We start from the raw sequence: 112,316 nt of genomic DNA, 5'->3' as shown, positions 1-112,316 counted from the left end.
TTGGTTAATATCCCTGTATTCTCCTACACACAGCCTATAAACAAAACCGACATCCGTACCAAAGGAAAACAACCTCTTCTGATTCTTGTCATCAAAGCTTTGTAAAATCTGAGTGCACAATTTATTGTTTCATGCTGTATAGCCGCGCCTCTTAAGTACAGAAGCTCCTGAGGTTCTCTGCGACACTTTGCAGGACGGGGGTGGGGGGTGGGGAGACAAGTCCCTAAAGATAAAAAAATTCATAATCTTACACCTTACTTTCATTTTCTCTCACCAGTATGCAGTACAGTTCTCCCGAGGCTGTGTAGTACAGAGGGAATTTACTCAGAGAGGTAGTTTAAACTGAATATTAAACGATGTGCCACTCTTTTTGGTAACATCGTTTTGTTTTCCAAAGTGTTATTTTTTTCACTGAAGATGTGTAATTAATGTTAATGATAGTTGTGGTGGTGGCAAACGCCTGTAATCCCAGAACTGAGGAGGCAGAAGCAGGTGGATCTTTGTGTTCAGGATGAGCCTGGTCTACAGAGTGAGTTCCAGGACAGCCAGAGCTATACAAAGAAACCCTGCCTCTTTCCCCAGACCCTCCCCTGCAAGAGTGTAAACAAAGATCTTGAAGTGTGGAAGAGTGAGTTTTGTCCCAACTGAATTCTTTCTGTGGCAACGATACTGCTGTTTAATTCAATAATTATTTATTTAATTTAATATTTCCAAGCTTCAGACAGGTGCCTGGTCTGTTTTGTCGGAATCTGCTTAGTACTGTATATACAGGCTGCTCCGTGAATATTTGTGCTAAATGAATGAATGCAAGAGGCAGATGGGCATGATCCCACAACCCTTTGTTTTTTGGGATGGGTTTTTTTGTTTGTTTTTTGTTTTTTTCAAGAGACAGGGTTTCTCTGTGTAGGCCTGGCTGTCCTGGAACTCACTCTGTAGACCAGGCTGGCCTCCAACTCAGAAATCCGCCTGCCTCTGCCTCCCAAGTGCTGGGATTAAAGGCCTATGCCACCACTGCCCAGTCCCACAACCCTTTGTAAGTCAGAGGGATACCTTCTGTGCAACCTAAAGTAACTTTAAGACTATTCAAGTGCTTTGTGTGAGAGTCTTTTTTAAAAAGATTTATTTTTTAAGTGTGTGTGTGTGTTAAGGAAGAAGGGTATGGGGGGGGGGTGGATATGGGGGTGGGTGATGTGCAAATAAGTGCAGTTGCTTTAGACGGCCAGAAGAGGACATCAGATACCGGAGAATTGGAGTTACAGGTACTTGGTGATCTGTTTGGTATGAATGCTGGGAACTGAACTCAGGTCCTGGGAATTGAACTCAGGTCCTCTGCAAGAGCAGTACACTGATGAGCCATCTCTCCATCCTGTGTAATTCTGTACAGCTAGGGGGAAAAAAAAACATAGAATTGTCACTCATTTTCCTGAATGCTTTCTCTCCTATCCACCTATCAGATTTTTCTAACAAACCGAAACTCTTTAAAAGAACAGTAACAACCATGTAGTGGTAATGTATGCCTTTTATCCCAGTACCAGGGAGGCAGAGGCAGGTAGATCTCTGAGTCTGAGGCCAGCCTGGGCTACAGAGTAAAGTTCCAGGACAGCCTGGCTACGTGTCTTGAAAAACAAAACAAACAAATGAAACTAGTATAGACCTAGAGGGAAATGGCTTACTGAATAAGAACATTTGCTTTGAAATCACAAGAAGCAGAACCTCAGGACTTGTGTAACAAATCTAGGCTCCAGTGCGGACATATAACTCCAGATCTAGTTTGGTGGAGACAGGACAAGAGGATCCCTGGGGTCTGCTGGTATTCATTCTAACTGAGAAAACATGAGCCCAAGGGAGAGAGAGAGAGTGAGAGAGAGAGAGAGAGAGAGAGAGAGGAGAGGAGATGAGGCCATGCCTCAAAACAACAGGCGGAGGAAACCTGATGCCTTCTTCTGGTCTCCCCATGCACAGAAGCGATTGCACATGAGAACACACACACACACACACAAAGTAAGCACAAATATTAAAGGAAAACTTCTAGAGCAAATTGTAATGTCGAGTTCTAATCAATCCCAGAACTCAGGATGCACTATCACAACAGGATCATTAGAGGCCTGGAGAGGTGGGTCGTTGGTTAAACCACCAGCTGCTCTTCCAAAGATCTGAAGCCCCAAGCGGGGCTTCTCACAACAGCTATAGGAGAACCTGATGCCCTCTTCTGGCCTTTGTGAGAACCTGCATACATATGGCATACACACATGTACACATACATAAACTTTTTTTTTTTTGATTTTTTTTGAGACAGGGTTTCTATGTGTAGCCCTGGCCCTGGCTGTCCTGGAACTCACTCTGTAGACCAGGCTGGCCTCGAACTCAGGAATCTGCCTGTCTCTGCCTTCTAAGTGCTGGGATTAAAGGCGTGCACCACCACTGCCAGGCCAATAAATAAACATTTTAAAAATCTTTGAAAAAAATTCAAGCCTGTGGTGGCTTATGACTTTCATCCTAGCATTTGAGAGGCAGACAGCTGGATCTCTAAGAATTCAAGGACAGCCTTGTCTACCTAGTGAGTTTCTAGCCAGCCAGAGCTACATAGTGAAACCCTATCCCAAAAACAAACAAATAAAATGATTACTTTTAAGATCACTAGACATCAGGAGTTAGACAGCCTCTGCATCCTAGTGAGACTTTCCCCAAAAACAGGAAACTATTCTGGCCTACACACCCCACCTTTCTTTTGTCACTGTGGGTTCCCTCCGGTCCCCAATTCTCTATCACAAAGATTGCTCTGAAGATAAAGACCAGTCTGGACTCCAAAGTGAGATTGCAGTCATGTTGCCCCATACCCAGGGAAAGTATGATTTCCTAGGCCCGTTCATAAAATCCCATCCGAATCAATGAATGTGTCAATTTTCCTAGCATGTTGTATCCTCACTTGCCTATCAGCAGGAAGCAGGAAATGCTAACTCGGCTGAACGAGGGGTTCGGTAGGTCGAGGTTGGCTGGTACTTGAGAGCATGACAGGATGTAGGGGGAAATTATAGCAGAAAAGGTAGAACTAGTTAGGGAGGGCCCGCTCACGTGTTCAGGTCGGTTTAGGCAGGAGAAAAAACTAGAGAGAAAACTAGTCTTTTTTGTTTGTTCATTTATTTATTTGAGACAGGGTTTCTATGTGTAGCCCTGGCTGTCCTGGAACTCACTCTGAAGACCAGGCTGGCCTCGAACTCAAAAATCTGCCTGCCTCTGCCTCCCAAGTGCTGGAATTACAGGTGTGCGCCACCACGCCCCGCGAGAGAGAGCTATTCTAAAGCTCTGTCTGTCCACAGGTCACGCCCCGCGAGAGAGAGCTATTCTAAAGCTCTGTCTGTCCACAGGTAGCTTGGTAACATCCTGGGTCGTTACCCCTGTCGGAGCTTTTCTGCAATACTTCCCCAACTCGGCTCTCGCTCTCTCATATTTCTCCAGTTCTCCCAAGCTTTTCTTTGCAAAAGATGGGGGTCTCATGTAGCCCAGGTTGGCCTGGGGCTTGCTGTAGCTCAGATGATCTTGATCTGTTCCTCCTGTCTCCACCTCTCAAGTGCCAGGGTAACAAGATAACTGGATACCTGGTTCCCACGCCTCCAAATCTCCATGTCGTGTGCTGCAAGCACACACACAGGTCCCCGCTCTCTGTTCTTTCAACGCTTTCTTGCTTTCTTCCTTTCATGTAGAAAGAATGTAAGGAGACAGAGCGTTTGTGCCTCCCCGACTGCTTCCGCGGGCCCTTCTCTAACATCTTCCACCCACTCTGTGTCCCACCCACAAAGTCATGTCATGACTCTGTCATCAAAGACTGGAGACTGAAGTAAAATCAGAAGTGCTCCGCTTGCTTCTTCATTCCCGTGCACGTCTGAGAGTCATGGGTGAACATCCTGTCTGAGGAAGAGGCTGGGGAACCTTGGTGCTCACACAGACCTTAATGAACTGGCCACATACCAGGGCTCTTACTTTCTAGAAGGTCACTTGATTAGCCAAGCTACAAGCAGAGGAGATTACAGAGAAAACCTAGAAACCTAGGGCCTCAGCTATCTTTTAACAACAGCTAGCCATGATATTTAAACACAGCTGTGTTTTTCTTTTTCACTGAGTGCTAGAGAGGAGGCTCAGTGGTTAAGAGCACACACTTCTCTTGCACAGGACCCGGATTCACATTTGATTCCTAGTACCCAGGGGAGGAAACAATGTCTTTGACCCTTTTTGACACATGAACCCACAGACAGACAGAGACAGGCAGGCAGGCAGGCACACACACACACACACACACACACAAACAAACACAGACAGTGAGATGCATGCTCACACACACACAAAATAAAAAGTATAAATATAAATTTTTTAAAAAAGAAACACAGGTTGGTCCCACAACTTAGCTAATATAAATAGAGCTGCAGTAGCCAGGTGGTGGTGGCGCACGCCTGTAATCCCAGCACTTGGAAGGCAGAGGCAGGCAGATTTCTGAGTTCGAGGCCAGCCTGGTCTACAGAGTGAGTTCCTGGACAGCCAGGGCTACTCAGAAAAACCCTGTCTTGAAAAAAACCAAAAAAAAAAAAAAAATAGAGTTGCAGTAAAACACCGATGTGGTAGTTAGTACTTATGTGACAGGTTAACGTGGAATCCTTTTGGTAAATATTCAGGAGTGGTATAACTATGGTAGATCTATGTTTGTTTTTTGTTTCATTTTTTTGTTGAGGAACCTTGATACTTATTTCTGTACTGGCTGGATTATTTTACATTCCCACCAGCATGATATACAACAACCCCCATCTTTCTCATCTGTTTCCTCTTCTCAAGGCCAGTGACTTACTGCTCCCCATCACCACTGCTGAGTCCTCTTACACCTAGAAACCTTGGACCCTTGCTCTGAGACCCATTGGTAATCTTCCTCTCTTTGTCAATCAGCAAATATTTGAGGACATGCTCACACACTCTCAGCCTGGTAGCTTTGCATATTTGGTTGCTCGTTTCTCTGCTCAAATTTTTGTCTTTTCGAGCAAAATGGTAAAAACAGAAAGAGCTCTGAGAGGGCTCAGGAGGATAGGTCTCAGTGGAAGACTTTGTCTTTCTCAGTGGAAGTCCTGGGGTCTCCATCAAGGCTGTGGAAAGGCCTCCCACTCTCTAATAGAGACAGAGAAGAGAGGTTCTTTTCTCCCTTATTGTTTGAACTGTGCGAGCCCCAGACTTCCCGTATATTCCTGAGATATCTAAAACAGGCTTTGAGCATAGTTACCTGCATTTTCACATTTGCAGCAGACTTCTGCAACATCTTTTTCAGCAGCTCTTTCTCCTATAATAGAAGGTGGGTCAATCAATAGTCACTAACCCCGCCTCATGAGAGAGCGCCACAAAGCAGCTCACCTAACCTATGAGCAGTAAGAACATGAAGATAAAACACAGAAAAAGGAAAGGCAGAGAGTCAAGGTCCTAGAGCAGTGGCTAATGGTTTCAGGGGGATCCAGGTTCAGTTCCCACTATCCATCTTGAGCAGCTCACTCCAGCCGCAGAGGACCTGACACTCACTCTGCTGACCTACCCAGGCACTTCCACATACATGATAAAAACATAAAATATAAAAATCTTTTTTAAAAGACAAAGTCCCATTCAAATATGGACTTTTTTGTTATTCTAAAGGGTAATAGAATATTGGTAGGTTCTGAGACTCCATTTCTCTCGTCTCCATGAGGATCTCATGAGATACTCTGAACACATTAAAAAAGGATTTGCTGTTTTTCCCGGACCCATACACACACATCCTCACCCCCCGCCCCCACATACACACACACTGCGGTGGTGCTAGGAATCTAGCCCAGGGCCCTAGGTTAAACAAGTGTTTGACAACTGAGCTATAGTCTAAGAACTCCTTCCTCTGGATTTTTTTTTGAGGGGGGGGGGACAGGTTCTTGCTAAATTACCCATGGCAGCCTTGAACTCCAGGAGGGTCTTGAACTCCCAATTCTCCTATCTCAGCCTCTCAAGTGGCTAGGATTACAGTCATGTGTTACCAGTCTGTCTGTGGGTTTGGTATGTATATGAGTCTCTACATGCTCTGTGCACAGACACATATGTATGGGAGTGTGCATGCACATATGTATGCGTGGGAGGCCAGAGCAGAGGCTGATGCCAGGTATCTCTTCCCACCACTCACCTAATGTACTGAAGCAAGGAGTGTGTGTGTGTGTGTGTGTGTGTGTGTGTGTGTGTCCATCTGTTTGTCTGTCAGGATGGATGGATGGATGGATGGATGGATGGATCTGGGAAATGCAGCAAGTCCTTTTTTTATGTGTTCAGTTGCTATAAATAGAACAAGGATCCTCATGAAGACAAGGGAGAAATGGAGTCTCAGAGCTTGTCATTCTGACTAGTGTAGCTAGCCAACTTGCTTGGGGATCCCGTCTTTAGCTCCCACGTGCCCGGATTACAGGAAGACTGCATGTCTGGCATTCACACAGATGCTGAAGATCCACAGTTTTCTGTCTTTCACATTTTCCCCCCCGTACTGGCATGGCAAAGGCGTTACCTACCGAGCCATCTCCCCAGTCCCTCACCCCAGCCTCCTGACAAATGACAACAACATGAAACTCCTCTAAGCCTTCAGGACTGGGTGTGTATGCCTGCCTGCTGCAAAGTAATGAATTATTGCCAGGTAAAGGGATTATTGCCAGGTAAATTATTGCCCCGGCTCCATACTGTAACGCCACTTTTGAGGGAAAATTATAATTTGGGTACATGCACAGGATGGTTACAAGGGCAGTCTCTGGGGTGGGCACCAAAGGTCAACATAAGTATGTTCCAGAAAAAGTCAGCTTTGCGCGACTATTTAGGTGACAGCCTATGAAGAGCAGCCTTTTAATAAACAGTAGGGTAGAATATAAAACCACGGGCCAAATGGCTCATTAGCAAAAAGAAATATAGCTCGAAGCAGTCCTAATCTTTGCCATTTTGTTTAAAAGCATACAGAGCAAACAAACAAAACTGTCGTCTGGAGATCCCATGATGCACATAGGCACTTTAGCGCACAGAAGCTGGCTCCGTTCTATTCCTACTGGCTATGCGACCTTTTAGTGTGTGAGTGGCATGTATTCACCAATCCCCGTAAATGTGCATGGCGCAGGTGGATGACGGTAAACACCTATGACCTTGGCCCTTAGGAGGCAACTGTAGGAAGATTGAGGAGAATTCAAACCTAGCCTCAGGGACTACACAGCTTCTGTTTCACAAGTAAAAATAAGGGAGGGGGGAGATGGCTCAGTGGTTAAGAACACTTGCTGCTCTTGCTGAGGATCTGGGTTCTGTACCCAGCACCCACATGGTGGTTCCTAATCAGTTCCAGGAAATCTGGCTCCCTCTTCTGACCTCTGTGGGCACTGCATGCATATGGAGTATATATATATATATATATATATATATATATATATATATATATATATATACTCCATATGCTATACTCCATACTCTCTCTCTCTCTCTCTCTCTCTCTATATATATATATATATATATATATATACACTACACAAACACACACATCTGAAATAATGTTTAAATGAAAAATTTACATATCCAGAGACAAAAATACTAAAACACATAAAATGTGGCAAATGTTTCACCATGGTTGGCAAGAATTTTATTATTTTTGCATTGATATTCATAAGGAAAACTGGTCTAAAGTTCTCTTTCTTTGTTGGGGTTTTGTGTGATTTAGGTATCAGAGTAATTGTGGCTTTATAGCCTTGAATTCCTGTTCTTTCCAAGACTTTTATCATGAAGAAGTGGGGGCAGGGATGAGACGCACCAGCACAGAGCCACAGCGGCCTGTCACCTTCCACGGAACAGTGTGGGGCTTGCCAATCTTGTTTCCCCAGTGGCCTCTCCACACAGGGTCGATGGAGCGCTTGGCCAAGATGATGGCCTCTCAGATGGCAGTGGCAACCTCCTTGGAGCGCTTAACACCAAGACCAGCATGACAATGGCTTGCGAGCCAGGCAAGCACTCTAGCACTGATCTAGATCCCCACTCCAGACATAGAATACTACAGTAGCCCGGCAGTGGTGGCGCACGCCTGTAATCCCAGCACTCTGGGAGGCAGAGGCAGGTGGATCTCTGAGTTCGGAGGCCAGCCTGGTCTACAGAGTGAGTTCCAGGAGAGCCAGGGCTACACAGAGAAACCCTGTCTCGAAAAAACCAAATCCAAAAAACCAAAAAAAGAAAAAAAAAAAAGAGTACTACAGTAAACTTTATATCACATTAAGCTCATCTCCGCAGATGTGTGATTCAATGGTTGCTTTTAATATATAAGCATATGCAACTCTGATAATAGAATATTTCCATTACTTCAAAAACTAACCTCATTAATAGTCACTCTTCATCCTTCCTTTCAGGCCCAAGTCCCCCTAATTTATCTTAATGGACTAGCCCACTCTGGACATTTAATGTAAGCATAATCATATAACCGCACAACCATGTGATTATCAAATTAATGACTTTTTCTATCTACCATGGTGTTTTCAAGGTTTATTCATGATGTAGCATTTATCAGCACTTTATTCCTATGGCTAAATATTAGTTTATAGAATTCTATAAATGGGTTTATATATATATATATATATATATATATATATATAAATTAACCATATATATGTGTGTGTTTGGACAGGGTCAGGGTTTTGTTGTGTATCCCTGGCTGTCCTGAAACTCCTCCGGTAGACAAGGTTGGCCTCAAGCTCATAGAGATCTACCTGTCTCTGTCTCCTGAGTGCTGAAATTAGAGTATACTACCACAGCTCAGCTCATTGTGTAGATACTATTATTGCTTTAATCTGTTGATGAATATTTGGATTGTTTCAAATTTTTGGTTATCTCAAATAATTCTGCAGCCTGATGTGTGGTGGTACAGGCCTATAGTCCTAGCCCCTGAGAGGAAGACACATGAGGATCAGAAATTCAAGGTCATCCTTGTCTACACAGGGAATAAAGGACTAACCTTGGCTATGTAAGATCTGGCCTAAACAAAAAACAAAAACAAAAAACAGTAACAAAAACAAAACAACAAAAAACAAACCAAATGAAAACAGGGCTGGAGAGATAAGATAGTAGGATCCAGTGCTGAGGAGGTAGGAGTAGGCAGGCTCCTTGGGTTTCTGGCTGAGTCTAGCCAATCATGGAGTTCAGGCTCAGTGAAGAACCTATCTCAAAAACCAAGGCAGAGGGATGGAGAGATGGTTCAATGGTTAAGAGCACTGCTTGCTCTTCTAGAGGTCCTGAGTTCAATTCCCAGCAACCACATATTGGCCCACAACCATCTGTAAAGGGATCTGATGCCCTCTTCTGGTGTGTGAAGACAGCTACATTGTACTCATATACCTAGAATAAATAAATAATTCTTTAAAAAAAAAATAACAAAAAAATAAACAAGGCAGAGAAGTGATTGTGTAAGACACCCTACCCATATCTTCTAGTTTCCACATGCTTGTGTATCCCTCCCCCCCCCACACACACATACCAAGTAATGAGGCTGTGCACATTCCTGTATAAATTCTTTTGTGAATATATGTTTCATTTCCTTAGAAATATACCCAGGTATACCAAAACTAGGGAAGCAGAGGAAGGTGGACCTCTGAGTTTGAGGCCAGCTTAGTTTACAGAGTGAGTTCCAGGACAGCAGGGATATACAGAGAAGTGTTATCTTGAAAAACCAAAAACCAATACATATATACATATATACATACATATACACATATATATACATACACACATTATATATACACATATATTTATATAACACACACACACACACACATATATATATATATACATGTATGTATATATATAATTACACAAACATACACACCCCTAAGAATGAATTGGCTTGATCATGTTGTATCTGTTTTTTTTTCCCCCCCTTTGGAGACAGAATCTTCCTGTGTAGCCCTGGCTGGACTGCAACTATGTAAACCAGGCTGGCCTTAAGCACAGCTAGCCTCCTGCCTCCGTCTCCCTAGTGCTGAGATCAAAGGTATGTGCCCATCAACACTCAGCTTACTTAATCTTCTTGAGAATCTACCAGGCTACTTTCCAAAGCAATCAACCATTTAACATTGCCAGCAGGAAGGTTTGAGGGGCTGATCTCTCCACTTCTCCATAGTTGTTTCCATCTTTCTCTGATTATAGTCATTCAAGTGGGTACAAAATAGTTGTTCTGAAGTTTATGAGAAAGGGAACTCCAACTGTCTTGTTCACTGTATTCTAGAATTTAGGAGAGTGGCTGGGACTTCTCAGTTATTAAATATCTTATTAGGGAATGGGTTATAGCTCACTAGTAGCATACATGTCCAGCATATATGAAACCCTAGATTCAATCTCCAGCACCTGAGTTGGGGGATAACTATATATGTATACACACATGCACACACATATACATATGTGTAGTGAATAAGATAAAACTTCTTTACTAAGATGGTTATAATGTATTTTTCAAAGTAGATGTATCAAGAATATAGTTTTTTTTCTGTATTAACCACCCCTTTTCTGATCCCATAGTCTTTATTCTAAGAAAAAAAAATAGATGTTTCCTTTTAAAAGATTTATTCTTATTTGTATGTAATATGTCTGCATGAGTGAGTGCTACCTATGTGTGGGCACCAATAGAAACTGAAAGATGTCATCAGACTCCTTGGAACTGGAGCTTTGATCAGACTCAGGTCCTCTGCAAGAGCAGCGTACTTCCTGCTGAGCCCTCTCTCCAGCCTCTACAAGTTTAATGGTGGAAAGAGGGGGAAAGAATGGGGAAAGAACGGTAAGAGAAGAGAGGGAGAGAGAAGAGGGCAAGAGAGAAGGATAAGGGCAGAAGTTTAATTTCTTCAGATCACTCGGTTCAGTTTTAGATGTGCACAAATTCCTGATCTAGATACAGATAATATTCGGGATATTATCTCAGTGTGCTTGTTTTATATTTGTTTTTATAACATTTTAGTATATATGAATGTATGAATGCCTTGTCTGTATGCATGTGTGTGTATCATGCATCTGGGATTATGGATAGTTGTGAGTCACCACCACATAGGCGCTTGGAATGAACCTATAGCCTCTGCAAGAAGAAGTACTCTAAGCCCCTGAGCCAGCTCTCCAGCCCCTACACACACACACACACACACACACACACACACACACACACACACACACGGTTTTTCCAGACAGGTTTTTTTCTGTGTGGCCCTAGCTTACTGGAACTTGCTTTGTAGACCAGGCTGGCATGGAATTCAGAGATCTCCCTGCCTCTACCTCTCGAGTGGTGGGATTAAAGTGTGCACCACAGCTATTTTATATATATATGCATTAGTTTTTCTTACAAAACTCTCAACTTCTTTGTTCGGGGCTTTTTGCTCACCCTGACCCCGACCCCGACCCCAGCACTCTCTGCTTGCAAATAAGTCATCTTCCTGGGGCCTTCCAGGCTAGTCACACTGGAAGAGACGGTCTATTAGCTCTTTTTATCTCTCTCCAATTCCATTTTTGGAAGCACCTGGCAAACTTGACAGAGTGACAAGAGGAAGTCGGGCTAGTGACTGGGTGATGCGGTGCTCAGCGAGGAGCACTTGAGAAATTATTTGCTCAATGAATAAGTTTAGTGAATATATGAGAAAGCCTGGGACTGACCTGGAAAGGTGATCTCTGTTGCAAAATGCAATTTGGTCAACAAATATTTGAATACTGTGTCCTTGCCTTGTGTTTCTATGTCAAAATACATGGTAAACAAATCGGCAATCGGCCTTGGGCAAGGAGTCTCTAAAACCACTTCTTAGCTGCATGGTTCTAGTTCACTGTTTTTTATCCACCTATTGATTTTGAGGATTATATTCTAGCCAAAGGAATAGAGTTAGACCCAAATAATTGGTTCTGATCTAACGACAGCAAAGGCTATGCGCCACTAGGGCACTGTTGTATCTCCTAACAGCTAATCCCAAATGTTAAGTCTCCTGATGTTTGGGTCCAAGCTGATTCCGCCCCCCCCTTCCCCCATTCCATGCTAAACTTCCTGATATTGGCTGGGGTCCTTGAAGATGGAGAACCTCCTAATGAATGAACAGCAGATCCACCAGAGGGTGCTGTGAGGGCAGATCTGTGGCGGGAGGGGAGCTCGCCCAGTGACCCTCAAACCCAGGTAGGCTTGTTAGTTGGTTTTCTTTCTTCTTAGTGTTTCCTTCCTACTCGCTAAAACCGTCGTTGCCCCTCCCCCCACTCGGGGTCTCTTTTTGAATATAGTGATTTGACTTTCGCTGCGACTCAAGCAGTGCTTGGTTCCAGAGGAAGTCTGACCTCTGTCGCAGACGCTGGGCGGCTGGAGCCGGCTTGTCCTCGGACCGCCCGGGGCGCAGGCGGTGGGTGGGTGGGGACCTCCGAGGCCGCTGCTAACAGAGACGCCGCAGGGGCCGCGAAGGGGTTAACCCGGCGGGGGGGGGGGAGGGGGCGCGGGCCGCGCGTGCGCTCTGCCGCCCTCCATTGTCTCCACGGCGGCGAGGAGCGCCGGCGAGCGCAGCCCGGGACCGAGCGGGGCGGTGCGGCTGGCTGGCGGGGCCGGCGGCGGCTGGAGCCGGAGCGCGACGCCACGCGACCGCGGCTTCCAGAGCTCCGCCTGGCTGCCCCACCGCCGCAAGCCCTCCCGAAGCCTGGAGGAGTGAGGGCCGCCGGTGCCGGTCGTCGAGTCCTGAGACCGGGGGACGCGCGCGGCGCCCGGAGCCTCCGCCGCTTCCTGCTGCGGGCAGGCGAGCGGCCTCCTCCGGCGCCTCCCTCCCTTCGCTGCGGCTCCTCTGGCTCCGGAGCCCGGGGGCGGCCTGTGGCGCGAGGCGCTCGCTCCGGACCGCGCTTCGTCGGACCTTAAGGGGAACATGCATTCGGCTTGGACAGTTTGAAATTCTTAGTTTGGGGTCCCCGCTCGCTTGCTTTTTCCACCCCGCGGATTTTTTTTTTCTTTTTGAAGATTTTTCCACCTCTCTCCTTTTTTCATTTTCCCACCTCGGGGCTCTTTTGTGACTCCCCCCTCCCAACCCTCCGCCTTTATGTTCGCCCAGCCCTCCACCCGCTTCTGAGTAGTGGGGGAGGGTCTCGGCCTCCACGTTCCCGCCCCACCGGGGCTCCGGCGAACATGGGGGGCAAGCAGAGCACGGCGGCCCGTTCTCGGGGCCCCTTCCCGGGGGTCTCCACGGATGACAGCGCCGTGCCGCCGCCTGGAGGGGCGCCCCACTTTGGGCACTACCGGACGGGCGGCGGGGCGATGGGGCTGCGCAGCCGCTCGGTCAGCTCGGTGGCGGGCATGGGCATGGACCCCAGTACGGCCGGAGGGGTGCCCTTTAGTCTCTACACCCCCGCCTCCCGCGGGACCGGCGACTCAGAGAGGGCGCCGGGCGGCGGAGGGTCCACGTCGGACTCCACCTATGCCCACGGCAATGGTTACCAAGAGACCGGCGGTCACCATAGAGACGGGATGCTGTACCTGGGCTCCCGAGCCTCGCTGGCGGATGCTCTACCTCTGCACATCGCACCCAGGTGGTTCAGCTCGCACAGTGGTGAGTCCGCGGGTGACGGAGGCCTTGAAGGGTGGAGTGCAAGGGAGGGCGCGCCGGGGCGCCCGAAACCTCTTAGTGTGCTAAGGTATGGGTATGAAGCTATCTCCTGTCCTTCGCCTGATTCCTTCCATGTCAGAGGATGAATAGGATCAAATAGGATAACTACTGCCTAGAGAGAAAGCTGCCTACCAGGCTTGTGGAGCCGGGTGTTTTAGGACTGCAGGCATGTGCTCACTTGTGGATGGCTGAGCGAAACCTGCCTATTGAGGTCGCATTTATTAGCATCATGATCCTCAAACGTCTTCTTGTCAGAGACTCTTAATTTCTGCCACTGCTGGATGGTGCCTACCTTTCTGGTTAGGGAGGTAGTGTCTCCTAAACAAAGGGTGAGAAACGAAATAAAACTAGAAGCAAGTGATTCTTGAATTAGGGTTCTTACCCTTGCTGGGAAAGGGAGGTGGTTAGTGTTTCTGCCCAACTGGTTTGCTGTATCAATTGTTTAAAGCAGAACAGGAGGCTGTCTTAGACAGGTGTGGTCTATACGGAAAGCCTCTCTTTGGGTTTGCAGGACCAGGATTCTGGTCTCTCATGCTGCATGCAGTAGATTTGGCTTAGGGATTCTCACATCCCTCCATCTTTCTTTCTCCTGCTCCACGCTAAGTGCTTGCTCTTCCCGTGATTCTGCATCTTTTTTTTTCTTTTCATAGAGCATAGGAGAGGTGGGGTATTATTACCCTATTACCCGGCAGTTGGCACATGACTGGGGAAGAGGAAGATTGAAAGGATCTAGATGAACTCATTCTGTGCACTTCTGGTGACAGGCCAGGAAACGGCTGGAGGGGGATTTCCCAGGCCCTGGCTGGTAGGGTAAAAAATGCCTGGCAAAGACTTCTAGAGGAAAACAGGTCTGTCTGCTTGGCTGTCCTGAGAAGCCAGGGCAGGCCTCTAGAAAATTGGTCAAAAGGGGTGTGGGGTTGCTGTTTGTTAATCACCAGTTGAAGTGAAGCAGTTAAGGATTCAGACTCCTATGTCTGAGTTGGGAAATTTTAGTTACTGTGCAGGAGAAAGCTTTCTCCTGTCCTTAGGGTACATTATGGAAGGTTTACCTATGAGATTACTGTTGTAGCTAATTTCGAAACAAGATGGGGGTTTTGTTTGTTTTGTTTTGTATCTTTCCATCTTTTGGTCAATTTCATAATCTTAAATTTTTGAAGTAACTTTGGTGGGTTATAGTGGCTGGTTTAGAGCCTCTCTGACTTTGACTAAACTGTTGGAAATCAGATACAAGGCCTGACTGCCTTTGGTACCCTTTAGGCATTTGGTCTGTGTTAGGCATGTTGGAATTAATAATCTTTCCTAAATAGTTGAGTCCACACGGCTCAGCTGTATTTGTGAGACAGTTGTGATTACGTTTGTAAGTAAACTGTCATTGGTGTGCTTTTAAAACAATTTTGGGTGTAGCAAACAACTAACTTTATAAAAGCTTGTGTGGGGAGGGAGAAAAGGAGTTATCTTTTTGGTAAGATTTCATAAGTCTGCATCTTAATAGAAACTTCTTTATCCTTGTTCTATTGTCAGGTTCCCTGATAGTCATGAACTTACCACTGAGTTCCAAAATTTCACACTCTTCAGATATGAAGCCTTAGCACTCCCCCCACCCTCACTCCCATCCAGTCATGGTCGTAGGGAGCACCACTGAGTAATGGGAATACAAGAAAAGTTCCAGATAGTCATCCTTTCAGTGTCTGTAAAGTGTGTGTGGCAGGCACTTGTTAACATTATAGGTAATACTTGTATATATTTACTTATTTTTAGTATATAGGACCATCCTGTCCTTTTGTTTTGTTTTGTTTTTAAGACTTTGAGCCTATTGAATGTTCCTGTCATCCTGCAGTTCACCTCATACTGGCTCTCTGAATTCCCAAATGGCTTTTACTGGGGTGGGTGTAGCAGTCTGACTGAGAGTCCTGTGCTGTTCACCTGAGGTGAGCATTGATTTGTATCAGTGCCCTGTCTCTTAGAACAGGCCTTGGGATTTTCTGGGGCATCCTTTCTCTAGTTGATGGCTGCGAGGAGAAAGGCTGTTTCCACTGTGGAGCCTTGGAGTTAGGTCTGAGCAGCTTTTGCTCTTGTGTAAGATCCCAAAGGTAGGGCTTTTTCAGTGCTTGATTGACCAGGTGCCTAGAAACCAAGACAGTGTTAGTACTTGTGTTTTCAAGGTGATTTGGTGACTCCTCACCACAGAAAGCTGTCCATAGTGAAATAAGTCAAGGCTGTGGGCTTATGCTGGGCTCTGAAGTAGAATACTGAGGGCTTCCAATTTTAGGTCCTCTGCTGAGTTACTTTGACCTTGGACAAGACACAGCACTTTTCTCTAGGCTCATCTTTGTTATTTTAAAAATAGATGTGGTAATCCTCCGTGGTGGCAGCTTGTAACGGTTGTTCTCCAAACCCTATGAGAGGATATTCTGCAACTGCACTTGCCTTCCGTGTCCCTGTGCCTTCCTCATGCTGTGACCCTTGCATATTGGGTTCCTTATGACAGAAATGCTAGTTCTTTCTTTCTTCACATAAGATAACCCCTTAGGGCTCATCAGAGATTTCTCCTTAGTGGGCATTCTTAACATCTGGCCCTTCCTGTGACTGTTGTCAATCATTTGTGCTAATCTTAATTTTTTTTTTTAAGCAGGTTTTATAAGCATTTATCTGCTTGTTTTTCTTGTAGTTTGACTAAGTTTTCAGTTCTGTGAGACCAGGACTAGCTCTTGAGTGCTGCTGTAACTCTTACACTGTGCTTGACACAGGTGTTTGCTGGATGAAAGAAACTGAATGGTTGATGCCCATCGGCTTGTTCTTTACTGTGACTCTACTCCTAGTGTAGGGGGGAAGTAAGGAGCCTAGACTGCTAGCTGTAGTTAGCAGAGGTGAGGCCGGAAAGCAGGCCTGGCAGAGCCAGAACACTGGCTCTTTTTATCTATTACTTTGTTTTGTTTATGTGATTATTGTTTGAGACAGTGTCTTAGTATGTGACCCTCAACTGGCCTCAAATGTATATAAGAAGGTAAGCTTTGAACTTTTAATCCTTTGCCTTCATCTTCTGCAATGTTTCAGTTACAGGTGTATGTTGCTTATGTTCAACTACACTCTAAGACACCACTCTGGCTACCCTAGAAACTTAACTAGCCACTAAATGGGGAGGCTAGGCTCATGATAAAGTGCCTGACTCTTAACCTTGAGCAGATGTGTAGGCTCAGGCTTATTATATCTTCATCTGTAGACGTCTGTCCTCAGTGTCCTACGGAGTCATTGGTGTGGGGGTCTTTTGTGACAATATACACAAAAGCCAAAGACAAAGGGACTCCAAGTGGAACACTGTGATGGCCTTGTGGGGACAAGGCTATTGTTCTTGCCGTCTCTGTCTCCTTAGAACTTGATAGACAGAGCTGTCCACGAATGAGAACATAGCCCCCAGATGGAGGCCTGTGCTGTCTGGAGTCTGCCCTGTATCCAGTTCTCCCATAACTGCTAGAGAATTCCTTTGAGAAGTACATGTATGAGCTGGCAAGATGGCTCTGGATAAGAGCACTGATTGCTCTTTTGAAGGTCCTAAGTTCAAATCCCAGCAACCACATGCTGGCTCACAACCACCGGTTATGAGATCTGATGCCCTGCTACAGTGTACTTATTTATAATAATAAATACATCTTTAGAGAGAGAGAGAGAGAGAAGCACAGGCAGCCCTTTCCTTCCACGGTTCAGCTGCTGGCCCATCCTGAGGTGATTCTGTGGCTTTTGGTTTTCTGATGCTGAAGGCCTGGCCATTCTTTTTTTGTGGTAGTCTTGTTAACCTTGGAGTCTTAGAGTCCAAATGTGGGGAGAAAACATGAAATATCTAATCCACCTGTGAGGTGATATTGCTGTTTTCTACTGTAAAATGGCTGGCTATTGGGGGTGGTGTTGGTTTGGTCTGGCTTCTTAGTCATGTATGTGTATACATATGTATATTCAAAAAATGCAAATTTGTTTGGTATTTTAACCAACCTATCGACGACTGGGGCTAAGATGGAATTACTTAGAAAAGTGTCTGAATATGCTAGCAACATGTCTCCTGGGCATGTTTGCTGTCACACAGGATTTTCAAAAGATATAACTTTTTCTAGTCTTCAATAGTGAAGAACAGTTGCCACATCTATTTGAGTGAATCAGAAAGTCTGTGTCTCACTGTAGGTATGATAGAGGTAATGGGCCTTTTTGAGCTTTCTGAAAAAGAAAAAGCATTCCTTTGTCTCTAAACAGCTCCATTCCCTGCTCAGTTCTACAAAAAAGTTCCAGTCTTAATGAAGACTTTGTTTTTAATGTAGGATTTTTAGTTTTCTGTTACCACAAGGGACTTATTTTCCATGCTTCCTTCAGGCAAAGATAATTTCCTAAGGGTCGTAGTTAATTATTCCCCATGAGATCTGAAAGGCATTGCAAGCAACAGTGGTTAAATTGTTAACATGGTTGTTTTATGATGTGTATATTTTTATATTAAACAAAGACTCATCTCCAACTATGTCATGAGGAATGCTGTGAGTCAGGCCACCCTTAATCAAGGAGAGCACTCGCTCCGGTCTTGAAGGAACACGCCACTTTTTACAACTGTGATGACACTCCACCCAAGCTCAGTGGGCACTGAACTCAAAACACCCAAGTATAGCCAGCAAGCAGCATGGCTCAGCAGAGAAGGGCACGGGCCCCATGCTTGATGAGTTGAGTTCAGTCCCCAGGACCCTCATGGTGGAAGGAGAGAACCAACTCCCCCAAGTTCTCTCCTCTGCGCGCGCACACACACACACATATGCACGCACGCACACACGCACGCACACATCACACTAAAAATAAAAGTGTGTGAGACTTTCGAATTTGGCAGAAAAATTTGGCCCTAGGGAGCCAGTGTTGTCCTAGGAGGGAGCTTGTCCCGCTCCTGTCAAACCCTAAGCTAGGCTAATGACAGCAGGCCTGAGGTCGGGGTACCTGAAGCAAGCTCCAAACCTGAGCCCTAACTTTGGTCTCTAGAATAAGAGATAAGTGTAGAGTTGTAGTCATTGTTTCCCAAAGCTTTGCTAGGCCCCGGTCTAAATCATATGGTTGGTTCTTAGCATCTTAACATTATAGGCTTAAGTACTAGAAGGGGCTTCTCAGAGACCTAGCTTCTGTCCTTCTCAATCTTCCATGATGGCACTCGGGAAGCAGAGGCAGGCAGATCTCTGAATTAATAGGCCAGCCTGGTCCTCAGAATGAGTTCCAGGACAGCCAGAGCTACACAGAGAAACCCTGTCTTGAAAAATCAAAGGGGGAAATGGAAGAACCAGGTTTATCTTTGTATCCTGTGCTGATTGGATAAGAGTGAAGACCAGTGGTCAGGTGGAAGTTTATAAGGACCCAGGTGTCATCCTAAATCAGCTACTGGGATGGTTTCTGAATTGATGAGGCAGTTCACCTTGCTACTTCGCCATCTTTGTTAGACTCAGGAGGCAAGCTGAAGGGCGAAGTCTCAGTATCTTGCTTTTTTTGTTTTGTTTTGTTTTTTTGTTTTTCGAGACAGGGTTACTCTGTGTAGCCCTGGCTGTCCTGGAACTCACTCTGTAGACCAGGCTGGCCTTGAATTCAGAAATCCGCCTGCCTCTGCCTCCCAAGTGCTGGGATTACAGGCTTGCACCACCACTGCCCAGCAATCTCACTATTTCTATAACTCAAAGTTAGGGGAAACATGACAAGAATTTACAGTGCACTCTTGGACAACAAAAATGAAACAGACACAAACAAGAGCCTCCTGATAAGTGAGGTCCCAGAGTGTCCTTACTTGACTGCCTGCTAGTTTTTGTGGAGCCTCATAACCATGCTGATGACTGGACCCCACTCCCAGTGTTGAGTAGAGGAGAGACTTCCGAATCCAAGTTTAAAACAGATTTTGAGAGTGCAGTTAGAAACGTCTACATTTGAAATTCAGCTTGTTGTGAATTTCCTTTTTTCCTTCTGAAACAGAAAGAACTTGGTGGGTTTTTTTTTTTGTTTTGTTTTGTTTTTGTTTTTGTTTTTGTTTTGGTACATCCATTGTTTTTGATACTGTTAAACTAGTTGGGTATTTTCTAGATAGGATCCATACAAGTGCCTTTCACTAGCAGGAACATTCATTCTTCATTGTTTTTTGTTTGTTTGTTTGTTTTGTTTTTCACATGGAATTAAGCATTTGTCTCCCACATAAAGGCCTAAGCCAGTGTGCCATGATCTTGAGAGCTGAACGGCTCAGAACAAACTGACTGAAGCAATGGCCCTTTCTGTGGATGTCTTTCCCTGATTTTTCATGAGGCCCAGCTGCCTCTGGTGGTCATTACCACTGAAGGGCCCTGAGTTATAATCTCACACACACAGGCCCAGCCCAGCAGCTAGAGAGCTGGAGATCTAGAAGTCATGACACTGGAGTGGATATATTCTGAGTTTCCCCATTTTCCTATCTCAAAGCAGGAGAGTTTCCTGCTGATGTAGAAACTGACTGCGCTAAGACTGAGTACACACAGGTGCCAGGAACTAGTGTGGGTGCTGGGAATGTGTATTATCATGAAGATGATTGGCGTCCTCTTCAAGAGTCTGTGCTTTTGGGGCTGGGGCTCAGTGGTTAAGAGCACAGACTGTTCTTTTGAAGGCCCTAAGTTCAAATCCCAGCAACCACATGGTGGCTCACAACCATAATGAGATCTGACACCCTCTTCTGGTGTGTCTGAAGACTGCTACAATGTACTCATGTACATTTAACAAAATTAAAAAAAAAGAATCTTTGCTTTTTATTGTTACATATTTTTAATGATTTATTTATTTTATGTATGAGTGCTCTATCTGCATGTATACCTGCATGCCAGAAGAGGGCATCAGATCGTGTTATAGATGGTTGTGAACCACCATGTGGTTGCTGGGAATTGAACTCTGGATCTCTGGAAGAATAGCCAATGAGTGCTCTTAATCACTGAGCCATCTCTCCAGCCTACATTCTTCCTTTGTAAGAGTGTTCCTGGGGCTTTAGAGTTTATTGTCTGTATCAGTTCTGTGTTGCATGGACACTCAGTGTATGTGAGGCTGCTGGAATTCTTCAGCGACTGTTCACCTTTTCCCTCAACCCTATTTCTGGTCTGGGCAGGTCATCTTTGTGTATCTAACAGACTAAGAGGTCTCGTGTGACCCAGTCTGAGAGGCTCTCTGTCTTCTCAATGGCGTCTTCTTTACCCTTGGACTTGAAGCCTCTTTGTTGTACCCAGAGTGACTTTTCTTTCTGGTCACTGTTTCATATGAAGCTTGATTCACCACCTTTTAAACCTGTCTGTAAAATAGCCCGTTGGTCTGCTAAGGGAAGGTTTCAGATTGCCATGGTGTTGATAGTTTAGTGCATTCCCCACCCCTGCTGCTTTTCATTTTGGTAAAATACATGTAATAAAATCTACCATTGTCACCATTTTTAAGTGTATAGTTGAGGGGTGCAGCAAGAACTGAATGTAAGGAATCACAAAGTTTTTGTCTTGTGACTCTTATTTCACTGGGCATCATGCATGCCCGTCACCTTCCTCCCTGTGGTTGCATCTCCAGTCAAGATTTTCTTCCCTTTTAGGGTTGAACACATACTACAGAATATGTATTAGAGTGTACGATAGACTGTACACCACATTCCCACGCATCTGTCACAGACACATGGATTGCTTCCATGTTGTGGATAATACTGCCGTGGATGAACAAATACTCTTTGAGACCTTTTTTTACACCACCACTACCACCATCACTTCTCTAGAGATGGGGATGTCTATACCTAGGAGTAAAATGGTTGGATCATATTTTTTGTTGGTGTTTTGTTTTGGAGATAGGAGACAGCCCCTCCTCTCTGTTTGTGATTTAGGCTGGGTTTTCCTTTTTTTCTTTTTCTTTTTCTTTTCTTTTCTTTTTTTTCTCCAGACAGGGTTTCTCTGTGTAGCCCTGGCTGTCCTGGAACTCACTCTGTAGACCAGGCTGACCTCGAACTCAGAAATCCACCTGCCTCTGCTTCCCAAGTGCTGGGATTAAAGGCCTGCGCCACCATCACCCGGCGTTCCTTTATTTTCTTATAGTCCAAGGTCACAAACTCACTGTGTAACTGAGGATAAACTTGAATGTCTGCTCTCCTGCCTCCACCCCTGAGTGTTAGAATTACCTGCCCCGTTTGTTCAGTGCTGGTGACTGAACTTGGCTTTATACACTGAAGGCAAACACTACCATTCTGAGCTGTTACCAGATCCTCGGTTTCAGAACTTCTGTTTCCCACTTCCTCTCAGGTCTTGCTCTATTGCTGTCCTGTTCTATCTGGAATTCACTGTGTAGACCCTGCTGGGGTAAATTCAGAGATCTGTCTGCGTCTGCCTCTCCAGTGCTGGGATTACAGGCTCAAGAGTCACCATATCTGGCTTTTTAACTTAATTTTTTAAATAGTGAATGAAAATGGGCTCAGTAAAGAAACAAAATAGCTGTCCATGGGTAGAAGTAAAAAAGTTTTTTCCAAACTGCCAAGACTGTCTGAGAAAGCAAGGAGAAAGCAAGGAGAGAAAGGTTTTCAGAGTTAAGTGAGGAGGAGAGGACTGTGGGAGCCTAGAAGCTAACATTGACCCTGACAAGTCAGTAGGCTGCGCCTTGTTATGTTATTGGAGGGGCCACATTGACCCTGACAAGTCAGTAGGCACCACTGTTTTATGTTATTGGAGGGGCCACAGGTCTCTCTTGCCAGAGATTAGGAAAAAGAAAATGGGGGCTTTTGATCTTGGGAAAAGGGCTTTCTTGGGAACCAGACAGATGGTAGCTAACCTGATGAGTGAGATGTTGTCTTGTAGTTTATATATTTCTGTCACGGAAATTGGTAAATATGATCTTGTTTTTTCCTATCCATTTGTGTATCTTTGAAGAAATACATTTTCAGGTCATTTGCCTGTTTAACAGGTTTTTGTTTTTGTTTTTTAATTTCATGTGTATGTGTATTTTGCCTACACATATATGACTATGTACCATATTTGTGCTTGCTACCCTTGGAGGACAGAAGAGGATTCCAGTCTCCCAGAACTGCACTTAAAGAAGGTTGTAAGCTTTCTAGAAGTGGGTATTGGTAATTGAACCTGGGTCCTCTGGAAGAACAGCAAATGCTCTTAGCCACTGAATCATCTCTCCAGCCCCTCTCTTTTTTGTATCAGGTTGGATTCTTTTTTATTATTATTCTTGCTTTTAATGATGCTTTCAGTAATTTATTAAAGCCTTGTATGATATAAACGTGTTACATAGGAACACTTTTTGCTCAAAATGAAAAATTTAAAAGGTCCATGTTGAAATAACTTTTTTTGTTTTATTAAAAGATTATGAAAAGTGGCTGTTAGATAATACTTATGTTTTTGAAAAGTGACTTTTGGTGAATTGTCACTGTGTATGCATGGGTGTGTACCTCTGTGTGCACATACTCAAGTGCTTTGCCATCTTGGTCTTGGTGAATGAGATTTATAATATGGCCACAGACTTCTTGTTTCTAGTACCCTTCTGTATAAAATATAATTAAAACATACTTTACAAACAGCTATTCCAAATTACTAACTTCCATATTGTGTGCTATACAATATCTTCTAAGGTCAAAGGAGGTCTCTTAGTATGTGGAAGAAACAGTTACTCAGACACTTTGGGACAGAGTTAGAGAGTCCCCAGACTCCAAGCTTATATGGTCATTTTGCTCACATTTCTGAGCTATTTGGAGACATTTTTGATACTCCCATCTCGGTAGCCTTTTTCCTATAGAGAAGAGCTGGCTAGGATTCTTTCATCCTGATTCTTCCCTAAGGACTCTGGGAATTTTACAGTAATTTAAAGGAGCCCTTGGGATTCCATACTAACAAATTAGTTTTGTGAAATATTGCTTATTCTTTTATTTACACTCTCAAAGACATAATGCTGTTTAAGATAGATAGGAAGCTTTCTAAAATACCAGTTACCACTGTAACAACTGTCCCTAGTACCCATTTAAGCTATCAGTCATTGGCTTTACTCATGCTTGCTCAGATGTGTTTGAAGCATCTATACCATTGTACCCAGATGCCCTGGAGAGGTTCTAAGACCTGTGATACGTGCTGCCTTGCAAGCTAGTGGCCTTCTATCTTAATATCTGACAAACCCAGTTATATTATATATTAGCTGGGTTTAATCAATCAGATTCCTACTCTTCTCTCAACCTAAAGGCCAGATATAACACAAAAGGCTAAGCAGATATAAATGTCTCCTGTGTTTGGGTATAGGAACCTCCAGGGAAGTGGCAGACCTATGAAAAATACTATCATGAGCTGTTCTATTTTGCTGTGGCTTTGGAAAACCTTTGGATTTCTTTACTGAAAATTTGTTTGGAAAAAAAAAATCTTTTTAATGAAACAGTGTGAGTCACAAAGCAGCCACCCCTTCTTATAATAGCATTTCTCACCAGGGGAATTTTTGGTAGCTGTTGGGGGAGGGATGTGAGTAGGTTGTAGATGATACATCCCTTGGTAGAACACAGCCAAAGGCTGCTGCATGACAACTCTGGTGCTTTCCTTGCTGACACCAAGCTCTGAATTCAACATGCAGGACAGCAGAACAGAGCAGAATAGAATAGAACAGAGAAGCCTGGGTTAAGGGATGGATGCTGCAGCACTGAGATTGGAGCCTGACATTGTCGATCAGTTCAGATCCCATTGCAGTGTAAAAGGATCATAAAACAGGCCCGAGGTCAGAGCACTGGAAGCCACAGAGGCAGAGTATCAGGTCTCTGGGTTTTGAGATAGCAACTGGCCTAATGATGCCATTCCTGGATCACAAGTAGCTTCTTTCCTTCAGTGCCTGTGTCTCCTGTTTCCAGATTGTGAAGTTACAAGGTCAGAGCACCCCCATTCAAAAAGTGCATTTGTAGAGCTGTACTTTACCCTTAACACTTGTGGTCCAAATTGGGGTTGTGAGGGCTGGAAAAATGGCTCTGTGATAACAGCAGTTTTTTCTTCCAGAGGACCCAGGCCCAATTCCCAGCACCCAAATGGCAGCTCACAGCTTTCTAACTACAGTTCCAGGAGATCTAACACCCTTGTACAGGCAAAAACTCCAGTGCACGAAGATTTAAAAAATGGGGTTTTGTTACATTAAAATGCTTCTGCATAGAAAGGAAGGGAGTACCAGCCCAGCCTGTAGTAGTGTGTAGAGCATGTTCCAGCAGAGCTAGTCCCCCCCCCCCAGCAGCTTACAGAATGGGGGAATCTGCTCGTTGTTGATCCTCCAACAAGAGATTAATGTCTAGAATATGTAAAGTCATAAAAAATAATCCAATAAAAATAAACAAAGGAATTCAACGGACAAGTATTTTCTCAAAAGAAATACTAGTACCTTTCTTTAAGTACCAGAGAAATGTAAATCAAAGCTCCCTTGAGGTTCCATCCTCAAGAAAAGAAAAACAAGAAGTGGAGTTCCTTGATGCAGTGTTTACCCCACATGGAGCAAGGCCCTGGTGCATTCTTGGCACCACCAAACAAATGCTGCAAGGAAGGGGAGAGTGGAACGCACCCTGGGAAACGGGGATTAGTTTAGCCAGTGTGGGATTCAGTGCATGGTTCTCCAGAAACACTGAAAAGATAACTATGAGACTCCAGCCTGCCCCTGTGGAAATATTCCCAAAGGGATCTAAGCACATGCTAGACATACCTGTATACGCCATGCCTTTCTCTGCATACTCTGTTCCCAGCGGTGGGGAACAAAACCAGCTGTGTATCACACCTGCCAGTGGATAAGCTAAGTGCTGCGTGTACACAATGGAGCTTAGTCAGCCATTAAAGAATCACCACACTGGTGGCACACTAATCTCAGCATTTGGGAGCAGAGGCAGGAGCATCTCTGAGTTCAAGGCTAGCCTTGTTTACGGAGTTCCACGACAGTCTTACTATGGAGAAGAAATAATAGAAGGAGAGACCTTTCTAGAGATATTAAACTTTTTGAATAGGGCCGGAGAGTTGTCTCAATGGTCAAGAGGATTTTCTGCTCTTCTAGAGGACCGAGGTCTGTCCGTTCCCAGGACCCACATGTCTTACATGTGTGTAACTCCAGCCCCATGGGGTTTCAGGGCCCTCTTCTGGCCCCGCGAGTGCTTCATGCACATGCTGCACAGACCTATAGGCAAAATTCACATGAAAAAGAAAATTAATTTAGAATAAGTCAGCATACCAGTATTCAGAAGCACTTGCCCCAAATCTTTCTCCAAACCCAAGGTTAAGTTTGGAGGTTCTTGTGGGTTGTGTTTGTCTTGAGGTAAGGTCTCCTGCTAGCCTCCTCTCACTGTGGAGATGAAGATGACTTTGATCCCCCTGCCTCTGCTTCCCTGCTGCTGCTGGCATAGCAGACATGAATGACTGTGTCCGGTTTTATGTGGTGCTAGGGACTGAATTTAAGGCTTTATGCATGCTGGTAAACTTTGTGTCAACTGAGGTAATCCCAGTGCTTCTTAGAGACAAAGTCTTGTTTACCCTCACCTATAATTTTGTAGCCTATGCAGGTCTCAAACTAGCAATCTTCCTGCCTCACATTCTTGGCATTGGGTTTGTAGGTATGAGCTACCACAGCTATCTTCTGAGCCTCAGTTTTAACTGCTGTCAGCTTCATTAACTCAGGACTCACTTCAGAACCACTGTTTCATGTAAGATGGAGACACAGGAAAATCTGACAAGTGTTACAGCTGTTAAGATTCTAAACGTCACGCTGGCTCCTTTTGTGTTTTCCTGGCTTTGTTTTTTTTGTTTTTTTTTTCTTTCCCCAAAGCCTCATGCCAGTTCTAAGTCTCCAGGGCTCAAAAAGGGGAAACAGGAAGTCCATATTTGATGCATGAGAGCCAGCAACAACTAATAGAGAAAAGGGCACCAGTACTGGAGGGAGTTCTGGGCCCTGGAGTGACTGACAGCAGTTCCTACCAAAGGCAAAGGCCTGCCTGCTTGTTGTATAGCAGAAATAGTGTCTTTTGTCTAAGGAACAAAACACTCAAGGAAAAGGTGTAGTTTACTTAGCTGTAGGAGTCAGTCTCCTATTTCCCTCTCTTGGAGGCTTGCTGGATGCTTATCTTGGGATCCCAGCTGCAGCCTGAAGCCTTTCCTCTTTCCTTCCCTTTAAGAGCGAATGCTGAATGATGAAAAAATTTATTAATTTTTTGTACTTGTGGTGAATGGGTAAGTCGGGTGTTGGGTGCTGTTTTGGTTGTTATTACTGGTATACGGGTCAGGATAGTGGTGTGACGTTGAATAGGGGATCTTTGGAGCCTCAAAATTTTCTCAAACTATGAATTTTCATGAATTCGAAAAAGAGATGATATACTTAACCTAATATGCAGATTATGATAAAACATTATTGTTGTGCATATCCTTTCCATTCTCGTTTCCCATCCTTCCTCAAGAACACCCACTGCCCTGACTCTGCTGTTTATATACGTGTGCGTGCATGTGTGTGCGCGTATATACATATACTATTTTTGCTGCTTACATTTGTCCAAAACTGTATTTACTGTATTTATTAATTTTTTGTACTTTGCATAGACAGCATCCTAATGTCCAAATACATACATACATACATACAGGTATATATAGAAAAACAGATTTTCGATGTGTAAGTGGGTTTTACTTGTTAGCACAGCAGATCACTTTCACTGCCATACTATGTGATGACAGTGATGACTTCGCATCACCATCTATCATTTTCTTTTTAATAAATAAGCATTAAATTATTTTTACTTGCTTCAAGAAAGTTTTCATGTTTCCTCATACACTTTTTATTGTTGCTGTTTTGTTTTTAGCCATGGCTTTTCCAGAACTAGCTTGGTAGACCAGGCTGGCCTTGAACTCAGAGATCCGCCTGCCACACCAAGCTAATTACTGTAGTAATTAGCTCTGTGGGAAGGGCAAATTGTTTGACCTCATTGAATCCTTTTTTAGAACTGTTGCCTAAGTGGAATTTTCAAGGGTTTCAAATAAGGGATCCAGATGGGACAAACAAAGTGAAGTACCACCTTCCGGCAGCTGCTGCTCATAGTGGGTTCCCGACCAGGGTGGTAACTGGTGCACCTGACCTGACGGCACCTTCACATTTCCCGATGTCTTTGTATCACAAAAAGCAGTTTTGAGTGTTTCAGACAACAATAAAAACACAAACTGCCTATCTTGGGCAAATTTTGCTTCTAGACAAATTTTAGATTCTGTTTTGTTAATATCTGGGGGTTGGGGGGGAAGGACTGCAGGGATTTTTATCCTGATCACGGATTCATCTGCCATACTTTTGTTGTAAACTTTTAGCTAGTTTGCTTTTCTATTTTTAGAGTTCCGGGTTTGCTGAGACATAAGGTAATCCTCTTGCCTCAGTCTCCCAGGTGCTGAGATTATAGGTGTCTCATACCTAGCTTACTTCTGTCTTTATAAGTCGATAGGACTGGAGTTACAGGTGTAAGAGCTGGGGTTTTTTGTTTGTTTGTTTGTTTTTTTTAAGATTTACTTATTTCTGTGAATGAGTGCCTTATCTGCTTATATGTCTGTGTGTCTGGTGCCCATGAAGGCCAAAAGAGGGTGTCGGGTCCCTTGGAACTGAAGTTAATTGTTAGCTACCATGTTGGACCTGGGAATGGTACCTGTGTCATCTGAAAGAACAGCCAATTTTTTTTGTTGTTGTTGTTGTTTTGTTTTGTTTTGTTTTGTTTCTTTTTCAAGACAGGATTTCTCTGTATAGCCCTGGCTGTCCTGGAACTCAGAAATCCACCTGCTTCTGCCTCCCGAGTGCAGGGATTTAAGGCACGCACCACCATTGCAGCCTACAGCCAGTGGGTTTTTGTTTTTGTTTTTGGTTTTTTTTTGATTTTTTTTTTTTTTTTTTTTTTTTTTTGAGACAGGGTTTCTCTGTATAGCCCTGGCTGTCCAGGTGTAGACCACGCTGGCCTCAAACTCAGAAATTCCCCTGCCTCTGCCTCCCAGAGTGCTGGGATTATAGGCATGTGCCACCACCACCCGGCTCACAGCCAGTGTTCTTAACTGTTGAACTATATCTCCAGTCCCAAGAATATAATTTTTAATATTTTTTACATATTTTTAATTTCCGCAATTATTTTCAGAATGTTTTTGGGTTGCTGGGATCAAAGGCATAAGTAGCCACTGCCTGTCTTATTTTCAGAACTTTTACAGATAGATATTATATTCTGGAACTTTAAAATCCTTGGTGTTACCAGAAATACAAATAATTGATAGGCATTATGTTCTTGGCTCTGTAAAGTCCCTTAAGGTCTTGACAAGTAAAATTTCGCAAGTCTGAAAAGTCCGTGTTAGGCCTGCTCGTGGGAATGGGAGTTCTTGTAATCTTGAAAATGGCCTAGGGTCTGAAGGAGTGCTAAGCCTAACACTGAGACCTACTTTAATCAGAGCTGATCTGTATCCTTACGTGAACCAAAATAGATAACAGCCTCTGTTCTGTGTGATGGCGCTTTGAGCTAGTCTATTAAAAGAAGGGCTTTAAAAAGGCCTTTTTAGGAGAATGGAGATGGCTCAGTAGTTAAGACTTCTTGGCTGCTCTTGCAGAAGACTTGAGAGTTCAATTCCCAACATCTACATGGTGGGTACTGTCTGGAGCTCTAGTTGCAGAGAATCACTTCTGGTCTCTGAGGGTTCCAGGTATTGCACATAATGCATAGACACACACAGGCAAAACACCTATACTCATAAAATAATTTAAATCAATTTCTCTCTCTCTCTCTCTCTCTCTCTCTCTCTCTCTGTGTGTGTGTGTGTGTGTGTGTGTGTGTGTGTATGTATGTCTGTCTCTCTCTCTTTCTCTCTGTCTCTCTCTCTCAAGACAGGGTTTCTCTGTGTAGCACTGGATATCTTGGAGCTCTCTTTATAGACCAGGCTGACCTCAAACTCATGGAGATCTGCCTGCTTCTGTCTCATGAGTGCTTGGACCAAAGGTATGTGCCACCACGCCCAGCTTTAAAAACTTGTTCTAAAGACAACTTTTTTTTGCGGTGGGGGATCTCATTTTGTAGTTCTGGCTGGCATGACACTTGCTTTATCTATCAGGCTGGCCTTGAACTCAGAGATCCAGCTGCTTCTACCTCTTGAGTATGGGGAGTCTAAGTGCCGACCACCAAGCCTGGCAGTACGCTTTGTTCCCCATCTTCCATTGGCTACGTTTTGGTTGTCCTTAGTCTATACTTTTATCCACACCTTTCTCCATTCCCTACTATCTGGAAGCTTTCAGCTCATTTAGTTGCTTCTCTTAAAGTTTTGGCCAGCATACTTCAACTAAATATAAAGTTAAAACATCTCTACTCTTTTCCTAAATACGAGCCCACAGTTTCTGTGACTCGCGCTCGGGTTCCAATTTATAATCTACTTTGTTTTTATACCCTAGAATTAGTTATTGCTGTTCTTATTGGATAACGTCTGCTCCCTTGGATTTATGCACCTGCTTACCCTTCCTCTGCCTCCTGTTTCTTCTTCCATCTTCATGCTTCTGCTATCAAAGGTGGGCTATGCAGTTGGGTGTTTGCTGTCTACTACTGTGAAACTTTTCTTTTGCTTGCCTAAATCTATTTTTATCTGTCAAGATCATTGGATAATTAAACTGGATGTGTGTGTGTGGGGGGGGGTTGTGGGTTTATTTATTTCTCTCCATATTTAGACAGTTTTACTGCTGTGTTTTGCTTAGTTTCTAGAGTTGCAATGGTGAGGTCGGCTTCTGCCCTCTTCGAGCTCATCTGTTGTGTGCTGCTGTTCTCTCTCTTCCTGGTCTTGTGCAGGTTACTGTGAGGTGACCCACACTTGATTTACTCTCGTGTGTCCTGCTTGCTGTTTGTACTTAAATACAGGATCTCATGTCCTTCAAAGCACTTATATAGTTTTTACTTTTTATTGGTTTTTTTTCGGTCCTTGGAGCTGTGTTTTGAGCAGTCATGGGTGTTGTGGGTCCTTGGTCCTTCTATGGTTTGTGTTCCTCGACTTTCATCCTTCAGATTCTGGTCCTGTGCTTCAGTTGTTTCCAATTCTGGTCCTGTACTTCAGTTTCTTTCTTTCTTTTTTTAAGATTTATTTATTTTATGTATGTGAATACACTGTTGCTGTCTTCAGACACACCAGGCAGCAGAGGGCACCAGATCCTGTTACAGATGGTTGTGAGCCACCATGTGGTTGCGGGAATTGAACTCGGGACCTCTGGCTGAGCCATCTGTCCAGCCCTGTAGTTAGTTTAGTTTCTTTCTTTCTTTCTTTCTTTCTTTCTTTCTTTCTTTCTTTCTTTCTTTCTTTCTTTCTTTCTTTCTTTCTTTTTTTTTTTTTTTTTTTTTTTTTTTTTTTTTTGGTTTTCTGAGACAGGGTTTCTCTGTGTAGCCCTGGCTGTCCTGGAACTCACTTCTGTAGTCTAGGCTGGCCTCAAACTCAGAAATCTGCTTGCTTCTGCCTCCCAAGTGCTGGGATTAAAGGCATGCGCCACCACTGCCCAGCTGTACTTTAGTTTCTTATCTCTGCCTTTCAGTGCATAGTTGTTTCTTCACCCACTTTTAATTTACAGCTTTATATTTCATTGAACTACGAGATAAGTTCCTCTCCGTAGTAAGTGGGTTGCTTACTTCTTACCTTCCATTGTATAAAAACAAACAAAAATGAAGGAGTCATCTTACTTAAGCATTTCTCATTTTCCCTCCTTGGGAAAGGAACAGGGGTTTAGCTAGCTGCTTTCTTAGTCTCTTCCTGCTCAGAAGTTCTGTGAAGCCATATCCCCCTGGTATCATGCTGTTGAGCAAACAAGCACTCTGAGTGTGGGGACAGGCAGGAAGCTCGAGCCCAGCATGGCTTCGTGCTCCATCCCAGAGGAAGAGCAGCTCCTGAGTCATGTGGGGAAACCTTAGAGCATTGTACCTCTGGGGGCTCACAGCTGTGGCAGGGATCTGTTTCTATAGCAACAGAAGGCTTAACTCTTCCTCTGTTCTCAGAATAAGCAGAGGAGAGACACGACAAACTTGGAGAGCATTCTGTGCTCTAGAAGGCTAGATCCGTTCTCTCCCTTCTGGACCTTAGTTCTAGCACGGAGCCAGAGGCTCCAGGTGGCCATTTAAATTCTAATCAACTAAAGTTAAAAATCTGTTTCTTGATATTTTTTTTTGACAATATCTTAAATTGTGTTATTAGCCCAGACTGGACTGAATTGTACCACATTGGATATTGTGGTCCTTGTTGTTCAGATGAAAAGGTGTCTGGGGACTCGGAAGCCCAGGAACCACATAGCTCTGAAGTGGGACAGTGCCCGTGGAAGGGCATCCTGACACCCAAGAGCCCCAGAGCCACACAGCTCTGAGAGGAAGCCTCCTCAGCAGAGGCCGTGCAGCTCCCAGGGGAGGGGACACCCCTGCCATACGATACCAACTCAGGAGCCTGCTGCAGTGCTTTGCTTCTTACCACCTTCCAACCTGAAGAGAGAGACACACCAGGCAGCAAATCTCATAAAAGAGATCTATTAGGAGGGTCCAGGGCGTGGAGAGACAAATCCAGGGTTGGCTGCCTCTGGCTACCAGGAGGAGATGGCAGGGAACTGAGCAGGTACAGCTTTTATATATGATTTCTTATGCGCAGAATTTTCGAAGGCAGAGATTTTTTTAGGGTGAACTTGGGAAGCTCAGGGATTGGTGGGTTTTCCTATTCAGGGATTGGTGGCTTTTGTTCATACTTTTCACCTAAAATGAGCATAACCTGGGAAGAGCCCTATTGAGGGGTTATTAGAGATGACCTTTGTAACAGCTACAGAGGCTGGATAGAGAGGTCTGAGGGGGGCCCTGGCTGATAGAAGCTCCTCAGGCAGGAGCCTGGCTTCTTCCCTGCCTTGAGGGTTTACAAGTTTCCAAAGGGAGTCCATAGTACGTGAGTCCTTTTGAATAGCCAACATAGCATAGCCAGCCTTTCCCTCAGAAATGCTGGGGTCGTTGTACACCAGCCACTGTGCCAGCTTACGATTCCATTGCTGAGTCGCATGCCTACATTTCCAGGGCTTAGCACCTACAGATGGCTAGGGCGTGTCACAATTAGGCAGCACACATACAGAGCAGTTCAATTGTACAAAGTTCTCAGCACAGCGTTCTTATAGGAGGCTCACTTGATAGGTGTGTGGCTTCAGTAAACCTCTTGGTCCCCGGAGTCGGGAAGGCTTTCTTTCAAGTTACCACCATTCTGTACCATCTGTATTTTAAAAGAATCCTGAGAGGATATTGAATTCTGATATGGCTGTAGTCATTGATGATCACAAATCTACTCCTTTTACTTGTAGTTTGGTGTGTGGAGAGGAGAAACCAGGTAAATAGAAAGGTCGTGTTAAGTAAGATTTGGAGAGAATGAAGACTAGCTTCTACATGGACTGATTGATTTTTGTTCAGCTGTGATTAAACCAAGGTGGAGAACAACTTTGAGAGATGGCTACTCATCATAAGGAAAAGTTTGTCTGTCATCCACACCAATTGGTGATGTTGGCTGTGGTGATGCTGCCATGCCATTTACTGCCATCCATTGCTAGGAATTTGAGTCTGGAGGTTTGTATTCAGAGTGTCTGTGATACTGGTAATGTGCACCAAATACATTGAACCCAAGGCTTTATACGTATTAGGCAAGTGCTCTGCTGCCAGTCTCTCAGTATGTCTACCTTCACACTGCCTTCAGTCCCCATCCTCTGGCCTCAGCCAGCCAAATGCTGGGATCATAGGCATGTAATACCTTACTTGGTAGTGTGTTGAGTTTATTTTTGTTGTTTTTAAATTTTTTTAAAAATGGGAGGGAGAAGAGGAGGGGCAGACATAAGTATGTAGAAGTCGTCAGAGAACAACTTGTAGGAGTAAGTTCTCTTTAAATTCAGGTCGTTGGGTTTGGAGGCAAGAGCTATCTCACTAGCCTGGGCTTAGTATTTTAGAGATGTTGCTATTACATTGGTGACTGAGACCTTGCAGGGGAAGGATTAAGGTATTGTAGTCCAGAGCCTGGAAATAGGGTCCAGAATAGAGCTGAACTCGTTGCCCCGTTGCGTTGATTATGCTCTGGTAGATGGCACATGTCAGTCAGTTTCTTTCCTTTCCCAGAGAAAGACATGAACAGGTAGGAAAAGGACTTGGGAAAATTCTGTAATGATTGGAGCTTGAACCAGGCTCAGTACTTGAGTATTTGAACCCTTTCTCCTGTGGCTCCTGCTCTTATATCAATCTGGGTTTTGTTAGGTAATGCATCTTTTTAAAGTAGGCAAACCGAATTATAACACATAGTAACGTGTGATAACAATGTCACCGGCAGCAGGCATTTACTTAATTAATGCTTACCAAAGCCCGCACTGTTTAATGCGTTAGTATATTCCCTCTTTGTCTTTGCCCACTGACAACAGATGTAGGAACTAAGCCCCAAGCACTTAGGAACTTGCCTAAATGTCACATGGCAGGAAAGTAGTATGGTTTAGTGAATGGCACCTCATACTGTTCTTAAGTGGCCATTCAGAAATGTAATTATTGGGATCCTTTTTAGCCCTGATGGTCTTCACCTCAATTTACAAACCTTTGTAGTTCTGTAAAATGACTGAGAAATAACAATTTTCTTACCTGTCAGCCATGAGATTTGCATTTACTCCTTGTTCTGATCAGTCCCCTTAACCACCTGTGACTCCAGCAGGACTCACAGTCTTGGCCGTGTTCCCTTCTCCCTCTCTTACCTGTCTTTTCCCTTTTAGATAGCTTGAGTGCCACCCCCTTCTGCCTTGTTATCAGGTGGTGAGGCCACAACCTTGGCTAAATCAAGTCTGCCAGCACGCCTGTAATCCCAGCACTCTGGGAAGCAGGTGGATTTCTGAGTTTGAGGCCAGCCTGGTCTACAGAGTGAGTTCCAGGATAGCCAGGGCTATACAGAGAAACCCTGTCTTGAGGGGGGGGGGGGAGCAAATCCAAAAAAAAAAAAAAAAAGCAAAAAAAAAAAAAAAGAGTCTGCCTGCTGTGTGGAATTAGCCTTGGGAGGGAAGAAATACAGAGCCCCTTCTTTCCCCCATTTTACATTCCTGATCACTAAGTTTAATAAGTTTAATGGGCTTTTAACATGGCCTGGGAATTCTGATTTATTTTTATAGTTCAACTTCCAACTTCCTAGAGGGTTGTCCCTTACCTTTGCTTCAAAACTAATCCCCTTCTTAGCAAACTGTGATGGCACATACCCTGCAATCTCGAAGGCAGAGGCAGGAGAATTGCCAGTTCTGGGCCAATCTGGGATGCATAATGAGATTACAGCCCGCCGGCCCTTCCCCCCCTTCTTAGACTTTGGGGAAGACCTTACTTTGTTTCTCCTTGGAAATAGTTAAACAGTTAGCCACTCTATCATCCACCTGTGTACATCTCTGCTTTTCTTAACTTTTCTGTAACATCATACAAGCTATCTGTGGGGTTTTTTTGTTGTTTTTTCTTTTTTGTTTTTGTTTGTTTTCTGCAAAGGCTGACTCCTCTCCTTGTATATCGACTTCAGCCATTTTTCATAAGTAGTTATGGGATCCACAGCACTGATCTGCAGACTTTCTGTGCTCTCTCCTAATCATGCCTTCTGACACATTCCTATCAGAACTGCAAAAACTGCTGCTGTTTCTCCCACTTGAAAAGAGCAATAACAGATTATATCCAGCTTACATCTCACTACTTCCTAAGAACTGTCAGTCATTCTGGGGCTGGAGAGATGGCTCAGCGATTAAGAGCACTGATTGCTTTTGCAGACGACCAGGGTTTGGTTTTTGGAACCCACCCCATTAACCTTTTCTTTGAGTCTTATATTAGGTCTCTGAGCATGCAGAGAAAGTTGGTCGGTTCTGTCCTTGGTTGGGTCAGTTTGGTTGTTCTTTTCAATTCTAGACCTATCCCGATTTTGTCTACTTAACTGCAGAGAGGAGTGATAAAAAGCCACGCAACTTTTCCACTCGAGCATTTGCACGGTTGTGGTTACCTGTCTACCCTTCAACTTTTGCCTTTCTGTGCCTTTTTTCCCTTTAGGGTCTCACTATGTGGCCTGGTTGGCCCAGATCCCAGATATCTGCCTGTCTCTGCCTCACAAGTGTGGGATCAAAGGTGTGTATGCTCTGTGCTCTACCACACCAGGCACTGTTTGCATCTAGAGATTTTACTGGTTTACTGGTATGTAAAGGGCGTCCTGCTGTTTTTAAATCCAAACTAATATTTTTTTGCTTTGTGTTGGAAACTCCATATTCACATTCAATGCAATGTTTTCTTCTCTCTCCATTTGTTCCTCTCTAGTCCTTATTTAAATTAAAAATTGACTCCAGATTACTAATTTTACTTTTTTTTTTTGCTTTAAGGAGGGTATTGCTCTAGGTTTTATAATATAGATTTATTTTTACTGGTTACACTGTGTCTGTAGTTAGGGTTTTTTTGTTTTTTGTTTTGTTTTTGCTTTTAAGATATGTATGTAGACCAGGCTAGGCTCAAATTCATTGCATAACTGGGGATGACCTTGAACCTAAAAAAAAAGTGCATGCTTGCTTGCATGTTTGCATTTGTGAGTCCGTGAGCACGTGTGTGTGTGTGTGTGTGTGTGTGTGTGTGTGTGTGTGTGTGTGTGTGTGTGTAGAAGATATGGAGGACAAGGATATTGTGTGTCCTGCTCTGCCACTTTCTACCTTATTCCTTTGACAAAGGATTTCACACTCAACCTGGGCCTGGCCTGGCTAGTCCCTCCCCCACAGTGTTGGGGGGTTTCAGGTTTTCAGGCCCAGGTGAATATACAGCTACAGCTAGCTTTGTAGATAGTTGCTAAGGATTTGAACTCAGGTCCTCATACTTGTACAATTAAAAACTCTTGCCTATTAAGCTACATAGTATTTATATCACCTCAGTGTAAAAACAGTACTAAGAGTCTAAGCACCTAAAGAAATGTTCAGCATCTTTAGTCATCAGGGAAATGCAAATCAAAATAACCCTGAGATTTCACCTCACATCAGTCAGAATGGTTAAGATCAAAAACTCAGGAGAAAACAGGTGCTGGCGAGGATGTGGAGAAAGAGGAACACTCCTCCACTGCTGGTGGGTTTGCAAGCTGGTACAACCACTCTGGAAATCAGTCTGGCAGTTCCTCAGAAAACTGGGCATGATATTACAGGAGGACCCGCTATACCACTCCTGGGCATATACCCAGAGGATTCCCTAGCATGTAATAAGGACACATGCTCCACTATGTTCATAGCAGCCCTATTTATAATAGCCAGAAGCTGGAAAGAACCCAGATGTCCTTCAACCGAGGAATGGATACAGAAAATGTGGTATTTACATGTGGAAAATTTACACTCTGAAATACTACTCAGCTGTTAAAAACAATGAATTCATGAAATTCTTAGGCAAGTGGGTAGAACTGGAGAATGTCATCCTGAATGAGGTGACCGATCACGAAAGAACACATATGGTATGCACTCATTGATAAGCGGATATTAGCCCAGAAGCTCGGAATACCCAAGAAACAATTCACATATCAAATGATGCTTTTGGAGAGGGGGAATCCAAGAAAGGAGAAATCATTTGAAATGTAAAAACAGATAATATCGAATTAAAAAAAAGTCTCAATTACTCTTCTATTCATTTTTCCCAGAGACCTCTCAAGCAAAGGACACATATAGTTCATGTGTACACACACACACACACACACACACACCTCCACAGTATACTGGTTGGTGGTTATTCCTTTTGCTTTAACCAGTTAATTATTGTTTAAAGAAATGTTATTTTAATGTATTCATAAATATACATCCATCAGTCTTAAGCAGATCCTAAAGTATTTAACTCCCATCTCAGCTTTGCCTGAGGAAAGCAAATGAGTAGTTGCTAAAAGGTAAAACCCAGAGTTTGCAGTTCACAGACACGCACAGTAAGTAGGTAGTAAAATTCAAGCCATAGGAAGAAGACACTCAACAGACACAGATAGCCTCATTGTACTGATTCTATGCTTCAAGTGGCTTGAAGAGGGAGGGAAGTTTTAATCTAACAGACAGATGAAGGCTGGGCTATAATTAGTAAGAGGCTGCCATTACCGGTTTAATGCAGTGCAGGTCCCACTTATGTAAGAATGCGGAAGGATCATAGGGAAGCTCTTGTCTTCTAAATTCCCAAGAACACAGCTATGCCTGCTGCTAGCATCCTTTTGAGCATGGAAACCAGAGTCCTATTCCAGTCTTAGCCAGGTGGTAAACTCAAGAGCCTGTTGCCTCAGTGCCAGCTCTGCCAGCCCTGGGGATCCCTAAGGCTCGCTCAGCTAGCTGCCTGAAGCTCCTGACGCACCGCAGCTTCTCCTTTTAAGTCCCATTTCTGGCAGCCAAGTTATCTGTTGTTTCCTTCTGAAAGCTTAAGAACAGCCTACCAGAAATGTAGAATCAACTTAATTACTTTGAGCTACTGAAATTTTAAACATTTATAAAGGAATGCTGGTACTTTAATTGTCCTTGAGTAAGGAAGATTGTTTGGTGATGTTACATATTGGCACATACCTGCGTATATTTAATAAATGAAGCCATGTGTGATTTGGTTTCCTTAATATGTTTTAAAGAAAACCTTTGGGCTATGTAACACTTAGATCTTGTTGCATTGATCTAGGGTGGAAGAAAGGGATTGTGAACTTGACATTACTTCAGTGCAGAACTTTACATATATTCTCACATTTCCTTTATAACCGCCTCAAGCACAGAAGGAAATGACTCCCATCATACAGATGAGAAAGTACAGTGTCACAATGTCTGTCTGACATCTACACTGTATTTCACAACCTTTAGGATGGCAGAATTTAAATGTGATTGTGTTTGTTTTCTTTCCTGTTGCACAATTCACAGGAAATGTTGCTGGGGGGGGGGTTGTTAGAGCAGCACATGATACTCTTTTATGAAACTCTTTCAAGAATGGGACCACACTGATAGGTTAATGTGTGTGGTGTCAGCTTCACTGTTCTTCATATCTAATCCCTGAATTTCATTTCATTTCATTTCCTTTCCTTTCCTTTCCTTTCCTTTCCTTTCCTTTCCTTTCCTTTCCTTTCCTTTCCTTGTTTTTGTTTTTGTTTTTGTTTTTGTTTGACAAGGTCCAGCTTAGGCTGACCTGGAACATAATGCAGACAACCAAGCTGGCCTGGAATTCAAAGAACCGTACTTGTCCCTGCTTCCTGCTTGCCAGGGTAACTTGCTCTTTACTATATACATTGAGAAGCCACAAAGCCTTTGCGGACAGGAAAGGGCCACTCTGAACTGGCTTGTGACCCTTGTTTTCTTCCTCCTGGTAGTTGGGTTTCTGGCTCCATGTTCCCATGATTTTGAGAACTGATCCAAAACCTATTTTTGTTTTCTGCTGTTAGATAATAAAATCTGCCTTAAAACTTAATGGCTTGTTTCTTGGCTTGGGATGATGGCTCAATCCAATAAAGTTCTTTCTGAATAAGCATAAGGACCTGAGTTTAATGCCCAGAACCCATAGAAAAAGCAGACGTGGAGGTGTGTGCTTGTAATCCTAGGGTTGGAGAGGTGGAGACAAGTGGACCCCTTGAACTTGAGCCAGTCAGCCAGCCTAGCATACTTGGCAGATTACAGGCCTCTGAGAGACCCTGTCTCAAAAAGAAAGAAATTGTTGAACAGCATCTAAGTAAGGCATGACACCTGAGGTTACCATCACTTCTGCATACGTGAGCACTTGCAACCGCCTACATACAAAGCCTCACATACATGTACCCTATAGCTTAATGACTCACAACCATAGTAATTCTGTGACACAGGAAGTTAGGCAGGGTTCAGCTGGCTTATTTGTAACAACAGCTGGGATGGTTGTATTCAGACAGCAACTGGAGCAGGAGTGTCTAAATTAACTGCTAGAGTCTCTGCCACCTTGGCTAGTGTGGTTAGGAGGCAGGAACCCTCTCTCCATGTGGCTCTGTCTTTGCTTGACTGGCTTGGGATTTCTTGTATGACAACTAGATTCCAGGAGAAAAGCATTCTGAGCGATTAAGACAGAAGTAACTCTTACAGGCCTCTGAGGCTTTCTCTGGGCAGTCTGGCCCATTGACAAGAAGGAACATTGTAGAGGAGCCTCTGAGACAGAATCATTGGCTGCCTTTCTGTCAAGAAGCCGAGTCCCACCAGGTCAGTTAAGTCAGATCCCTAAAAAAACAGGCAGGCTTGGGAAAGTTGGGTGTGTCCACTGTGACAGCGAAAGCCCACACTCCTTGAACTGTGCTGATAAAATGAATTGAACATAATTTTAAATGCAGCTAATGTTTTTCCCAGGTCATAATCCCATTTTAACTTCTATGAAAATTTCCCAATTAGGACTGGAATAGCTCAGTTGGAAATCACTTAGTAGCATGATGAGCACTGCGGTTTGATCCCCTGCTCCAAAGTGGCTGAACAGAGCACCTCTCCCACTGCCCCAGGACACCCTGTGTGAGTACTGTGGCTGTGAGGTCAGTAGGGCAGGTACTTTTTCAATGAGGTACAGGCCAGTCCTCCCTCCCCTCTCCCCCTCTCCCCCCCCCTATTTCTTTCCTTTTTTTTTTTTTTTTTTTTTTTTGGTTTTTCCAGACAGGGTTTCTCTGCTGTGTAGCCCTGGCTGTCCTGGAACTCACTCTGTAGACCAGGCTGGCCTCGAACTCAGAAATCCACCTGCCTCTGCCTCCCAAGTGCTGGGATTAAAGGCATGTGCTATCACGCCTGGCACTTTCCTTTTTTTTAAGGCAGGGTTTCTCTGTATTTGTAGCCTTGGCTGTTGTAGAACTTACTCTGTAGACCAGACTAGTCCTGAACTCAGAGATCAGATTGCCTTTGCCTCCTGAGTGCTGGGATCAAAGGTGTGTGCTACTGCTGCTGCTGCTGGGCTAGCCCTGGTTTTTTTCTTTCTTTCTTTCTTTCTTTCTTTCTTTCTTTCTTTCTTTCTTTCTTTCTTTCTTTCTTTCTTTCTCTCTCTCTCTCTCTCTCTCTCTCTCTCTCTCTCTCTCTCTCTCTCTCTCTCTCTCTCTCTCTCTCTCTTTTTTTTTCTTCGCAACAGGGTTTCTCTGTATAGCCCTGGCTGTCCTGGAACTCTCTGTAGACTAGGCTGGCCTCGAACTCAGAAATCCGCCTGCATCTGCCTCCCAGAGTGCTGGGAATACAGGCGTGCGCCACCACCGCCTGGTTAGCCCTGGTTTTCTTAAGACCATTTTATTTAGGAGTCTTTTGAGACAAGTGTCTCACTGTGTAACCCTGGTTGTCCTCAAACCTGGGGTCTTCCCGCCTACGCACCTCCAGTACTGGGAGTAGAATCATGTACCACTATACCCAGCAAACTTTCGGGCAGACTTCGCAGCATTAAAGAATTGTTTTTAGCTCACACAGTGTGTGTTGCACTATGTATTAACTTAAGGACCTTAAAATCTCCTTGCAAATCCAGACGGTTCGTTCTGTGTCCCTCACTCTCATCCTCTTGGTGGTAAGCTGGCCTGCCTTCCCTTGTATAGGAGCAGCAGGGAGTCTGCCTTAGAGGAAAGTTAAGGGTGATGACTTACATTCTTCCATTGTTTTTTTGGGAGGCTGAGAGGGGAAGATTATGAATCCAAGACCCGCATTGGCTCTCCTGCCTTCTTCCTTTATTAAAATCATCTCTGTGTCATGTCAGTGAGTTCCTGAGCTGCATGCTCAAGTTTGCTCCCGAACCTGGACTGATGGGCAGAGTTTTGAGTGTTGCTCTTATCAGATTTTATATCAGATTTATTATTATTATTGTCTATTTTTGCATAAGCAGCAAACATACTATCACCCCAGGCAGACGTGTTCTCTCTTCAGGAGGTTGTGAGAGGATGCTCCCGCCGCGCGCTACTTTCCCTCAGTTGTACTTTGCAGAAGCTTCCATCTCATTCTAAACAAAAGCTGGCATCTGCCTTCTTCACTAGGCCTTTCTTGTCTACTTCACTTAGCTAACGTTTATTGAGAATTTAAATAGACAAGAGCCATTTTAGGTTGTACTGAATGTGTGGGAATGATTAATTGTGGCTGTTGTTTTACAGTTAGTAAAAGTTAACGAGTCTAAGCACACCAGTCGTTGGAGTGGGAGCAGGGTGGGGAGCAGCTTTCCGGACCTGTGGGCCTCAGGCCAGTTCCTTACTTTGCATTTGTAAACAATAAACCTCAACTCTCTCTGTGTTAGACTCTGGATACCTGGATAGCTCTGCAGAGTCTTGGTGTCCCTTTTTGGGACATAGTCTTCCACCACTTTCCACTTTTTTCTCTTTCTTTCTTCCTCCCCCCCCCCCCACCCCGCCTCTCTTTTGAGACAAGGTTTCTCTGTATGGCCCTGGCTGTTCTGGGACTTTCTTGGTAGACCAGGCTGTCCTCAAACTCACAGATCCACCTGCCTCTCCTGAGTGCTGGGATTTAAAGGTGTGTACCACCATACCTGGCTTCCCTGGGCTTCTTAAAAATGGAATTTTTTTTGTTTGGGCATGCTTTTCCTATATACCATGGCTGTCCTGGAATGCCTCCCCTTCCATCATGTTTTAAAGAGGGGGCGTGTGGGGTCTGCTTTATTTCTAGCAGATCTCCCGGCAGGTGTCTTAGTTGGCTCTGTTCGGATGGTGCTTGTCTGGTGGCCTCAAGGGCCTGGCTTTAGCAGGTGTTCTTTATGCATTTGATGTGAGTGTGGTTTTATTTAATTTTGCCCACACCGGTGCAGTCCGTGTCTCCTGTGCCAATACTAGAATAACCCTGGCTAGAGATGGAGAAAAACCTGGTAACTGACTTAAAATTAAATGCTTAGACTCCGTTTGCCCTTTGCATACATTTTGTTGTTGTTGGGAAGCCCTGGAGCCTTTTCCTACCTCTTAGCACAGGGCTGGGAAGGAGACAGGTGGACTCGCTATCCTAGACATAGTAAGGGGTGGAGTAAGCAGTAAGTGTAGATGGGGCCAGGAAAATTTGCTGGGTTTAAAGTAATTTTAATAAGGATGCTATGACGTTATCAATCGTTGGCTTTCCCCACACAAGCCATACTAGTCTTGCCTGTGAGTGTGAGCCGTATTTTGCCAGGCCCAGATGCTCTCCAGCTCTGCCGTGCTGCTCTTTAATGAGCTTATCAAGCAGTCCTCAATGAGGACGTTGTTTATCCCTGACTCCTTGGATCACAGGAGAGCATCAGACCTGTAGCAGGGGAGGTCTTGTCTAAGATTGGCTGATTATGACTATACAGTAAATTGCTTTTCTTGCTGGTTTTATCTCCCATTTGTTGCTAGTATAGTAGAAAGATAGTGGTGGGCTCTGTGTCTCCTGAGGAGGCCTTGGTATATAGGTAGCAGTAAGAGAGTGGAACATGTTTAAGCCTAACCTTTCAAGTTAGTGTTGGAGTGTATATAGGCATCAGTCACTTTAAAATGTAGGATTTTAGGTAGATGAGATGGCTATTCAGATAATGGTGTTTGCCACCAAGCCTGACAACCTGACTTCTAAACACACACATCACACACACATGCCCATACACACTGAAAGAAGCATTTCAAATATATTAATATAATATAGCAAATATGTATACTTATTACCAAGATGAAATAGCTACATATTTCTTATGTAACTTTATACCTTGTGGATATTTATTTATTTATTTATTTTAGAGGCAAGAATTCACTCTGTAGCCCAGGCTAGCCTTGTACTTAATAATATATACCTTATAATTACCTCAAACTCAAGGGCAATCCTTCTGCCTCAGCTTCTCAACATACTAAGATTATAGATTAGAGGCAGCAAAACCAGCTTGGATGTCTCTGTACTTACACCATTCCAGTGAGTCCCCACAAGTTTGTGTGTGTGAATATGAATATGCTAGGCATATAGGTTCAGTCCCTAGTAAAGGAAAAAAGAAAAGAAAAAAAAAAAGACCCACTGGGTTTGCTTATTTGAAGTTTCCTTTTAAAATTGAGTACTGTATTATGTTTTTAAGATGTTCCATGCATATCCAGTGTAAAGCTCTTCATATTGGGAGATATGTTCATCTCTTTTTGTATATCTGCTTGTTTCTAACCATTAGCATGGAAGGGTGCTGTGCATTTTGCATGTGCAGATCTCTTACCTTTCCTAATGCAGGATGGTCCTATTGTAGTTGTGTTTCTTACCCTGGGTCCTTTATGTCGGTTTTCTCAAGCCTAGGACTGCTGTAAGGAAGTGCACAGATTGAGTACTTTGCTCCACAGGCTTATAGACCATCATCAGGGTGTCAACATGATGTTTTTCTTGGAGGCTTTTGTCCTTAGCTGGCAAATGGCCACCTAATCCATGTGTCTCCATATGGTCTTTCTTTTGCACCTGTGTTCTAATCTCTTATAAGGGTGTGAGTCTTACCTTTTAGGGCCTACCCCCCAAACCTCATTTTAATATGGTGACTTGACTTCTAATGCATCATTGGATTAAAGCAAATAAAGTGACTCCTTTACAAGGAGCATGCTCTTGGAGCCTTGCCAGTCAGAGTGACAGTTATAGTGAGGTTATTGTGGATATTGTTTGTTAGGTCAGAGATGGTTCTCTGTGCTCTGTCCTCTCAAGAGCGGAGAGCATGAGGCCTGCCTCAAGTTAGAGCTCAGAAAGCTTGGATAACTTCCTCATAGGAGTCCAGAAAGATACCATCAGCCGTCTGTAGGGCTGATTTGGAAGACAGCTTAAGTCAGAACAATTAGCAGCAGAAAACAGAATGAGTACTTGGGAGGGTCCCTACCAGTCACAGACATGAGGGTCCCTACCAGTCACACACATGAGGGTCCCTACCAGTCACAGACATGAGGGTCCCTATCAGTCCTGGGTATTGTGCCCCTGTGCTGTTCTTCTGCCTCAGTGTTTCTGTGAGAAACCCATCGGCTTTAAGCTGGCTCCTTTCTGCCTTATCACTACTGTGCTGTTCCTTTGTTGCTGTTAGGAGCTGCCTTTGGCTTAGTCATCCGCTTTTCTCTTTGGTATACTCTGGACCTCTCCCTCTGGCCCTGAGTTCCCACTGTTGTCCCTTCCTAGTGTATGCACTTTCCATAGCATGTTCATAGTGTGTGCAGCCATCTGGGCTCCTAGGTCAGCTTTGGAACATTCTCATTATGCCCCAGTGGAAATATCTTCATACCTTTAAAAAATATTTACTTTTAAAATGTGTGTGTGTGTGTGTGTGTGCGCGCGCGCGTGCCATGCACAGTGTGGAAGTCAGAGGTGAGCTTACAGGCATCAGTTCTCTCCACCATTTTGGTCTCAGAATTGAACTCAAGAGCCTTTATCTGCTGAGCCATACTCTTTTAAAGATATTGTCAGAGAAGGGGTTCTTCGAGACAAGATCTTGTCCTTAGCCCAGATTGACCTGGAACTCACCGTGTCGCCCCTGCTGTCCTTGCATGTGCTGTAGCCCTCCTGCCTCAAGCATCCTGAGTTCCCTGTGCACCACTGTTCAGCTCGCATGCCCTGCGAAGGAGCTACTTCCTCTCATTCCTGTACTCCAGTGCAGTCTGTATAGATTTATAGGTTTTCTTTTTTTAGAATATACCTTTTTTTCTAGGTTCTCCTTTAAATGTATCCTTCAGGCTTGTTTTTGTTGTTTTGAGAGACAGGTCTTGCATAGCCTGGGATACCCTCAAACTTAGTTTGTAGCTGAGTATAATTTGAACTCTCATGTACTTGGAACTATAAAGGACAGGCCTAGTTTCCCACTATCTGTTTAATAATAGACAGGGTGTGGGCAGGAGCAAGGTACGATGTAGCCTAGGCTGGACTAGAACTTGCTATGAAGGAAGCTGATCTCAAACTCAAAATCTCCCTGCCTTGACTTCATTGGTGCTGCCATTTTAAGTGTAAGCCACCATGACTGGCTTAAGGATAATTCTATCCTGTTTGTGTTGTTTTTTCTAAGAATCACTTCGATATTAACATAAGAAGCCTTATGGTAATTTAGTATTCAGGATTCATAGTTATAGAATATATAGTGAAATTATTCTTAGATCTTTTGATGGAGTTGGCAATTACATTTCCTTAAATGATCCAATACAAATGCATACTATTTGCTGTTTTAGGAATTACAGAATCCAGATTGAATGAATTAAACTAATTCTTAGACGAACTTTCCAGGGCTTGCTTTTATCTGTAAGTTTCTTGGATGGAAATCACATTAAATCACTGATCCAGATATAGTGGTATATAGAATAATCTCAGTTCAGTTCAAGGAAGATTAGCTTTGGCTACACGGTAAGGTTGGAGCAAGCCTCTGCTAGATGAACCTGTCTCAGACGATGACAATGAACATAAGGCAAAGCAAAATGGACAAAAAGCTTCAATAAGGATCATGGCTTATATGTCATCGTCGTGTCTCCATAGTTCTGTTTTTTCTAGAATATTCTCTCCGTAAGATTGATATTTCTGAAGAACAACGTATTGTGGGTTTGTCATATTTTTTCCTTCAGATTTAGATCCAGGTTAGATTTCCTTGGCAGACAAGAACTGTGCAGATGCTATTGCTCTTCTGTGTCAGTGTCACGTTATCCCATGACTTAATTAGTGCCTGCTCGGCAGAGGAGACCTGTGCTTTCATAACTCCCAAGCGGCATGACTGTCTCATAACCTAGGAATCTTGGCGCCAAAGGTTTCAGCATTGTTAGTAATGGCCTCTACTCCTGAACTGCATTCCTAGCTCACCCCTCTTCAAGAGTATTTATTACTATCAATAACTTTTTTTTTCTTTTTGAGACAGGCTCTCCCTAGCAGCCTGGAACTCTCTAAGTAGACCAAACTGTCCTCAAACTCACCTGCCTCTGGCTCCTCAGTGCTGGGATTAAATATGTGTGACGCCACCCCTTACTTTCCATGGCGTCTCTAGGATTTTTGAGTCTGTCATTTCTGTTGTCAGCCCTAAGTGTGTTTACTTGAATCTGTGAGATTCTGATGTCTCCTGCCTTGCCCTTGTTGGATTGCTTTGCAACTGACTTAAACAGGAGACAGAACTGGCCAGTGACGACTTGGGGAAGCCGTTTTCCTCTGCGTGGCACAGGCAGAAATCCTCCCACCCCCATTTCAGTTCTTTCTTGGTTTCTGACACCTGGGGATTTCCAGCTCTTTCTTTGTTCTCAGTCAGTATCAGGTGTTTAGAGCATAGGTTTTTCTGGTTATATAGGCATTTGTTTGTTTTGCTGTAACTGTGGAAGTTCCCAGAATTTTCATTCTCAGTATTGAAACGAGATACTTCAAAGGGGTTTTATTTAAGCCTTGAATTTATCCTCTTCTGTGAGCTTTCAGAAATAACTATAGTTGATATCTTTCTCATCATTTAGAGAAATCTATAGACCCTTGACTCAAATTATTAACTCTGATTACAGAGTTATTATAAATTATTTTCTTAATGCCTGGAGATTGGTAAAGGGATGGAATGGTGGCAAGTAATGAGGAGAATGAGATCATAAGGTGTATCTCAGAGTGTCTTTGTCTGCTTAGTCTTTAGTTAAGGGCATCAGTGTATCAGCATTTAAACCGTGAGAAGTATGTTTTTGTTTTTGTTTTTGTGTTTTTTGTTTTGTTTCAGTATGATTAAACTTGAGAAAATTATATGAAAGGCCTCATGGTTCACTCCTTTGAAGCTCTAGTTTTAGGGTTTATGATCTTTTAATATATATATTTTAAAGGCCAGTGTTGTATTTCCAGTACCAGTGGGAAGAGCCATGTGCACCTACAACCTTAGTAGCAAGTAGCAACTGAGGACCAGCACTGGCGCATTGTTCAGATCTCTGTTCCTGTAGCAATGTAAGCAAAATAGTCTTCGTAAAAAGAAGTTTGCTTTTGCCTTAAGTTTCAGAGCTTTCAGTCCATGGCCTTTGGGCCTAGGCAGGGCAGTGACCCATGGGAGAAGTGTGCAGTAGAGAAAGATGTTCCTATCACAGCATCCAGAAAGCAAAGAAAGGGCAAGAAGATGGGCCAGGAAACCAATAACCACTGTTCCTTCCTTAAAAGATTTATTACTAGTGAGTGAGCGAGTGAGCGAGCGAGCGTGATCTGGGGAGTGGGGAAACATGCCCCAGTGTGTGTTGTGGCGTTCTTTCTCTCCTTCTATCTTTACGTCAGTTCCCAGGATTAAACCCAGGTCTCCAGGCTTCCATAACAAGTGCCTTTACCAAAGCACTGAAACGTTTCTCTGGCCCCCAAATCCTTTTCGAGGGCATGTATGCCCTCACAGTTGCATGGAGAATTTGCAGCTAAACCCAACCTCTCTGTACAACCTTCTTATTAGTGCCCAAGACTGGGGACAACGGCTTTTGGTTTTGTTGTTGTTTTGTTTTGATAGCACATGGGCTTTTAAAGGACATTTATCTGAGCCATAGAGTGGCTACAGAGTGAATCACAAGCCAACCTGGCTACAAAGTGAAACCTACAAAACAAACACAAATGTGTCTTTGCTTTAGAGTTCAAATTGCAGCTGCCCCAATACAAATACAGGAAAGGCCTGTGTTTTTCTTTTGGCATTCAACTGTCTTTACACCATCACCACCTGTTGGGCTTGTCACATGCATTGTCAGGCTTTCTATCTGAAAGGAGATAATATTATTCACAAATGGCTCAGAAATAGCAATGAGCATTTCTGGTCATTTATTAACTCTTTTAGAGTTAGGTTTTAGAATTAGATAAACTTTTGTGATCAAGGTGCCTTTGGACTTGTACAGTAACCAACTAGGTCTGTGCGCATGTGGGTTGTTTGTGTTCTGAGACGCTTCTCCCTGTGTAAACCAGTCTAGCCTCAAACTCAGCCAGCCACCTGCGTCTACTCCCCAAGTGCTCGGATTAAAGATGTCTGTCACCACATCTGTCTAAATTGGTAATTTATGTAACTGTGGTCTCTTAAAAGTGAGAAATGGACCTTGGAGCCATTGGTACAATTCACAAGCCTTATTTGGATTTCCATTTTACACGGCCTCATCTGTGTGTGTGTGTCCTCATATATGTTATCATTTAGATGGGTTCATGTGTTCAACACCACAGAGATACAAGATTGGTTCGTCCCAGAGAGCACTTCCCAGGTTAGCGATATAGCTGAGTGCTGTAATCCTTGTCCAGCAGACGGAAGCCCTTTGTTTAGTCCCCAGCACCTAAAAAACCAAATAAAACCCTGCCTGACTTAGCTCAGCCACATTGCCACCTCCACAACTACCCAGCGCCTTGCATCTTTTTATTATGCGTTTTATCCCTTATTTATTATCTCTATTGTCTATCCATTAATCTGTCTTGATTCATTTCCAAATAAACTGTATATTTATCTCAATCCTTCCTTCCTTCCTTCCTTCCTTCCTTCCTTCCTTCCTTCCTTCCTTCCTTCCTTCCTTCCTTCCTTTCTTTCTTTCTTTCTTTCTTTCTTTCTTTCTTTCTTTCTTTCTTTCTTTCTTTCTTTCTTTCTTTCTTTCTTTCTTTCTTTCTTTTTTTCTTTTTTTTTTTCCGAGACAGGGTTTCTCTGTGTAGCCCTGGCTGTCCTGGAACTCACTCTGTAGACCAGGCTGACCTTGAACTCAGAAATCCGCCTGCCTCTGCCTCCCAGAGTGCTGGGATTACAGGCGTGCGCCACCACCGCCCGGCTTTATCTCAATATTTTAATGTAGTATCCATTGGTATTTTTTCCTGTGTAAAGTTTATAGATCACCTTATAGACCCACAGTGAACCCTAGCATGCATTGTCTGTCAAAGCTCTCCGACTCCCATGCCTTCTCCTTTCTTAGTCAGTGCTGGCCTTGCTCCTGCAGAGCTCCTTCCATTCTGTAGCAGACAGGCCTGCTAAAGAGTAAAGTTGAGAAGCAGCGGCCCACCGCCCGCCTGCTTTCCCACGTTTGCTTTATCTCGGACGGCTCATCTGCACATCCCTTCCGTCCTCCATCTTATGGTTGCGAGTTTGCCAGACTGTCTGTATGCACTGTCTTCAGAGAGTCTATTGCTGCGGAGCTAACTTACACGTCGAAAGCAGAAGTGGTGGCCCCTGGGAAAAGGAGACTCTGAGGCTGCAGACAGGAGAAGCTTTCTCATTGGCTGTCACACGATGACGTGTGTAAACATTCTCTGACTTAGCCCTGTGTGGTGCCTCGATCGGACCTGAGGGAGGAACCTCCTGAGGAAATAGACTCTGGAAGTCCTGCTTAAGGTGGGCTCATTGCCTTCCTGAGGTTCTATTTATAAGCCGCAGAGGGAATCTAAGGGACTTTATATCACCTCCCACCCTACCTTATAAAATTAGTTCAGGTGGGTGGCTAGAACCATGAAGTTAAACACCAATTATCTAAATATACATGGGAGGTAGGAACAGAGGGGCAGAAAAGAACCCATGTTCCCTAACTTGAGGATTCCAATTGCAAAGATAAAAATGGCAGCAGCCTCCTCGAGCCTGCAGCTGTCAGGGCTACTTGAGCCCTCACAACTTTCCTCTGCACATCCATGACTCTGGTTATAGGTGCTTATAAGTGCTTCGTGCTGGAGAAGCCACTCCCATATTACTTTGTGGGTTTGGTTTTTGGTTTTGAGACAGAGTGTTACTATGTGTCGCAGGCTGGCTCCTAACTCATGATCCCCTGCCTCAGCATCCCCTAGGGAGTGCTGGGATTACAGGTGTATACTACTGACTCTGGCTATAATCCATGTATTAAATAAGCAGATTTGACTCTTTCAACTAGAGTTTTCCTCACAACCTACCATACATCCTGCCACATTTGGAGGGAAGCATTAGCATATTTCTAGGTGTTCCTGGGCTCCTGTTCAGGCTGTCCCCTCTGTGGCACCATAGACTTGTTCTAACCATCCTGTCATGGCAACTCAAGGTCTTCCAGCATATGTCCCTTTCCTGATTGGTCTTCCAGGCCTAATTAGAACTCTGCTTTTTGTTGAATCCATAAACTTCAGCTCATGCCCGTGTTCCATTTTGAGTTCTTTGTCCCCTCCTGTTGGCAGCTGGTGTTACGCTTTCCGTCCTCCAGCAAGGTCCCTCAGTTCTGTGTGATGCCTGTGGGTCTCTTGGGAAAGGCAGAAGTCCTGTGGAGATCAGTAAGCCAGTGGTCTCACACATGCACACGGTCTTCAGGAGCGTAAAGAGCCTCTAGCATTCGAACCACATACGTAGTTCTGACTGTAGCGGTTTGGGTTTGAAGAAGGAGACCAGAATCCAGCAACTGCTCTTGTGGGCTGGACCCTCCTTAGATTCTAGTTCTGGACATTAGAGGGAGAAGAGAAATTGCTTTATGGAAGAGATTGATGCGGCTTGGCTTAGCTGGAACTCTGTTCTTGTCTTGTTAATCTCTGGCTCTAGGAGCAAGTTACTCCCCAGCTCATTTTTTTGTCTGAGATCTTGAGTGTATTTCCCCATCAGGTCCATGGAGGACGAGGTGGACAAAAGGTAGAAATGGCAATACCACGGAAGAAATTGTTGTGTAAGATTATTGGGCCTCTTGCTGGGCTTTCCACCTTGACTCTGATCTCTGAGTAAGATATCTCTAATTAAAAGTGTTAAGAAACGTTTATTCATTTAGCAGTTAGATAACATAGTAGTCTCTCCTTGTCTTCAAGGGAAAATTTCCAAGATCCTCAGTGGGTCCCTGGGATCCCAGAGAACTCTAAAAGTGCTCTCTGACTACCCTGCAGCTAGTCAGACTTAATCTGTTTTTCCATGTCTTTTGTTCTGGTATCTGCTTTGCTTTGCTGCATTTGAAACTTGAAGCCATCAAGTAAAGCCATCGTTTTCTTAACACTGTTGATCTGATAACTGACACTTAACAGCTGAGTAGCAGACACAGCATATGCAACTGTACTGGACAGAGTGATTCCCCTCTCAAGCAGGATGGAGCAGAATTTCATCGTACTGCTCAGAAAGTTATGCAGGTTACCCTGTATGGTTTGGGCTCTGGTGAGATGGAGCAGAGGTTAAGAGAGCCCTTGCTGCGCTTGCAGAGAGACCCAGAGATCAGTTCCCAACACCGCTATATCAAGCCTGTAACTCCATCTTCAAGTGACCCAGCATACGCTTCTGGCCTCTGCAGGCACATCTTTAGACATTCCCTTCTTCCCGTCTCAGTGTCTTCTGAAGAAACCATTTTAGCTTAAATGAAGTTTAATCCTGGCTTAGTAGGCTTTTAGTGCATATCTCCTGTCTCAGGGTTTCTATTAATGTGATAAAAATACCATGACCAAAAGCAACCTGGAAGAAAAGGAGCTCTAAGTTCCTTATCACACTCACTAAGGAAAGTCAGGGCAGGAACCTGGTGCCAGGAGCTGATGCAGAGGCCTTGGCGTAATGCTGATTTCTGGCTTGTGTCTCTTGGCTTGCTCAGCCTGCTTTCTTATCATTACATCCAGGACCACCAGCTGCAGGGGTGGTGTCCCTCATGATGGACTGGCTCCTCCTACACCAATCATTAATCAAGACAATACAGACTTGCCTGACTAGTCTGGTGGAGGCATTTCTCACGTGTGAGTCCCTCTTCTCTAATAACTCTAGCTTGTGTCTTAAACCTAGCCTGCACATATCCGTTATATTTTCCTACCTGTGTCTCCACCACTAACATATATGACTTAGGTGCTATCTTCTTGGGATAGAACAGGGCCCTGTCTTGAGGACCTGGGTAATAACTCTTCTAAAGAACTTGGTATCCTTTGTATGCTGCTGATCTGGGCATAGGGCAAGTCCTGTCCTCAGACTATGAGGTCTTCTCTGATAGACTCTGGGGCTTGATGGCAGACACTGATTTTCCCTCTGAGAGAGAGGCTTCTCTTTGTACTGTAGGAACCCAGAAAACATTCTCAAGTACAGTGCTCCCCCACCCACCCACTCACACTTCAAACTCAAAAGCTCAGAAAACAGCAAATTGAAGGAGGAACTTTGTCTGGAGTTGCCTGTCTGACTAAAGGATGTTCGCCCAGTAGACATGAGATTCAGAGACTCCCTTGGAGTCTGAGTAAACAGCCATTAACTCACAGGAACGGGAGCCCTGAGTCTGACACCTTGCCCTGAGAGGCTTTATCCCACCAGCACAGCTTGTTCTTCTGAGCGGTCTCTGGATAACTGCATAGCAGACAGCCATTGTTCACACCCAGCGTTTATCCTACCCGCCCTCCAGGGGCCTCATGCACTCAACCAGCCTAGGGCTGGAGTCCTCTGTCTGTCCCTCTGTCTGTGCTTACATCCCCTAGACACTCCATAAGCTCAACCATGTGGCCCTGTTTAGTTTGAATCTGTGTCCTTTATGTTAACAATGCACTCTTTTTACCTGGTTGCCTACTTTCAGTTTATTCCTCAGAACTGGATACCATCCCTCTATAAGGCTCACAAAGCAGGCATTATGCGCATGCCAGATGCCCGCCTGGGTGAAGAAATTCCCTCCAGGTCCTCCAGTCAGACTGCAGAAACTCAGTTTTGCTGTAGGAATGTTGTCTCTTGATCTCAGGACCTAGGTTCTGAATGAGCTAACTCACAAAATGACTTGGGTTGGATAGACCAAAAACATATGCATGCAGTCTTGTGGACTAACTAATGGTTTTCTGATTTTAAAAACAGCCTTCTAGCTTTGAAGGACTAAGAGGACCTTTAGCTTCAAAGAAAACAATCGTGGTTTTGCTCTGCTGGTTCCTGTCTGATAGCCCAAAGGCATCCTTCGGGTATTCAGAATTTATAGTCAGTCTCTTTACTGAGCAGGCAGTTATATTTATACATATTAGAGTAAATTCAGGAGCTTGTCCTCATTTTAGTTTTGTATAGGCAAGGGTTCTTCAGGTCTCTCCCCCCATGTCTCTTTGGACCTCCTTTTTGTGTCGCTTTTGAAGTTGGAGGTGCCATAAAGACACATTAGAACTTCCTTTAGAAGCAAGGCTTTGAGGCAGTTGTTAACCTTGTAAAAGAATTCACCCTATTCCCTAGAGCCCATTCTGCAAGTCACGTGGCTTTATGTCTGTCACACTTTAATCAGACAACTCTGTCCAGAGGCTCTGAAAGGGCTCAGGTTGGAACAAGAGGTCAGGTTGGGATAGAACAGGGCCCTGTCTTGAGGACCTGGGTAATAACTCTTCTAAAGAATTTCTTTCTTTCTTTCTTTCTTTCTTTCTTTCTTTCTTTCTTTCTTTCTTTCTTTCTTTCTTTTCTTTCTTTCTTTTCTTTCTTTTCTTTCTTTTCTTTCTTTTCTTTCTTTTCTTTCTTTTCTTTCTTTTCTTTCTTTTCTTTCTTTTCTTTCTTTTCTTTCTTTTCTTTCTTTTCTTTCTTTTCTTTCTTTTCTTTCTTTTCTTTCTTTCTTTCTTTTCCCCCCCCCCAGGCTGGCCTCGAACTCAGAAATCCTCCTGCCTCTGCCTCCCAAGTGCTAGGACTAAAGGCATGCACCACCACCGCTCTGCTGAGGCCATCATTTTCTATGACAACCCTCTCCTAAAGCTCTAGGTTTGTGGCTAGAAAAAGTCCGTGAAAGTTAAATATATAATTCTGTCTGTTGGTGTTTACCTTTCTTGATTGAAGAAAAAAACCTGGTATCTTTAATCTTTGACCAGAATCAAAAGACTTAAAAGATATGAGAGTTAGCCGGTCTGTAGTGTCTGTGGATGTGGTGTCATGAGCAAGACTTTGAATGCCACTGAGTTCCCTGGTGCAGCCAGCACTCTTGAGTTCCCACTCAAGTAAGGAAGTACCTGGAGCCCCATACTTAAAACTGTTTATAACAGCTTCCTCTTCATCCTCCTACTCACTTTTCAAATTTCATTATGAATACTTTGTCTGTGTGTCTGTCTGTGCACCATGTCATCCCCATGCCCATAGAGACCAGGGGAGGGCTTTGGATCTCCTGGAACTGGAGTAACAGACTGTCGTGAGCCACCATATGGGTGCTGGGAATTGAACCCAGGACCTCTAGAAGAGCAGCCAGTGCCCTCTCTCCAGCCTTGCTTACCCTCCTTGTCTTCCTTCGCCTTGCTTTCATGATTCTAGAATAATTCAAATGCATGTTTTGTGCCATCCATGCCAAGCAGATTTCTGACCTAAGTGGCATTTGGTGAGGTTGCTCCAATACACATAGATGGCAGCAAATGTTTTCTTGTTTGCTCGTTGAGAACTAAAGGTTTGTTTTGGTAACTACACGGAGGCATTTTAAATAAATACATTGGTTCTTGGTTGAGAGGTATGTGATAAAGTCCTTAAGTGTCAAGGTAAAGAACCTTTCTGTAGCAGGACAGCAGTTGATCCAGTTCTGCCTGTCTTTCATATCCTTAGCCTTGATCTTTTTTACTTTTAAACCTTCTGGTTCTAGTTCCAAAGACAGAGATGGACTGAAAGCCAGCTTCACAAGTGGACTTGAAACAACATGGGCAAATGAGGGATGATCCACCGCTGGTCTCAGAATTGTCATTGGCAATCTGTCATTGCTTAGAAGAAAATGGTTCTGTTTGCCTTAGAAATGGCTGTTTATACATGATGGGCTGTGTATGGAGGAGGGTATCAGTGCCATTGTAAAACCCCTCTTCTTGTCCTATCATCAGGCTACCGGTGGGTGTTCCCTTTTCTCTTTCTATAGGGATATATAATCTGATGTGGCCTAGGGACCAACATTTTCTCTTTCTATAGGGATATATAATCTGATGTGGCCTAGGGACCAACATTTTCTCTTTCTATAGGGATATATAATCTGATGTGGCCTAGGGACCAACATTTTCTCTTTCTATAGGGATATATAATCTAGGGCTGTCCCCGTTTGGCAGGCTGTTCCCATCATTTACATGTGTTGGCTTTCAGTAGCTTTGCTTCTGAAACTGCTTCTGAGACTAACACTATGACACTGAAGTCTAAGGATTATTTCCCTGCATCAGGTGATTCAGCACCACCAAAGGCAGTAGTAATTAAAGGGATAAAGTGGCCAAGGCCTCATAGGACAGGAGAATGAATGGTTAAAGATGAGGGACAGCTTTTCCAGGCCAGAAGTTACTGCTACAGTGGAATGGGAATTCCAGTCTTCCTTGAGCAGTCCAGGAGGAAGCAAACAGCACATCTCAGCCCATTGCTTTGGGAAGAATAACTTGTGTTGCATTTGGTACTCCATTGCAGGTGAGACCAAAGGTCTTCTGGGTGGGCAGAAGGTGATAGTGCTTCCACCTGCCCTAATATCTATCAGGAGAGGTATTTCCTATTCAGAGAGCTTTCACTGTCTCTTTTAAATATACCAGGTCACATTGATCAGAAGATGAACTTAACCTCTTTGGAACTTAGTTGAGAGTGTTTGACCATGTTGGTTTTCCTGAACTGGACCAAGTTTTTCTGTAAGAAGCTGTACCTCCTAGGCTTTTCATATTGAAAGGTAAAAGACCAGATTCTGGCCCTAATCTTGCCACTCTAGGAGCAGTAACATTCATAGTGACCCAGGTCTGGGGTCAGGAGCACTGGATGCTCTTCTAGGGGACCTGCATGACAGCAACAGTTGTAACTCTAGTTCTAGGGGATCCAACACCCTCTTCTGGCTTCAGTGGCTAATGCATGCACGTGGTTGCAAAGACATTCACATAGGCAAAACACCCATTAAATAAAATAAAAATAAAACACTTATTTTATTTTAAAATACTTTAAAAAGTATTACAGGTTTGTAAGTTACAGTAAGAGCCATAAGAACAGCCTACTGTTGCAGGGTATCTGATTGCACTGTGGCCCTCGAGATGGTTATTACTATAAAAGCCTGTATCTAGTTGTGGTGTGGCTCAGCCCTTAGCACACACCTTTAATCCCAGACGATGAAGGTTAAGTTAGTTTGCAGAAGGAAGCATCCATGTTTGAAAGTGATGTCTAATTGAGTTGCAAAATGATGAGCCTGAGAAAGAATTGACAGAATAGGATCTCCTCAACTCTCATGAGACGAGGGGCAGTGCAGAGAGAGAAGAGGCAGTTTTCCAAGGACAGTTGAAAGAGACAGGTTGGAGAGAGAGAGAACAGGCTAGACACAGCTGAAGACAGAACAAGCCAGAGAATGAGAAGGACCCCAAAGACAAGCAGAGCAGTGAGAGACCCAGAGAGAAACCAGATTCCATCCGTCAGCTTGGAGAGGGGTTTGAGCCAGAACAGCTGAGTTGAACCAGCTAGTCAGAGATCAGAAAGAACTAGAAAGGGTGGGTTTATTCAGCAGCAAGTCTCAGTGACTGAAACCACTCTAGGCCTAGATTATATTGTAGGGAGGTTAGAAGCTTCCAGGACTAGACCTAGGTTAGCAGACAGAGACAGTAAGCCTCAGATGAAAATTACTTCAGGGGAACCAAAGTTAACATTTATAGCCTACTGTCTGAGCTGATTCAGAACAGGCATTGGTACTCCTTGGAGATAATTGCTGCTACTCGTTCCTGTTGTAGCCTTAGCACCACGTGTCTGCTAAATTTCAAAAAGAACAGCCTAATAAATCTCAGATACTGTGGTATCGAGAAGGCGGCCTTTTTACTTTAGTTTGTGGTGAGATGCCTCAGGTCTCCTGGGAATCAGTTTTCTGCTATCAAAAGACTCCACTCTCTTGAAGTTTGTTTTCAGGTCTTATTTGATCTTTTCATTTCTAGATGTACTTAATTGAGCCAGAAGTTTGAGGATTTTCTTTTACTCGAAGTAATGGGTTGGAAATTTCATAAATTAATTTCAAACTGGACATAGATTTTAAGTAGATAGATTTGGCTCCTCCCCATTCTCTAGGCCGACTTTGTTTCCTTTGATCTCTGGAAGTCACATTGTGTTCCTTCCTGTCATTTCTCCTTTCTCTGTGATTACAGTTTGGATAGGATTATGTGACCAGACGTCTTGGGTTGATTATTTGGTTCCATACAGCAATATGAAATGCCTCTCATCAATTAAAACAAAACAAACAGAACACCAGGTGCACTTGGACTTGCCACAAAACAACCCAAAAAGAAATGGCAGTTCTCAGCACAATATCACGAGTGGGGAGTTATATCTGTCTGTATGTAAGAACAGCAGGACCTTGAGATACACCCTAGTGTGCTGGACAGAGGACATCTTCAACCGAGAGTGAGAATTCAAGCTTTTAAAAGCCTGGATTTTGGGCTGGAGAGATGACTCAGTGGTTAAGAGCACTGACTGCTCTTCCAGAGGTCCTGAGTTCAATTCCCAGCACCCACATGGTGGCTCACAACCATCTGTAATGAGATAGGATGCCCTCTTCTGGTGTGTCTGAAGACAGCTACAGTGTACTTATATATAATAAATAAAATAAAATAAAATCTTTAAAACAAACAAACAAACAAAAAGCCTGGATTTTATTGTTGGCTCATACCCTTGGTTTTGAGGTAAGACTCCCCGGTACTGGCTGGTTTTGTGTGTCAACTTGACACAGGCTGGAGTTAATCACTGAGCAAGGAGCTTCAGTTGGGGAAGGGCCTCCATGAGATCCAGCTGTGGGGCATTTTCTCAATTAGCGATCAAGGGGGGAGGGCCCCTTGTGGGTGTTACCATCCCTGGGCTGGTGGTCTTGGGTTCTATAAGAGAGCAGGCTGAGCAAGCCAGGGGAAGCAAACCAGTAAGGAACATCCCTCCATGGCTTCTGCATCAGCTCCTGCTTCCTGAGTTCCAGTCCTGACTTCCTTTGATCAACAACAATGTGGAAAAGTGTAAGCTGAATAAACCCTTTCCTCCCCAGCTTGCTTCTTGATCATGATGTTTGTGCAGGAATAGAAACCCTGACTAAGACAACCCCTGAGGCCAGGAGGCCTCAGGAGGAGGCTGCTAAGGAAAGAAGGGGAAATCCACAGAAGGCTGTCCATTGTGATGTCATTCGAAGGGTGCTGATGAAGTCAGAGCCCCCATTGGAGATCTGACATTCTTGCCAGTGTTGTTGTGATTTGATATTTTGTATGCACTCGATGGCTCAGTCAGAAGTCATCAAAGGAAGGAAACCTTAGAGGCAGAAGTAGAAGGCCCATTACTGATGTCTCTATCCCAATATTCCTCCATAGTTTTTTTTCCATACACTTTTTTTTTTCCCCACAGAATTAATCTACTTGCCCTCAGCTTGGTTTAAAGAGTTTATCTAGCTGGGCATGATGGCATACACCAGAAGCAGAGGCAGGTGGGTCTTGGGAATTTAAGGCCAATTAGGGCATGTGTGAGACCCTGTTGCTGTTGTGTTTTGTTTAAGCTTGTGTTAGCTTCAGACCTGGCTGAGCTTGCTGCTGAGATGTGAGGAAATGCTGGCTTCTGTTGTATTTTTCTCAGTTTAATTTGTAAGAGAATTTCAGTTACACCCTCGACAAAATGTAAGCAAGAAATGGCTTTGTTCTCGCTATGACGAGGCTACAGCACAAGACACCCTGCGCACATGGCTCTTCAGTGACTTCAAAAGACTTGAAACAGTTTACAGAGCTGACTTTGACAGACTGTTCCAGCTCGTTTGTAAGAAGCTTAGAACCTTATGTGTTTAAAGGCACTTTAAAAGGGCAGTGCCTTGAAGCATCTCACTGGAGCAACATTAAGCCTGGTTGGTTAGGGTGGCAGAGTTGACACCTTCCACAGCACAGATAGATCTCTCAAGGCATCTCTGAAGGCAGCTGGAGGAGCTCCCACTATGGTCAGTGCTCTGACCTTTTGCTAAAGTTGAGATTTGCTGGAGGGAGATGAATTATTTATCAAGAGTCAATTAAAAGGGAAAAGCGAAGCAGTGCAAACAGTCTTTACCTTTCCTTCGCAGCCTGAGCTCATCTGTCATCTCCGTATAGCAGTAGGTATGCAGCCAGAGTCACCAGGAGAAGCTCCTGTACCTGTGGCAAGATGCTATTTAGTCACTGTTGTCATCCTCAGAGCATCCTGGGAGAGAATATCTGTGCTCCAGGAGATTGTAGGTGGTAGACCTGTAAGGCATACAAGAATTCATTCAGTAAAGCATCCTGGGAGAAAAGTCCCAGGGCCCTGACTGTACCTAGTACAGATGAGGAATGAACAGCAATCTTTAAGGTTAATAGTCCCCATATTCATAAAAATAAAAATTCTGTGTTGTCCTAAAAGTAATTACAAAGTCCAGAGAGGGATTCGAGAAGAAGTAAATCAACTAAACATATGTCAGAATTTTGATTTAAAAACTTAGGATGGGCTGGATGTGGTGGCTCACACCTTTAGTCCCAGCACTAGAGAGGCCAACCTTACCTACATAGAGAATTCCAGGGCACAGAGAAATCCTGGCTCAGAAAAACAAGAACACCTCAAAGCTGGCCAATGGCTCTGGTTAGCACTGTGTCATTTTTCCGTATGACTTTCCACAGTGCTCGCCTCACCTGAGTCGGAAGCAGCAGGCACTTCTCCATCAGTACTGCCCTCCACACCCAGAGCTTTCCATGTTACCCTGCCCCCTGAGCCACAGCTCGTATAGTTTAATGTAAAAACCTACTACGCTTTCCTCCCCCCACAGTCAAGATGTACGCTTGACTATGTATTTCAAACTGTTCTCTGGCCTTGCTGATGGTAGTTGCAAAACTTTATGTCAAGACCCAGTCAGTGAGGCTGGAGAGATGGCTCAATTGTTAAAAACATGGGCTGTTCTTCCAGAGGCTCAAGGTTCAAATCCCTGTAACCACATGAAGGCTAGCAACTCTCTTAACTCTGGTTCAGAGGATCCAGCACTGTTTTCTGGCCTCTGCAGGCACCAGCACCCACATGGAACACAGAGTCCTAAAATTGGAAGAAAATTTAGAGTGGTAAACTAGTATCCATAGCTCACTCTACAGGTGAAGAAAATAGAGCTTCGTGTACAGAGTGGAGCCCAGGCCAGCCAATGGAACATAGTAACAGGATCTGTCCCAAAAAGCCGGAGAAGGGTGCTATTGATAAGAGAGGGAGAGCTAGGACTGACAGACACCAAGATTTGTCCAGACAGTAGTTGGAAACATTTTCTAAAAGAGTTCATGTGCTGTCTATTCCCTGCTGGAGCTATGTAAAAATATTGGCTCAGTCCCCAACTCTGTAGTAAGGAAGAGGGCAGAAGATGTTTGGGCCAATACCTCTGGCCACTTACGTGTAGGCGGCTGTGCGACTTTTGGGTGAGCCAGTTCCAGTACAGACACTGCCAATTTTACTTTTGCCTAGTTCTTGACCCCATATTTCTGACCCCACATCTACAAGTGTTTTCCTTAGATGAGTGTGATGTTACAGAGTACATAGTGATGGGACTGGAGAGATGGCTCAGCAGTTAAGAGCACTGGCTGTTCCCAGAGACCTGGGGTTCAGTTCCCAGCACCCATGTGGCAGCTCACAACCATCCTTTACTCCAGGGAATCTGGTGCCTGTCTGTATGAGTGCAGGCAGAGCACTCATACACAGAAACTAAAAATAAGAGATTTGTAAAAGATGCTTTGTTAGACTTTTATAGGCTTTTTGGTTTTGTTTTTCAAGACAGGGTTTCACTGTAGCCTTTGCTATCCTGGGACTCACTCTGTAGACCAGGCTGGCCTAGAATTCACAGAGATCTGCTTACCTCTGCCTCCCACGTGCTGGGATTAAAGGCATGTGTCAGAGCCACCCAACTGAATATGATTTTTTAATAAAGTATATAGTATAAAGTATAAAGTCTTTCACTTTGATATTTCATACTTTAGTACAATTGTCTAGTAACCACAGGTACTCAGCCAAGGCAAGAGAGTCAGAAGTTCAAAGCCTGTAGAGTCCAAGGCCAATCTATGTAAGCCTACTAACTTGGTTAAACCTTGTCCACAGGTTTAAAGAAGGGTGGGGAATCTAGCTCAGGAGTAGTGCACATTCCTAGTGTAGGCAAGGCCTTAGTTATGCCCCGCCTCCCACATGCACCCTCAGAGCTGTGCAGAATAATTAGCCCCAAGATTGTGACTGTCCTTTAAACACTTGGCTTAGTAGATGAAGGTAGAGAGCATGCTGGGGGTCTTGAGAGTGAAAGATGCATCTATGAAATCATTCTGACTGCGTTCTGAATGCATGCATCAGGTTTCAAGTGTGTCGCCTGATGTCAAGAGAAAGGAACACTGGTGAGCACATTGCAAACCCGCTCTGCTTCTTGGTCCAGGGAAGGAGCCACTCCTGTTAGCCTTCACCTGATAAGGGAGAAAGTCCAGGGGCCGAAGCAGGTAAGAGCACTGACTGCTCTTCCAGAGGTTCGATTCCCAGCAACCACATGGTGGCTCACAACCATCTGTAATGAGATCTGATGTCCCTTTAAAAATGGGGAGGGGGGTCCTGTAGAGAGGGAGAGGGAGGTGCCTTTTAACCAAAGGCTTTATGTCTGCTGAGTGGTACATGCCTCTAATCTTAGCATCTGGGAAGTAGAGAGAGGCTGAAGGATCAGTCATAATTGCTACAAGAGACCAAGTTTGAGGTTGGCCTGGGCTACAAAAGACCCTGTCTCAAAATCAACAAATCTCCACTGCCAGTTGGCAGTGATGCCAGCAGCCTCCCCCCACGAGGAGGAATGAGCTTACCCTTTCTCTTCCCCGTGGAAGTATGAGTGAGTCTGTTTGCTAAAGAAGGCACAATCTTCATAGTCTGCAATTTTTAAAAATGTATTTTGTGCCGGGCAGTGGTGGTGCATGCCTGTAATCCCAGCACTTGGGAGGCAGAGACAGGCAGATTTCTGAGTTCGAGGCCAGCCTGGTGTACAAAGTGAGTTCCAGGACAGCCAGGACTACACAGAGAAACCCTGTCTCGAAAAACCAAAATAATAATAATAATAATAATAATAATAACATTATTATTATTATTATTTTGTGATTAAGTTGTGAATAGAAGTTTTCACCAGGCTTTTGTTGATGTTTATATAAATAGCTTTGAATTTATGTCAGTGTGAAGATTACCATCTTTATAATATCAGGTCTTAGGCAAGAATATATAATGTCCCTTTGTTTATTGGATGTCTCAAGAGTTCTGCACATTCTTTTTTAAGTTACATACTACTAGAACATCATGGTTTCTTCTGTTATTTTTGTTTCTAGTTAATTTATTGCTGACATAGAAAATGCAATTTGGTAAATAGGTCTTGTGGTTTACATGATATAAAAAAGCAATTATTGCCGGGCAGTGGTGGCGCACGCCTGTAATCCCAGCACTCTGGGAGGCAGAGGCAGGTGGATTTCTGAGTTTGAGGCCAGCCTGGTCTACAGAGTGAGTTCCAGGACAGCCAGGGCTATACAGAGAAACCCTGTCTCGGGAAAAAAAAAAAAAAAAAAACAAATCCAAAAAAAAAAAAAAGCAATTATTATCTCCTCCTTTCTAATGTCTATATTTAGGTTTCCCTTCCTTAACCTGCAGATCAGTGCCTCCACAGTTATGTTCAACAATGGTTTTTCTATTGAATATAAATATGCTGTAATTTTTGGTGAAGATACTCATATTTTTTTAATTAGATATTTCCCTTTCTGTTTTATTGAGAATTTTAAACATAGAGTAGTAATGAATTCTTCCACTTTTTTTTTCTGTATCAACTGAAATTTTCCCTTCCTTGGTCTATTGGGATTGTAAGGTTTCCTTGTGTACTAACTTATGTCAATTTGACACATGCTAAGTCATCAGAGAGGAGGGAGCCTCAAGTGAGGAAATGCCTCCATAAGATATGGCTGTAAGCAATTGTCTTAATTAATGATTGATGGGGGAGAGCCCAGCCCATTGTGGGTGGTGCCATCCCCTAGGCTGGTGGTCCTGGGTCCTATAAGAAAGCAGGCTGAGCAAGCCAGTAAGCAGCACCCCTCCATGGCCTCTGCATCAGTTCTTGCTTCCAGGTTCCTGTCCTGTCTTCCTTTGATGATGAAGGGTGATGTGGAAGCTACATAAACCCTTCTCCCCAACTTGCTTTTTGGTCATGGCGTTTTATCATAGCAGTAGAAGACACCTGTGTTTGGAGGGAGACTGGACTCTGTGACGTATGTGTCCTCAGTACTGCCTCCAGGGAGCATTTCCATTTGTGACTAGATGTTAGTTTGCACAAATCTGTAGTGTTTACTTTCAAAAGAGAATCCAAATTCTAGTCTCCATCCAAGACAGCAGAGAGAGAGACGTCGTGTGGCCATCCTGCCTTGAGTTCTACACTCCCATCTTCCTCTCCTGTAATTAGCTGAGTCTGTAGAGTTGGTTCTCCCTAGATAAGCCCCCACACACAGGATAAAGAACAGTGTCACAAATAATTTGTAGCATACCTATTCCATAACAAAATACCTATAACTTAAAAGTTTAAGCCAATAATAATCACTCTCTCACAGTATTGATAAGTCAGGAGATGAGAACCAGCTCAGTGAGGCGTGGGGCTCCACAGCTTCCGTGAGGCTGCAGCTGGATGGTGACTCTCTTAAAGGCTGCTTCACGCACACGCCAAGTACCCCGGCTGGGGAGACTGGTGAATGGCCAGGGCTCTTTAGCATTTCTGTTTTTGTGTGAGTTTTTTATGTGACTTGTCCTGCCTCGGGGTGTGTGTTTGTCTGTCTGTCTGTGTATATGTGTGTACATATACATACAAACTTGGCTAGGGCTGTCACTACAAAAGAACCAGGTGGGAGCTACAGCAATTTTTAACTATTTATTTTGAGGCAAGATCTTATTACGTATCTTTGACAGGCTTGGAACAACTTACTGTAGACTAGACTGTCCTAGAACTCTGCCTCTGCCTTCTGGGTGCTGGGATCAAAGGTGTATGTACTACACTTGGCCACATTTCCTTCATAACATTGTCTTGGAAGTTGCACAGAATCCTCTCTCAACATTCTGTTGGTTCAGGTGCAAGTTGACTTTAAATGTAAGAGAACATGAAGATCCTGTCTCAGTAGTCCTAGTATCACATCCATCTTGGAGAAATAGCAGTCTGCTACAAAGTACAATCTATTCAGACTTTTTAAAATTAAGCTTTTATAATGTGAGTGGTTGTTGTTTAAGTAAGGTATATCTCATGCCGTCCTGGAGCTCGCAATTCTGTTTCAATCTGTGTGGTTGTTGGAGTGCCACACAGGAATACCCACACCTGTCTAGTTTTTGAAGTTTTGCATTTGTTATCACCACACTTGGTTAGTAGAAGTTACAGGTGTATCAGCAGACAGCAGCCTCAGAATTCTACATAGATTTTTTTTTAAAGAGGTGCATGCCTGTAATTGTGCCTACTTGGGAGACTGAGGCAGGAGGATCACACATTTGAGATAAGGCTGAGCAACTTAGCAAAACACTGAAGATAAAATTAAGGCCTCAAACATGGCTCAGTGGCAGAGCGCTTGCTTATCTGTCATGTGTAAAACCTGGGTTTAATCTCCATCACTGCAAAAACAAAACTAAAGGGGATAGAAAGTAGATAACTCAGTAATAGAGCATTTTCATACCCTGTATAAGACCCTGTGTTCAGTCCTGAACAGCACAAGAAAAGGACTTTTGCAGTGGTGTGTTGGAATTTATAAGCTCTTAAGCCAGGGCACAAAAAGTGGGATGGTGTCTCCAAGAACAGGTAATGGAAAAAGGAAATAGAATGCAGACCTCGGAGGCAGAGTCTTATATACATGGAAACTTAGTATGATGTAAAGGGGGCAGCACAAATCCGTGAATAAAGGATAATGGATCACTTAGTAAATAATGTTGAGAATTGACTGAGTAGATGGAGAAACATAAGTGGATCTTTGTTGAAAACCACATGTGTTGGTGGATTATAAATGGCTAAGGACCTAATGAGAGGAGATGGGCTCTCTGAACACCAGACTCTTATTCTTGACCCACATGGCTGGAGACCTTGATCTGCTTTTTAGTTACTTGTTTGTTTGTTTGTTTGTAGACAGGGTCTTATGGAGTGCAGGCTGGGCTCGAACGGACTGTATAGCCCAGGATGATTTTGAGCGTCTTTACCTCCTGCCTCTACATTATGCTGTCATTACAGACATGTGCCACTATGCATGGCCTTTTAGTAATGATATAAACCATCCTAGATCCACTCCACACTGATATTTCCCCATTTGTACTCAAAGTATTTTCCCCATTCAGCATGTGTTTATTGAACATCATTTGTTGTTCACTGAGTAGTAATGCTCAGTGAACATTATTAAACATTTGTTATTATAAACCACACTAGAAAATAGAAAATATAGCATAAAGCTGTTTGAGGACATGAGCAACGGTGCCTTTTGAAAGGAGGCCTCCTATTATATAGCATCTTGTACAGGTGAGATAGATAGTACTGACTCCTTTTTTTTGCCCTGACCCTTTTCCATGTGTGGGGCCGGGGCAGGAGGAAGGAGACATAGGGAGACCTCTGTTACTGAGAATCACCTCCATGGCATTCTGCAATGACAGCATCATTTGATTTCTAGAACAGCCTTCATTCTAGATTTTCTTATTGTTTCCTCGGGTTGTTATTTAACCTGTTCCTCTGTACCTTTTATTTATTTATTTATTTTTATACACTGAAAATTAGGATATGTCTAAATACTTAATTATTTTCAATTTAAGTACTTTGGGCAAACGTAAAAGTGCTATTGCCGTGCACATCATATTGATCATGTGATGAAGCACATAAGAAATACGAGAGTTCTATTATTGTTTCTTGTAAACTGATCATTTGGTTAAGGTGCTGATTGTCAGATCTTTCCCATGTAAAGGTTTATTTCTCCCACTGCAGTGAGTCAGCCACTTTTACAGACTTAATTGGTGGCTTGCAGATGTCCTGTTCTACAATAACCAATAACTGATGATAATCTAATGATAAAGCTTCATGGTTATGGTAGTTTGAATGAAAATGGCCCCTGTTGGCTCATAAGGACTGACACTATTAGGAGGTATGGCCTTGTTGAAGTACGTGTAGTCTTGGAGGAGATGTGTCACTGGGGGTGGGCTTTGAGGTTTCAAATGTTCAAGTGTCTCTCTCTTCCTGCTGCCTGCCAATCCAGAGGTAAAACTCTCAGCTACCTCTCTAGCTCCATGTCTTCCTGCATGCCACCATGGTTCCTACCATGATGATAAAGGACTAAACCTCTAAAACTGTAAGCCAGCCCCAATTAAATGTTTTCTTTTATAAGAGTTGCTGTGGTCGTGGTGTCTCTTCACAGCGATTAAACCCTAAGACAGTGGTCCTCTGAGCCAGTGATTTCTTTTTTTTCTTCTTTCTTTTTTTGGTTTTTCAAGACAGGGTTTCTCTATGTAACAGCCCTGGGTCTCTTGGAACTCATTTTGTAGACCAGACTGGTCAGGAACTCACAGAGATCTGTCTGTCTGTGCCTTCCAAGAGCCAGGATTAAAAGCGTGCACCACCACTGCCCAGCTAAGGCAGTGATTTCTTTGCTGGTTTATGTCAGCAGTTAGTGTGGTGCTGTCCTAGGTTTTGCACTGTATAATGGGATCTTTCTTATATTTGCAAAGATCTGAGTCCTAAAGCATTGCTGGTCCCAGGTTTGTGAATAAGAGACCATAGGAAGAAACAAAGCTAAGGTAACTATGTTAGGTAAGCGATGAAAAACTTGTAAAAGCACACACAGGGCATTAACACAGATGGTTGTAGTCTAGACACTCAGAAGGCACAGAGTGTAGGGAAAAAATGTTAGGGAAGGACTGAACCGTGAGGCTCTGACCAGTTTTAAGAGGTTAGGAACAGGGAATGTAGCTCAGTGGCAGAGTCCATTTCTTAACTGATTTTACTTTATAAAATTTACCTAAGGGATGAAACAGAATACTTGTGAGCTGCCATGTGGGTGGTGGGAATTAAATCTGGGTCCTCTGGAAGATCAGCCAGTGCTCTTAACTGCTGGGCCATTTCTCCAGCCATGCAATGAAAATAATTTTATGGTTGGAGGTCACCACAGCATGAGTAACTGTGCTAAAGGGTCGTGGCAGTGTTAGGAAGGTTGAGAGCCGCTGCCTTGGCTCTCTGACCTATCCTGTTCCCACCATCTGCTCCCACTCTGCTCCAGCTACACACACTTGTGTTGTTTCACTATTTAGCCTATAACTAAATAACTTTATAACTGCAGTCCATGTCTTCCCTTCCAGTTTCTACCTTTGACAACAGATGAGCCAGCTATTTTTCCTTTTGGGTCCCCAAATTTAATATGTCTACAACAACACCATCATCGTCTTCCCTTGTCCTTCCAGCAACCTGTTCCTCTAGGATTCCATCTTCATGAAAACTACTAACAGGTCTTGTCTGTCTTAAATCATAAACTGGAATGCATCTGCTGATCCTGTCTGTACTCCCATTCCTCCGACTTGAGACACAATCTAACCACATAGCCCTTTCTAGCCTCAAACTTGTGATCCTCCTGCCTCAGTCTTCCAAATGAGTACTGTTGCTACAGGCCATCACACCTGCCATAATGTGCCTATGCTAACCTATGTATTTTGCTACTACAGCCTGGCACAAGTTATTAGTAGATGCCAAAAAGCACAGTAATCAGGATAAATAATTGTTAGTCAAGTCAACCAGATGTCCCTTCTGGATTCTGAGTCCACCAGATGGCCCACTGGGCACCAGCCCAGGGCCCCAATAGCATAGGAGACCTTCGTGCTTACCAGGGCTTGGCAGAGCAGTGAAGCCGGGTTCTTTCCATTCACACCACCAATAGCATGAATAGTAACAACTCCTTAACTGCTCTACAAGCTTTCAGGGTCTGCCAGAGTAGTCAGTCTGGGGTGTGTGTGTGTGTGTGTGTGTGTGTGTGTTTATGCTCATACACCTATAAAAGAGTTTAATGTTGGTGTTTTTCTCAGTTGCTCTTCATTTTAACTTTTGAGACTTGTGTCCCTTACTGAACCTGGAGTTTATTGATTCTTCCAGGCTTGACGGACATGGGCCAGCAAGCTCTGGAGATCTGCCTTTCTCTACCTCTTTGTCCCCTCTGAATGCTGGGGTTACAGATGCATGTTTTTATATGGTTGCCAGGGATCCAAACTCAGGATCATCTTTAATTCCAACAGAGGCAAATAGACCTCTGTGAGGTCAAGCCAATCTAATCTACATAGTAAGTTTTATACTAGCCAGAGCTATAGAGTGGGTCTTTGTATCAAAACAAACAAAAAAACCTAAGTTCTTAGAGTATATCAGAAGTGTACATCTTTGCACGTATAGACTGGGTGTTCACATGCTAATGTGTGTGCACATTGGGTCTAGATTAATATCAAGTGTCTTTCCTAATTACTCCCTACCTTATTTTTGAGACAAGGTCTCTCAATCTAGAGCTCATCAATTCAGCTGGTTCAGGCTGGCTAGACAGTGAGTTTCAGGAATCACAGGCTCCTATACCAAACTTGGGTCCATTTGATGGACTGAGCCATCTCTCCAGCCTGTAAATGTGTATCCTGATGAGTCCCTGTATCCTAGGACCTGCCTCATGCCCTTTCCCTGTCACCACCCCTCAGGTAATTGCTACCCTGTCTTGGAACAGATTTGCATGACTTATTTTTGTTCTTAAAATGAATAAAATCAGTTTGTGCTTGAAAGTCTGCCTCCTTCACCAAGCATTATTTGTAGGAGCCAGCAAGTATGTTGTAGTGTGGTGCTGAAGACCTTTAGTTAGCCTTGCTGTAATAGCTTCCATTATGTCAATGAACTATACATTATCCATTTATTCTTTTGTTTTGTTTTTTGTTTTTTATTTACTTTTTTAAATTTTCTATATTCTTTGTTTACGTTCCAATTGATTTCCCCTTTCCTGGTTCTCCCCTCCCCATAAGTCCCATAAGCCCTCTTCCCTCCACCCATTCCCCACTCAACCCCTTCCCACTTCTCTGTCCTGGTAATCCCCTACATTGCTGCATCAAGCCTTTCCAGGACCAGGGCCCTCTCTTTCCTTCTTCTTGGGAATCATTTGATATGTGAATTGTATCTTGGGTATTCAGAGCTTCTGGGCTAATATCCTCTTATCAGTGACTGCATTCCATGTGTGTTCTTTTGTGAATGAGTTACCACACTTAGTATGATATTTTCCAGTTCCAACCATTTGCCTTATGAATTTCGTGAATTCATTGTTTTGTGTTTTGTTTTTTGTTTTTTTTTTCTGAGACACGGTTTCTCTGTATAGCCCTGGCTGTCCTGGAACTCACTCTGTAGACCAGGCTGGCCTCGAACTCAGAAATCCACCTGCCTCTGCCTCCCAAGTGCTGGGATTACAGAGTGCTGCGCCATCATCGCCCGCCCGGCTTGTTTGTTTTTTGAAACAGGTTTCTCTGTGGCCGCGCTGGCTGGCCTAGAACTTGCTCTGTAAACTAGGCTGGCCTCGAACCCAGAGACCTGCCCGCACTCTCTCCCAAGTGCTCGGATTAATTAAAAGTATGCACCAATATACCTGGGTTAGATTTTTTTTTTTTTTTCGAGGCAGGGTTTCTCTGTGTAGCCCTGGCTGTCCTGGAACTCACTCTGTAGACCAGGCTGGCCTCAAACTCAGAAATCCGCCTGCCTCTGCCTTCCAGAGTGCTGGGATTACAGGCGTGCGGAATTCATTGTTTTTAATTGCTGAGTAGTATCCATTTATTCTTATCTGCAGCTGCATAGCAAAGTCGCCTGAAACTTTGTGGTATAACAACCTCTTATTTTGTGGGTGTGGCTTGCCTCTGTTTCATGATACCTGAAGTCTCCGCTGAGGATCTAAAGGCACTATGTTTGGACAGTGTGAAGTTTGAATGAGAATACCCTGCCCCTCCATAAGTTCATGTATTTGAATACCTGGCCCCCAGCTGGTGGGATTGCTTGTAAGGATCAGGAGGAGTGGCCTTGTTGGAGACGTGTCTCTGGGGGTGAACTATGAGATTTCAAAAGCCCACAGATTCCCATTTAGCTCCCTCTGCTTATTGCTTATGGGTCAAGATCTGAGCTCTGAGCTACTACTCCATCCCCATGCATGCCTGCTGCCATGCTCCCTGCCATGAGGGTCATGAGCTATCTCTGAAACTGTGAGCTCCAAATAAACTCTTCTATAAGTTGCCTTGGTCATGATGTCTTATCACAGCAGTAGAAGTAAGGTGGCTCATTCATTCACATGCCTGGTTCTCAGCAAAGACTTCTGCAAGGCTTGTAAACCCATGGTCTCCATGTGGTCTAGCTTCCTTCCAGTGTGATGGCTAATTGTGAAGGCAAGGTTCTAAAAAGCTGAGTAGCAGCTGTATCCTTTGTTCGTCTCTGCCATGTGCAGCACGACTGCTACACTCTTGGTCCAAATAGTTCCAAGTCCACTCAAGCCCACTAGCAAGGGATATAGACTCCAGCACTAAATGAGGGTGTCAGGAGTTCTGGGAGTGTGTGAGAGTAAAAACAGTATTGAGGACATTTTGGGACACATTGCACTTGCAGCTGTTGGTAGGTATAGTGTTGTATGATGGTATCATTCCTTTCTGAGGCAGCCACATTAGACTTTCTTTAGACTTCCCTTCTTTTTAACAGTGTCTTTCCTGATATCACCGCCATCCTAGCCACAGACGTTAGTCCCCCTCCTTGTGCTGGCCCTGTCATAATGCTGCCTGTGAGGCGTGCTTTTGACTATGTAATTGTTGTCTTGTCCCCTGTCAAGAACTGGAGCTCTGTAAAGCAGCTCCTTCCTTCCCTGGGTGCTGTTCAATGTCTTTCCTAGCGTCTGGCTGTAGTAAGCTACAGTGGCATGGAGAAAATGGACCTAGACTTTAGTGTCTATTTGCCACGGACAGTGATCTGTGTACCAAACACATGCTCTCCTACAGCCAGCGAAGTGTTAAAACAGGAAGCAGCTTTGGATTGTCTTTTCTATAGGTTAGAAATGTAATGGAGTCCTTTAATTGGAAGTAGGTGGCCCAGCGTGTGTGCATCAGTCCTAGGCCCTCGTTGTGAAGGGAGGAATTGCAGTGGGCAATTCCACTAGCAGAAGGGGCTCTGTCTGAGTCCCTCTATTTTTACACTGAGATGCAGAACTTATGTTAAGTCCAGTGATTGACACATAAGCTGCCAGTCATACCATTCCTGTGTGTAAACTGCAAGACTACCTTTCTGTGACTTATAGGAAGAAGTGAGGCATCTTTTTTCAGTCTTCCTGACCCTACTCCTCAGATCCTATCTTGTTAGATAAAAGAAAGTATTTTTTAAAACTGAGGAAGCTGAGGAGGTGGCTTAAGGGCCCACAGACACCAGAAGAGGGTATCAGAGGCCCTGGAACTAGAGTTAGAGATGACTGTGAGCTGCCATTCCGGTGCTGGGTATCAAACCCAGATCCTCTGGAAGAGCAGCCAGTGCTCTTAACCACTGGGTCATCTCTCCAGCCCTCAAGACTTAAAATAGTTGTGTATATAGATTTTTAATTCAAGTGCATACATGATGCTACCAGTTCTTTCTTTCTTCCCCCACCCCTGTGTGTGTGTGTGTGTGTGTGTGTGTGTGTGTGTGTGTGTTCGTGTGTCTTGGCCTTTGTTTATGTCTACTTGTTGATGAGTGTGGAGGAACTACTCTGTTGTCTCACAGTATGCATGTTCTCTGTCGCACCTACCATGATCTCCCTACACTGTGCTGTGACAAACATCCTCTGTGTCTGAGAAATAACCCAGAAGTGAGGTTGCTAGATCATATAGACCAATGAACTTTGTGGAACCTCTTCTAAGGACTCAGATGTTACTGTGTCCCATTTGCCCCTGGTTTCCTGTATGGTAGGTTACTTCAGATGTCTCAACTTTACCATAGATCTAGAATTTTGCAGTGGTATCCTCCAAAGAGTAGAGAGAAAGGCTGGGATTTTTATTCTTTTGTAGATTGTACTGTTTTGATCTACTCTGAACTGTCCAAATGCCTGCTGTTCCTTCTGTTAATTGTAGACATTCATTCTCCTCTCCTGAGTTTGTAACTTGTTTCTGAATCCTGTGTGGAGGTGGTAGGTACAGTGGCAGTGTAGAGTGGAGCATGCTGATCTGGGCATGCACTTGGCTTCTGTCCACGTCTCGCCCATAATCTGGAGCCAGGCAGCCAGGCCACAGGATAGGTGTCAAGAGTCCACATGCCAGCATGCACTGAATCTGCCCATCTCTTTCCCTCCTGCTGGGAGACAAGAAAGCCACAGCATGACTATTTAGAAGAAAGAGAACAAAGCTCTAAGATTTTTGGTTTTTAAAAAAATGTATTTCTTAATTATATGTAATATACTATAGCTGTCTTCAGACACTCCAGAAGAGGGCATCTGATCTTGTTACGGATGGTTGTGAGCTGCCGTGTGGTTGCTGGGATTTGAACTCAGGAAGAGTAGTTGGTGCTCTTAACCGCCGAGCCATCTCTCCAGTCCAAAGCTCTTAAGTTTTATGAAACATTTATGGTGGACTTAAGTCTAGGATTTGCTTCAGAATCATCTGGGGCAGGGGAAGTAGCTATGGTGAACAGTGTAAATTTTGCCATTCAAAGGTAGACACATCTAAGATTAAAGGGGAGAGTTAATAATTACACTAGGATAACAAGCCATAACCAGCATTGTCCTAGCAAATCAAGACGTGAATACCTCAGGGAAAAATGAGATAGGACTGACCCTGAGTTGGTCATTGCTGAAGCTAGGCGACTAGTGTTTGGAAGCTCATTCTATTTTTTGTTTGATTTCCATAATAGAAAAGATTTCTAAGAAAATATTTACTAGACTGCAGCCAGAGTAGCTATAGTCCCCACAATGTAGCTGTGGAGATTGTGAAGCTGGAGATTTAGCCCAGTGGGAGTGCATTTTCAATATACAAGGCTCTGGGTTTGATACCTATATCTTCCTCCCCCACCTCCCCCATCCCCCTTTCTGTCTCCAAAAATAGTCTTTCTTGCCCAGAAACTGGCTGTTGGGACCCTTGCCAGCCCATTACAAGTAATAAGCTTAGGTTGTCTCTGCTGGCTGCACTCTGGGCCCCTCTAGAAGGGCCCCTCCACCTGCTCCTGTTGACAGAAGCATGAGACACTGCAGGCTGTTCTGGCCTGATGATTGGTTCAGCTGCCCAGGGACCAGCCGCAGCAGTTCCTTCACAGACACACCACAGCCTGGTACACAGATTGTTATCTGTGGCAGGCAGGAAGCAGTCTACAGACAGTGGGTTCTTAACCGACATTCTGCGGCACACACACTTCCCTGTCCTACTTGCCCCTCACCCTAGTTTCAGCAGTTGCTGGAACTGAGGCTTAGAAGGCAGCCTTTGCCAGGAGTAAACTCCAGCCGCAGGTTCTCATACCCATAATTGGTTAGCTCTGTGCAGTAGTCCATGGTCCTTTTTCATGCAGTTCCATGAGAATTTGGCATAGTGCTTCTAGAAATTGATGGATACTGAGCCCATCCCAAGAATCCCAAGAATCTGCATATAAGGTATATTCACTAGATAAATCTAATCCACTGAAGAAGGCTCTACAATCACAGAATGTGATCTCTGTGGCCATTTCTGTTCTCTTCCCTAAGGGCACCCATTGATTCACCAAGAGTATAAATAATATTTAATCCTTTGCTGTATGTCCTTACTGCTCAATATAGAGTAAATGTGAATGGACAGACTGACTGATTTAAGTGCCCATCCTGAGGGTGTTTTCATTGTTACCTAGAGAATATCATGTACTCTGTGGGTAAAAAGATTATGCTCCAACCAACTTCTGTGTGGAATCACATCATCTGGGGTAAAAGGTAGGGTCTGTGAAAGGTGTTTAGCTTTAGATAAGGTTGTTACAGTAGAGTCTTTATGGTGTAGTTGTGCTCTTAGAAGAGACAGTCACTAACACCCTCTACAATTTTAGGACACAACAAGTAGGCTGTTGCCTGCAAACCAGGAATAAAACACTATATCTCCTAGCACCTTGCATCTTGGGCTTAAATCAATGGAACTGTGAGAAATAAATATTTGCTTTTTAAGCTACCCAGTCCACAGTATTTAGTATACAGCAACCCAAACTGACTAAGATAGCCCAGATAATTTTTAGAAGGACCAAAGAATTCCAATTACTCTGTTTGTTTGTTTGTTTGTTTGTTTGGTTTGGTTTTTTGGTTTTTTGGATTTGTTTTTTTCGAGACAGGGTTTCTCTGTGTAGCCCTGGCTGTCCTGGAACTCATTCTGTAGACCAGGCTGGCGTTGAACTCAGAAATCCGCCTGCCTCTGCCTCCCAGAGTGCTGGGATTACAGGCGTGCGCCACCACCGCCTGGCTACTCTGTTTTGCTTTCTTTTCTAAGACAGGGTCTCACTCTAACCATGTCTAGCCTGGAACTTGCCTCTGCCTCCGGAGTACTGGAATTAAAAGCATACAGCATCAAGTTGGAGAGGTGATGTGCCCTGATGTTCGCTTCATTTCTTTTGAGCAGAGAGAAGGCATGAGATGTTGAATCTAGATCTGTGTTTTCCTGTTCTTTTCTGTCTGGATGCGTGCTTTTTAATTCTTGCCACACATTTCAATAAGCAGTATTTGTCAATATTTATGTTCCTGAAGCCAATCTTCTGGGAAATTGGTGTGCTGACTGGAAATGAGGAAATGTTAAAACCAATATAAAAATAGTCCTCAAGGCAAAATGTCAAAGTGAAGAAGGAGTTTGCAGTTTGTGGTCCTCTCATTTCATAAGCATTTATGAGGGAAAGGCCAGTACACAGGCTGCGTGAGGACATAGTATTTTGTCCACTGACTTGTGCTTTTCTGTGATGCGACATTCTGTTACAGATTGCTTGCTATCAGTAGGAGGTCCTTAACTTTCTTAACCTCGACTCTGTTGTTCCAGGAAAGATTTATGAGGGATCCTCATGTTCCCACTACCATGTTGGAGACTTTCCACCTGCCTCGTTCCCACCCTCGACTTCCTCATTCTTCTCTACCAGAGTCAAGTAATCTGAGCCAGAAGGAAAACAATCAAATACTATTCCTTACACGCCTTGGTAGAGATCATGTGCTATTTTAGGGATCTTAGAATTGGAAGTTCTTTTTGTTTGTGCTATACCCAGGGACTCTCTAGGAAATTCCTTTTGACCTTTTGGTCAGTACCTCAGAAAACATTGGGATGTTTCCATGTAACTGTGGGTGACAGGAAAGCAGTAAGCCTGTGACGCTGGCACTCCCCCTCCGCCATCCTACGTCTTTCTCTTTGGGTGCCTTTGTAGCCTTTGGAACTATGTCCTGAGCATCTGCCTCCATGTACTCCAGGGAGTAAGCACAACTGAGCAAGGGTGTGCTGGTGAGAAGGGCCCAGGGCCAAGCCCAAGAATGCTCCAAATCTTCATTGTTTCTTACATGCTAGGGCCCAAGCTTCAGCTGGTAAATGAACAGAGAAATGAGCAGAGTAGTTGTCTTATAATCTGGGATTATAGCAAGTACCTAGGAAGAACCTTCTAGTTGACTTCCAGTGATGTGAAGGCCAGGACTGGTGGTATTTACAGAAGTTAGGTTGCACAGTACAGACTGAAGAGATGGCTCAGTGCTTAAGAGCACTGACTGCTCTTCCAGAGGTCCTGAGTTCAATTCCCAGCAACCACATGGTGGCTCACAGCCATCTGTAATGGGATCTGATGCCCTCTTCTGGTGTGTCTGAAGACAGTTACAGTGGACTCATATAAATAAAAATATATAAAAATGTTTAAATATGTTACACGGTGTAAACAAATGGCTTTATTCTGTATGAGCAACCATTTGTATTTAAGTATCTGGGCCATTTGCCAATAAGTCCAATATTATACTAATCACGATCTGGTAATATGTTGAAGCATTTTTCTCTCTTGTCATTGAAAATTTCTAATCATCTAATGGTGTGGACAGTGCCTTTAGAAGCCCAGAAATCAGTCCAGTATGGATTCTTGGTATTAAGTGCCTTTAGAAACCCAGAAACCAATCCAGTGTGGATTCTTGGTATTATTTTTTTTTCCTTTCTTGTCTCATTCTTAACTGACCTTTTCTTCTCCAAACATGGTCATGCTCATTCTCTCTGTCCTACTCCCTCTCTCTTTGTCCCCCTTCCCATGTCTTCCTCTCTCCCCCTCCTCCTTCCTTTCCCTTATTAAAAAAAAGGAAAGCTGGGAGCTGGAAGATGGCTTAGAGGTTACGAGTACTTACTACTCTCCCAGAGTCCCAGGACCCACATGGCAGCTCACAACTGTGTAATGCATACATATACTACACACACATATACACATGTATGCATAGGGCAAAATGAAGGTACACTGGTGCGCGCGCGGACACACACACACACACACCATGCATAGACAAAACACCAATACATATATAATAAGTGAATTTAGAAAAAACAGAAAACAAAACTTGGCATCTTTGGGGAGGGAGACTAGTTGAATATTGGGATCTTTATCTTTACAGATAACTGTATCTGTAAAGAGCACCAGGAAGAAAGCCTGCCACAAGGTGGTTCCAGACCAGTCTGTTTTCCTTGGGAAGTGTGCTAAGGATGGGTGCTGTAAATGAGGGTCAGTTTTTATAGCCAGTACCTAGCTCCAGCACTGAGCCCCTAGAGCTGCGGGTAGTAATGCTCTCTCTTTCTCTTGTAATATAGACACAACCCACAGATCATTAGGGGCTGATTATTGACCATTACATAGGCACTAGCTTTTCCCCCCTTGTTTGGTTTTGGTTTGTTTGTTTTCTTTTCTTTTTAAAGATTTATTTATTTTATGTATAAGAAGACAATGTAGCTGTCTTCAGACACAACAGAAGAGGGGCATCAGATCCCATTGTAGATGATTGTGAGTCACCATGTGGTTGCTGGGAATTGAACTCAGGACCTCTGGAAGAGTAGTCAGTGCTCTTCACCACTGAGCCATCTCTCCAGCCCTGTTTGTTGTTTTCAAGCAGGTGTTTTCAAGAGCTACATGTAGCTCTCTGAAGACCAGACTGACCTCAAACTCAGAGATCCACCTGCTACTCCCTCCTCGGTGCTGGGATTATAGGCTACCACCACTCCCAGTTCTGGTTTAGGTTTTTTAAGGGAAAGTAGTTTTGGTGGGCTCACTTCCCACGACTTATGTCATGAGGAACAAGTGAACAAGTTAGGGAATTTATCTTTAACAGTATTCTTTGACATTGCCCAGATACTGGAAAGTCCACACTAGCAGTGATGAAGGTTGTGATGCAGGAGCATAGCTGCGGTGTGTGGACGCTGAAATGTGCTTGGCGAGTGAGGAGAAAATAGAGCAGAGGACTCTGCTAAATATGCATGTCATGGCTACATTTGTCATCGGAATTGCCTGGATTTTAGGTAATCCTTGGTTTCTGGGAACTAGAAGAAATCCTGGCTTGATCCTCTGGATACTGGACAATGTCTCTCTTTCAACAGATGGCCCATCCTTTAAATAAGATATCTCCAAAATGCAAGCCAAATGCTTCCCCCGGAGACATTACACCACATTTTATGTGTGATGGTTGGGATGCCCGTAAACTTGTCCAAGCCTGGTGGTCAGGTAACGAGAAATGATAAGTCAGTGTTCATTTTTGCCAGTCATTGGAAACCAGATCTCACACTCAGGCTAAGGTTTCATTGTCTTGTACTGACCACGACGTTCTTGTCCCTAGCTACCATCCTTTCCTGCTAAGTAGCCCTTCTTCCTCCTTGAAGAAATGGGTTACAAGGAGAGATATGAGACGGTGGCCAGCCAGAGCTCCTGCGGCCGGTTCTGTTCCCGACCTTCATGTGGCTGGGATGCTGCTGTGACAGCCTGGACTTGCTGTGGAGCAGGACAGGGTGGAGCTCCCAGGTGCCTCTGTGTACACTGTTGCCTTTGCTTCCAGCTGTGAATATCTTCACTGAACCTGTTCTGGTTTGCAGCAAGTGAACAAGAATAACTTTACTGGGTATATGATTGAGCCTGTAACTTACCTAAATACATGTTCATTGCATATATGTCTCAAAATTTAGCAACTCAAAAAATTAGTGTATGGCCTGGTGTGGAGGTGCACTCCTTTAATCTCAGTACTCAGGAGGCAGAGGCAGGTGGATCTCTAAGTTCAAGACCTTCCTGGTCTATAAAGTGACAGCCCGGTCTACGTAATAATAAAGAGACCCTATCTCAAAGTGTATCACATAGTCCTGATAGCTTTTCCTCCACTCTGAGGAAGGCTGGTAATATTGCCTTCTGCAAGTGGTAACATCAGCCCATAATATACTATAGATAAAATTCATTTGAAAAAATAAATTATTTTTACTTACATGTACACACATGTCATGGCACATGTGTGGAAGTCAGAGGTCAACTTTTAGGAGTAAGTTCTCTCATCCTCCATGGGATTTGGGACTAGAACTCAGGCCATCAGGTCTGCACGGCAAGAGCTTTTACCCCTCAAACCATCTCTCCAGCCTCATTTTCCACTTTTCTTTTTTCTGTCTTTCTTTTTTGTTGTTTGATTTTGTTTGTTTAGTTTTTCAAGACAGGATTTCTCTGCGTATCCTTGGCTGTCCTAGAACTAGATTGGTAGATCAGGCTAGCCTCGAGCTCAGAGATCTCCCTGCCTCTGCTTTCTGAATGTTGGGATTAAAGGCCTGCCCAATTTCATTTATCCATTTTCACATGAAGAATTTGTAAGTTTCCTCAAATAGGTGGATTTACCAGCAAGCCCAGCCCCCAGTCAGTAAGTCAGCAGACCAGACAGTGTGTGAGCGCAGCCCACAGGTCCGAGTGCCTTGCCTTGGTGGGGCATTCACCACCATGGTGAATGTGGTGGCATTCACAGTTTCTGTCTGGGCTTTAAAGCAGTACTGGGCACAGAGTATTGTCCATACTCTGTGGACAGAATACACAGAGTGCTCCACATGTATTGCTGAATAGCCACCTAGAAAGTGCCTGCCAAAGCTCTTTTAGGGGTTTGTTTGTTTGTTTGTTTGTTTGTTTTCCTGGCTCCTGGTCAGGCTTTCTTTCCCCCAGGCTAGTGCAGAATCCAGAATAGCAAAAGTATGTCAGCTTAGAGTAGAGAATGGAGATTACTTCTGAAAGAAGTATATAGTAGATAAAAAGTGGGACTCTTAACGGAAAATAACTACACATAATATGTCAACATCTGAAAGAGACATGGAAAATGACAGGGGTGCAGATATTACTGGTTTTGGTGTTAAAGCAAGATATGCTGTAGCCAGACTGCCCTGGAACTCAGTATGTAGCCCAGGCTGGCTTTGAACTTGAAGTACTCCTCCTACTTCAGCCTTCTTAGTGATGAGATTATAAGAGTGAGCCTCCATACACTGCTAAATATGTATGCCTAGGGAAGAATAGGAATACCCGAGGATTCTGGGATAGATGCTTATCTCCTTGACTTCCAGTGCCATCTATTTACTTACGTGAGCCAAGCAAGAAGCATGCAGCAGAGCCCAGAGGCCAGGCAAATGCTGTGAGGGTGGTGGGCGGAAGGGAGCTATAGAGGAAGAGATAGCCAACATAGAAGCAGTGGGAATACTAAAAGGAGACGTTATGTCAGAGTAGCCTAGGACTAGGTAATACAGTCCCCAGTCCTGTAAGCTAGGAGCTAAGTCCAGCCCGCTTATTGTCTTCTGGTTTGTAGTATGCAATTCCAGTCAAGAGCTGGACTCTGCCCACTCTTGGCAGTTGTTACTCAGGGACCCAAGCTGACAGAAGCTACATCTCCCTGTTGACTGCCTGCTGTATTATAAGTAGTAGTTTGGTGAATCTCACACTGACTGACTCTTGCTTGAAGTCTGCTTCGATGTGAGAGTGGACTCAACAATTCATTACCTAATTAATGAGTATTTCAAACTTACTCTTTATTTCAAGTGGTATGCTCAAGTTCAGTTCTACTCTGTACTGGAAAGCCGGGAATAACTGGGCAATAGCATTCAGGACTTACCACTAGAGAAATGTGAAAGAAAAGGTAGAAAAACCATCTAAAGAAAAACATGTGCGCGGGCAGTGGTGGCGTACGCCTTTACTCCCAGCATTTGGGAGGCAGAGGCAGGCGGATTTCTGAGTCCTAGGACAGCCAGGGCTACACAGAGAAACCCTGTGTGTGGGGGGGGAGGGGTAGAAAGACGTGCGCCTGTTTCCTGCTTACTGAACAAAAGGAAACACTGATGGGAAGACACCCCTGTGTGCATTCTGATAACACTTCCTTCCGAACTCTTAATGGTGAAAAGAAAAGCCTTTCCAGGTTCAAGCAAGATAAGCAAATTCTTTACAAAGAAAAAAAGAATTAAATTGACCTTAGCTTTTCTGTTGGCAGTACCTGGAGGCTAGCAAATTGTGGAATTTCTTCTGTAGATCACTACGGGTTAAAGGAATTTTTTTTTTAATTTCTTGTATTCAGAGGAAAGGGCTTTGAGCTTGTGTGAGGATTCAGTGTGTGCTTTACTCTTACTGTTGAGGTGCGTGCCTGTTTGTGTGCGTGTGTGCGTGTGTGTGTGTGTGTGTGTGTGTGTGTGTGTATACATGTGGTGCAGTTATGTGTGGGGGGTGGTACAAGTGGCAGCCAAAAGTTGCCAGATAATTTCTTCCCTTACTTCCCTCCCTCATTTTTGAGACCGGCTCTTACTGACCGTGGAGCTCACTGATTGGCTAGACTGGGTGGCTGGGGAGGCCGGGCCGTTCTTCCGTCTACTTCCGGGAGCTGGGACTGCTGGTGTGTACCCTCTTGCCTGGCTTTCTCCGTGGGTGCTAGGGACTTGAATGCAGGACCTCTTGCTCGCATGCCGTGCACCTTACCATTCCCTAAACCGTTCCTGTTCTTCTGAAACAGTAGCATCTCTGCTCACTGTCTTCTCCTTCCTGAAAGTCTTCTATATCTCAGTCCACCACCATCTTCCTCATCACCTCACAGTCCATTGCCTGATAACGTTGTCCAGTGTTTCATTCTGAAAACGTCCAGCCTGCATCAAAGCAGAGCAAGGCTGAGCCTGTGCACCCCACTGTTGCACACTTCATTCTAATGTAATCCATCTGTCGGCCACATGTCATTCACTGTAGTTTAGCTTTTTCTTTTTTTCCTTTTGCTTTTGTGAGACTGTATCTCATGTAGCCCAGGCTGGATTCAAACTCACTATGTAACAGAGGATGATCTTAAAATTTTGATCTTCCTGCCTCCACCTCCTAAGTTCCAAGAATATAGCATCCACCACCACACCTGGTACAGTTTTGTTTTGTTTTGTTTTTTTATTCAGGTAAAATTCAGAAACAACAAAATCTTAAATCTGAAGTATGTATTTGCTACATACACTTTGACAGACACATATACATGTGTAATCTTTTTTTTTTTTTTTTTTTTTTTTTTTTTTTGAGACAGGGTTTCTCTGTATAGCCCTGGCTGTCCTGGAATTCACTCTGTAGGCCAGGCTGGCCTGGAACTCAGAGATTCACCTGCCCGCCACCCAAGTGCTGGGATTACAGGCATGCACCACCACTGCCTGGCTAAAAACGATTGTTTCTAAAATTCAATCTTTAATGTGAATAGCCTGGGTCATTCATTGGGTCATCAATTCCTGGGTCAGATTGATATCTCCAATGCACCTGCAGTAATGGTCTAGGCAAGCTATTCACCGTGATTATCGGAAGAAGACAAGTGCTTTGAGGAAAGCACAGGCACAGGTCCTGGTAAGCACAGGATCATTGATCACAGAGGGGAGGAGCAGCGCATATATGTGTAATCCAAACCTTCTTCTTAATGTTGAACATCATCATTACCCTGGAAAACTCATATCACCTTCTCTATCAGCCTCTGTCCCAACTCCTGTTCCCAAGAGATGGCCACTGTTCTGATTCTTCTCATAATATGTAAGTGTATTAGAGTCACACTCTGTGTCCTAGTGACCTTCAGTGGGCAAGCTTTGTCACTCTGGTTGCATGTGTCAGGAGTCGTTAGCCGCTGCTACTGAATGATTGCTACTGAATGATTTTCTCCCATTGCTTTTTTAATAAAGCTGTGACGTATAATTTTATAAATATCTACTTACAGACATATGCTTTCATTTGGTGGCCATCAGGCAGAGGAATTACTTTGATCCTAAGCTAGGAGTGTGTTTTATGAAATGCACCTACCTTTTCCCAAATAGCTGTCATTCTAGCCTTTCATATTATAGCTGTTCCATATCCTCACCAGCATTTAATGATGTCAGTTTTATTATTTGACATCTTAATGGACACATATATTACAGTTCTCCAAAGAATCGGAAACTGCACACACATGCATGTATATGTGCACATGTAAAGAGATTGAGGCTGGGGCTGGAGAGATGGCTCAGTGATTTAGTGCACTGACTGCTCTTCCGAAGGTCCTGAGTTCAAATCCCAGCAACCACATAGTGGCTCACAACCATCCATTTGTTGGTTGTGATCTGACTCCCTCTTCTGGAGTGTATGAAGACAGCTACAGTGTACTTACATATAATAAATAGATTAATCTTTGAGAGAGAGAGAGATTGAGAAATCCCATAGTCTGCAAACTGGAAATCAGGACATCCAGTGGTGTTTACAGGAATTACAGTGTCTTGTCATGTCCAGGCACATGGAGAATAGAAACCTCACCCTTTTCCCCTTTGTGTTGTATCCAAGCCCTCAACTGCTATATGAGACCCACTCCACTGGGGAGGGCAGTCTGCTCTGTAGACCCTGCTCTGTAGACCCTACCCAGCCTTCCAGAAACAGCCAAGACTGATATTTAGCTAAATATCTGGGGACCCCATCAGCCATTTATGTTGGTGCTCAGTATTAATTGCACACGCGTGCATGCAGACATACATGAAAGATTACTCCTGAGGGATACTCCAGAGCTCTCGAAGAGAAGTGTGGAGACCAAGTGGAGAAAAGAGAATTGGAAGTCTGGGGCCTTCTATGCCCAGAATGTTCTTCAGGAGGCATAACTCAGACTTTAGTTTATCGGTTGATATATCGTGCATTGGGTTTTTGAGAAGGCGAGGGTATGGAGAGAAAATATATGTGTCTTTGTGCTCGAAGAAAATGGAAAGTATATAGAAATGTTTGGAGCATTCCCTGTGGCACCTTTGCCCTGTTTGTGGTAAATCCCACTTAGTCAGTTCATGTAGCTAAGTCCTATTTTATTGCCAATAAGCATCACAGGATGAGGCAGGGAACTGGCATCTGGGAACTGGCAGGCAGAAGAGAATTGGGGTGGTGCCCTCAGCGCTCCCAGCTGAGAGGTGCTACATTATTACTCTGTCTACCGACAGGAGGCCCCTGCAGGGTGTGCAGCTCCTTCACCTGGTACTTTTGATTCCTCCACCTTTAGGTGATCCCAGAGACAGGCAGAACTGGGGCAGCCATTAAAATAGCGCATCAGCATCAGGAGGGTGGGGAGAGAAACTGGAGCAACAAGAAGCCAGCTCTTGGTCCTGCCCAGGAAATCAGGTCTTAAAGGAGAAGGTTTCAGTTTGGGAAAATGAGAAGTACCTCTGTGCCCAGAGTGCAGACTCTTAACTTAGCCATAGAATATATATATATATGGGAGGAGGATTTCCTGGAGCATTCTGAGCCAGTCATCCCCATCTTTACTCTGGTGCTGTCATCAGATGAAAAGCCTGCTGACCTTGCCCGGTGAAGAAAGATGCTTGTTGTTTGCTTGTTGCTTGCTTGTTTGATTGTTTGTTTTGAGACAGTCTGTCCTTTACTTGATTTGTATGAAGATGCTTTATAATTCACATGACTCAGAAGCTTCCTTGAGGTCATTCTTGGTTCGCCTGCCAGGGGTCCTGCCCTAACATTGTGAATGGGCTCCCTTGACTAGCACAGTGCAGACTTACCTGCATGCCAGAGGATTCCCACTTAAACAGTACACTTGCAGAAAGGAGGTTCCTGGGCTCTAAAGGAGCAGTGTCCTTTGTTTTTCTGGCTTAGAAAGGAGACGAGAAAGGAAGAGATTGGGTCTTTAGTCCTCTGTTGACCCCCCCCCCCTTTATACTTATCTATTTTATGTATGAGTATTGAGTACACTGTCACTCTCTTCACACACACCAGAAGAGGGCATACGATCCCATTACAGATGGTTGTGAGCCACCATGTAGTTGCTGGGATTTGAACTCAGAGCAGTCAATACTCTTAACTGCTGAGCTATCTCTCCAGCCCCTTTCGGTTACTCTTGATTGAATCTTGTAGCAGTACTTTCATGATAGACCCACCAAACACAGACCCAGGCCAAAGCACATTAATGCACTTCTTCCTCATTTGAGACATTAATAGAATAGGTCAAGGGATTGACTTCGTAAGCCACCGCCTCTGCCTCAGTGTGCTGACAGGAGTCAGGTTGCTTAGCCAGCAAGCTGTAACTAGAGGCAGTCACAGGTGTTGAGGACAGGAGTGAGAGAAGTCCCAGGAGCACAGGCTGCCCCACCTCCAGAACAGGGCATCATCTTAAAGAGACCATCTGCGATTTTTCTCTTGAAGGAAAATAGAGCTGCTTTTGCCACTCTGGAGCAGTGCTGGGGCCCCTGAGGTGGGAGAAAGTCATGACCTGGCCACCCTGCAGACCTCTGGCCTGCAAAGCTGTGTCCCAGTACAGACTTCCTGCCAACATGGGATGAAGCTCTTCAAGGAGTTTTAACCTTCAGGTAGTTCATAAATAGCAGTATTTGTCATTCCATAGGGTTGGTTCTGAGTCAAGACTGGGAAGCTAGATGAAAAGGGTGGGGCAGTAAAGAGGTCGAATCTGCCTTGCTCCTCTGCTGCCCTTTCAGGAAAGAGGGTGGGGACGTAGCCTGTCCCCTTGGCTCTCTATCCTGTCCCTTTTACTTTTTGCCATTATTCTCGCTTGAAAGGTAATAAACTCAGCATCTTCCAACCACTGCCTTGGCTCCGTGCCAAGAGGACTATGCTGCATTCTGGATTCTGATCTTCTATATTAACAAAATTCCTAGAAAACAGTATCATCCGTGTTTAGGGATTATCTAGAACCATGGGTGTGGGCAGTGCAGAAAATCTGAAGTGACTTGAAGACCTGTGTCTGTGTTGTGCTTGCTGTTGGCCCCTTCTCCTCTGCTTGTCAGCCAGAGGGCACAGCAGCATGCTGGCTCGAGGTCAGACTGGCTGGGTGTCAGCTCTGTCGCTTTCTGGTGCAGTTAGTGCTGAACAAGATACTTGAGCTTTTCACTGTTTCTATAAAATAGAGTTAATATAGTGCCTGCCTATTGATAGTTCTTACACTGTATTAGAAAAAAAAAAGAAGCAGATGGGCGGTGGTGGTGCACACCTGTAATCCCAGCACTCTGGGAGGCAGAGGCAGGTGGATTTCTGAGTTCGAGGCCAGCCTGGTCTACAGAGTGAGTTCCAGGATAGCCAAGGTTATACAGAGAAACCCTGTCTCGAAGAAAACCAAATCCAAAAAAACAAAACAAAACAAAAAAACAAAAAACAAAGAAAAAAAAGCCATAGAAAACATAGTAGCTGTCTATAGAAGTGACTCAGTCAGTGCAAAATACTATTTACCCATTATCATACTGCAAGTGGAGGGAGACCTGTTTCCATTTTGGCAGTTTGGAAAGTGCCAGTGCCCTTCTTGGTCTGTGAGTTTATCTCCTTAGTCCTCAGCCCTTCCTCACTTCCTTCTCTTCCTTCCTCCTCACTCACTGCCTTGGCCTCATGAAGATGTCATCTCATTCAGTCTTTGCAAGCATGCAATGAATTCCTCCATTTTTTCCAGTAATAGAACTGAGGGCCAGAGAGAGATGTATTATTAGCCAAAGTCTCGCGTCTAGAAAACCCCATCATGTTGTCTCATTCTCTGCTTACAGAGTGGTTCCTAATGACTTTGTGAGCCGTGTAACATAAGTTAAAACAAAAGCACCAAGAGCCATGGACCTGCTTCAGTTAAATCCTGGCTCTTCCTGCCACACTGCACTTAATCTACCAGAGGCCTTATTTCCCAGCTTACCTCCTTTTCAGAGTCCCATGGCCAACTTTTTCTTCTTTGGTGGAAAGTACTTTAGATTGAGACCTAAGAAGGCCCCGTGTAGTCTCAGCTCTACCGTCTCAGTATGTGACTCATACCACACCAAGGCCTGCTTCTTCAGTATAATGAAGACATTATTCTAAACCCAAGGGTCTCAGCCTTTTGTCCCCTAGGATATAAATGTCTAGTGACATTTAGACCTTGTTGAGTGGCCGCGTTGCCAGTATCTCAGTGGTAACTTGACCCTTCTTCACTTAGTACCGCACACTGGAATATAGGACTGTAGTAACTGTTGTTCTGCTCTTTCAGAAAATGACAGCATGGGGAGTATAGGCTTGTTCTAGTAACAGATGACTTGAATACCTCTGGGTATGTGCCCAGGCTAGGGCTGTGTGGTCCTTCCATGTCACTGTGGCCCCAGCTCTCAGCATATACACAAGTGCTAATTTAGGGAGTATAGTAAACTGGTCTTCTCTAAAGCATTTAAATTCTTAAGAAACTTTGCTCCTTTGAGTTGGAAACTACAGAAAATCTTTTGTAAACATACAAGGACTTAGGTTAGAAATGAAGAACGTCTTTATTCTGAGACTCCACTGCACATGACACTGGACATTTCTAAGCTGGCTTTAAAAAGTAGCCTGATTCTACCAGAAGTGGGACAGCACGCCCCATTCCTTCAGCCTTCCAGATTTGATAGACGTGTAACCATGCAAAGGGCAGGTATTGGTACTCATGGGTAGGTATTGGTACTATTTCTAAGACCTTAGGTGAGATATAGGTGCTGAGAATTTCTAAGGAAATAGGCAGCGGGTGGGGTAGGGATAGGAGTTATGTCATGGAATCCACTTCAACTGTGCATTATTGATAGTGCCATGTAGTGGCACGTATCTTTGTGGGGTTTTGGGGGGGGGGTTGTTTTGGTTTTTTTTTTTTTTTTTTTTTTTTTTGAATTTTGGTTTTTGTTTTTTTTTTTTTCTAGACAGGGTTTCTCTGTGTAGCCCTGGCTGTCCTGGAACTCACTCTGTAGACCAGGCTGGCCTCGAACTCAGAAATTCGCCTGCCTCTGCCTCCCAGAGTGCTGGGATTACAGGCATGCACCACCACCGCCCAGCCGGCACGTTTCTTTAATCCCAGCACTCAGAGACAGAAATGAGCAGATCTCTGTATCTCTGAGTTTGAAGTTACCCTGGTATACATAGCAAGTTCTAGGACAGCCAGGGCTACACAGAGAGATTCCACCCCCCCTGCCTTTTTGTAAGCATTATCATTGAGAAAAAGATTTGAATCCAGTCCAAGCAGATACCCTGTATGACCTGCTTCCTGTCTATGTGCCATTTTACCCCCATCAGAGCTTTCCATACAGATCAGCAAGGCATCGTGTGAGGGACACTGGGCGGGTGTGAACTCCTCTGTCTTCAGGCTCACAACTGCATATTTGAATGTTTGGCCTTTTATCTCTTTCTTTAAAAGGTTATGGGATAGGCAGAGGCAGGCAGATCTGTGAGTTCAGGGCCAGTCTAGTCTACATAGCAAGGTCCAGATGAGCCAGGACTACACAGGACTACTCAAAAAAGGCAGAGGGTGGGGAGGAGGCTGAGTAGAGAGATGACTCAGTGGTTTAAGAGCACTGCTGTCTGACAGAGGATCAGGGATGGTTCCCAGGACCCACATGGCAGCTCACAACCATCTGTAACTCCAGTGCCAGGAAATCTGATGTCCCCTTCTGACCTTCATGAGAGCCAGGCATATATATGTGCCACACATACATATATGCAAGTGACAGATACGTAAATTATATATATATTAGATACTCGTTACCACCATCAAACTATGAAACCTCTACACCAGTAGTTAGATGCATTATGTTATGGTAGCACATCCAGGCCAAGCAGGTAAGAGTCATTTTCACCAAAGAAAGAAACTGTGATAAACAAGAATGGATATAGACAAATCAATAATTTTTCAAAGTTGTTGGATCTGTGATAAAATTTGTAGGCAAAGAATTGATCACTTTGAAATGGTTCAATTAAACAAAATGGAAAAGATTGAAATATCAATTCATCTATTTTATCAATCTTAACACTGGGCATGCTCCTCGGTACATTAGCCTGCTGGAGCGGGAGTTGTGTGTGTGTCTGTGTGTGTCTGTGTGTGTGTGTGTGTCTGTGTGTCTGTGCATCAAAAAGTTAGCACTCGAGAGACAAAGGCAGGTGGATCTCAAGGCCAGCCTGGTCTATAAAGTGAGTTCCCGGACAGCCAGGGCTGTTATACAGAAAAACCCTGTCTTGAAAAACACAAAAAACAAAAGAAGCCAGCTTTGCTTAACTAGAATTCAACTCAGAAGATCCTCAAGCAGACCTCACCAGTTACTGCGCTGAGGAAGCCCTTGGTGTGGGGCAGGCCAGAGTGCCGGGGAGTAAGAGAGCAGATTAAGATGGCCTGTGTTCGTTCGCCAGCCTTGGAAACAGCTGCTTTCCTTAGCATTTAGGAGTTCCCTCCCCCTGCGCACTGTACACTGCTGAAAGGATGTAGTTGCAAAGGACGCTTGGGTGAAGAACGAGGTTGCTACCCAAGTAGGTGGGTGAGGAGGTGAGGGGTGGAGGTGCATATGTCAGTGATGACGCCTCCCTTAGGAGGAACCAAAGCTGTTAAGCTCTGGGACTTAAATATTGTTCAGTTGCCTTGGCTTGCTGCTTCCCTAGTCTTGTCTATTAGACCCCACTGAAAGTCAAGTCAGCAACTCTGATAAATGGTGTGTCTCAGAGTGGCCTCTTGAAAGCTAACAGCTGTCGAGAAAGGTAAAGTCTCAATGAGTGAAGGACAAATTGGCCTCTGCTCTGTCTACATTGTCACTGTCCCGAGCACTGATTCCACATAACGTTGTGGTTGAGCTGACTGTAGATATATCGCTGGATTTGGAGAAGATAGTTCATGCTGTTTCCTCTCTTTTAGGTTTCAAGTGCCCCATTTGTTCCAAGTCTGTGGCTTCCGATGAGATGGAAATGCACTTTATAATGTGTCTGAGCAAACCTCGCCTGTCCTACAATGGTAAGAGCTATCTGTCTTGTCTGCTTTCTGGTGTCAAGATGAGTTGGACAGCTGGGGGCGTAGCCTCCAGGTGAGGGGGGGGGGTTCTGTGTTGTTTTCTTTTAGCAGCACTGTGTGTGTGGTGGTGAGGAACCTTGTGTTCTTGAGAGCCTTGGTTATAAGTTGAGTGAGGTAGCTGAGGAGAAGCCAAGGAAGGCAAATCCTGGGCCAGGGGCTACTGTGGTGAGAAGGCTCTCAGCTGCTCTATGCCTTCAGTGAGTGGCCTTTGGTTAGGAGACATGACCTTTCTTCCCCTATTCATGCCCCTGACCATGGTAGGTTCCAAGACAAATGAACTCACTCCAAAGAGCCGTAAAGAGGGGCCTAGAGAGAATATCATCTCTCTATGGGCAAGGAAAACCATGGTGCTGGTGGTACCAGCAGGGAACAAAGGGCCTGGTCTTTTCCTGTTTACTTTGCAGCTCAAGTGAACACACCTGGTTCAGGTGAACACACCTGGTTAAGCAGACAAGTTGTTTAGCCGAGTACAGCCTCAGTTTTCTGGCCCATACAATGATGATGGCGATCTTTGCACACAAAACTCTCTAGCACAGAGTTTTGCACTTGGCGGTATTTAGAAAATTGCAGCTGCCCTGGAAAAAGCAAGACTCCCAGAGGATAGTCTGACTTGATGCTGCCCACGCTCTGCTGTCCTGACAGTGATTGATAGGGAGCTGTGTTCTCTGCAAGGTCAGCAGTGAGTCAGAAGGATGCCCTCAACCCCTCTCAGGTTAAAGGCAAAGTGTGGTTGTTCTGAACGTCTAAGAATGCTCTCCTGTCACCAGAGGCATCCTTGATCACCGCATCAGCCTAGGGAGGACTCATGACTCCCAAGCAACCCTGAAAAACAAATCAGACAAGTCTAAACTGCTTGATTCTCTTAGAAAACATCCTACCACAGGTTGAGTGGCTCTGACATGAAATTCTTAGGGCTAGAGATGTTTTAGAATTTGGAGTTTTTCAAATCTTTGAACATTTGTATAAGTATAAACAGACATCTCTAATGTGAAAAATCTAGACTCTAAAATTTCTTGAGCCGGGCAGTGGCGGCGCATGCCTGTAATCCCAGCACTTGGGAGGCAGAGGCAGGCGGATTTCTGAGTTTGAGGCCAGCCTGGTCTACAGAGTGAGTTCCAGGACAGCCAGGACTACACAGAGAAACCCTGATGGAGGTGGGGGGGGGGGGGGAGAGTCAAGGGCTGGAGATGTAGCTCAGTGGTCAGTGGTAGAATGCTTAGTGTGCACAGAGCTCTGGCTTCCATCCCAGCACCTCCCATCCCGTATTTTAGATTTGGGGGCCACTAGAATAGAATCCAAGGCCTTGTAAAATATAATACAAAATAAAATGATTTTATAGATTTGTTTTTAGATCTTTCCAACAAGATTTGTGTTCTTATATATCTCTTACTTGCCTGGTCAAAGGATCCCAGTAGTAGGAGGGCATTTGTCCGTCTTAGTCCATGCCAGAGGCAAGGCAGGCTCTGGCTCTGTCTTTTCTCCCAGTGATCCCCTTTCTTCCCCAGCAGACAGTCTTTCCTTTTTCCTTGTGACTGCTGTCCTCCTGGGACTGTGTCTCGTAGTTTACCACAGTCATGGCATCAAGGACTGCATTTCCTTCTGTCCCACAGGTGCTGAGACCTTATGGAGATTGTTTTGTCCTGTACGGTTGCTGGCAAGAGCTCTCTGTAGACACTGCCTTTGCTGTTGTAGCACAGAGAAGCTTCAGAGGGGGCATGGCCTGAGAGAACTTGGCTTTCAGAGTCACGGGGAGAACTTTGCAATAATGTTTATGGCAGACAAAGTGTTGTCAGGACCACCCGAAACAAAATCGAAGCTAAGTTAGAGTTTCTGTTGCTGTCAGGAGACATCATGACCACAGCAACTCCTATAAGGAAACCGTTTAATTAGGGCTGGCTTACAGCTTCAGAGGCTTAGTCCATTATCATAGTGGGAAACATGGTGGCACACAAGCAAACATGGTGCTGGAGGTGAGGCTAAGAGTTCTAGGTGTGGATTAGTAGACAGCTGGAAGAGAATGAATCACACACTTCCTCCAACAAGGCCTCACCTCCTAATAGGGCCACTCCCTGTGGACCTAGTGGGCCATTTTCATTCAGACCACCACACTCCACTCCCTGCCCCTTAGGCTTGGACCCATATCGTAAAGCAATGTGCATTTAGTCCAGCATCAAAGTCCCCATGGTCTATCACAGTATCCGCACTGTTTAAAATATCTTCTGAGACTCATGTGATCTCTTTTAACTGTAATCCCCTATAAAATCAAAATCAAAAAACAGATCATATATTTTCAACATAAAAATGGCACATTACCATTCCAAAGAGAGCACAGTGAGGACTGCTGGACCAAAGCCAGACAGAGCCAGCTGGGCAGACTCGGAACTCTGCATCTCCATGTCTGGTCTCAAAGCTTTCTTCAGAGCTCCAGCTCCTTTCATCTTTGTTGGCTGCAGCACACTTCTTCTCTTGGGCTAGTCCATGCTGTTAGCAGCTCTCCTCAGCAAGTATCTCATGGCTCTGACATCTGCAACCTTTGGGCATCTCCAAGGTAATCCAGGCTTCCCTTCATAGCTTCACACTGTGGCCTCTCTGGGCCTCCATGCAGGGACACCCCTGACACATGTCTGGCCTGGGTGGCTTTCTTTGGCCACAGAGGGAGATTCCATAACCACCTTCTTCTGTCCTTGACTCTAAAGCCAGAACCACGTGGCTGAAGTTGCCAGGTTCTGCTGCTATCTGTGACTGTGAATGGCTCCCTCATTCAATTACATCTTCACCAACTTTCTGTTCTCCATGGTTTCCTAAGTTGCTTAAGCCTGGCTGTCCTGGAACTCTCTCTGTAGACCCGGGTAGCCTTGAATTTAGAGATCCTCCAGCCTCTTCCTTCTGAGTTCTGGAATGTAAAGGTGTGCGCCACTACCACCCCTAGACCTAAACTGTTCTTTAACTGTGTGAGGTCTTGCCCTGAGGTCACCACTTTTTTATTCCATTTAATATCAAGCTTTCCTTTAATCTGTTTTTCTCCTTGAACACAGGATTTAGCTTCATTCTATCTCCTGGAGCCCCTTTTCTCCTTGAACTGTGTATTTTGTATTTTTTTCCTTGCTCAGCTTGCTTCTTTTCATTATAGATCTTCTTAACAGTGAACACTAAACCACACGACAGTCAATACTAGGCTGTATTGGAATTTCCTCTGCCAATGCAACTAATTCAAAACTTCCATTTACCCTCAGGCAGACTAATTCTTAGACAAGGGCAGAAAGCAGCCACATTCTTGGACAAAATATCAGGAGAATGGCCTCGAGCCCACATGCTAACATTCTTCTCCTATGAAGCTCTTGAGCCAGGCCCCCACAGTTCAAATCACCCTAGCACCACTGTCTTCCAGGCTCCTACTAGGATGACCCACTAATGTCCACTTGAAGCATTCAACTGTTTTTCTAATCCAAAGTTCCAAAGTCCACCACCTCCAAACAAAAGTCTACTGGAAGAAACTGAATGACTTCCTACCGTGAGACCACACCTCCTAATAGTGCCACTCCCTATGGACCTGTGGGGGCCATTTTTATTCAAAGTACCACACCCGCTAATGTAGGAAATGAAAAGTGAGAATCTCTAGCTCCTTTCCCAGAGAACCCAGGTCTTCCTTTATATCCTCACTTGAGTTGGTGTCTCTCTTACCAGCAACTTGGAGAAAGTCCCCTAGAGCAGCAGTTCTCATCCTTCCTAATGCTGAGACCCTTTAATACAGTCCATGTTGTGGTGACCCTAGTCTTAAAATTATCTTTGTTGCTACTTCATAGTTCCTAATTTGCTTATTAATTATAATGTAAATACTGGGTATGCAAGATGGTCTTAGACAATCCCTGTGAAAGACCCCAGCAGGGTCTCAACCCATAGGGTAAAGGAAGAGCAAGTTGGTCATCTAAGGAGAGCCACTGTGGCTCTCCCTCTGCCCTTTGCTCTTTCTTCATCCTTTCCATGAAGAGCCGCTTCTCCTTGTATGTAAGCCACAGGCTTCACCTCTAGCTCTGTGAGTAGAGCTTATCCTAAGGAGGTGAAGGAGCTTCAGAGTCAATGTCTGGCTTCTCTGTACACATGGCTAATGCAGAAAGGAGGCAGTGGCAGCAGCGGCAGTGGTGGTGGTGGTGGCCATCTTCTTTCCCTTACTCCTCCTCCTCTTACTCCTGAAGACATTAGAGATAAGAGGACATTGTGGCCTGGAGTCCTTAGGACATGTCTTGAATTCAAAAAAAAAAGTGAATTCTTGGGTCCTTACATCAAAACCCCAGCATGGTAACATGCTCTGCCTAGTTTCTCATCACCCCAGTCTCACAGAGTTTACCTTATCTATTTAGAAAAACAATGTGAGCCTAAAAAGACAGCTCAGAAGTTAGGAGTTTGGTGGCTCTTCCAGGGGTCCTGGATAGATCCCCAGCACCCACGTGCCAGCTCACAGTCATCTCTGACTCCAGTTTCAAGAGATCTAATGTACCAGAAACACCTGTGGTACACAGACATACATATGTAAAATACCTATACACATGAATAAATCTTTAAAATAAAAATTGTAAAAGAAAAATGTGAGGAGATATCTGGCAATAAGCCATGAGCTCTTGGAGCCTTTCTTCAGTGCTAGTGAAGTTCTGTTTCTCATGGACAGTGACTAGAAGATCTGGAAAGTTGACTCCGTAGTTAAGAGGAATTTTAATTTGTTCTTTGCCAAGGCCCTGGTTTAATTCTCAGCACTCACAAGAAGGATTACCACCTCCTTTGAGAGTAGGCACACATGTAGTGCACAGACATGAGCAAAGTACTCAAGATTATCTTAAAAAAATGTTTTGACGTGACTAAAGGGCAGAGCAGATTGGAGGTAGAGTGCTGCGTGCCTGTCTGTGAGGCTCTGCTCCCTTTCTAGAAGGAGGGAGAAGGTGGTGGGAAGAAGGCTATGCAAGCTCTAGAACCTCTGGGCCTTTGCCCTGGAGACCTCCACATGCACACACACATTCACACGCTCACCACTGGAAATATGAATAAAATTTATGGTGGTTATATAAGATGAAATTTAGTTAAATTAGAAAGAAGTAGAAAGCTCCAAGTGAGGCAGAGAAAGTAGTATTTTTCTTAATCTGAGGCTTGGCCTGAGGGGAAGGGCTGGAAGGCCTCCAGTAGTTGCCTGCCAGATTATTTTTAAAATTTAGAGAAAGCAAAACCAGTTTTGCTGGTCCAGTCAGTGCTCAGCAACAAAGAGAACAGACTCCTGGTGCACCAAGGGCAAGGGCTGGGCCAGGGGGGTAGTGATCAACAGAGCACCAGCCATTACCTCTCAGCCTTCTGAGCCTTCCTGGGCCGCCCTAAACTAAGGCCTACCAGGAGCTGAGAGGGCTACAGAGAAGATAGGAAGGAATCCTCTGCGGGAATGCAGTTGGCTTTGACACCTCTCTTTCTAAAATCTTTGGCCATCGTATTGCCCAGCTTCCTGAGGTGTGGCATGAATGACTTTCTCTTAGCAAAAGAGCTCTGTGGCCAAGCAGCGGTGGCACACACCTTTAGTTCAGCCCCCTGGAGGCAGAGGCAGGTAGGTCTCTGAGTTCAAGGGCAGCCTGGTCTACAGAGTTCCAGGACAACCAGAGCTACATAAAGAAACCCTGTGTCAAACAAACAAACAGGAAAGGAAAGGAAAGGAAAGAGGAAAGAGGAAAGGAAAAAGGAAAGGAAAGGAAAAGCGTTCTGATACCATAGAGTTGACTGAAAGTTCAAGGGTGGTGATCCAGGACGTGCCAGGGTTCCTCACTGCAGGGGTGTTTTGGTGAGGCAGGAGTGGCACTGTGGCATCTAGGACATGGTGACCAGAGCACTGCTTCAGAAGATTCCCAGAGTTCTGTTCTGGAATGCAGGGTTTTTTGCTTTATGATGCTTTTTCCTCCTTTGCCAGGGGGCATGACTCTTTCTTCAGAGCTCTGGAAATACGCGGATAAGGTCCTTCCTTCCTGCCTGCCTCTCTCCTCTCCTCCTTCCCTCCCTCCTTCCCTTTTATTGTGTGTCTGTGCTTGTGCGTGCTCCTTCATGTGTGTGCGTGCATATGCTCAAGCACATGCCCACATGGGGGTGTGTACCATCGTACACACGTGGAAGTCAGAAGACAGTGTAGGGCAGATAGGTGGATTCCAGAGATTGGCTCTGCAGTGAGTTTATGCACTATCCTTCCTGCCAGCCCAGCATGCTTTCTTGAAGGGGGGGGGATGTGTGGGCACATGTAGAGGCCAGAGTTCAACATCAGATGTCTTCCTCACTTTTCTTCTTCTTCTTCTTCTTTTTTTTTTTTTTTTAGTCTTAGTGTGTGTGAGAGAGAGAGAAAGAGGGAGAGAGGAGAGAGCATGTGTGAATAGTTTGCCTGTATGTATATATGTGCTGGTTTGGAATCTAGGAAACAAAACCAATGAAGGGCTAGTGTCTGAAAGTCCATGTCAGGGGTGAGACGCCCCAGAGAATGGGGAAGAAGTGGTCAGTCTCCAGGATAACACCACCCTCTCTAGACTTAGCAAATTTTCTTCCCAATTCTGCCAAGCGTTTTATCCTCTGATGTGTTACTGTGAAGAGCAGCAGGCATATCAAACTTGAAAGCCTGTTCCCTCACAGTGAGCACCTTCCTGAGTCCTGCGTTGTATATTATGCATTGTATCTCCTTTCTCTAGTCACAATCCATGTAGCCCTTTGAATACATTCCAAGGAAAATGCAAATTCCAGTTGTCTTGGTCAGTGGTCTTATGCTGTGAAGAGACACCATGACCAGAGCCACTCTTGTAAAGTCTGTAAACATTTAATTGGGGATGGCTTTTATTTCAGAGACCATTTAGTCCATGGCAGGAAGCATTGTGTGGCATACATACAGACAGATAGACAGACATGGTGCTAGAGAGGGAGTGGTCTGCATCTGGATGGTCAGCAGCAGGAAAAGAGAGACCTTGGGCCTCACTTGAGCATTTGAAACCTCCAAGCCCACCCCCAGTGACACACTTCCTCCAATAAGGCTGTATCCTTAATCCCTGTCAAGAATACCACTCCTTAATGATTAAACATCTACATATACGGGTCTGTGGGGGCCTATTCAAACCACCACACCATCTACATATACACACATCTACATATACGGGCCGATTGGGGGGCCTATTCAAACCACCACATCATCTTCATATACACACATCTACATATACGGGCCGATTGGGGGGCCTATTCAAACCACCCCATCATCTTCATATACACACATCTACATATACGGGCCGATTGGGGGGCCTATTCAAACCACCACACCAGTGCACTTCTTTCTTGCTCATTTATTAGGTTTTTTTAAAACAGGGTCTTACTTTGTAGCCCAGGTTGTCTGCCCTGGAACTCACTCTGTAGACCAGGCTGGCCTGACTCACAGAGCTCCTCCTCCCTCTGCCTCCCGAGTCCTGGGTGGAGGCTTGCGTGGCCGTGCCTGGCTTCCTGTGCACTTTGTTAGGGATTTTAAGTATAAAGTAGTACGTGCTCCAACAGTCACGACAAGACAAAAGAACATGATGTGCTTTGCTTCTAATCCTCCTTTCACTTTAAAGGTATATTTTTACAGATTTTTTTCCCTTGCGTGCACAGTTATACATGGTAGCTAATGCTTTAAAAGGATAGGATTGGCCACTTAGGATGCTCTGCTTTTTAGGTTCATGCTGCCCTTTTTACTGTACCCTTGGCTTAGCTAAAAGTTAAAGGAGAAAGTGGTGACCACAAGTTGTCCCAGTGTCCTGGAAACCAAGTGACTTCTCTTACAGCTCCTACGAACAGGAACTTCAATATCAAGTTGTATCTGTTTTATTCCTTCCCCCCCCCCCCACTCCACCCCCTCTACCCCCTACCCCCACCCCCCACCCCCGGGATTCTTTTGGTTTTTTGAGACAGGGTTTCTCTGCATGGCCCTGGCTATCCTGGAACTCACTCTGTAGACCAGGCTGGTCTCAAAACTCAGAAATCCACCTGCCTCCCCAAGTGCTGGGATTAAAGGCGTGCACCACCACTGCTCCCTCTCGATTCTTGATAGGGAAATTTGAGTCAATAGGCCCTTCTAGCCTATGAATAATCCATATTTTATGAGTACTTAAGAGTTTTATCATCAAAATGATCAGGACACAAAGAAGCAGCCTTGGGAAGAGAGGTAACCAGAACAAAGGCCCCAATCTTTCATAATCCTCCTCAAGCCCCCTGACAAGGGCAAACCATGTGACTTCTCTGTGTTTCCCTTTTGTCATTCACACACGATACCATGTGCCCTGCTAGCTTGTAAGATCCTTGAGCTCAAAGAAAACCATACACACAGTATCTCATTGTGCTCACTGGATGTTCTGCTATGGTCAGGGAACTTCATGGTGACTCTGTGTGGGGGCATCACCGTGCCTGCCTGTGGCTTTATTGGAGTTTAATCTAAACTTTTGTCCTTGAACAGTCTCTTTATTCTATGGTCTGTGCACAGTGTCCCTACATCTAGACTAAAGTGTAAGTCCCCACATCTGGAAGTTTCCATTGGTATATTCCTATGGAGAAACCTAATAGATATCTCTGGGGTTCATCACTCTCTAGCGTTGCCTTTGCCTGTGGAGTGTCTTATGACATAAACATGCTAATGCCCTGCCCTTGTTAGCACGTGTACTGTTTGTTGCTGCATGGTCAGAGATGGCCTCCAAGTGAGCTCCCCTACTCTACCTCTAGTGCCTCTTATCTAAGCAAAGGAGACTGAGGTTCTGTGACAATAGCAGCATAAATCTGCTCCTGGGGACCTGGTTTCACCCCTGCCTGTGACTCCTTGACTCTCTGCAGCCTGTCTGAGCAGACTTCCTGCAGTTCCCCAGCGTCTGAGGCTGTTTGCTTTGCCTGGATTCTCATCCCTCCCCCAGCCTATGGCTCCTGTCAGTGTAAAGTTCTCCAAAGCCTCTCTTTTTTTATTTATGTCATGTATGTGGGTATATTGTTACTGTCTTCAGACACACCAGAGAGGGCATCTGATTCCATTACAGACGGTTATGAGCCACCATGTGGTTGCTGGGAATTGTACTCAGGACCTCTGGAAGAGCAGTCAGTGCTCTTAACCACTGAGTCATCTCTCCAGCCCACCAAAGCCTCTCTTGAACCGTCTGAATAAGCACTTTTTCCACGCCCCTGGTTCCGGACTTCTAAGTCAGTCAGAAGGCTCTTTTAGTTATTTGCATGTTTCTCCCATTTCTGTGTTCCACATATACTGTGTGTTCCAAACACATAGTGGTTTAAGTCTGCAAGTAGCTCGAAGACTTATGTGTGCTCTGCGCCTCCCACCTGCTGGTGATTAACCCTATTGGTATCCCCATCTCTCTTGCAGATGATGTGCTGACTAAAGATGCGGGTGAGTGTGTGATCTGCCTGGAGGAGCTGCTTCAGGGGGACACGATAGCCAGGCTGCCCTGCCTGTGCATCTATCACAAAAGGTACACGGGCCTGGCGGGACTACTGTGCCACACCCCACATCTGACAGATCCCCTTCAGCAGTCCTCCAGTCCTCTTGGGTTATGGTATGGCCTCTGTACTCTCTGCTCTCTGATCGGGGTCAGGCATTACTGTGCTGGCCGGAAGGTTCTGTCATACAAGGGCACAGCAGAGGAGAATTGTTCAAGGTTCAGCTCTGTTGGCAGTTCAGACAATAGGAGCCAGTGGCGGACCTGGCTTGGAGGTATAGAAGACCCCACCTGGAGCCTGACTCCCTTGTCTGAACCCTGTCGTGCAGAGAAAGGTATCAGGGTAGAGCTGGTCCTTGCTGGTTGATGTGGCACCCTCCTCTCCCGAGGGCGAGGAGGCAGGAAAAGCCACCTGTAAGTACCAGGAGCTGCTGTGATGAGCCAGGCTGAGACTCGTCCTCCACCTCCAATAGCACCCTTGTCTTTTTCCTCCTTGTCCGGGCCAGGAGTGCACCCTGTGTTTTTGGGCCAGCACCTGCTCTCTGTTCCTCCAGCCCACACTGTTTCCTGGCACAAGGACTTTTGTAAGCCCAGCCTAGGACTGCTGGTCTTCAGTGTCATAGCTGTGCCTGGTGGGTGATTGTCCATTACTGTGGTTCCTGGTCTGGCACAGATTCCTACAACATCTCAGGAAGGCACTAACCAGGAAAGGAAAGCCTGGCCCGGGGAGACCTAAGCAGATTATGTTTCGTTACTGTTTGAAAATGTCCAGATATAGCCGGGCGGTGGCGGTGCACACCTGTAATCCCAGCACTCTGGGAGGCAGAGACAGGCGATTTCTGAGTTCGAGGCCAGCCTGGTCTATAGAATGAGTTCCAGGACAGCCAGGGCCACACAGAGAAACCCTGTCTTGAAAAAACCAAATCCAACAAAACAAAACAAAATCAAAAATGAAAATGCCCAGATGTGGCTTTCCAGTTGGGACAGTGTCTTGGGGTGCTTGCTGTTTCTTCTTTGCTGCAGACACTCCACTGTGAACACTGGAGATCGAGGCCTTACTGTAACACCACCCCACCCCACCCCACCCCTGGCCCTGGCCCAGGCTCACTTATTTATATCAAACAGCCCAAGGGTCTAGCTCCACTCCTACTGTTATATCTAAGCTAGGTAGATTTGTGGCTCCTGAGAGGGGTGCCCTCCTCACTGGCTAGCCTCTTGCATCTGGTCCTACTTCCTGCCTCTCAGACCTTACAGACGTTAGCCTGCTGCCCTGTGTAGCCCACCTGCTCTCCCCTTCTTGGTACCATCTGGTGCTGTCCTGGGCTCCCTGTACCCCAACTTGGAGCCTCACAAGGCTATCTTTGCCCTTTCTGCAAGGCCCCGTCTCCCAGAGCCTGTACCTACTGCTCCTGCTGAGCCAGGGTCGGTGTTTTAGTTTTCCTTTTTATTTTTTATTTATTTTTATGTTATTATTCTTTATATTTACTTATCAATTATTTAGTTTATTAAGGCAGGGTCTCACTGTGTAGCTTTGGTTGTCCTGGAGCTCACTGTGTAGACTAGTCCTGAATTTACAGAGCTCTACCTGCTCTACAGAGGCTCTACAGAGCCTCTTTATGTCCATGGGTATTTTGCTTGCATATATTCCACATGCGCTACTTGTGTACCTGATGGCCACTGAAACCAGAACAGGGCATTGAATCCCCAGCACCTAGAGTGTTTGTGAGCAACTGTTTGGGTGCCAAGAACTGAACCTGGCTCTTTTACAAAAGCAGCTAGGGCTCTTAACTACTGAGCCCTGGGATTAATCCCAAACCCTCAGTATTATTCTTTTTAAAAACTATTATTTTTAAGTTATGGGTCTGTGTGCATCTGTGTATATGTGCATCAGAATGCAGGAGCCTACGAAGGCCAGAGGGGGAGATCTCTGGAGCTGGATTTATGGACGAGTGGTGTGAATCAAACTTGGTTCCTCTGGAAAGCAGCATCACTCAGCCACTGACCCATCTCTCAAGCTCCCATCTGCCTCCCACCTCAGATATCAATCACTGTTGATAATCTTCCTTCTCCTGTGGTTCCTGGTCTGGCACAGATTCCTACAACATCTCAGGAAGGCACTAACCAGGAAAGGAAAGCCTGGCCCGGGGAGACCTAAGCAGATTATGTTTCTCCTGCTTCAGTGGGGTTGGGGCCATAATCATGTTTCCCTGGGGTCCTTTCCAGAGAGATTTAGAAAGTCCTTCCTGAGAGTCCAACCCCTTGAAAGGCTCCCTTGGCTGGAACGGTGTTGTCAGCCGCTAATGTGTTTCCCCTTGGTGCCCCACTCCAGCTGCATAGACTCATGGTTTGAAGTGAACAGATCTTGTCCAGAACACCCTGCTGATTGACCCTGCTGGGCCTGCTTACGGACTCCTCTCAAAGGTGAGCCCATACTTGGCGGGAGACCCTGGGCTAAGTCGGGTTTCTGGGAGCTGGGGGAGAGGAGCTGGTCTACCTGATACACACCCCACAGAGGAGAAAGCAGAAGCAGGAAGACAGAAGCCATCTCCTTAGGGAGCAGTCCCCAGGAAGTAGAGGGATGCTCCTGAGAGTTGGGTGGGGGAGCGTAAAACGCGATAGTAGCATGCTCATGAAGAACTCCATGTACAGGTAGACTCAGGCTCCTTCCCTCTCCTGGGGAGAGGCAGGCAGAACGGCCCCTGCAGGGTGCATGGCTGCAGCCCATGAGCCCCCAGCCAGGCTCTGCAGCTCTCTCACCCTCCCTCACCTCTCAGACTGTCCTGAGAGGGAAGAGTCCCTGAGTAGACCTGTGGAGCAGACACTGTCCGCTGCACAGACTGGCCGGGTCTTCTCACACTGGGGCTTCACCTGCTGGCTGCCCCGCCCCACTTCTAGGGGAATCTGAAATCTGAGGGTTCCGGGCCACACTCAGTCCATCTGTCCGTGGCACAATGTCACAGCAGCAGGCAGCTCCCTCCCACACATGCATTTGTGTTTCTGTGTAATCATTGGATCTGACCTCCATTTCTTCCCCCAAGGAACCTTATTTAACTGCCCCCTGTCCTGTCCCCCACCCCACCTGAGCCTTTGAGGACTGTCTGGGCATTCTCTCTCTTTTGTTTTGTTTTGTTTGTTTTTGTCCCTGTAAACAGAACAATAGCCCCAGAAAAGCCAGTAGTCCATTCCCACTTGACCTCACCCCGGAAGGCTTGGGGATTCCTTTTCTTCTCTCTCTCTCTCTCTCTCCTTTGTTGTGTTTTCTTTTGTTAGGTTTATTTTATTTATTCCAAGTAAATGCCCAGAACAGCTGACGGTATCAGGCAAATCAGGGACATTGGCTCTTTTTACCCTCACCTCAAAATCTGATGACACGCAAGGGAGAGTGAGGCAGAGGGATTGGATCCCAGCTCCAGAGTGCAGGTCCAAAATGCCGGCAGGAGGTTTGGCTTCCGGTGGGCCTGCCTGGACTCAACCAGATGCCCCAGCTGACCAGCCCGCCCTCAGGGGGACACATGCTGCTGCCACCACCGTGGATGGAGCGGCAATGCTCAGCAAGATGGAGTGGGGCTGACTTCTTCCGACCCACACAGGGACAGCCGGCCCCTGCTCCTGGGAGGAAGCTCCTCGGACACTGGACAGAGCTGAGCTTGGGACACCAGAGAGAACAGGGCACCCTTCTGCACTGACTTCCAGACAATGGTCCTCCCTGAGGACACCCAGTGGCTGAGAGTGAGTCTGAGAGAAGAATGAATTGACCTCTATCCTTCCCCTCACCCTCGACCCAGGAGGGAAAGAGCATTTTCTTTTTCACCTTTGAAAGGCGTTGTGGGTCTGTCTTTAAAAAGTGTTTACAAACAACAAAAAATTCTATAAAAAGTCTCGTGTCGACTGGTGTTTTCCCTTGTGATGTTTACAGACTGCTGTTGGCTGCCCAGCTTAAACCCACTCAGTGACAGAAGCAAGTATAGCCATGTCCTCCCCTCTAGCGCTCTGGTGGCAGCTGGGCGGGCAGGCGGGCACACGTCACTTCCTTTGCCCAACACCCAGTTGGCTCTGCATCACTAACCTTTCTACCTTGGGGGATTCGGTTTTTGTTTTCTTGTTCTTCTGTCCCATTTTTCTGGCTTGGTTTTTGCACTTTTCTCCCCTTAAATTTCCAATATCTTGATTTCCTTGCCAAAAAAGAGGAAGATGAAGAGCCCATCCCGGACACTTCCCCCTCCATCCCCACATCTTCCCTGCCTTTCCTCCTGGATCTGATCCCATCAGAGGATTTAACAATCTCAAATACACTGAAAAAAAATGCCTGGACAATTTTCCAAGGCTCTTATGAATCTTTTTTTCTGAGAAAACTTAGACTTACTAAAGGACTACGTACTGCATTCCCTGTTTTCAGGCACACGAAAATATTTTAGCCATTGATATTCACACATGACATCAGCCCATACAGGATAGGTTTCTGTATTTATATATTAAAATCAAAAAAAATTTAAAAAATGTTTTAAAACTGTTCAAAGCTTAGGAAAAAAGCTTATCTTCATCAGTCAAGGTGTTTTGATATGGTATTAAAATAGTGTGTAATAAAAGATGCACTGTGTGATTTATTTTAATGAAGTGTTGTTACACAATCAAATTGGAAGGCAAATGCCAGTTCCCTCTGCCCCGCCCCCAGGCCACACACCCCAGCACCTGTAATGGCTTAGCCACTCCTGGGCAGAGGCTCAACATGCTGTCCTTGAAGTTTATAAATTCTTAAGCATTGTGGAGTGATTGTCAGTCCTTTGTCATCTCTCCGTAACATGTGATAGGATGTTACTGGGCAAAGACCTTACAGCCATCAGAGGCTGTGAGGGTACTTATGGGCACCTCCAGATGCCAGCCCAGCCGTTCTAAAGAGCCTCTGCTCCCATCCTGCACTCTGCTGGCCTGTTGCTCTGTGCACAGCCAAGTGCTGACTCATGGTCCCGGGAAAGGCCCTGGCCTGGGCCTGTTCCAGCTCACAGTCCTTGAACCAGAACCAGCCACTCAGCCTCAGACAAGTTGGCAAATTGCAGGCTGGGCAGGAAACTCAGGGCCAGGGGCAGCAGTGCATACCTGCCTGTCTACTAGTCAGGTTCCAGGAGCTGCATTTCAGGGCCTCCTGCAGAACCAGCTAAGGAAAGCTCTGGAGAGAGATAGTGTCATCTCTCTACCATGACCATTTGCAGATGGGCCCCTTGTACTGCCGTCTCAGTCGGGGGCCAGTCCCAGCAGGCCCACAAGTCTGGACTGTGCAACCACCCTCACCCCTCAGATGCTTCCTGAAGCAATTGCTCTGTGCAAGGATGTTAGTTGGAGGCCGGTGGGCACGTGTGAACCAAGGCAGGTGGGCAAGTTCAGAGAGCTAAGAGGGTTTTATTTAGAGCCTGAGTCTGAGTCTGACAGACCTCAAGACCTGAACTGAATGCACTGTCAATGGCTAGAAACTGGGCTCTTGTCTGTACCGGGGCACTTTACTTCTTGGCAGTGTGGTGAGCAAGTAACTGCACTCATCTGAACTTGATTCCTTGCATGTGAAGTGGGGACACGCAGCTCAGTTCAGTGCGTGTCGGGGATCTGCCCCAAAGGCCTGGCACATGCGCAGCAGGCTTCCTTGTAGCTTTATGTCACTGCAAAGGGCACTGTTCTATTCCCAGCACCTCCAGCTTCTGCCTGGCAACTGTGTCTCCCCGTTCTATATATAATCCTACCAGCAGAGCTGGTGGGGCAGGGCCCAGCCCTCAGAAATCTCCTTGTCTGACCCCTGGGCCTGGAGACAGGCTTTGTGTACCCACCTTGGCTGTGTGAGCCCGGCTGCTTTGGCACTGCTGCGGCTGAGTCCCGTGGTCGAGTTGGTCGGGGCAGCACTGAGCCCCACACCGGGTGCTATTCTAGGCTCTCCAGGCTGGTGCTCACCCCCTCCCCCAGGACTTCCGCCCCCACCTGGCACACCAAAGCCCTCTGTTGGCTGTCACATCCTCTGAATTTGGACCCAGATTGCCAGTGCCTGGTGCGAGGGTGGGACTCAGCTTGTCTGGGCTTCCCAGGTGGCACTTACGTGTGTCACCTTCCATCCAGACAGCCCTCTAGAATCCTGTGTTGTTCCTACTCTGCCTTTCTGAGAAGGAAGAAAATATGGAAGAGCCAAGAGATGGGTTCTTCCCTTTTGCTCTAAGGAGCCCAGAAAGCCTTCTGAGAGCTCCAAGAGCCCCTTTTGAAAAACATCCATCTAAGCCATTGAATAGTGTTGAAACTCATAGGAGAAATGTCCTTCTTAGGAGACAGTGGCTGAAATATATAGTTGAATGATTTCAAGAAATGTATAATCTAATCCCATATGGTTTCCCCTCCCCCAAAATATACAAAGCAAATAAGGCAAAAATGTCCATTGTTGAATCTTCAACGACTTAATAGTGTATTTGTTCTTTCAACTTTTCTGTATATTTGGGATTTTCTTTAATAAAAGAAATTATAGGGAAATGACTATTGAGTTGCCCGTTATTGGGGGGACGGGGGGGGGGCAGTATGTGTAGGAGCCCTGCCCAGTAGAACTCAACTTGGGAGGGCTTGAGGGGTGAGCAGTCTGTCTGTGGGTGAGGGGGTTCACTAGTGGTATTTCTCCCTGGTAAGCACGGGACTGGTGTCTTTGTTTCTTCATCTGAAGTAGTTTGGGAGCAAGCGAAAGAATCCTGAGACAGACATGGAGAAGGAACCCTAAGACCTCAAGTTAGACTGAGAAAGTGACGGGGTGAAGGCTGCTGCTACTATCTGTCTTTCCAATCTCAGAAAATAGAGAACTACATCTACAGGTGACTGGGACCCACAAGGGGTAAAATGTCTAGAGATTGGCCACCCTGAAAGTGTCTGCTATGTGTTTGGTGTTGCGCGCCCTCTCGTGGGCTTCTGGGGAATAACTGCCAAGCACCTCCAGGCAGGAGCTCTGACCAGGGAGTCTCAAAACTGCCAGGCCCCAAAGTGGGCAAGACCTTGACTTTGGAAGTAAACTCTGGTGGATAGTGCATTATGCCGTGGAGGGGGGTGTGACGCAGTGGATTACGTCACCTGTATTTCTAATGTCCTCCATAACAGCTTGAAGAAGGTGCTTCAGTTTCCTGGTGGGGAAACTTGTCAGGTGACCTCCACCACGGGCAGCGTCTTTTGCCTCAGGTATGCAAAGGCAGAGGGGCTGGAATGGCTTCCTTCCAAAGCTTGGACTCCATCCCTCTCCCCAGGCTAATGTTAGTCTGGGGACAGGCCCAAAGCAGAGGGCTCATTAGCCCAAGGTTAGCTGCAGACGGGGCTCACATTCATGGGGATGGAAGAACAAGGAGAAGGCCCAACAATGTGGAATGGAATGCTTCTCCCTTTACAAGGGAAGGGATGCTCCTATCACTATACATCATGATGATGCTGACCACCAGCAGGAGAGAGGCCCCCACAGAGGAGCTGATCTCAGCTTGGAATAGGCCCACACCACCTCTGCCAGCCAAGAAGAAAGTCCACTGGGAAACACCCTGGGTTTTCTACTGGAGTAAAAGGCTCCTAAAAACAAGTGTAGTAGCTTTCTGTGAGGAAGTCCATCTTCCTCATCTTCATCTTAAACCGCAGCTACAAAGGGCTATCTGGCAGGCATAAATAACATCAGCCATTCTGTTTCTTGCACGATCATTAGCATGAAGGAAAAGTCCAGAACGGGAGCTCTGCAGGCCAAGCGTTACAAGTTCCTTAGAGCACTTTGCCTGGGTTCATGAGCCCTCGGGGATCCAAAGTGTCTTTGAGCTGCCGCATGGTCTCCACACCCACGGGGCCCACTTCCTCTTGGAGCAGCTGCCGCTTGCCCAGCCCGATGCCATGTTCTCCGGTGCATGTCCCGTGGAGTGCCAGGGCACGCCTAGGAGGCCAATTGAAGGAATCCTCAGCAACTTCTCCCTCAACCTTTGCTCTCCCCAGACCCCACCCCTCCCTGGCACAATCCTCACCTGCCCAGATTTTCTGCAAAGGCCTTGACCCTCCTCTGCTCCTCCATGTCGTCTGGGTCAACCAGCAGGATACAGTGAAAGTTGCCATCACCCACATGCCCAACAATGGCTCCTAGAGGCCCAGAGAACAGTAAATGTCACCTCTGGCCTCCTTGTCCAAGCCTTGGCTAACCCTAGTGCCTCCCAAACAATGATGCAGAACAAAACCTGTGAGTTTTGAAGTCTTAAGCTCCTCCTTGGTCTCTACCAAGATCTCTGGCAACCGGGAGATGGGCACACACACATCCGTAGAATAGGCCTGAATCAGAAGGCAAGCTCATGTGATTCTCCCCATCATCCACCGCCTACCCAAAGGTAAGGGATCACTGTGGCTCAGGCTCAGGACCAATCCAGGGGATCTTGACGTCATGGAGTGTAACCTCCTCCTCTAGCTTCACCGCTGCCACAGATCCAAGCCTGAACTGCACACAGGTTCCTAGCAGCCCACACTTCCGAGCTGCTGCATAATCTGCCCCCGCCTTCTCTTCTGGCTACACTGCCTCCTTCCTCTCCATTTCCCCAGGAGGTCTTCTGTGTTTAGAATTCCTGAGTGCTCCACACTGCACCTGAGGCTGACTCTCATGAACTCCCAAGTTTGGGGCATCTTAACAGTTCTCCCTCTAGATTCTCTGGGTGCAGTGGTCTATAGCCCCTTGTCCTCACATCTACTCAGCCGGCCCCTGGTGGGCCTCAGCCTTCTCTATGTAGTAAGGTAGTGGGTACAGTGAGGTAGCTCCCACCTCCACCCCAGCCGCAGCTCACCTTACTTCCTGGACACAGGGCCAAGACTGCATACCAAGCATTGTGCCGCGCCGCCCAAAGCTCATTACGCTTCTCGGCCTCCTTGGCCCAGGAGAAGTGAGAGCCACCATTGTCCTGAGTGATTGCCTCTGTAGTAGGCACAGAAAGGCTGCTCCTTAGCCCTATGCTGGGACAGCCCAGCCCTCACTGCACCACGTCCCCCAGCACACCTGTGCGCTGCAGCTGTTCTGCCAGTGCCTGCTGGGAACCATGGAACTCCAGGAAAAGTGTGGGTGCCACGGGGCAGTTAAGTTTGCTGTGTCTGTTGCAGGCATCCATCATGACGTCATCCAGGAACTCTGGAATCAGGGAGAGGGAATGATCAGGTGAGGCCTAGCCTTCCAAGGGGGTCTTTTTTGTGGAGCCCCCCCCCCCCCCAGCTCACCAATGCGGGCCACAGGCACTGCAGCCTGGAGAATCTGAACTGTGCTGTCCACAGCGGCTTGGACACTGGGGAACGCACAGGTGGCAGCCACTGTGGCTTCGGGCGCAGGGTGCAGGCGCAGAGTGGCGGATGTGATGATGCCCAGAGTCCCCTCAGAGCCCACAAAGAGTCCTGTGAGATTGTAGCCAGCTGCACTCTTCCTGGGCCCAGGGACATATATAAGGTAGGTGAGTGCACGGGCTGTGTGTCCAGAAGTCACCAAAGCTAGAAAACAGGTTTGGTCTGGACTCTTGCAGCTCTCATTGTCATCAGTGTCGGTGAAAGGCCCAGGGAGGCCTTGCACAGGGAGAGCCGACTCGACTCCAGCACTTTCGCTAACTCTCCACACAGAGTTCCAGGGCCCTCCCGAGTGTCACGTACCTATCCGGGAGGCCCTGCAACTAGGTCAGGCAGTGCTCACCTATAATGGCGGCCCCGGCCTGCGGTGTGAAGCACCTTGCCATCGGGTAGCACCACCTCCAGGTTGATCACGTTGTCCCGCATGGTCCCATAGCGCACAGCATTGGTGCCCGAGGCCCCAGTGGCTGCCATGCCACAGAGCGAAGCATCCGCACCTGGGTCTAGAGAATGAAATGCTGGAGAAGGCAACTGGGAAGGCCCTTTCCCTCTTGTGGAAGAGATGGAGGCCCTGTGACGCCCCTCGAAACGCACCCCCAAGCCCTCGGTACACTGGCAGAATGGGTAGACCAAGGCCTACCAACAGGAAACCAAAGGCCACTGTCACGCAGGTGGGTATTGAGAGCTTTACGGGTGACGCCAGGCTCCACCACCACCGAGAAATCTTCTGTATTCAGTTCCATGATCTGGTCCATGTGGGTCAGGTTGATGCACACTCCACCCTGGTAGCAAAGGTGCCCCAATAAATAAATAAAAAGCTGCCCAGCCTCTGTCTGCTTCCTTCTGATACCTGGGCATTGACTCGTCATTTTATGGCTAAGGCCCCCAGCAGCCATACCAGAGCTCTGGGATGGCAGGTGAAGATAGCTGTGAATGTGTCATATAGGATGGGACCAGACCCAGGGCAGCCCCACTATACCTGCACAGCACAGACTCCCCCCTCAACACCGGTGCCTGTGCCAAATGGGATGATGGGAACACCTTGATTGTAGCACAGGGTTGCCAGTCGGCTGACCTGGTCCACATTCTGAGGCCACACCACAGCATCAGGAGGGTGACACCTAGAAGCAGGCAGGTCTCAGGGGTTTGATTGACAAAGGTATGGAAGCCTCTCACCCTCTCTTTTCCAGGAACCTGGAATGGTTTGAGGACCTGAGGACAGGGACCTCAGCAGACCAGGTCAGAGAGCACTTCTCTCTGTAAGGAGAATGCCAGAGCACTCCAAACAGGTGGCCAGAGGGACAGGGACAGCCCAGGACCCTCAGTCCCTTCCGATACCTGTGCATCGACTCGTCATGCCCGTGATGTTCTCTGACGGCAGCAGCAGTGGACACATGGGGGCTCCCTACAACTGCCCTCAGAGCCTCTACAAAGTCCTGGCTGAGTCCACCCTACAGGGGAGAAACAGTGCAAGGGTCATTGAAACGACAGTGGGAGGGAGCCACGGGGGGAGGGGGAAGGATGGGGGCTGGTCAGCCGGCAAGATGACGTCACGGAGCCTCGAGAACGTCGGGTCAGGCTCTCCACCCTCCAGGACCCCATCCACACATGAGACTTATACCTGCGACCCCCTGGAGCAGAAGCCCCTCCAGGGAGACAGCCTCTGGGTTGCCACCCGGAGGAGCATGGCCAGAACCAGACCGCAGCTAAGATGAGAGCAACTAGGCAGGGAGGAGGCCTTGCCAGCCTTGTCTCTAGCGGGGGCCCAATGGCTGCACTGGGTGGAGCCTGCTTAAGGTGGAGCCGGTTTAAGGTGGCCTCAGCAGATCTGGAAAAGAAGGACAGCAGCTACTTCATGTCTTAAAAGTCAACTAACTGCTCCCTGAAGTCCTTCAAACAAACACCTTGTACGGAGACCCACAGACTTCTCCGTCTGCCTCTCTTCCTCCCGGCCTCCTCTTTGACCTCTAAGCTGCAGTTTTCCTTTCCATTCCCAGAGCTCAGGCCAGGCTCGCGATCTCCGCAGGTACACTGTGCTCTACACCTAGACCCATCTCCTGACTCCCTGTCAGATTCTCCCTCACCCCGCAAGCCTCAGCCGCAGGTCACAGAATAGGCTGCCACCAGGACCCCAGGGAAGGAAACTCCAGAGGCCCTTCCCGAACAAAAGAGGATAGCATAGTGCAGTGCCCCAGAAAGGCCGCCTCCCAGAGGAGTGCTGAGGAGAAGCAGTGAAGGAGTTACTTCCAAGACCATCCTGGAGCAGGGTGGCTGCCATGCCGGTTCCAAGCCACTCCCACAGCAGTTCCAGAAGAGCCTTTGCTACCACCGTTGAGATCAACTACCTACCAATGACTCTTTCTCCCTTGGAGTCAGGAATACAAACTCCTAATTTATTTAGTTTTTATTTAGTTTTATTGTGTATGTGTGCATGATGGAGGCGCATCGGTGCCACCGTGCACACACGGAGATCAGAAAGCAACGTTGTGGAGTTGGCTCTCTCTTAATTCACCCTACCACATTTGGATGGATATGTCAAAAGAGAAAACCATGCCAGGCCTTGTGGTGTGCACCTATAATCCCACACAAGAAGGCAGAGTTGGGAGGGTGCTGAATTGAAGCCAGACTGAGCTGTAAAAACAAAACAAAACAAGACAAAATTACAAATTTAGTTATAGGGGATGGGTGGGTGTGGTAGAGAGGTGGCATCAGAGTTAAGGGCACTGATGACTCTTGCAGAGGACCCAGATGGTGACTCAACCATCTGTAACTCAAATGGGAGGATCCAACACTCTCTTCTGCCCTCTGTGGTCACACAAAACACCATACACATAAACTAAAGATAAATCTTTAAAATAACAAATTTAGTTATAGATCTAATTGTCTTCTAGTCTGTCTTCTAGGGTTGGGGCACCCTCCAAATAACAGAATGGAACAAACAAAAGCCCCCAGGGGACAGTGGGTATTATAAAACGGGGGCAAAGAAAGAACGGGAGGGGAACTGATGGGTTGAGGTCAGTCCAGCCTTTAAGGTTGAGGCAGTCAGGACACTTTGTTGATATTGTGGCACACACAAGTGTGTTACATTTTGTTCTTATGAACCATCCCACACATTTCCCACAAACACCTTTTCAGGGATTTTCTCCTCAAAGTGACTCAGACTGGAATTTCTAGTTTTCAGGAAACATAACCTGATAGGATCTGCATGTTTCCTTACAGTTTTGTTTGGATTGGGTGGCATTTAGCGCAAGTGACTCCCTTTTGGACCCGTGTATTAGTTTCTTTTCTCATACTGTGACAGGAAAAACAAAAAAAAACAAAACAAAACAAAACAAAAAAACAAGCTCCCTTCCCCCACCCCTGTCTGATAGCAAGCTTTTCCTTTTCCCATTATGAGATTCCCAGGGAAATTCCAATTTCTTGGGGCCAATCATCAGTAACAACATGTGGAGGTCAGAGGCCATGAGGAGGGAAACTCCCAGAGGCTCTTCCAGGCACAGTGCAGCACCCAGCCTACTCGAATACTCTGATAAGCAAAGGTAGAGAGAGGCCGGGGTCTCCCCTAGAACATCTTCATCACTACCAGGATGGCTACGTTCTCACTCTGTTTTTACGTCTCACTTCTGAGGTATAATATGCCTGTGCCTGAAGTAAGTATCACAAACAGAATATAAGCAGAGATCAAGGTCCAAAGACATTCAGTTAATTAGTTAATGTCAGGTAGCTGAGTATACAAGTCATTTCTCCTCTGCTTTAGTTACTCTTGAAGGCTGGGCATTTTTTGTTCCTTTGAAAGAGTCTTGCTACAAAACCCAGACTGGTCTCAAAAATCACAATCCTCCTCCCTCAGGCTTCCAAGCATTGGGATTGCAGGCAAGCACTACTACGCCTGATGTGACTTCATTTCAGTTTTGACTTTTCCTCCCTAGTCTCTGAGCAGTGTTTCTCTGAAGACATCACTGATCGTCTGATGGCTTGGTCTCAGCACAAGGATGAGATCCGTTCTGCTGGGTCTAATCTGATCCCTTTA

At 45.2% G+C, this 112,316-nt stretch overlaps 2 protein-coding genes across 4 annotated transcripts; one reads left to right on the top strand and one right to left on the bottom strand.

The window, feature by feature from the left end:
• Nucleotides 1-12,898: 12,898 nt before the first annotated feature.
• Nucleotides 12,899-102,835, top strand: Znrf1 (zinc and ring finger 1). Of its 3 annotated transcripts, none has more exons than XM_052167346.1 (5): nt 12,899-13,583; nt 89,340-89,435; nt 98,875-98,980; nt 101,277-101,368; nt 102,538-102,835. In XM_052167346.1, exons 1-4 carry the CDS (start codon nt 13,163-13,165, stop codon nt 101,332-101,334), a joined length of 681 nt encoding a protein of 226 aa, XP_052023306.1. In that variant the 5' UTR covers nt 12,899-13,162; the 3' UTR covers nt 101,335-101,368; nt 102,538-102,835. The 3 variants fall into 3 exon arrangements, with proteins under 3 accessions (XP_052023306.1, XP_052023308.1, XP_052023307.1); XM_052167348.1 differs by having other exon boundaries at nt 102,452-102,835; XM_052167347.1 differs by having other exon boundaries at nt 102,218-102,835.
• Nucleotides 102,836-103,530: 695 nt separating this feature from the next.
• Nucleotides 103,531-110,061, bottom strand: Ldhd (lactate dehydrogenase D). The gene is made up of 11 exons (XM_052167345.1): nt 109,908-110,061; nt 109,625-109,737; nt 109,266-109,407; nt 108,927-109,068; nt 108,630-108,789; nt 108,170-108,369; nt 107,955-108,083; nt 107,746-107,873; nt 107,152-107,242; nt 106,945-107,056; nt 103,531-106,856 (listed from the first exon to the last, which is right to left on the bottom strand). Exons 1-11 carry the CDS (start codon nt 109,971-109,973, stop codon nt 106,691-106,693), a joined length of 1,449 nt encoding a protein of 482 aa, XP_052023305.1. The 5' UTR covers nt 109,974-110,061; the 3' UTR covers nt 103,531-106,690.
• Nucleotides 110,062-112,316: the final 2,255 nt, after the last annotated feature.

This window comes from Apodemus sylvaticus, chromosome 21 (genome assembly GCF_947179515.1).
Source record: "Apodemus sylvaticus chromosome 21, mApoSyl1.1, whole genome shotgun sequence".
NCBI classification, from domain to species: Eukaryota; Metazoa; Chordata; class Mammalia; order Rodentia; family Muridae; genus Apodemus; species Apodemus sylvaticus.
The sequence above is the reverse complement of the archived record's forward strand: the minus strand, read 5'-3'. Positions and strand labels throughout refer to the sequence as shown.

What these genes read in the sequence shown, in the direction of transcription:
- Znrf1 (XM_052167346.1), top strand. Translation starts at nt 13,163, where the DNA reads ATGGGGGGCAAGCAGAGCACGGCGGCCCGTTCTCGGGGCCCCTTCCCG. An exon ending in GTGGTTCAGCTCGCACAGTG is followed by an intron (nt 13,584 to 89,339) that starts GTGAGTCCGCGG and finishes CCTCTCTTTTAG; the next exon opens with GTTTCAAGTGCCCCATTTGT. An exon ending in ACCTCGCCTGTCCTACAATG is followed by an intron (nt 89,436 to 98,874) that starts GTAAGAGCTATC and finishes TCTCTCTTGCAG; the next exon opens with ATGATGTGCTGACTAAAGAT.
- Ldhd (XM_052167345.1), bottom strand. Translation starts at nt 109,973, where the DNA reads ATGCTCCTCCGGGTGGCAACCCAGAGGCTGTCTCCCTGGAGGGGCTTC. An exon ending in GGGGAGTCTGTGCTGTGCAG is followed by an intron (nt 109,069 to 109,265) that starts GTATAGTGGGGC and finishes CTTTGCTACCAG; the next exon opens with GGTGGAGTGTGCATCAACCT. An exon ending in AGTGCCTGTGGCCCGCATTG is followed by an intron (nt 108,084 to 108,169) that starts GTGAGCTGGGGG and finishes CCCTGATTCCAG; the next exon opens with AGTTCCTGGATGACGTCATG.